At 40.1% G+C, this 139,687-nt stretch overlaps 1 protein-coding gene across 1 annotated transcript; it reads right to left on the bottom strand.

Moving 5' to 3' along the window:
* Nucleotides 1-19,544: 19,544 nt before the first annotated feature.
* Nucleotides 19,545-110,458, bottom strand: LOC103187708 (nuclear receptor subfamily 6 group A member 1). Its single transcript, XM_042337560.1, has 9 exons — nucleotides 110,432-110,458; nucleotides 49,633-49,863; nucleotides 36,292-36,347; nucleotides 35,338-35,495; nucleotides 34,535-34,762; nucleotides 32,115-32,369; nucleotides 26,466-26,587; nucleotides 21,368-21,520; nucleotides 19,545-19,633 (listed from the first exon to the last, which is right to left on the bottom strand). Exons 1-9 carry the CDS (start codon nucleotides 110,445-110,447, stop codon nucleotides 19,545-19,547), a joined length of 1,308 nt encoding a protein of 435 aa, XP_042193494.1. The 5' UTR covers nucleotides 110,448-110,458.
* Nucleotides 110,459-139,687: the final 29,229 nt, after the last annotated feature.

The raw sequence follows: 139,687 nt of genomic DNA, 5'->3' as shown, positions 1-139,687 counted from the left end.
CTGAGGGCACCACTTGTCAAGTCCCACCAATCAGAGAATGTTCCCTTTATCCCTACTTTCTATTTCCTGCCTCCCAACCAATTACCAAACCATGTCACGAGGCTATCTCCGACTCCATGCGCTTCCATTTTCGCTAATAATCTTTTGTTTGGAACTTTATCAAATGCCTTTTGAAAGTCCATATAAATGACATCCATAGACACTCTCTTATCCACCATTTTAGTGACGGCCTCAAAACATTCAATTGGATTAGTCAGACATGACCTTCCCTTCACAAACCCTCACTGACCCTCTTTGACTAGCTCATACCTGTCCAAGTTCAGTCACTCTGTCCCTGATGATGGATTCCAGTATTTACCCTACAATTGACGTTAAGCTGACAGGTCTGTAGTTTCCTGGTTTCTCCTTCCCTCCCGTTTTAAATAAAGGGATGACATTCACAATTTTCCAATCTAAGGGCACAATTCCCGAATCTAGTGAGGTTTGGAAAGTTATGACAAATGCATCTGCAATTTCCTCTCCTATTTCCTTAAACACCCTGGGGTGGAAACTATCAGGTCCTGGAGATTTGTCTATCTTGAGTCTCATGAATGGGGGCAAATGAACAGAGAGACTTGGGGATCCACGTAAGCAAATCTCTGAAGGTGGCCGGACAGCTGTTAAAAAAGCATACAGGATACCAGGCTTTATAAACAGGGGCATAGAGTACAAAAGTCGGGAGGTTATGTTGAATATTTATAAAATGCTGCTTAGGCCTCAGTTGGAGACTGCGTTCAGTTCTGGGCACCGTGCTTTTGGAAAGATGTTAGGGCATTGGAGAGGGTGCAAAGGAGGTTTACCAGGATAGCACCAGGAATGAAGGACCTTAGTTATGAGGAGAGGTTAGCAGCGAAACTAGGATTATTCTCCCTAGAGCAGAGAAGATCAAGAGGGGATTTAATAGAGGTTTTCAAGATCATGAGAGCATTTGATAGGTTGAACTGGGAACAACTGTTTCCACTGGATCAGTAACCTGAGGTCACCGATTTAAAATAGTTGTTAAGAGATATAGAGTGGAGGTTAGGAAAAATGTTTTCACCAGCGAGTTGTTCTGATCCGGAATGCATTATCTGAAAGCGTAGTGGAAGCCGATTCAATAACAACTTTTAAGAGAGAAGTAGATGGGTATTTGGGGAGGACAGGATTGCAGAGCTGTGGAGAGAAAGCGGGCCGGGGGGATTGAGTTGGATTGCTCTTTTAGGAGTTGGCGCAGACGCGATGGTCTCTTTCTGTGCTGTATGATTCTATGATTCATTATTTCCTCCATTACCATTTTTTAATTTATATTAATTTCTATTAAGCATTTCTCTTTGACTTATTTTTAGGTTCCCCTGTATGGCTGGTATCTTGTCCTCATCCTCTACTGTAAAAACGGTAGCAAAGTATTTACTTAACGTCAGCCATTTCTTTATTTTCCGTTATAGTCTCACCTACATCGGTCTTTAACGGACCCACGTTCCCCTTGACCATTCTCTTTCTTTTAATATATTTATAAAGCTTTCATTTAATATCCCGTGCAAGTTTCTTCTCATGCTCCCTTTTTGCTCTTATTACTTTCTTTGTTTCCCTTTGTTGCCTTTTGTAGTTCTTCCAGTCCTCTACATTCCTACTGTTTCTTGCATTTGAGTAACCCTTTCTCTAACCTCATAGAATCATAGAATTTTACAGCACAAAGGAGGCCATTCGGCCCATTGTGTCTGTGCCGGTTCTGTGAAAAGAGCTTCTAAATCAACCCCACTCCCCCACTCTCTCCCCATAGCCCCATAGCCCCGATCAACCCCACTCCCCCACTCTCTCCCCATAGCCCTGATCAGCCCCACTCCCCCACTCTCCCCATAGCCCCAATCAGCCCCACTCCCCCACTCTCCCCATAGCCCTGATCAGCCCCACTCCCCCACTCTCCCCATAGCCCTGATCAGCCCCACTCCCCCACTCTCCCCATAGCCCTGATCAACCCCACTCCCCCGCTCTCTCCCCATAGCCCTGATCAGCCCCACTCCCCCACTCTCCCCATAGCTCCATAGCCCCGATCAACCCCACTCTCTCCCCATAGCCCTGATCAGCCCCACTCCCCCACTCTCCCCATAGCCCTGATCAACCCCACTCCCCCACTCTCCCCATAGCCCTGATCAACCCCACTCCCCCCTCTCTCCCCATAGCCCTGATCAACCCCACTCCCCCACTCTCCCCATAGCCCCGATCAACCCCACTCCCCCTCTCCCCATAGCCCTGATCAACCCCACTCCCCCCTCTCTCCCATAGCCCTGATCAACCCCACTCCCCCACTCTCTCCCCATAGCCCTGATCAACCCCACTCCCCCACTCTCTCCCCATAGCCCTGATCAACCCCACTCCCCCTCTCTCCCCATAGCCCTGATCAACCCCACTCCCCCCTCTCTCCCCATAGCCCTGATCAACCCCACTCCCCCACTCTCTCCCCATAGCCCTGATCAACCCCACTCCCCCCGCTCTCTCCCCATAGCCCCATAGCCCTGATCAACCCCACTCCCCCACTCTCTCCCCATAGCCCTGATCAACCCCACTCCCCCCGCTCTCTCCCCATAGCCCTGATCAACCCCACTCCCCCACTCTCTCCCCATAGCCCTGATCAACCCCACTCCCCCCGCTCTCTCCCCATAGCCCTGATCAACCCCACTCCCCCGCTCTCTCCCCATAGCCCTGATCAACCCCACTCCCCCACTCTCTCCCCATAGCCCTGATCAACCCCACTCCCCCACTCTCCCCATAGCCCTGATCAACCCCACTCCCCCACTCTCTCCCCATAGCCCTGCAAACTCGTCCTCCCCAAATAATTATCTACTTCTCTCTTAAAAGCTGTTATCGAATCAGTTTCCAAGGAAACTCTTAGGGAAACGCTGAGGGAAATAAAGAATTGAAAAACTTGCGGATTATTGACTGTGTGTGTGTGGGACATGGCCCAAGGTTTCCATTCTGAGAGAATGTGCCCACCTTGGCTTGGCACTGCTCTACTCTGCCCTTTACCCACTGCTGAAAGCCAGACTACCCGGGCAGGGCTGATATCTGTGGGTATTGTAACTGCCCACTCCCACCTTCTTCCTTTGATAAAAACCAAATTAATTCACAAAAAAACAAGATTTCTTTTTGGAAGAAATTACACCAAAGTTCACAGTGCCACATCTCCTGGCGTTGTTGGAGCAGGCTGACCGGAAGTAAACAGACATATATTTACTAGATAGAATTCATTATTAAATTGATAATAAGTACAGAATAAACATCTATTGTACAGTCAGAGCATGCTCTGGGCTTATTACCCTATTGACCACGGCTGGAGATGTAAAGCCTGATAGACAGGCTGTTCCCTGCTCACTGACCCCCACACACTGCCAGTGTTTATTCATATTATACTTAAAATCAGTCTCAATTTGAAATGTGAGTGTTTTGCTCTGGAACTTATAACTTGGTTCAGGTCTGAGCTGCTGTTTCCTGAGGATGAACACAGAGGAACACAGTTATAATAATAATAATAATAATCCTTGCATTTGATACAGTACCATATCACGGCTTTGAGATGTCTTAAAGCGCTTCACAGAATATACTGTAAAATATTTGTGGGCGAAACGCGGCAGTCAATTGTGCACAGCAGCGTCCCACAAACAGTCGTGGATCGAGGGACCAAATTATTATTATTTTTATGTATGTTTTGTTGATTTTGTAAGGGTTATTCCCACTAGAAAAGCAATCCGCCAATCGACTAACAACCAGGTTCCTACTTACTGTTGGTAAACAGAGATGTGTGGAGTAAGGAAACTGCCCAACATTTCACCCCATCGGGAATCAAACCCAAACCCTCTCACTTGTGAGTTTCTAACCACTGAACTACAGGACTGCAGTTCTGGGGTCTGTGTGTGTGTTGGTGGGGGGGAATCTGTGTGTGTTTGGGGGGGGCTGTGTGTGTGTGCGTGTGGGGGGGGGTGTGCGTGTGTGGAAGGCTGTGTGTGTGGTGGGGGATGGGTGTGTGTGTGTGTGGGGGTGGCTCTGTGTGTGTATGTGGGGGGGGCTATGTGTGTGTGTGTGTGGGGGGTGGGATCTATGTGTGTGGGGGAGGGGTCTGTGTGTGTGTGGGGTGGGGGGTCTGTATGTGTGGGTGGAGGGGGGCTGTGTGTGTGGGGGGGGTATGTGTGTGTGGGAGGGTGTGTGTGTGTGGGAGGGTGTGTGTGTGTGTGGGGGGGTCTGTGTGTGTGTGTAGGGGAGGGTCTGTGTGTGTGGGGGGGTGGGGGCTTGTGAGTGGGGGGATGCGTGTGCGTATGTAGGGCTTTCTGTGTGTGTATGTGGGGGGTCTGTGTGTGTGTGGGGGGCGAGTCTATGTGTGGGGGGGGGGTCTGTGTGTGTGTGTGGGGGGGGTCAGTGTGTGTGTGGGGGGGGGGTCTGTGTGTGTGGGGGGGGGTCTGTGTGTGGGAGGGGGTCTGTGTGTGTGTGGAGGGGGGGTTCTGTGTGTGTGTGTGGGGGGGAGGAGTCTATGTGTGTGTGGGGGGGGTCTGTGTGTGTGGGGGGGGAGTCTATATGTGGGGGGGGGTCTCTGTGTGTATGTGGGGTGGAGGCGGGGGTCTCGTGTATGTGGGGGTGGAGGCGGGGGGTCTCTGTGTGTATGTGGGGGTGGAGGCGGGGGGTCTCTGTGTGTATGTGGGGGTGGAGGCGGGGGGTCTCTGTGTGTATGTGGGGTGGAGGCGGGGGGTCTCTGTGTGTATGTGGGGGTGGAGGCGGGGGTCTCTGTGTGTATGTGGGGGTGGAGGCGGGGGGTCTCTGTGTGTATGTGGGGGTGGAGGCGGGGGTCTCTGTGTGTATGTGGGGGTGGAGGCGGGGGTCTCTGTGTGTATGTGGGGGTGGAGGCGGGGGGTCTCTGTGTGTATGTGGGGGTGGAGGCGGGGGGTCTCTGTGTGTATGTGGGGGTGGAGGCGGGGGGTCTCTGTGTGTATGTGGGGGTGGAGGCGGGGGGTCTCTGTGTGTATGTGGGGGTGGAGGCGGGGGGTCTCTGTGTGTATGTGGGGGTGGAGGCGGGGGGTCTCTGTGTGTATGTGGGGGTGGAGGCGGGGGGTCTCTGTGTGTATGTGGGGGTGGAGGCGGGGGGTGCATTAAATTGTAGGAGTGAAGTACTCTGGATAAACGCGGTGATTTCCCCGCTTTGCTGTGAGATGGAGAGCAGAGTTGGACGCTCACATCTCGACTGCTCAGAGTGGCTTTGCCTCCAACAGTGTAAACACGACTTACGTCAACTCCTGTGGCTCTGACTTACCAATTCATTCACAGCTAAACTCAGCCTTGGTTTTTCCTCACTGAAACTATTTCAATACTTAGGGACACCCGTCTTAGCCTTGGAGTTTATTGTATGAAGGTCGGAATCCAGTGCAGTAACAGCACAACCTGCCAAACACATCTCACCGGGACCTTGGAGTCGATAATGTATGTTCTATCTAACGATGACACTGGTGATCCACTGAGAGATCAGGTTAACAACCGTGACGTTATTAAAGCTGTTTATTTGTTCGAATCCCAATCAGAAATCATGGAATGTTGGCCTTCGATGATAAACCATGACACACTCTGTCAAATCAGAAGAAGATATTTCAAGTCATAAAACACAGGTCAGTTTGGGAAGAAATGTATATTAGAAAAACTTAAAAGTTGTTTTAAAGCTAAATTCAACTACAGCCTCTTATCATTTCTCTTCTCTTTAGATCCAGGAGGAACAATTGGATTTAGTGTGGATTTTAAAAGCAAAATTAGTTTTCCACTCAATTTGTACAGACGTTACACAAACATAAAAATACAAAGAATACAAAATTCCAATATCTTTCTTTAAACAAATAATTTTATTAGTTATTTCCATAATCACAGTCTTGACATCCACAGTTAAAGATAATAAAGATAATAATATCGATGGAAACTGCCATCTGATCAGGTTCTAATTATTACTGTTAAAATATTGTTACTGCAAGAAATGAAATTGTATGACTGTATGAAATAAAATTCCATGTTTGCAAAATGTGAACCTTTGATTAGGTAGACAGACAGACAGATACACAGACAGACAGACAGATACACAGACAGACAGACAGATACACAGACAGACAGACAGATACACAGACAGACAGTCAGACAGACAGACACACAGACAGACAGACAGATACACAGACAGACAGACAGACAGACAGACAGATACACAGACAGACAGACAGATACACAGACAGACAGACAGACAGATACACAGACAGACAGACAGACACATAGACAGACAGATACACAGACACACAGACAGACAGACACACAGATACACAGACAGACACACAGACAGATACACAGACACACAGACAGACAGATAACCAGACAGACACACACACAGACAGACAGAGAGCTGTATTTTTGACATTGGGTTAAAGCTGCAGGTTTTGGAATGGGACCATTGAGATCACTTTTAAGTTCCAGAGCTCGAGATCTGATCGTCCCATAAAACAACAACAAATTGCATTTACTTTCACTTTGGGAGGACTTCCCAAAGTGTGGACAGTCAAGGATTTGCACTGAAACTGTGGAGTGGAATGAAGAGGGGTGGAGGGCGGGGGGGGGGCGGGGGCAGGGGGGTGGGGGGGGGGGCAGAGGATAACTGAAGGCACAGGAAAGAGAAAGGCCCGAGACGGGTCTTGAAGAATGCAGGGGAGGGGGTGAGGTGGAGGGCTCCAGGGGAGAAGTGCAGAGTGAGGGGGCAGAAAGACAGCTGATGGTGGGATGGCAATGGCAGGGGACAGGAGCGAGAGTGGGGGTGATCGGCTCACAGAGCTTGGTGTGGGAGAGGAATAATAATCTGATAATAATAATAAGAGGTTCTGAACAATCTGCATCTTGTGGATGGAAGAGTTAGGAAGTCTGGTGAGCGGGGAGTTTGCATAGTCAAACTTGGATGTTATGAAATGCATACAAGTCTACCTCTTAATTTCCTATTTGATATACCTATTTGACATTCCTCTCGTGTTAAGCACTGTAGCAGTGTACACACTATCTCTTTCCTTGAAAGTTAGTTCCGAGTTCAAATTCTCCTTCAATAGACAGATAACATGATTACAGAAATATGTGTTTCATCAGAATTCAAAGTAAAAAAAATGCAGAGAAACATAGACCTGGAGCAAAATTCTCAAGTGTGTGTGAGTGAGGGGGGCTTTGGCAAATTAGCTCTAACTAATCTTTACAATACTCACAATCTGGAGAACAACTGAAGCATGGAATCCACATCCTGTGATGTACAGAACCTAAATTCATTGTGAAGTTCAACAAGTGTGAAACAATGCTGGAGCTCTGGTCCTTTTGCTGCAATTTATTATCAAGTGTCGACAGGAAGACTCAATCTTGCATGTGCTCCTCAAGAGCAATAAATTAACCATACATTCAACTTTGATAGCATCGTTTCAGAGAAGCCGGCCACATGCTTCCCGGTGTGAAACAGGAGCTCATCTCGGTATTGCTGAAAACCTCTTGTACTACAGAGCATTTCCTGCTTGGCAGCCCATTTTACTCAAGGAAACCGATACAACTGCTTCCTTACTACAAAGGACGAGGGCCAAGCGGAGCAGTTCCTGAAGACCTGAGCCAAACCCTCCATTCCTAGCGATTACTGAAATAGTCAGTGCTTCTGATGGGCTGAAGCAAGTACAGAAAGTCTGTGAAGAAGGATTTCCTGACAATAATGTTCAAACCAGCTGCTTTGCTTGGAATGAACTCCACAAAACATCCCAATTGTCCTCCCTTGAGATCAACCCTCTAAACCCTTGTTTTTCAACCGCTATCTAATGTATGTTTTTTTTTCACAAAGGATTTAATCATTGCAAATCATTATGATTTAGCATCCAATCATGTTGTAATCTCAAAATGGGGCCTGATTTGCTCTTGCTGCATGGTTCCCTTGTGCATATTAAAAATAATGAGCACTGAAGCCTCCCTGAGGAGATGGTGAGGTACAGAGGATCCTAGGCATATCTTTCACCACTGCAGCCTGTGCCTGGATCCAATCCAAACAGATTGACAAAGTCTTATTTCTCTAAATCCCATTATCTAAGTCAATGAAACTGAACAGTTTTCAATCCAGCAGAGATGAGACCACAGCCCCAAACTGTTCAGTCACTTTTGTGGCAAGTTTGTTTAAAAAGCTCGCAATTGTAGATTCTCACAAAATTGATTTGACACATCTAGGCTTCTGAGGTTTCAGTTCATGCATTCGGTAAGCCAGTGCTTGTGAATGGTTTTATACCTCAACTGTATTGTCATCAATTATATTTAATCTGGAAAGCTTTTTGCTGTCCCTGATGTAAAGAGGAAATGTGCAACAATCACCCAGGACACTTTATGCATCTTGCACCCAAGTTACACACATGCACACAATGATGGAGATGTTGAAAACTTGCTTTTGCATTGTTCATGACCAATGACCATTTTCTCAGCAGCTAACACACAGCCTTGAGAAATACCCATGGCAAGATTCATCAGCTCTCACCAAGGCCTCAGCTACCTTTCCTGGATGAGAAATAGATATCTTATCCAACCTTCCTAAACTCAAGTTCTCTACCCTGCCCCTTCTATATCTTCTTGTACATCTGTAGAGTGTGATGATTTTGAATGAATTTCAAAACACTGCCAAACGGATTCTTTCCCTGGAATTGGACATGTTCAATATCTATGTTCCTATAACTAGGATGTTAAAAGGAAGACAGTTGCTTGAAAAGCAAAGGTATAAAGAAGGCATGGAGAAAAATAGATTAAAATATCTCCCATTATCTAAAAAACTGGTGGTGCAAGATTGATGGCCAGATTGGCCTCCTCCAGTTCCTATAAACCATTAGCATTGCTAACTCCACCTTGAAGATCATCTAATCTAATCCAGATCTACAGTCATCTTTCAGTCACTGTTGTTTCAGCATAAACTACTTTCATGTCACGAGAATTAAGGAAACAATACAGCGGGAAAAGACAGAAGATATCAATGCAACAGGAAAGATTACAGGCTTTATTATAAGCTAGTTACAGGGCTATGTAAAGAAAGGAAGTGCAATGACAGGCTAAAGGATGCAGCTGCTCATTTTGCCAAGATTGGATGTTTCACAATGACCTTTCATCATTTGTGATCTGTTCATTCTGGCTCTCAAACCCCAGTCCATCTCTGAAAAGCAAAAGTTTTTTTAAAAAATAAAAGCCATTTCCTCTCTGTCAGGCAATTGGGATAATTTTAGACACGGCGAGAATTTATAAATTCCCCCCAAAAATTCAAGAGATTTTTTAAAAATGCTTTAGCTTTGCATTTTAGACAAATGACTGTTGAGTTGTTCATTGAAATGGAATCAGTGCAATAAAAGCAACTGAGCACATGGCTCAGTAAAACAGAACCTGTACAAATAATTAATATATATATATATATATATAGGTCAGCCCGATTTAAATTAAACAAGGAGATAATGTTCAGATCATTTTGAAATGATGTGAGTTTTACATTAAATTCTTGCGTTTACACAGCGCCCCTCACACAGGGCAGCGTCCCAGAGTGCTTGACAATGGTGGAGCGCAACTCCGAGCCGGGGAAGGTGACCGAAGGCGCAGTCGAGTAGGAAGGTCTTCAGACATGACCTGAATTTGGGGAAGGAAGGGGCAGAGGGATAGAGGAAGAGTGTTCTAGAGTTTCGGGGCGCAATGGCTTTCAGCGTGGCACCCAAGGGTGGAACTGAGGGCATGAGGGATATGCAGAAGGCCGGAGCCAGTCGAGCGGAGGCAGTGGGTTGCAGGGTAAGCAGGTTGGAGAGGTAGGGAGATGCCAGGGCATGAAGGTATTTGAAAACGAGGGTGAGGAACTTGAAATCGACCCGTTCGGCGATAGGGAGCCAGTGGAGCCTGGCTAGAACTGGTGTGATGGGGATACGGAGTTTAGTCCGGGTGAGTAGGTGGGCAGCGGAGTTTTGGATCAGTTCATGGTGGAGCTGGGGAGACCGTTTGAGAAGTCCAGTCAGAAGGTGATGACTGCATGGACGAGTGTTTCGGCTTTGTCCAGGGTAAGGGACGGTCGGAGGCGGCAGAGGTGCAGGAAGGGGGTCCTGGTCAGGGGAAGGAAGGACAGCTGTGGTTCGACCCTGATGCCTAAGTTGCACACTGGTTCAGTAAGTCTGAGGAATAGGCCAGGGAGGATGAGGAGGTCAGAGCCGCAATCAGGCTGGGCTGATGTTTATGGTGGCATTGCCATCTGTACATCAGCAGTTAGTATTAGAGAAACGTTTAGTGAATTTAAAAGCCAATTTCATACAGACTTTAAAAAAATCATCAACTTGCATTTACTTAGCACCTTCACTAGGATAATGTCTCAGAGCGCTTTACAAAGAAGGGGTCATGATCAATTCTATATTGAACTATATCCAATGAGGTTGTCAGAACACACAGTGGCTTTCTTATTTTGCTGGTACCTTACATTGCTTGAACTTAAAAACTCCCCAGGATCATGTAATTAAAAAACAAGATTTCAATTCTAATGGCTCTCCCGCACTTGGCCAAACAGTGAAAATGAGCCAATATGATTCTCTAGAATTAGGCAACCAGGGAGCATCCCTCCAGTGTGCATAACATTGCAGTCACTGGGATATTTCTGTCTGGAGGTAGTATCCATATGTGGTACTTTGTGTGATTCGAATACTCTTTAATATAGTGATGGGTTTTTGCAAATGTCAAAACACCCTCCCTGGCTGACCCACAAAAACATTCTGCATTTGAAGCTCATATTGAAGTAAATTTTCGATCATATAAACACGGGCACTAATAAAACAGACCGACAATTTTGTAAGTTGATTCACATTTATTTTTAAAATTTCTAACACTCTCTAAACATGCTTTTTAACACTTATTGGTCACATATTTCTTAAAGGTAGTCAAGTTACAGAGCAAAGCATACAGGAATCCAATAAAAAGCCATAATTACATTTTCACAATTTCTAATTCTCGGGGAAGGGGGATATTATGTTGCACAACTTTATTTTTTTAAAAACATATAATATGGCCTGAATTCTGACCCTGTTGCACTTACTCTGTGTATCTAAATTAGTGATCCTTTCACAGCTGAAGCCCAAAGGTTAGCTATCAAAGGGTAAAACTGAGGTGACATCACATTTCCCTGATATATACAAGGGATCATGGGAAAGCTAGAATTTTTTCCTTTGAACTGTTGGAGATGACGGGAATGTCATGATGCCGACCGTAACTACATCCAATCAAAGAGCCAGTCAGCTTCAGATTACCCGTAACAATGTCTGACAAAGAAGGCTCATTGGTTGTACATGTAGGAGGTCACTGCACTCGTATCTGATGGGAATTAGAGAAAACAGGGAACTCAACCCAAATTAACTGATACACATCAATAGTTTGCCAATAGAATGCTCTGTCTGCTCCACTCAATCCTGCTCAGGTTACACTGTGGAGCAGTGCAGGCTGCAATATGATTTTACTCCATTACATGCGGCTGCAATGTCTTGCCATTTTTCTACTCTCCGAAGCTACTATGTATGATTTCATTGCAGGTTCCACATAGGATGATTGGCGTTTACTTTTGGTGATATTTATTCAATCAAGGAATCTTGAAATTTGGCGATACACATTCAGATCCATTAATTGATAAAGCAGCTTGGTGTTAACATTAATGGAAGCCAAACTTTCAGATCAACCTGGCAGATCTCGGTCTGGCTTCACCTATTCTGGTTTCAGATAATAAGTTAACACAATGTCATTGACTAGACAGGATCCATAATGTTATCTCCATGCAAAACAGTGTTATTGAGAAGACGGTTTCCCCACTTATAAATGGTACCAAATGATACAAGCCATTTGAGGCATTTTATTCCAACAGCAGTTTGTAAATCAGAACCTGGTGAACATATCTTACTGGTACCCATTTTTGCTGGAAATATCAGTTCACAATTCTGGAAAATAAGAAAATTCTAAGCAAAATATCAATACCCCAGTGATGGGGAAAATGATGAGTGTTACATGTCTGTGCTTTACTTAGCTCTGCTCCATCCAATTTAAAAAAGATTGACAGGCTTACCACCAAATTGTTTATTTGAAATATGGTTAAGTTCTCTTTCAATAACACTGCTTTTCCATCTTAGTTTTAGAATCTTGTAGAAGCAGTTTTGATGTTTAGTAGTCGCTGGATGTGTAATTATTCTGTTTTCCAGCTATTTTCTCTCCATCATTATGCCACGTTTGAACAAAACATAATATCTTAACAACGATTCTTAATACAATCAATAATCAAAAATAAAGATGTGGTTAAAAGGTGTTCAAATGAGTGAAAGATATTAAAACAAAATTTTATACTATTGCAAGTCACATCCCATAACTTTATAAATACATTAACTGGTTTGAACCTGCTCCTATCATTTAGATAAAAAATGGCAAGGTTATAAACAAACAGGCTAAAACCACCTGATGGTTCGGCACAGAATGAATGTACACAAAGCGCACTTCCACCATCACTGTTGCTGGCTTCACGGTTAATCATCGCAGTTTATGCTGAGACAATATTTACAACTGTAAATAGAGCTATAGTCTGCTTCAGGCACAACACCGAGATTTGATGAAGTTTCACCATAAGTATGTGCAAGATTAGAAACGTGACACAAAGCAATTCTGTGTAGCTAACAATTGAAAGTGATTGCAAAGAAAAAGCTGATACATTCAAAGACCAGAGTGCTTAATTAACACATTTTCAAGTCATGTAAACAGCAAAAAAAATTCAACATTTTCACATTATCCCTTTATGACGTTAAACAACAGGATGTCACATATGAGGTAGTTTTTCGCACTGTAATCTGTGTCAATTATGCATCAACTATTACAAGAGACATTCCACAATTTCAAGAAAAAAAACACAATTCACAATAGGCAATATGGGGTAGATACTCAGATAGTCTGGTACCTTGTGCCATTGACTGGCGCTCGCTCTCCAGAGACATCGTGCTTTTCTCATGGACATATTTGGGATATCAGTATGTTCTTCTGCACCAATGCTAATATTATTTAAAAACAGCAAACCATCCAAACATTTCTCCAGCTCTTCATCATAATCCAGCTATTCACATTTCACAGCTATATGTTTTGTGTTATGCATTTTGTTCAAATATTTTCACTAGAAATGTTTTGCCAAATAGCACAATTCATTCTTTTCATATTACGCCAGTCTGTTTTGGAATATTTCATTTTTGTTCATAATCTGTTTGCTGGTTATTATGATTTTTATTCAAAAAATGAGAAGTCAAAATACAATATCTTGGCAGTTTGATCTTTTGAGCATGAGNAAAAAAATGTGCGTTATCAAGAATGATAGTACGACAGGAATAGTTTTCCTCATGGCCCAATAGATTATAAGGAGTTTTACACTTTGCCAACTATGAAAAGTATTGATAGGCCAATGCCGGCATTGCATAATCAGTACTAACTGTGCTAACTATTGGGTTGTTACAGACCCAGTGACCATTCCATATGTAATATTTCCCAGAATCAAACTCTTACTTGAATCAAAGTGTATAGAGAGCACTGGTAAATGACATTTCTAGTCTCGCTGTAATTTTATAATTATCTGTGTAACGAGAAGGTATTTATTTCTATGATTTTATAATCAGGATTTATTACAAAATTGTACAAAAAATTCAGATATCTTTCTAGTCTGTATTTAATTGTCACTAGTTTTTCTTTCTGTTTGAAGGGAAAGTATATGATGAGGGATTCCAAAATGTTGCTAATTTAAGCAAAAAAGGTGGATATGACATGAAATTCAAGTTTAAAGAGGGTTTCTGCCCTGAAAGTCTGGATAATAGTCACATTTGAAAGAACTGTCAACTTTCAAATTAGAGTAATTATGTTTTGTGCAAAGGTAAAATATACCCAGTCAATATCTTGCCTAGGATACTATTAGATATATATTCAGCATAAATGAAAGTCACTGATAAAAATCTATTTGATTTTTAAATTCATCATTGAGAGCTGCAATCCGGCTGAAAGGAAACATTTGGCAAAATAAGTGTATGAAAGTAGCAGAGTTTCAGTGAATAATAACAACACTATTGCTCCATTGGCCATAAATTTTAAATAATTATTGAGTATGTATGTTGCTTTTGCTTGAATGATTACAGTATGAATGTGTGTGCATCTTCCAACTGCAGCTCAAGACTGGATAGTATTTATCTAACACCCGTATTATCCAGAATCAAAAGCAGTAGCATTCAGACTGAAATTGCAGCTTAAAACACAAACTTACATTTTACCTCTATTCCCAAATTTGTCCATGAAAGAAGCTTCCAGCACAAAGTGGATCTTTCCGCGAGGTCACCTGTTTAAATATAGATCCCTGAGCTACAAACTGCATTGCATGCAAGGCAGTGGTGGTGACCCTTGGAAAGACCCAGGCTTTATGTTGCTGTATTATGCAGTTGTCACTTTGATTAAGCATTTTCTATAAACACTACTTGTCTCTATAGTTTCACTATACACCAAGTTTCCCCCTTTCCTGCTCTTGGCTACATAGCAGGACTGATTGCCGCTTATCATCCTGAGAAAGACAGATACATTTTCACAAACACCTAACTTTAAAATTTAACTCAATTAGAAACAAAAAGTAAATCATTCATGTGTGGTTTACTTCTGCCCACATTCACAAAATGTTGTCAAGGTAATTTAAACACAAAAGGTAGATAAGAGATGAAATTCAAGTTTAAAGAGGGTTTATGTCTTGAAGGTCTGGATAATAAAGTCACATTTGAAAGAACTGACAAAAATCAGAACTGTCAACTAACTGTGATGCCTCTGCATTTACATTCTGAAGCATTTCACAGTTCACACAAGTTTTTTCAATATACTTTCTCAGTTGCATTTATTTCAGTTCTTTCACATTTGGATTTTCATATACTGCATTAGCAAGTAGAGATTTGAGAATGTTTGCAATTCCTAGAAAGTTATTCTAATCAAATTTATCTTGAATGTGCAGACCTCCTTTACTGTCCATCATTGTATCAGACAATTCAGTGAAGAGAGCGCATGATCTGAGCTATGAACATTGTGACTGATCAACCAACACCACATGATAATTATGCAGCAGAAGTTGGATAAAGGTAGAGATTGGCTCCTGAAATGGCAGCTTGTTACCACATGATACTCGTATGCCATCTTGTAAAATGATCAGGTAACCCACCAAGGTAAGTCTTGTTTGGAAGATAAAACCCAACAAGGATTTAGCTGCCAATCAGCATCTCCAATTTGATTCTTTCCATAAATACTCGGTTTCCAAACCATAACCTTTTCCACTTGTGGGTGCAGGCCACAGACTTTGCTTTTTTGGTCTTTTACTGCAGTTGGTGCTATCCTGATTGGATGAGAGTATAATTTTCTTATGGGGAAAGAATGGGAATTTATTCTCCCCCCAAATGTGTGGTGTTGTGACCAGCCGAGATCTGGCAAAATGTACCACATGTGGCAGGTGGAACAGATCATCAGTTTGACTAATTTCAACTTACAACCTTGATTTGTGTTAAAACATAAAACTTCTGAACTGCTAAATGTTCAGGCAACCTATCTGGGACGCAAAGTTGTGTTAAAATGGATATGTATAGACCTCGGATAGATGTATAGAGCACAGCACTCAAAGTGTGGTAATTGAAATAGGCTATTCAAGATATCACTGCACTCTCGTTTACAGCTGGGAACTACCGAATTTAGCAAATGGACATGTCATTCCAACACACAAGATATTGCTCTGCTGAGCCAAAAATACCAGCAAACATCCTCAAACCTCTACTTGACAATTGTTGCCAATGCAGTTGGGAAATTGGAAACTCTATACCAAAATTCCTTGCAATTATTGCAGTGTAGATAAATATACAAATTTATTTTGGACCACCCAAGATTTTAATACAGAATGTGGAATTTAAACCTCCAATTTCCTAAGATATCCAGCCTTCAAACTGTTCCCCTCAAGTACAATTTATAAAGAGAAAGATACTCAGTGGTTTAAAGGTTCTACATCTACAACTAGGTCATCTACTTTCATCATAATACCTGAGTAATTTTCGTATGTAACACAACACATTCAGTTTACCCTGTTTTAAAACAAGTCATAAAAGACTTGATGGTGAATAAGATGAGGACCATCTATCACCTGCATATAAGAGTTCAGGTATGTCAATTTTTGGCAGACTAAATTAATCATTATACCCAATTGTAGAGCTTTGTTAGTTTTATGCTGATTCAACTTGGATTTGGACACATTTCCTTATCAATTTATGAATAATTCTGACCAGTATTTACCAGTCAGCAGCAGGTTGATTACATAGAGGTTAGACACTTTTGCAGAATAAATCAATAGTTCAATCAATCTGAACTATTCACCATCAGTTGCGAGTCTAAATTGGAAACATGAAACATTGAAAGTCAATTGAATGCAAGAATCTCTTGCCTTAAACTGAGCATATCTGGAGTCTGACTGCAGGGAGGATTGAATTGAGGAAATCACAAAGAAGTACATAGAGCTGAAATAATGCCTTGTATAAAAAAATATTTTCTTGGTTGCTAGTTTTATGATTAAACCAATAGAAAAAAAAACAAACGATATTCAGAGGTTTAAAAAAGGCACCTAAATATATTCCCTGAGACCATCTGAGGTAAGACTATTTTGTGGAAACAAATTCACATTAATATCTATTTAAGGAGTGTTATTTGAGTGTATGGTGCAGATTAGATTTACCAAGCTCACAAGTGAAGTTAAGACAATATTAAACTTTTGATTAGGAGGTAATGGGACAAGAATACAGTACTATTCCTTTCCCCATTTGTGAATGCCCTATCCAACTGAGGACATGTGCATCCTCAGTGTCACAAACATGATTAGGACAGTGGATTCCTGAGCTGCTGACTGTTACCCTGGCTGAATGCAGCACATAAATAAATGCGTGTGAATTATGTTGAAAGCACAAAGAAAATTTAAATTGATTTTGTGTCTACTCACACCAGGTCATATAAAGCAATGCCTCAGAAAGCAGTGTTTTGGGCTCATATTCTCCACATTATCACTGTTTCAGAGCTTATGATTTCAGAAGTTCATATTGTAAAAGATTATAGGAGCAATGCCATTGCATCAGGAGGAATCCTTCAGTGGTTGTGAGCGCATCCATCAATAGTGGGAGCTACTGAGGACAAACAAAGCCTGGAATGGGAAGCAGTCAGTCCAAAGGAAATGAGCTGCCCCACTGGGGAGCTGGTCAGTGGAATGTGAACCAATGTTAGGACTTGCTCCATATCTCTGGATGTTAAACATGACCTTTTCAGGCTAGGGAATAGGGAAAGTGTTATCAGATTATTTTATACTGAATTTATACTGATGAAGCTTTGCTAATAGTTTGCAGACGTTAACCCCCTTCAGAGGAGGAGATGGAGTATATAGAAGTCACTCCTAAAGTAGACTGAGGGGTTGAGAAGAGCTCGGAGTTTTCACAACTATCACCCGTTTAATATTAGTAAAGAATTTGTTGCGCAACCAGCTCTTTACCAACATTAAAAGTTTCAGGGCTCCAATTAAATACATTCAATTGCATCAGAACATTTCTTTTTTTTAATAAGTTTAAAAGTTAATTTGAAATTGGCTGCAGTACAAACCCAATTTGTTCAAAACGATTCATAAAATCCTCCTATTGGAGTGAACGGGAGTGAGGACCAAATCAAATCGATTCTCTAGAACCCAATCAATATTACACTTAGTAATGATTCAATGTGAAAGTAGCATTGAATTGATTTTAAATCATAGTATAAATAGGGCTATAGAAAGACAGTAGGGTGTTGGATTTAAATGACTGGTTTAAAGTTCTGCGTCAGAATGAGCCAAGTTACCATTTGAGCTGGCTCACTGTGTCAAATAGTATTCAACTTTAACTTGCATAAGCTATAGCTGGGCTGTCTGCAGGAGGTATGTTGAATGTAGTGCCTGCATTTCATAGCAGTGCAAAAAACACTGATCAAGCCTTTTTTCGTAGCCTAAACAGGAAAAACTACCTTGAATTTGTCCAAGTTAAAAGGCGATTCATCTTGACAATGTTTTTAATAAACATTCATTTGGTTTTGGGGAAGGATTGGTGTCAGAAAGTTTCCCAATATTTTAAAATTAATAATTTCCCAAACCGCTGATGGCAGTGGTGCATTTCAACACAATTCACATAATTTACATGTCTAACCCTAACCCTAAGTCTGCATGAATTTGGATCTAGAAGATATCAGATTTCCTGATTGTTAATCTCAGCACTAGGAGAGCAGTTTATACTAGTAATTTCCACATCTGCTTTCTCATCGAAGAGGTAGGTCTTGTCACAGGAAATAATTGTCACTAAAGATGACGTTAACTGGGAAGATAAATAGGTGCCATGCTGCTGCCTTGTACTTGAAGATCCTCTATTTCAAATCAGTTTTCACAAAATCCCAAATATTGGTACATGAATGGTATATTTAGTAAAGATCCCACATTAAGGCCTGACACTGGCAACCTCACATTGGGTCACACATCATGTATTATTGTTTTGAGATTCAGAAATATAATTAAATTGGAAATATGTTCAGCATTTCCCATCATCAAAATCTTTGGCTACAATTTTAGAAATCTAGAGATGTTCCGTTCATTCTTTGAATGGAACTGTTGTTCATAACACTTTCTGCCCGAAACACTGGTCACAACATGATGGCATCAACATTAGATGATATCCCACTGGGCACACTCACCCCCCCGCACCATTAAGTGTAATGTTCACCAATCTACAAAAACATTATGTAAGAAAATGAATTAACATCTTCCAGCTCTATATCATCAATGTATGTGGAAGTAGCAATGGATAATCAGGAGATGAGTAAATTGCACCATTCACTTTTATATCCTTCTGGAGGATCACAGGGCATCCCACAAAACACAACCAGAATTTCCCTTATATGGCCAATCATTGCCATTCATACTGGTACGGATTTGTGGTTACAAGGCAGCAGCTTTTCTAAGATGTAATGATAGCCTTAAGGCATTGGAAGTGGAAAGAGATACATTACTGATGTCGTCTTGCGATTGAGGTAGTCTTAATAAAACAAGTTTCTCAGCCTCTCCTCCCAAAATATAAAAAAAATCCCACTACACCTAAAATGGCAATACTGTAACAATAACACCCTACATACCGTAAACTGCAAGGAAATGCATCAATTGCATTGTACAGAAACATGTGCACTGTGTTGAAGATCATACATTCAACTCTGTCATGAAATAAATAGATAAAGTAAAGTAAAATATAGCTGCTGTCAGAATGGCAGGGTTTGGGCTCTCAATCTGAGGGTTTCCCTGCAATCTAGATCTTGGTCAACATTTTTTCTCCTCCAAATTCCTTCTCTACCTGAGGCACCACAGTAAGGCATGGCAAACACGAGGGTCACAGGCCGACGGCTCACTCTTTATTTGCACTGGCTTTGCACGAGTGCAGCACTGCTTTGAACAGCAGTGGAAGTTGTTCCAGAGGAATATTGACCAATTTGCCTGCGTAAAGAAAGTCAGAATGGAAAATAACATTAATTTTATTTGATGCTTTAGCAACAAGTTTCTGGCTCTTTGAAAAGTCACTCAGTTTCATACGACCATCCTCACTCGTGGAATTCAATGTAGGGAAGTGTGAGGTCATCCACTATGGGGCCAAAAATAGCAAAGCAGAATATTTTCTAAATGGTGAGAAACTAAGAACTGTGGCAGATCATAGGGGTTTGGGTGTCCACGTATACAAATCACTAAAACAGGCTCACAGGTGCAAAAAATTATCAAAAAAGCTAATGGGATTTGGCCTTTATCTCAAGGGGGCTAGAATGTAAAGCAGAAGAAATGATGCGTCAACTATATAGAGCCTTGATCAGACCCCAACTGGAGACTGCATTCAGTTTTGCGCACCGCACCCCAGGAAGGATATATTGGCTCTGGAGAGGGTGCAGCGTAGATTCACCAGAATGATACCAGGGCTAAAAGGGTTAATTATAAGGACAGGTTGCATAAGCTTGGTCTCTATTCCCCTGAGTTTAGAATGTTGAAGGGTGATCTGCTTTAGGTTTATTAAAATAATAAAGAGATTCGATAGGGGAGATACAGAGAAACTATTTCCTCTGGTAGGGGAATCCGGAACTGGAGGCATAATCTTAAAATTAGAGCTAGGCCATTTAGGAGTGAAATCAGCAGGCAGTTTTTCACCCAAAGGGTAGTGGAAACCTGGAACTCTCTCCCCCAAAAGGCTGTGGTTGCTGGATCCATTCACATCTTCACTACTGAGATGGATAGATACTAGTTAGCGCCTTGGGACGTCCTCCCAACGTGAAAAGCGCTAAACAAATGTAATTTTGTTGTGGTTAGGTCAGGGTATTAAGGGATACGGGGCAAGGGCGGGTAATTGGATTTGAGGTACAGATCAGCCATGATCATATAGAATGGTGGAACAGGCTAGAGGGGCTGAATGTTTCTACTCCTGTTTCTATGCTGTTGTGGAGAAATAACTGCAACCAGGGTCAACCGTTGCCTCTTAAATAATCACTTTGAAACCAATCACGCCTGTTGATCAACTCCTGTGTATTATTTTAATGAATTATCACTTCCCCTTTTACAATAGCTGGAACAGAACCTTTCACCCACACGGTCATAAGTTCCCCTCTTCTGGTTTGATTCACAATAAAGAAAAGTGTCAGCTGATTGCTATCATTTGTAAATCAACAAGGAAGGAGCTTTCCAGCAAAGTTGGAAACACTAAGCTCTTATTGTTGTCAAACTTAGTTAAGATTTTGCTTTTGCTCTCCAGAGTTCAGTGAATAAACCTCTCCACAGCTGTGTGGGACACAGAGAAAAGCTGCCAAAGGCAATGGCAAACAGCTTTTATCCATGTGAGATTTCTCAGCTGGTTCTCATCCTGATTCAGAACTGACTAAATCTGCTGTCAATGTTAGCATCAGTTATCAGTGTGTATCCAGCATTTAAATACAGATAGTGAATGTGTAGTTGACATGGTTTATGTAAAACACCACTATTCAATTTGTAAAACTTGAAATATTAAAAACCATTTAAAAATACTGTATTTACATTTAGACAATGAACTTAAAAACTGCAAAATTCTCTAAATAGATTGCAATAAAAAACACTTTAGCAACATAGTTCATTGATAATAATCATGGACCTATTACAGCTATTGGTTCTGAAGGCAAACACAAGTAATATGCGTAAGAAATCACCCGTTTTAGTTACCTGCAATGTAGCGGATCTCAGGCAGGCACATCATGAGCTCAGGGAAACGATTGGTCTGGTGTGGATATCTGAACTCCGTGTAATCCTGGCACACGTACCAATAGCGCTTGTTCAATTGCTCCAACTGAGATACGTTTGTCAGACCCCCTATATCTGCAAAGAATACAGAAATACTTTCAATTAGCAAGAATACTGCTGGCTCATATGTGCTGTTAACTACAAATATCTTTTTACTTATGTTACCAATCAGTGTTACAGGCTTCAGGAATTTTCTTTAAAAAGTTGCATTATATCAAGAGGCAATTTTCCAATGTAAGGGGAAGGATAGTTTAGTCCAGAATATCCTATAATAATAATAATCGTTGCATTTGATGTAGCGCTTTTCACATCTTCTAGACATCTCAAAGCGCTTCACAGAATATACTGTAAAGTGAATTGACTGTATATTTTTGTGAGCGAAACGCGGCAGCCAATTGCTTACAGCCAAATTAATGTTTTTTTTTAAAAAGGAGATTACCCCGGAAAAGCCATCTGCCAATCGACTAACAACCAGGTTCCTACTTACTGCTAGATAAACAGAGGCGTGTGATGTTGGAAATAAAATCTGGCCACTTTTTAATAGACTCCAGATTGGTTAAATACATGTAACAGAGTTGATCAATTTTTGACGAGACTTTCAATTAGCGAACTGAATCTACTCACTTTGGAAACATTTGCATTCTAAAAGACGATGGAATTGAAAAACCCCAAATGAAAACCTTTAACTAAGCAGTTTGGAAAATTCTTGCCTAAAATGACAAATAATCCACTACCTGTTCTTCATATTATGTGAGGAAATGATTTTCCATAAAGCCTGGCTACAACAACATTATATAAACACAGTGTTTACCAGACACACATTAGGCATCAGATCACGGTCAGTGTGACATTGAATTTACAGTGAACATTGTTGTTAATGGCAAAGAACCTGTGCACCTTTTTAATTCAAAATAGGAATTCTACAAGACCACAAGATTAGTTTACAGGAAGAAGCTCCTTTGGCCCATCTGATCTCACTCCATCCCACCATCCCTATTTAGAGTTACCAGGTGACATAACATCAGAGTACAACAGGAGCAATGAGATCAAATTTTGGGTACTATCAACAACAACAACAACAACAACAAGATTCCATTTATAAAGCGCCTTTCACGTCAGGAGGACGTCCCAAGGCGCTGCACAGTTGGGTCATGACCCGAGCAGTGGGGAAATGGTCAGGGTGTGGGGAGGGAAGGGAGGGAGCGAGGAGGGGGAAGAGAGTTGAGAGGGGAGCTGAAGGCTTTGAGAAAGATAAAGAGAAAGGTTTTGAGACCGGCCTTGAAGGAGGAGAGGGAGGAAGCGGCGAAGGCACTGGGGGATAGAGTTCCAGAGCCTCGGGGCTGAGAGGCTGAAGGCCCGACCACCGATGGTAGGGCGGTTGGGGCGGGGGACGTGGAGCAGACCGGAGCCAGAGGAACGGAGGGTACGGGCAGGTAGGTAGGGGGATAGTAGGTCGGAGAGGTAGGAGGGAGCGAGGCCGTGAATGGCCTTATAGGTGAGGATGAGGATCTTGAAATCAATCCTCTGGGGGATGGGGAGCCAGTGGAGGCGAGCGAGGGTGAGGGCGAGGGTGAGGGCGAGGGTGGGAGTGATGTGGGCGCGGTGTCTGGTGCGGGACAGTACACGAGCTGCAGAGTTCTGAATGACCTGCAGCTTGTGGAGGGAGGTGGCGGGAAGGCCGGCGAGGAGAGAGTTCCCATAGTCCAGCCTATCATGCCTCAGAGTTCTACAGCAGGAGCTTTGGTAGAGGTTTACTGCGCTGACATTTTACACTGATATAGAATTGCAGTGGAAATTATAGAAATTACAACATAAAAGGAGCCCATCGAGCAACTCTGCTTTTGCAGTTACTCCTGCTTAGAAAGTCCAGACACATTATATTAATCAGAACCAAGAAACTGGTAAACTAGTATTCTAACCAACACCATATTTTCAGTTCTATACTGCCCCTCAACCATCATCAGACAAAATGCCTGCAGCTTAATCATCTGTAGGTGAAATATCATTGCTGTGACCTTCACTTTTCCAGTTCTATTTCTATTTTCACCTGTGCTGCTTATAAAGCACACCACTGACATCTACTTGCATGGCACCAGAATTACATTGTGTAGTCATTATCAGTGGGCATCTTCAAGGCTAAATGTTGAAACGAGGCATCATCAGGACTTGAAACTTTTTGAAATCATTTTCCTGGAGGCAAAAGTTTGACTTGGATTCAATTTCACCCAGATCACCCAAATATAGGCATTATTTCAAGTCTTTGAAACTGATCAGTTAGTGCAAATAACACCAACTGAGTGTTCTATTTTAGTTAATAACACAAATTAAATTAAGAACATAAGAGTAAGGCTGCCCTTTGAAAATAAAATGGTACAAAAGTAAATGTGGAGGCTTATCTGTAATGATTATATTACGCATTTTGTGTTGTTCCATTTCCTGACTACATTTGCACTCATGTACGTCAGTAGAGGTGGTATCACGTACAAACTAACTTTGTGTCCTTGATGCTTGTCCTACGAGAATCTTGCAAAATGCAATAATAAACTGTACAGCAGAAATGTGCTACTAACACTTCATCGACACAATAATAGATTTTAAAGCAGATCATATACTATATTTTATTTTAAGCCCAAGATGATGAATGAAAGCTGTTTGTAGACCCACTTTGTAGAAAAATTTTTGTGTTTTTATGTGTAAATTTATAGATTCCATGTTCTCTCCCAGAATAACTTGGGCTATTATCTAGTATACATTGTTTGTTTAGTTTACTTAATTGTGTCTACAATGGGCAACAAACAGCTCCAGTACTGGGGTGGCTGACTCCCACGCAAACTCAAACTCTCAAATGTGTAGTGCGGTCAGTCCCAATATAGAGCAGGATTGACAATGCCATTCTACATTTACAGAAAATAAGAAACGCTAGACGAAAAAAGACCCAAGTCCATCTAGTTCGCCTTCCACCTTTCCGGCAGTCACATGTACATATATCCCAAACTACCTGTGTACTATATCCCATAATGTTAAAAGAAACATAAAAGAAAACTATCTAATCTGTGTTTGAAAGAATCAACATATCTGCTTCAACCATATCCCTAGGGAGCCTGTTCCACAGTGTTTGTATAGATTTGTTCTGAATTTCCCCCCTTCAATCACAGGCCGTGTCCTCTGGTTCTACTATTCTGGACAGTTGAAACAGCCTGTCATGATCTATATTGTTTTGCCCCTTTAGAACCTTAAAGACAGCAATTACATCGCCTCTCAATCTTCTCTTTTCCAGCGTGAACATGCCCAATTTACCTAGTCGCTCCTCATAGTCCAGGTCCTCCATTCCCTCAATCATTTTGGTTGCCCTCCTCTGTATCTTCTTGATTTCTCCAACAACCTTTTTGTACTGCGGGAACTAGAACTGTACACAGTACTCTAAGTATGGATTCACCCATGATTTATATAGTGGCAGGTGTACCCCACTATTTTGGCTTGCTATTAATCTTTTCATACATCCCAACATCTGGTTTACCAGACTAATGTCCTCTTTACTGAAGGAAAGGTCAGAACCAGAAAAATAAAATAACAACTGTATAACATAGCAACCATAGTGCCGCTCATGTTGGGAGGAAGCCCCAAAGCGTTGAGTGATTGCATTCAAGCTGGAAGTTAGAAAAATGGTCAAAAATTCGACAAAAAAGTACATTAGTGATAAAATTCATTGTGCGCTTTCAGCTATTCTGGCCTTGCCCTCTGGAATTCCATACCTGCCACTCACAAAAGGAACTCATTCTTAACCAACAAGAAGAAACGCGTGTTTGTTATTGTTTAACTGTGCAGCATCAGTGCCATACATTGTGGAAAAAACACCTGTTGTTGAGTTCTAGGGTGTCTTAAGCATAAACTTTTCTTCCTATTATACCATCTGTGTGGTCCAGCGAATGTTGGCTTAAGATCGACAATTTATTTCAGGACCCGGAAGCACCGCTGCTGCCACAGGGACTTCGAGTCACAAGGGGTCATGATCATCATCATCAGCAATCTGAATAGTTTTCATTTCTCTTGGCAATACAAATAAAATAAAATCTAACATGGGAACAGTGAGATACCCCAAATAACATCAAGATGCAAACTACCTAGACAACAGGCTCAGTGTTTCTCAATGTTACTCAGTGATCTCAATGCTCACCATTTGATATCAATAATAATAATAATCCTTGCATTTCATATAGTGCCTTATCCCATCTTCAAGACATGATAAGGCACTATATCAAATGCAAGGCGGAAAGTGAATTGACTGTATATTTTGTGAGCAAAACACGGCAGCCAATTGCACACAGTAGTGTCCCACAAAGAGTGACCCAATTTTTTTAAAATAAGGGATCATTATCCCTGGAAAAGCGATCCAACAACTAATAATCGTGTTCCTACTTACTGCTACATAAACAGAGGCTGTGAAGTAAGGAAACTTGCCCAAAGTTTTGTCTTACCTGGGAATCGAACCCAGGTCCTCTCACTTGCGAGGTAATCGCTCTAACCATTAGCTATAGGACTTTTACTAATATTCTATTAGTAAATAATGATCTATTAATAAAGCTCCATTATCAACATGGATTTCTTAGTGCTGCAATTTGTTGTGGGCAACCCTTCTCAAATCACAATGTTCAATTATTGTGGAGTCCTGTGGCTCAATGGTTAGAGCACTCGCTTTGCAAGTGAGAGACCTGAGTTCATTTCCAGGCAGAGGGCGAAACCTTGGGCAAGTTTCCTTACTCCACACAGAGCCTAATAATAATCCCTCCAAAACTAAAAACAATAATAAATTGGTCATTTTCAATCTACGACTGTTTGTGGGACATTGCTGTGCGCAATTGGCTGCCGCGTTTGCCCACAAATATACAGTCAATTCACTTTACAGTGTGTTCTGTGAAGCGCTTTGGGACGTCCTCCTGACGTGAAAAGCGCTATATCAAATGCAAGGATTATTATTATTATTATTATTGTTTGAACTAAGAGTATACAATAGTTAGTGTACCTTGATTGAGAAAGTTGATGGCTTTCATGCACACATACTCCTCATTGCTGACCTTCAGCTGCTGAAATTTTCTGAAGAGGTAGATTAGTCTTTCCATAACCTCCATCCCCTCCTCACTGAATCTACGGGAAAATACAAAGTTTTTGTTAAACATTCAAGTCATTATTTGAGGGCATCACACAATACTAGTCTTATTTAATATAAGAAACACTTCAAAAATTTGCTAAGATAATGCTAAGAAATGTTTTTTTTATAGAAATGATACAATTCCAACAACATATGCAGGACTGCAATATAAGAGAAATTCTAACAATAAGCTCTTCAATAAATACATCAGTTGTACTATTAAGTTGGAGTTTTTGCACTACGTTTTGTGGAAGATGAATAAACACAGACAATAAGACAAGGACAGATATCGTGTTGCTGGAAACATTTGATTCTAACCATAATGTTTTATTGTGAACAAATATCTAGATTATAAAATGATGTTACACAATCATTTATAATCAGAGAATGCTATTCTCTACTTAAATCATATTCAGTTTAAAAGCCAATGTCAACAATAATGCCATTCAACATCAATTTAAGAAATGACTATCGAAGTGGATGATAATATTGTAAATTTATCGCTTAAAATGGAAAATTATCCATGCTCTGTGCAGGTCGAGGAGCAATCTCTGACACACGACAGATCCAAATGGCCTTTTTCTATGCTGACAATGTCTGTTTTTCCAGTGGAACTCCTCTCCGCAGGGTTATTAATCAGATGGAATGGGACGCCATCCACACTGCCATTGAATGATGCCCTCACATTCTGTCAAGATACTCTTCATCTGGTGCTAAAAAGATTGAGGTGACATCCCATCATGACAAGAACTAGAATCTTATATGTCTGTGTATTATCTCATGTAGTGGAGACATAACAGACTGCTGCAACTCAGCCACGTCATATAGTAAATATTTTACAGTTTATTTCCTTATAAAATAATAATCTTTCCATCTAATAATATTAATAATCCTTGCATTTGTTATAGTGCTTTTCACGTCTTCTAGACGTCTCAAAGCGCTTCACAGAATATACTGTAAAATGAATTGACTGTATATTTGTGGGCGAAAGGCAGCAGCCAATTGCGCACAGCAGCATCCTACAAACAGTTGTGGATTGAAGTGACCAATTTATTATTGTTATATCATCTGATATAACACCTATGTCAAAGGGCTTTACAGGTAATTGTTGTCAAGTGTAGTAACTGTATTTGTAGGGAAACATGACATCCAATTTACATACAGCAAGTCCTACAAACAGTCTTGAAGGGGATGACCAATTTATCTGGAGGATTGTTGGGAAGCGCACAAAGAGAAACTCCCTTCTTCAATACTGTCATGAGATCCTTTAACATGCACATAAAAAGACAAGAGGGGATCCCAGTTTAAAGTCACACCTGAAGGACAACACCTCTGACATTACAGTTCTCCCCCTCCAGTATTTCACTGGAATTTCAATCTAGACTGTGAGCTTGAAGTCCCAAAGTGGGGCTTGCTTCCACAACCTCCCGATTCAGGGGCTAGAGACTGAACGTGGGGTGCAACGTTCACAAGTTGCTTTCTCTCTTTTAGAAGTCTTTTTCTCCAGCTCATCAGAATCAAGTGCCTTAAGGACTTTCTACGGACTGAGAGGGATCGCTGCCAAATGCTGCTAACCCTTTACTACTCCTACTATTCAGCGCTTGCTTTCTGATCACTTTATTGTTTCACTGTTTGCAATCATACTAAGAGCATGTATGAATATCACAAAGCCATTTTCTTGCAAAAATCATCTATTAGGTTGGGGTCGCCACGCTTCTATCCCTCGTATTGTCCATCAAGCTTCTACCGCATTTAATTAAAATAATTTGAACACTGTCAGTGATGGGAATTGTAAAGCTGAATACTGTGGGGGTAGGTTATCAAGAGTTTAAAGATCTAGTCTATCTAAGCCAACAAAAGGAATACTGTCTCCGACAAATGTAATTTAAATGCTGCAGTACAGCGGGGAGACACTTTCGCGTGGGAGAGACTTTTACATTATATTTCACTTTGCAAGGACGCTAAAATGGAAGAGATGAAAACCTTGTTCATCAACACAGAACTAATTATCAATGCGACATTCTCTGCTGTTACTTGTACTCCTTACACACTGCAGGTGTACAGCTGCTCACTAGTGTTTAATGAATGGAGAGGAAAAAAAATGTGTTTTTTTAATAAATAAAATTGGAGCATTTGTTAGCATTCGATGGAAACTGGTTACTTTTGTGAATTCGTAACGTTGACAATTATCCGCCGCCTACCTCCAACATAATCAATTCCTATTCTTTGCAAACGTTCCTCCCTTATGATACATAAAGACTCACTAGGCTGTCTGACCTCCTCCACAGTTACCAACCTTCTTCTTTCAAATGATTACAAATTTATTGTGACAATAGGGGATCACTGGAATTGTATCGACTGGCAGTTTGATCAAATTTTTTTATTAAATATTGTATGAATTTAATATTTACTTCAAAGGCAACATTTTAAGGAAATTGCACAGCAAACGAGATTGGCAGTTACATTAACCGAGGTGATCGACACAGTTGACTGGGTGCAGATTTGTTAGAAAGTCAAGCCCTTCAGCAATAAATAGTTTTAACTCAAAGCAAAAGGACAATAAGACAATTAAGAATTAGCAATGAAGAAGCCAAAATGCTGTTCACATATGAAAGACCTTAGAACCAGAGTGAGTAAGAACTCATTAGTGCCCAGCGTGAGGTGGTCACTTGCCTGCTCCTGCAGTAATCCCCATTTACAGTGTCAGAAGAACACAGCTGCTCGTAAATCAAATGCAAAAACTTCCAGAACCCGATAAGAAACTGGCTAAGAAAACAGAAGACTTAAATCTGGTTCCAAAATTACTGATGGAAGGCAGACAGAGGTGAAAGCCTGATTTAGGATACTTGAAAGTGGGCACTTTTCCCACAGGAGTTCCAATGAAACAGATAACTGCATCATTCCTTTGCTTGCTAAACCATCTAATAAAAATAGGCAATTAAGAACATTTGTGTATGCTACTATTTATTACTGACTGCCGACACATATCATCAATATACTCTTAATAACAAGACTGACCTGGAATGGAATACGGTATTTGTAAAAAAAAATCACACTGTAGTTTCAGAAGAAAAAATAGCAACTGTTACGTCTCATTACATTGACCAAATTAGATGTCGCATAATATGTAGGAATATTAGAAAAATTATCATGAATTTCAAAATTCAATTTGCAGATTAAGAAGTTGAATGTGACCTGACATTTGGTTTATTTGACACAGAATTAGAGATTGTTACAGCACAGAAACAAGCCATTCAGTCAGTGCTTATACTCCGCATGAGCTTCCACCCCTCCTAATCCGTCTCCCTCTCACGTATGCGGTTGATTAATAAATACATTTGATATTTTCTTAATATACTTTTTAATCAATTAGGTTTTTGACAAAAGGAATGATGTATTTATCTATTTTATTGAAACTCCTGTGGGTTAAGTGTACTTTTTCATGAGAATATCACTAGCTAGTTTTCTTGGGAAGCATTGCCTATGATTTAATAAACATTTGTAATTTAATGATCTCCTGAAGCAGTTGTTTAATGCTAGTATGATTTTAATAATAATAATCCTTGCATTTGATATAGCGCTTTTCACGTCGGGAGGACGTCCCAAAGCGCTTCACAGAATATACTGTAAAGTGAATTGACTGTATATTTGTGGGCGAACGCGGCAGCCAATTGCGCACAGCAATGTCCCACAAACAGTCGTAGATTGAAAATGACCAATTTATTATTGTTTTTGGAGGAATTATTATTAGGCTCTGTGTGGAGTAAGGAAACTTGCCCAAGGTTTCGCCCTCTGCCTGGAAATGAACTCAGGTCTCTCACTTGCAAAGCGAGTGCTCTAACCACTGAGCTACAGGACTCCACATTTTACACTTGTTATAACCAGATTTCAAGCTTTTTGTGTTTTGTCAGCCATTTGTCTGATACATATAGAAATTTATCATCATGCTTAAGAGGATCCACTCAAAAAGAATTCCACATATGTCTGCCACCTCCACATGAACAGTTCCCAGTGTCTGGAATGGAATGTGCTCTATCTTGCTGGAGGGACATACCCTATTTACCCAATTGCAGATAGCATGAGCACAGGTTGGCAAGAGCCAAAGGCTTAGTAAAGCCAGGGTGTACGTTGGGGGTAATTGCTGGAGCTTAACCAGCTAAAACCACATAGCCTGCCACTATCCGTAAGCTTCACACTGTTTGTCCAAATAGAACCATCCTACCTGTTATGACTTTTGCTTGCACAGTTAACAATCTCTGCCCCTAGTGACCCTCAAGTCCTGCCGACGTGCAGGACTTAAGGGTACTGTGGACACACCTGGCTCAGTAACTAGACTACTGAGGCCGCCAGAGAGTTGACTCAATTCCAATGTCAAGCACATCACCTTGGAGTCAACTCAGCTCCGCAGAGACCATGCTTACCCCACCCCCTTCCAAGGAGGATAATATTTCAACAACAAACTGCTTCACAGAGCTACTAATCTCATCTTTTGCAAGTTTCAGTAAACAGCTTACAGAACCATTAAACTCTTAAATCAATGTCAAATTTCCTTGATATTTTAGGTTAATCAGAACCAAAACAAAAAGCACTTTAAAAAAAAGCTTTTAAGTACCAATCCATTTCCTTTGGTCAGCTGGGTGTCTGGTACATGCAGTAAACTAAAACTAGCATCATGCTTAACAGTACCCAAACCAGCAGTGGCATGTACCTACAGAGGGAAAATTTCCTGTGTGTGGAATGCACACTCTATCTATAGAAGGATACAGCTAATTCTCAACTCTAAAGAGTATTAAGTGAAGATTTGCGTGGGGACCCCAAAGTGTGCATTGAGGTGCTGATGGAGTTAAGCAACTAAAGCCACATACCTTGCCATTATCTGGCAAACTTTCCTGCTGCTTGTCCAGCTAGGACGACCCTACCCATTAGGGCTTTAGCTTGCAGGGTTAACAGGATCTGAGGGGGAAGATTCTCTGCCTCTTTGACCAGTACATGAATTGTTATTTGAAATAAGGATAACTGTTTATTTTCTTTCTTGCTGTATATAGAATGTACTACTGGTGTGAATAAAGATAAGTGGTTATTAACACATTCTCTTTTCCTATATCCAAATCAAACCCCTCTACTACCTGACCTAATTGTCCTGAAAGAAAAATTGCTCTGTTCACAGAAAATAGTTCTCAGTATCTGGAGCTCTACATGAAGTCATTAAAAGTGGTGGCACACATTGAACTCAGGTGAACTCCTGGGGGAGGTGAGGGGGAGGGTGAAGAGGAAAAGAGACTGGTCAATAGGCAATCTGTTGTACGATGTCAGTTTTAATTGCCTCCATCCCCTCTATTCCTACAAATGATAGGGAGCATTGAACAATGTTCAACATAAATCGAAACATTTGTGTAACAACAGATGCATCAGAGGCGAATGTTCACTGATAAAAATATATAAAATACAGTTTACGCAGAATGTCAGTCAGACATCAGGTCAAAGACGTTGTCTGTTGGTATGATANTTTTTGCCTTAACTCACCTTTGGAGTTCATCATCAGAGGGTGCATACTTTGAGGTAACATCCGCAAGGTCTCCAAATATCTGCCGATCGTAGACTGTGAGGGAGGAGAGCAGGATAAGCTCCTGCCAGGTAGAACTCAACAGGCAGGTGTAGTCTTTGATTGATAACTCACAGAAAAATGGCAGTTTTTTGATCCAGCCTATTTGCCTGAAAAGTAACTCATCTGCCAGCCGGCAAAGCAAAGCGAAGAGCTCGGATTGAGTTACTTTATACCTGCAAAAGAGGGACACGGGAAAAGGATATGATTATCCAGCTCTATTCTCATCTCTGTAATATTCAATCTGTTTCATAAGCAGATATTTGTCCAGTTTTTGAGAATCAATTCTTCAAAAAGGCATCAGTTGTTAAGAATCACTTTCAGATTTAATCTTGTTCTTGAATCTCTTATTCAAGACACGCTTCATTAGAAAATAAAGCCTTTTAAACAAAGCCTCACTGAAGTGTCGTATTTATGCTATTCAAAGCTCATGCAATGCTACATACATTTTTTTTAAAATCAACAAGAGCGTATTTATTTATTCTCTCTTAAAAACTAAGTTCTATCTTCCTCACTCTCCAGTAGCTCTCCACTCTCCTCACTGATCGTTCCCCTCCCCGTTATTACAATAACCGCAACAAAATTACGTTTGTAAAACGCCTTTCACGTCGGGAGGATGTCCCAAGACGCTGGAAAGACAGAGTTATGGACCCAAACTGGGGGTCGGGGAGGGCGGAGGGCGGGGGGGAAGCATGGAGATCGAAAGCTCAGTCGAAGAGGAGGGTCTTGAGACGGGTCTTGAAGGTGGCGAGGGAGGGGACGAGGCAGAGGGACTGCGGGATGGAATTCCAGAGGGCGGGGGCAGAGTGGCAGAAGGCCCGCCCGCCAATAGTGGGACGAGTGAAGCGGGGAACGTGAAGCAGGCCAGAGTCCGCTGAGTGGAGGGAGTGAACAGGATGGGAGGGGGTTAGGAGATCGAAGAGGTAGGGGGGTGCAAGACCATGGAGGGCTTTGAAGGTGAGGACCAGGATCTTGAACTGTATCCTCTGTGTGATGGGAAGCCAGTGGATGGGGGTGATAGGGTCGCGGAGCCTGGTGCAGGAGAGGACACGGGCTGCAGAGTTCTGGATGATCTGCAGCCTGTGGAGGAGTTGGGGAGGCCGACAAGTGAGGAGTTTGCAGAGTCGAGCCTCGATGTAATGAACGCATGTATGAGGGTTTTCGTAGCCCTTGGTGTGAGGCAGTGTCGGAGCCGGGTGACGTTGTGGAGATGGGGGAAGGCAGAGCGGGTCATGGCTTAGATGTGGGGTAGAAAGGATAGTTGAGGGTCAAACAAGACCCCAAGCTTCCGGACTGGCTTAGCAAGGTGGAGTGTGCAACCATGGATGGTGATGCTGTCAGCGCCTGAGGTGAGGAGGCGCTGACGGAGCCAATCAGGAGAGCCTCGGTCTTGTTGATTTTCAACTGAAGAAAGTTATCTCTCATCCAGGACTTGATGTCTGACAGACATTCTATCAGGACAGCAGTGGGTCCTGGAGTCAAGGGTGGAGGTAGAGAAGTAGAGTTGGGTGTAATTCGCATAGGTGTGGAAGTTGACCCCATGTCTGCGGATGATGTCACCAAGAGGGAGCATATAAATACTGAAGAGGAGAGGACCAAGGACAGAGCCCTGAGGAACACCGCCCGAGACGGTCCGGGGGCTAAAGGGGAAGCCGTTTGTGGAGATGAAATGCAGGCGGTGTGAGAGGTACGATTTGAACCAGTCAAGGACAGCGCCGTGAAGGTTGAGTTGAGAGGAGACGCGGTGGATGAGGATAGAGTGGTCGATGGTGTCGAAGTCAAGGTCAAGGAGGATGAAGCAGATGGACAGAATGTCATATGTCACTTTGACCAGGGCTGTTTCTGTGCTGTGGGCGGCACGGAAACCCGATTGAAGGAAGTTGAGAAGGGTGTGGCGGGAGAGGAAGGAGCGAAGCAACACCTCCTTCCTGGAACTTGGAGAGGCAAGGGAGATTGGAGATGGGGCAGTAGTTTGTAGTTTGGGAGTAGAGAAGGGTCCAAGAAGGGTTTTTTACAGTTAGGAGCGATGAGTGATTACATTGAGGAGCTGGTATTTTGAGAGCCATGGATTATTCGCAAGTATTAAGAACACCTATTACTTGACCTCTTAAGAGTAGAAGTGCATCATGAGTTTCTAGGACTAGGCACGCAGTTTTCTCTTAAGGTGTGATTTGATGCCTTCCCCTGGAGCTACCCAGAATACTGCTTATGTATATGAGAAACCATTGAAAATTCTCAATTAGCTGTATTTGAATAACTTGGAATAAGATAGTTGAAGGCATGCTTACAAACACACTCTTGCAGCCCAAGGAGGCCATAATCTGCACTAAGCTAGACTCACCCGTCTTCAATCAGCATTGGTGTTCCAAGTGGTTCAAGATCTTCAGCTCCAACCAACTGACCTACAAGAGTGTGCGACTGAGGATCCAGGCTGCGGGGTTGTGGGGCTAACAGACCTGAATGAGCAGCATAGCTAAAAAGGTGCGGCAGGTACTGATAGTGCGCCGAGACTGGTGTCCCTATGAACTGATCCCTGAGTGCAGTGTACCCATTCAGCTCCACTGATCTGCTGGAAAGGTAAAAGGCAGAATTAAACTGTTGTTCTTGTGCAATAATACAAACAGTGCAAGGAAAAACACTCGATTATAATGGAAACAGCTGAACATAAGTAGAGAATATTTTGGAAAAGTGCTGGATGCAACAATAAATTGAGATACACATTTCCTGTATGTATATATGTAATAGTCGGGCATGAACAGTAACTTTACTTCCAGCATTTCTTATCGCTGTAGATCTAACAATGTAGTTCATATTCTGATTTTTCCTGTTCCTTCAGTCCAGATATTTGTGCATATCTAGTTGATTGCTTGTGCCTCTATTTCTGGAAGCAACAGTGAATCATATACAATTAACAATAATAATATTACAGATATTATATATTTACATTGCACTGGATAATGTCACTCGTGGGATAAGTTGAGAATTGTGCAAGAAAAATATTAAATCCTCATTGGAATGATGCTGTCATTATCCTTAGAAACATCAAAGCCTATCCTATACCATAACGCAATTAAAAGAGAAAATTACTGTTCCTTATTTAACTCATACTGTTATTGTTTCCCTGCTTAAATCAGAAACTCCCACCTTGAGGAAGGAGTGGAAACGGGTGACGGTTGGTTGCCCTCAGAGATCCCATTGCCTGGGGAGCTGTGATCACTGTCTCCATTGTTGCTCCACGAGTTATTAGCTTCCTCCTCAAATTCTTGTCCAGACATAATTCTTTCAATCTCTTCTTCAGATATCTGAAATATAAAGTGAAATGCTCTTGGAGCGCCTGCAAGAACAGTAGTTATCAACATCAAGAACAAACAGTGCTGTGTGAATTTGAGTAGTTTGAATAGAAAATGCTGCTGTGCATTAAAGAGGGAAATGTTACACTAATGATAAACATGACCTGGATGTATCTTCATTTTGTTAAGTAGAAATGGTAAAACAAATTGCGACCTTTATAGCTAAAGTATTTTGCAGTCACATTTTGTTCCTATTGGATTAAAAGATCACTCCTTCTTACACCCTAGGAATCTAATAGAATGATGTTAAAAACAAACCTTTTTTTAAAAGAGGCAATGCATTTGGTAGCCTTTCTACGTTATTATTATTATTATTACGTAAATTTGGAAAAACAGAGGCACTAATCACAAGTTCAATAAGCTCAGCATGTTGTGTACTGCAGCAAAGTGCCATGAACTTCCATGAACTTGTAAAAAAAAGACAAGCTGTTAACAATGGGTGGGAAGGGATCCACACCATCACATCAATCTGTTATTTACATGTGGTCAGGAATGAAAGGAAACTCCCCAATAGCAATGAAGTACAAGCACATATTACTGCAGACCAGTGCGGACCAACAAAGCAATAGACAACATTTCAAATGCAATTTATTCAGAAATCAACATAAGTTAAACTCAATTTTAAACACAGGACTATTTACACAAGTCAAATTCTTTATTAAAACACATAATTGTAAAACTTCATGAGGTGAAGTTTATCCATCAGCTGGTATGACACGAAACTCCCTAACCTGTACCAGACACCTACCTGAACAGGGCCAATGCTTTTGTTTCTGCCTCCTGGCATCCCATCTTCCCTGATTGCTGAAAAGGAAGCAAATTTCATTATGAAACTTAATACAGTAAAACTTGCATAGTCTTACCTTCATAAATTTTATAATCACCCAAGTCGTACATTCACCTGAGTACCATCAGTTTCCTATCAATAGATTTTTTTGCACTGCTCATATTAATCACATCCTAACTCTGTTCCTGTTCCACTGTTCCTCTCCACGCATTACTCCTGCACTTACTGGCTGCATTGAATCTTGGCAAGCGACTTCTTGACCCATCGACACATGTGCAACCATTCACCACTACTCTTTGGTTTCTGTCCCCAGCCAGTTCTATATCTATGCTGCAACTGTCCCCTTTAATACCGTGGGCTTCAATTTCTCTAACAAGTCTCTTATGTGGCACGTTACCAAAAGCCTTTTGAAAATCCATATAAACTACATCAACTGCACTACCTTCATCCACCCTCTCCATTACTTCATCAAAAACTCTTATCAGGTTTGTCAGTCATGATTTGCCTTTAACAAACCCTTTCTAAGTGAAAATTTATTTCGTCCGAATTATAATCTCTAGGAGTTTCCCCACTACCGATGTTAGGCTGACTGGCCTGTAGTTTACGGGTTTATCCTTCTCTCCCTTTTTGTACAGGGGAGTAACATTTGCAACCCTTCAGTCCTCTTGCACCACTCCTCCAAGGAGGATTCAAAGGTTGTTGTCAGAGCCTCTGCTATTTTCACTCTTACTTCCCTCTATAACCTAGGATGCATCTCGTCCGGACCGGGTGACTTATCTACCTTGAGCACCATCAACCTTTTTTCAGTACCTTCTCTCTGTTTATTTTTATCCTATCCAATACGTCAGCCATGTCCTCTGCCTCCATAAGAAGATTTCCTTTTTTGGTCCCTAATCGGCTCCGCCCTTCCTTTGACTAAACTTTTGTATGTTTAAAAAATACATTAGTTTCATGTCATGATACCCACTAATCTTTTTTCATACAATCTCTTTGCCCCTCTTATTTCCTTTTGAGTTGTCCTGTGTACTTTCTAGATTCAGTTTGATTATCTTCTGTATTTTGGACCTGACATCTTATATTAATAAAATGACTATGTTTGTCTGCGCTTCAAGAAAGATCTCAATAACTGATTGAAGTAGAGATATGATTTATACCTCTTCGGAAAGGTTTTTTACTGGGAGTGACATGGGCATATTTGTTTTCGGGTATCTCCTATCGTTCGTGAGTTATGACCTAAAATGTATTTTAGTTTTGAGTTTTTCATTGCAGTTACACCTGGTGGCCACCAAGACAAAGTGGCATCGTGCAGTTACACCTGGTGGCCCCGCCAGCTAACCGTGGCACTGTGGCATCCTGCGTCACAGAGCACGCGTGTAGCCAAACAGCGGCGGGAACAAAATAAAGAAGACAGACAAAGCTAAGCGGTGGCAACAACAACAAAACAAAATTTTGAAAGCGCCTTTCATGTTTGGAGGACGATTATAAATCATAAATTTATATTTATCATTGTAAAGATGCCTTAGTGAAAATCAAAGCTTTCAGGGATAAGTATCTGTCGGTGCATCAATCTACATTCCATATTGGATCCTTTGGTTCCAGAGGATTGATTTCAAGATCCTCATCCTCACCTACAAGGCCATTCACGGCCTCGCTCCCTCCTACCTCTCCAACCTACTATCCCCCTACCTAGCTGCCCGTACCCTCCGTTCCTCTGGCTCCGGTCTGTTCCACGTCCCCCGCCCCAACCGCCCTACTATCGGTGGTCGGGCCTTCAGCCTCTCAGCCCCGAGGCTCTGGAACTCCATCCCCCAGTGCCTTCGCCTTGCTTCCTCCTTTTCCTCCTTCAAGGCCGGTCTCAAAACCTTTCTCTTTGACCGTGCCTTCAGCTCCCCTCTCGACTCTCTTCCCCCTCCTCGCTCCCTCCCTTCCCTCCCCTCACCCTGACCATTTCCCCCTGCTCGGATCATGACCCAACTGTGCAGCGCCTTGGGACGTCCTCCTGACGTGAAAGGCGCTTTATAAATGGAATCTTGTTGTTGTTGTTGTTACAAGCGTAGCTCTATCGGGTACAGCTAGTTTATCATAAACCTCTTCTTCCTATTTATTTTAATCCCAATTTCCAGGGAGCTTCTGATGCCCTACCTTTCCCCTTCATAGGAATGTATCTGTTCTGTCCCGAACTATCTCCTCCTTGAAGGCTCATTAGCTCATTGCTCATTAGCTGTTTTACCTGCCAATCTTTCTTTCCAGTCTAGCTTGGCTTTTTAATTCACTGAAATTAGCCTCTTCCAGTTGAGTATCTTCACCTTTGATTGTTCTTTGTCCCTTTCCATAATTACTCTAAACCCAATGATGGTGCGGTCACTGTTGTCCAGATGCTCTCCTACTGAAACCTGCTTCACTTGCCCCACTTCATTCACCAGAACTAGATCCAGCACTGCTTCCTTCCTCGTTGGGCTGGAAACATACTGATCCAGAAAATTATCCTGCACACATTTCAGGAATCCTTCCCCCTCCTTGCCCTTTACACTGTTATTTTGCCAGTCTATGTCAGGATAATTGAAGTCCCCCATTATCATTTAGGGTTAGGGTTGCTATTGGTTTTGCACTTTTCTGACATTTGCTTGCATATGTGCTCCTGTATCTCATAGAATCATAGAATTATACAGCACAGAAGGAAGCCATCGTGTCGGTAACGGCTCTTTGAAAAGAGCTTCCAAATCAACCCCACTCCTCGTAGCCTTGATCAACCCAATTCCCCCCGCAGCCCTGATCAACCCCACTCCCTCCCTCCCCAGAGCCCCGATCAACCCCACTCCCCCGCATTCTCCCCAGAGCCCTGATCAACCCCACTCCCTCCGCGTAGCCCTGATCAACCTCACTCGCCCCACAGCCCTGATCAACCCCACACCCCTTGCTCTCTCCCCAGAGCCCTGATCAACCCCACTCCCCCCGCTCTCTCCCCACAGCCCTGATCAACCCCATTCCCCCACTCTCCCCATAGCCCAGATCAATCCCACTGCCCTGCACTCTCCCCATAGCCCTGATCAACCCCATTCCCCCGCACTCTCCCCATAGCCCTGCAAACCTGTCCTCCCCCCAAAATTATCTAGTTCTCTCTTAAAAGTTGTTATTGAACCGGATTTCACCTTCCTTTCAGGCAATGCATTCCAGATCCCAATAACGTTCTGCGTGAAAAAAATTCTCCTCATCTTCTTCCCGCTATTTGGTGGTCTGTAGTGTACACCTAACAGAGTAACAGCTCCCTTACTCCAACCAAATAAATTCTGTTTTCGGACCCTCTAGCACATCGTCCCTTTCCAGGGCTGTAACCGCATCTTTGATCAATACTGCCGCCCCACCATTTTTTCCCCTTCCCTCTCCCTCCTGAAAACACTGTAGCCAGGAATACTCAGCTCCCATTCCTGCCCTTGTTTGAGCCAGGTCTGCGTTATTGCCACTCCATCATAATCCCATTTGGCAACTTGAGCTGCAGCTCACCAATATTATTTGTCAGCACTCTGTGCATTTACGCACATGCACTCTAATACTGACTTAGTCTGCTCTGCATTCCCCCTCCCCATCTAATCCCTCCTTTTCCCGGATTACTCCTTATTACATTGCTATTTGTCTCTCCCAGTCCTCCATGTAACTTATTCCTCCTCTTTGATGCTACATCCTGGATCACTTCCCACCTTATAATTAGTTTAAACCCTTCCCCACAGCACTAGTTAACCTCCCTGTGAAGATATTGGTCTCAGCTCTGTCCAGATGTAACCCATCCACCTTGTACAAGTCCCACCTGCTCCAGAACTGGTCCCAATGATCCAGGAACCTGAAGCCCTCCTTTCTGCACCATTTCTCCAGCCAAGCATTCATGTGTTTGATCCTGTTGTTCTTATACTCACTTGCATGTGGCACTGGGAGTAATCCAGAGATTATCACCTTTGAGGTCCTACTCTTCAGTTTTCTCCCTAGCTTCTGAAAGTCTCTCTATAGGATCTCAGCCCTTTTGCTTTCCTTACATCATGACTCCCAACATGGACCATGACTGGCTGTTTTCCTTTCCTCCGCAGAATATTTTGCACCCGTTCCTCGAAACAGGGAGGCAACACACCATGTGAGACTCACGTCTGCGGTTGCAGAAACGCTTGTCTATCCCTTTGACTATTGTGTTCCCAATGACAACTGCATTAGCACTTTTCCCTGTGCCCCCCTGTGCATTGATGCTCTTCTCAGTGTCCCCAGGTGCATCGATTTGCTTTTGACTGCCCTCCCCATGCACATTTACCAGCAGCATTGAATTACACAAGTGCAGTGTTGATTATTGATTGAATCGGGTTTTATACAATTTTTACAGTTTGCCTGCAATGCTGACCTTGTGTAAATCATCAGAACATGATAAATGCTAAACAAAAAAAACAAGTTCCATCTAGGTCTTCTTCCACCTTCTTGGTGGTCGCATGTACATATGTCCCAAACTCCCTATGTGTTATATTCCATAATATTTTTTCCTAAAAGAAAACTATCTAATCTGTGCTTGAAAGAATCAACATTTCCTGCTTCAACCGTCTCCCTAAGGAGTCTGTTCCACAGGTTCACTATTCGCTCACTGAAATAGTGTTTGGGTAGATTTGTTCTGAATTTACCCCCTTCAATCGCAGGCCGTGTCCTCTGGTTTTACTATTCTGGACAAGTTAAAACAGACTGTCATGAACTATATATTGTCTAGCGCTTTTAGAATCTTAAAGATAGCAATCAAGTCATATTAAATGTTATGGTCCCGACTGATACGACTTATGCGAGTTTTACTGTAGCATAACACTGAAACATCAGCAAATTTCAGTTCTTATTGCAAGTAACCTCTATTTATCTTCATTTTAAATATCAAGGCAACTTAATAGATAACTAGGGTGTCATTACCTTGAACAAGTTAATGTTAACCTCTTTTTTTAACAGAAGCAAACATGAAGCTAATATGGCAAATTCTTTCATTAGTGTTTTTTACTTAAAAAGAACAGGAGGCAAGAAGTGATTAATGTAGAAAATTGCCATTTAACGGGCAAGAAAGGTTACAAAAACATCAGTGTGGGGTTTCTTTTAACACAGCTCCACCTAGAGTTAGATAAATAGCAGTCACATGTTCCCCCATGTGTCTATTTCTGGTTGTGTTTTACTCCACGTTTGCTGACACTTTGCATAATTTTAGCAGAATACACAAAATACACAGTCAATTCACTTTACAGAATATTTTGTGAAGTGCTTTAGACGTCTCGAACACATGATAAGGCGTTATATCAAATGCAATGATTATTATCAATAACACAGTGTAAATGAGGCCTCCGACAGCCTGAGTCACGCTGGATCTCAGTTCCTGATGTACCACACGATTCAAAGCCACAATTTGCGACAATCGCTCCACACACACACTCCCAGGAGCTGCTGAAATGTAATTTTCGCCAGGTTAACAAATTGAGGAAACAGCAAGTTCAAGTAAAGTGACAATACAAAGTCAGTCTGAAGATTGCATTCGGTAGTTCATCAAATAATTTATGAAATTCCAATGCACAGCAAAAATTCCTCAATGTTACGGTTTTGAAATCTGTCAGCATTCCACCTTGTGGATAATAATCATTGCAATTGCTGCAGCTCTTTTTACATTGGGAGGACATCTCAAAGCACTTCACAAGATGTACTGTTGAATACATTTGCACATTTGTAGTGCATTCTACAGCCAATTTGTGCAACACAAAGTCATTAAGTAAATGACTAACTTTATTTGGGAGATTGTTGGCCAGAATGCCCTTCTGGCCAACAATCTGAATGCATTCAGCTGTTAGCTGCCATCATTACAAGAATCATCATTCAGGGAACATGAGAACTGTATTCTTTATGTAAAGGTATATTCGTCGAGATTTTACCAGAGAAATCCAAATAAGACGAATATTAAGGAGCCATTTTACAAGCCCCTCTAGCACAGAAACTAAAATCCCAGCCTCCGTGCCAGCTGGTTTGAGTTTGAAGATAACTAACCATTGCAGAGGGAACTTTGGCACTTCTCAGTGAGGCCAGCAGATGGAATACTACACTATGGGAAGCACACTCAATCTTGTTCGGGGACGAGAGGAGGAAACAAACAGCTTGTTCACTTCTCCCATTTCCTGCTGTTGAGCAGGTCTCCTTGGAGCTGAAGTGGCTCCAAGTTGACATGTCTAGCAATGGAATGTCAGAATTGAGCCAGTGGCGATTTTGGTCGTGCAGTTCCTGAGCCAGGCGGGTCTGCAGTATTCCAGGACACTGCTAATGACAGCACAGCCAGCCTGGCTCATTGTTGGGACCTGGAGAGCAGACCAGTCACTGGGGGCAGGGAGTCATCCCACTCAGCTCCTGTTAATCCTGCAAGCCAAAACCCTAACAGGTATGGTGGGCCTAGTTGGACAAGCAGCGGAAGAGCTTGCCGGATAGCAATATCACTGGCAAGCTATGCGATTTTAGCTGGTTACACTCCAGCAATTACCCCAACACACACTCTGGTGTCCCCAAGCCTTGGCTCTTGCCAACCTACCATGCGAGTACTCTAACCACTACACTACAGGAGTCCACATAGAATATTCAGTCACCCCACATCTCCACCTTTTTTTAATTAGCTGGGTGTCTGACACACATGGAAACCCACCACCAAGCTTAAGAATATCCAAACCAAACTGAGTTCCATGCATCCCACCTACATGCACTAATTTTAGAAATATTTGTTGGAATTAAATCTCTCCCTGGAGGGTCGCATCCTACTTATCTAATTCCGGAAAGTGTTAGGCATAGGTTGGCAAGTGACAAGGCTTGAGGACCCCAGAGTGTGTGTTTAGGTAACTGCTGGAGTCTAACCAACTAAAACTGCATAGCTTGCCAGTCTTCCTTCTACTTGTCCAGCCAGGGCCACACTACTCAATAAGGCTTTGACTTCCAGGGTTAACGGGAGCTAAGCGGGATGACTCCCTTGGAGCCAGTTAAGCGACAAGGAGAACCTGCTTCCTACATCCTCTCCCCAATAAGCGCGGTCTAGGTAGATGGTAGGTATCAACAAGTCCTTGCAAGGTTCCTAGTGAGCAACACAGCTCAACATGAAATGTGTGAGAGCAGTGCATCTTCCTGTCTACAGCTCAGACCACTTACTTTCCCATTGAGCAATGGTTCCACCAGTTGAAGGTGTGGAACAGCTGCTTACCTCTCTGCGCACCAATCAAGGTGGATTCCAGGTGCTGGACGTACAAACACGTGTTCACGAACTCAGACCCCAGATAATGCTTTTCAGCAGATGTCAAGAGTTTCCTCATCAGCTATCTGGCAAACATCTGCCATCAGTATGGTGGGAGGACCTTTACAGGATTGCTTGCGACATGCTAGCCACCTTGATGTTCTCAATGTCCAAGTTCAATGCCAAGTACCAATCTTACTCAGCAGCAGCTGCTTAATCCAAGTCCTCACGTGAGGGGCCTTGGCAAATAGATGTGCTCACTGTGCAGCTGACTCCGCCTGCCGGGGGCTCAGAGACAGATCAGTGTAGGCCGGAGCCCTCTCTCAATGCAGCCGCTTCCCGTGTTTGCTATAATTCCACCTCACTGCACAAAACTTTACAGTTCAACACATGAGAGTGATAACAGACATCAGCATCTTCCAAAATGGAGGCTTTCCTACAATTTGTTTGTGTTTAAAATGGTCAGTGAGCACCAATTTATTTGTGGGTCAGCAGAAAGACTGCTCTGTGACTGAGTTCAAATTCCACTTTGAACTTAAGTCAAGTTATTTGCACATCAGAGTGAAGATAATGTTTTCAACTGTACCGTTCCCTCCTTCCATAGTGATTTGTGTTCTGCATTGCTCAAAAAAAAGCCCAAAGTGCACCTGGCATTCCTATTGCCCACAGTCATTCACTGTTATTTTCTCCACAGAAAGAAAGGACTTGCCCAGCAGATTGTGCGTCCAGCTGGGGAGTATCTCTTCTTGTCATGACACGAGTTGGAATAAGCTTTTGGCAGGGCTGAAACAACACAGGCTCCACACTAATCCTGCCTCATTTTTGGAAAAACTCCAATGCAAGACAGGTGTGTTCATGACAGCATTACAGTGTAATCCCCCAAACTCTGACTAGATTTACACTTTGTCCCTTAACTTTGAATGAAATTTATCAAATGATTTCCAATAACAACAACAAAATGACATTTATAGAGCGCATTTCACGTCGGGAGGACGTCCCAATGCGCTGAACAGTCAGATGTCGGGGTCCGAGCATGGGGGAGGGGTGAGGGAAGGCAGAGAGGTGGGAGGGAGACCAAAGGCACGGTCGAAGAGAAGAGTCTTGAGGCCGGCCTTGAAGGAGGCAAGGGAGAAAGCGAGGCAAAGGGACCATGGGATGGAGTTCCAGAGTGTGAGGGCAGAGAAGCCCGGCCACCGATGGTAGGGCGGGTCGGGTGGGAGACATGGAGCAGCCGGAGCTTGATGAACAGAGGGAGCGGGCAGGTTGATAGGGAGTCAGCAGGTCAGAAAGGTAGGAGGGGGCAAGGCTACAGATGGCCTTAAAGGTGAGGACGAGGATCTTGATCTCGATCCTCTGGGGGATGGGGAGCCAGTAGAATCAGGCGAGGGTGGAGGGTGGGAGTGATGGGGTCGCGGAGCCTGGTCAAACAAGACACCCAGGTTTCTGACGGGCTTAGTGAGGTTGAGTGTGCAGCCATGGAGGCTGATGCTGCCAGCGCCTGAGGTGCGGAGGCGCTGGCGCGAGCCAATCAGGAGGGCCTCGGTCTTGCTGACCATTAAAAAAAGTGTGTAGTCAGCCTCCGCAATGTATTGAGCAAATTTATGTAATGAGTAACAGCATTAATAGATTTAGTAATGTAGCATTTTTTACTTCATCAATATTACCACTGAATGTATAATATGTGAAATATAAAAAGATTAATATTTGTGATGGTGGAAATGTGTTGGCTCCAAGGTGACCCGCCTGGCATTGAGAGATCGGAATCAAGTCAATCCTCTGTAAAATCTTAATAGCCTGATATCTGAGCTGCCCAATTCTGCAGGGCGCTGTTCCTGATAGACCAGCCAGCCGGTCTCCTTGGTAGGTCTTTGAGGAGCAGATCAGTCTCTGGAGGCTGGGATTCTTTCCACTTGGCTTCAGACCAAAGCCCCTACAGGTAGGGTGGTTCTAGTTGGACAAACAGTGGAAGCGGTCTGCAATGATACCCAGTGCAGTTAAACTCAGTGGAACGTCAGTGCACTCCCTGGAATACTCAAGCCTTGGCTTTTGCCAACTTGCGCCTAAATTCTCCAAGCATAGTTAAGCAAAGTGCTTCCGCCTGGATTAGAGACCGTGATCTCCATACTAAACAAATCATACATATGTGGAACTCTCAGTAGTTTGGTTTAAGAGACTCTTAAGCATGTTGATATTTTTTTTAACCGTTATGTCAGATACCTGGCTGAGCCAAAGAAAAACAGCTTGTTTTTAAATGTTTACTGATTCCTCTGTCAGATTTTATCAGATTTTTTGTTATGGATATGATATATCTCTACGATTACATTTTCCCAAAATAAAAATGGTGTCTATGTCCCATTCACTTTGTTTTCAGAACACAACAACAAAATTACATTTATATAGCGCATTTCATGTCGGGAGGACGTCCCAAGGCACTGGACAGAGTTACGGACCTAAGGTAAATAATTTTTGTAAACACAAATGGTAAACTGCAGTAACTAAAACCACTAATTGAGTTTTAGGGAAAACTAGGGCATTTGAGCAGCAGAGATGAATATAGACCTCTAAACCATAGAGATCAGTCAGTGATGAAACTCACAAAATTTGCTGTTTCATCTATCATTCTTCTATCAAATATAGCTATTTACAAAAGGAGATGGTTATCCAATGTACAAAGGAAATTTCTGAATGGCGAAAAGGGTTGGATCCAAAATGTTTGACTCAACTCATTTTCCCACTGGAGAAGAACTGGTAACCTTAAGAAGAGATAAAGGTTGGGGGGAGAAGCCTTTTTCAATCTCCTCAGTACTATTGAGCTATTTACTTCAGAATCCAAATTAGGCTTCCAACAAAAGGATGCTTAAGAGTTGACTTTTGAAAGAAACGTAAGAGGATAATCCCAGTGTGTTGCAAGAATTCTCAAGTGTGTCCTATCCGAGGTCCGTGAATTGAATGTGTTTGGCTGCTGCTGCTTTGTTTCTGCAATCCCCCTGATGCTGTCATTTCTTAAGGACAGAACAGGATAATTCTTTTTTAAACAGTTTGTTTTTATCTTCCTTTACAACACCTGCCATGCAAATGATGGAACGAGCAGATGCAGCACACAGTACATAATGCTGACCTCATGTACAGCAAAATAGCTGTAAATAAAAGGAATGGTTGAAATGAATTGCACAAAAGCTACCATGAAATCTGCCCCTATCCTGTACTAAGCTGAAAATGAGTTCAGGAGTAAAACTCGTTTTACTGGGATAAACGAAAAGTTGGTGCGCAAAGATCAACAGCAATTAAGCGGATCTGAACAATTACCATGCTTTTAGCTAGTTTTGTCTTGAAAGAAAACAATCAGTTCCTAAAGAAATACTGGAACATGACAGATAATAATCTTGATCTGCAAAATCACCTGGGGCAAGAATGCTGGCCATGACCCTTCGAACACACAATCCTTTCAGGTTACACAGCAGAATGCTCCTACAGGAAGCTTCCTTACCAATGTTACTACACAAAAGCAGAAATTTCAGTGTTCATTTCTTGTTAAATAGTTTGCATTCTGTAGCTTTAGCTTAGTTTGTAATGTTCAACATAAATAATCGCTGGCCAGACTCTTAAAGATCTTCAGCAGCAAGTCAGAACAAACAGCAAGTCTCTTTTTACAAACATACTCATACAGTCTAAGGTAATCTAGTCCAGAAGCACTTTTACGTAGACTAAAACTGCTCATAAACAGACTTTGAAGAAACAAATGTGGGATTTCCAGCAGGAAACCTTGAAAAGGAATGTGACAGAAATCATAACAACTGCTCTGAAAATAAAGCAGAGAGTCGGTTGGGGTAACCTTTTTCAAATTTACCATATTACAATCTGCACAGCTCCTATTCCTTCTACGAGAAATCCCACATTTAGACTCCAATTCATCATGAAATTGCATCATTTGACAGATGTCAGAAATCTGGCTTCACGATTCACCGCCAGCTGTGGCTCGAGCACCTCCACACCCCCTTTCAGGCCAAAACTGACTTTTACTCCAAAGTCATCCTGGAGGCAAACAATGATCCAAAGACCTGTTTTCCACCGTCCATCACCTCCTCCGTGCACCCCCTCAAGCCCCCTCGACCCTCACATCAAACACCAAGTGCAAAGAGGTCCTAGACTTCTTGGCCTCAAAAACCTGCTTGGCTGCATCATCCTCCCACCCCATGTCCCTTCTACCCCACCCAGACTGTCTACACCACCTTCTCCCTCCACTGCGACTCCTGCCACTCCCCTCTCCTTACACTCCTTTGCCCCCATTTCTCCCTCCTCTCACTCAACCACAATCACCCGCATGAAGTTCACTACCTGCTACCTTGACCCCCTCCCCACCGAGCTGCTGGTCACTCAACTACCCCTTCTCTCCCCCCTGCTGGCCAACATGGTCAACCAGTTTCTCTCCTCAGGCTCTGATCCACTCCCTCTGAAAACCGCTGTTGTCACCCCCCTCCTTAAAAACCCCACCTTCGATCCCTCTAATCTCTCACACTACCATCCCATCTCCAACCTACCCTTCCTTGCCAAAGTCCTGGAATGCATTGTTGCAGGTCAACTTGGGTCACACCTCTCCCTCCACTCCCTCCTCGAGCCCCTGAAGTCTGGTTTCCGCCCCGACTGCCCACAGCACAGAGACAGCACTTGTCAAAGTCACAAATGACATTCTCTCTATCTGTGACCAGGGCTCCCTCTGCCTCCTTGTCCTCCTGGATCTCTCTGCCGCGTTCAACACAGTCGACCCGGCTCTCCTCTCTCATCTGCCTGAGTGGGACCACACTCACATGGTTCAAGTTCTACTTAACAAACCGCCTCCATTTCATCCCAGCAAATGGTTTCTCCTCCCGCCCCCGCCCAGTCACCTGCGGGTACCCCAGGGCTCCATCCTTACCCTCTTCTTTTCCTCATCTATATGCTCCCTCTGGGCGATGGCATCCGCAGACACAGGGTAAACTTCCACATGTTTGCGGATGACACACAAATCTACTTTGCCTCCTCCAGCACCAACTCCAGGTCCCCGATGTTCTATCAGCTTGTCTGGCAGACATTGAGGCCTGGATGAGTGTAAACTTCCTGCAGCTGAATATGGACAAGACAGAAGCCATACTCCTTGGCTCCCATCAACATCTTCACTCCTGCGGATCTAAACTCCGAAACCTCCCTGGGCTCTCCCTCAGACTCACCGAACCATTGCGCAAACTGGACGTCCGGTTCAACTCCCACTGTCCTTCCTCCCCCAAATCCAGTTCCTGACCAGGACCACCTTTTTTCACCTCTGCCACATTGCCCGCCTCCAACTGTACCTTACCCCAAATACAGCCAAAACCCTCGTGCATGCGTTCGTCGCCTCCTGCCTGGATTACTCCAACACACTCCCCAACTCCACCATTCAAAAGATCAGCTAATTCAATACTCTGCCGCCCGCATAATGACCCAGAGAAAACGCCGTACCCACATCTCACCAGTTCTGGCCCAGGCTCCACAGGCTCCCCATTACTAAATGGATCAACTTCAAGATCCTCACTCTCGTGTTCGAATCCTAACCCTGTGTAATAATCATCTTTTACTAAGCATTCTGAAAAGCTCTAATATATTTAAACTTATGGAGAAATCTATGGACACTGGAAAGCGTACAACAACAACAACTTGGATTTATATAGCGCCCTCCACCCCGGACGGTTTCTCGGAGCGCTTCACAGTAATGGATCCCGGGGCTGAACCAGGGGGAGGGGGAGGAAGGTGACCAAAGGCACGGTCGAAAAGAAAGGTCTTCAGCCGAGACCTGAAAATAGGAAGAGAGGGGGCGAGGCGAAGGGAGTGAGGAAAGGAGTTCCAGAGCCTCGGGGCATAGTGGCTGAAAACCCAGCCACTGAGGGTGGAGCTTATTCGAACATAAGCCTTCTTCACCAACTTTGATTTTTCCCCAATACCTTAGTATTTCTAAGGCCAGGACTTATTTTTGGTTCTAATCTGATCAAAGATTGTGAAAATGGCTAATTGTTATAAATGTACATGGATTTCTGTTGTACCTTTTCGGTTCATGCCCATCTGGAGACACTTAAGCAGCCGGCAATACTGACATCTGTTCCGTTGCTTGCGTGACATGACACAGTTCTTGTCTCGACTGCATCTGTAAACCCGTTTGTTGCAAATACTGCGCTTGAAGAAGCCTTTGCAGCCCTCACATGAAATAATGCCATAGTGCAGACCTGTAGCTCTGTCTCCACAGATAAGGCAGGTTCGCTGATCAGTGCGATCATCTGAAAGAAAAAAAAATGAGAATTAAATAGATCCTGAGCTACTGAAGTACAGAATATTAACATGTAAATGTATTCTGAGAACATTAATGGTAATTCTCACATTTAATTTTGTATATATTATATTATTAATAAATATAATATATGTGACTGTGTCATCATAGTTTACTAGCCCTCAAAGCATCAATGAAAACCACTAATTTCTGGATTTCCACATAGCATGGAAATACAGGTTGAATTTCTGCAGTTGTATCCACACAGCATATATATAATATATACACACACACACACACACGTTACACAAACATTTGCTATGGGGAAAACTGGGGGCACGGAGAGGAAAAAGAGTAGACGCCCTTTATTAAATCAAGGAGAAAGGGCTGGCCACATTTGTAGTTGCCGCGACCTCACAGGAGATTGAGCTGTGCAGGCACTTGATGATGGCTTGTCATTGTTCTGTTTCCATGATTTCTTCTCAAAAGGGAGGTTCAGGGTATGAAGTAGTGAGACTCAGCCACAGTTGCACCAACCACTCTGCCAGGGGCTGGATGCATTTGTATCCTATTTGAGGAGTGAACGTTTAATGTAGGACACAGATTATACTGTCCTCTAAACTCTACATCCATACTGTGACCCTTTTAGATTCCTCCACTTCCAAAACATTGCCCGCCATCGCCATTACCTCTCCACTCGTGCCATCAAGACCCTTTATCCAAGCTTTCATCATGTCAAAACTAGACTATCCAATTCTCAGCTCACTGGACTTTCCAACTCTTCCCCCCACAAGTTGTAGACTATTAGAACTCTGCAGCTCGTGTCCTCTTCTCCGCGAGCCTATCCCACCCACCCGAGCCCAGCTCCACTGGTTTCCTATCCCTCAGAGGACTGAATACAAGATCCTCATCCTCCTTTTTAAATCCCTCCATGGTCTTGCTCCACTCTATCTCTGTGACCTTCTAAAACCTTACCAATCCGCCTGCTCCCTATACCCACGTCCCCTACCCCGCCCACCCTATCATCAGTGGTCAGGCTTTCAGCCTTCTTGTCCCACCCCTGTAACTTCATCCCAGAATCCAAATGCCTCCTTTACGGTCTCCCTCAAGTCCTTCTTCTTTGACCATTCTTTAACACTGTAGGAGATTCACTACTTGCTCATGCTTATGAGCTCACAGATCTCCCTCCTTCAGGTAAATCTGGTATTTGTGCTTTCAGTCAGAATAATGTACAATTCACTACCATTCACACATAAGCCATTGCCACTAACTCCAGGCATAGTTTGAAGTCAAATCCTCAGTTTTTCATGCACATTCTAAGCTAGGGAATGCTGCAGGAATTTGGGTTTAATGGCCTTAACAAGTTAAATTAATCTTTATTTCTTTCTGCTCACTAAATTACTATTTGCTTTAGTTGCTGAGAAGGTAGGAATGCTTAGAAGTGTGCTAAAAACAGTCACCTGTCGGTCCTAAATCCTGACGTTTCACCTGTTTACTTATATCTACATTTAGGTTAGTTAGGGAACACAGGGGTGTCTGCCCATAAGCATTTGAAGGGAATGAGGTTACTGTGTCATCATAGTTTACTAGCCCTTGAAGCATTGATAAAAGCCACCTATTTCTTGAATTATAGCACTGGAATTCCACATAGCGTGGAAATACAGGTTGAATTTCTACAGTTGTATCCACACAGCATGTTGATCTCATTCACTAGCACTAGATGGAGGTCGCACTTATGGGTCATCGGCAACCTGTTTAAATTCATAAAATCTTTTGCTTTTTCCCCTGGTTTATTGATGCATTCTTCAATGACTGTATTGTTTGACCAAGGACTATTAAATTGTCCTATAGCTGGCCTTTAAAAAGTGATGCAGGAATTGTCAAACTACCCTTAGCTCCAGGTATTTATGTGCCAGCTTGACTGCTGTGACGAACAAATGACATGGGAAACAAATGGGTTGAACTGGCCCTCCCATCAATAAAGGGAATTCATCGATGTTAAGTGGAGGATGAGGTGTGATTTCAATGTAGTCGGATCCCTTATAATACATTCTGTTTTTGGCCACCACTCTTCAAATGAGATACATCAGGGGGAAAAGAGTCCTGTGGAAACTAGTATATCACAAAGTGATCTGGGAACGTTGTGATATTGGTCCTAATATGAAAAGGTACAAATATTGTGTGTTTAGCAGCCATATAGCAACAAAAAGCATATTTAATCTGTGCAGTTTGTCCCATTACCAGGTTCTATTTCAAGAGATAATCTGACATTTTTCCTGTCCTCCCTCTAGCACCCCCTCACGACTCTTAGCTGGTTCTGGGAACCAAATTTTTTTTAAATGCATCAAGCGAGTCAAATATTTGCCACACTAGCTGGCAGTCAATTCTACAACTCAACAACTCTTATGCATAAGAAAATTATTCTTTGGGGTAAATTTAGCTTCTGGCTTCTTTTACCCTATCATCACGGTTTCCAATTGTCTTGCTTAGTTTTGTATAAATTACAACTGTATGTAATAATAATAATTATAATAATACTTCAGCCTTATTTGTTTTACAAACTTGCCTCACATTGTTGTCGCCAGCCCCCCACAACCAAAACCTTCTTTTAAAGGAAACATTGTCCTTAGCCTCTCGTCATACCTTAATTATCTTGGTCATCATTGTTGTCCTCTGAATCCTTATCTTTTCACTGCATCTATATCCTTTTTTTATGTTTGCTGGCTACAACTGAACCCTCTACTCCGTGTGTGGTCTAATTCACTAATGTCTCATGACGTGTCAGCATCAGTTCCTTGAACTTTTAGTCTGAGGATCTTTTATGTACCAAACACACCCCAGATTGTATTTACTTTGCTCACACTGGCAGGTATGCTCACCGATACACGTGATTTAATTGTAAACAGTCAGGTAGTAGTGACACAAGACTCGATGGGCTGAATAGGCTTGCTCCCTCCTGAAAAATTCTGTATTTTTATAAATTATATTATAAATTATTATAAAGTGTAATAAAAAAGCATGTAATCATACATGTGATGATATTTTTCTGGATTTCAATCACTAATTTCAATTCAATTAGGGTCAATTCCAGGCAGGGTGAAACCTTGGGCAAGTTTCTTTACTCCAAATGTCTAATAATAATCCCTCAAGAAAATAATAAATTGATTATTTCAATCCACGACTGTTTGTGGGACACTGCTGTGCACAATTGGCTGCTGTGTTTCGCCCACATATATACAGTCAATTCACTTTACAGTATGTTCTGTGAAGCGCTTTGAGACGTCTAGAAGACGTGAAAAATGCTATATCAAATGCAAGGATTATTATTATTATATTATTTCTACACCTAGCATTGGGCTGCCTTTCACAAAGATCGGTGAGAGTTAATGCTCTTATCAATTCAGGTATTGAACAATAATTTAAAAAATTGCAAAAGATTTCATCTTACAGAAGGATAAAATTAAAAATCTTTTTGCAATACTCAATGTGTGCTCTAATTTAAACTGTATATATTTCATGTGACCAAGATAGATTACGAATTCAGGCAAAAATATAGTAAGCTCAACAGTGCTGATTTACAGACAAATTAAATGAAAACTCGCAATCTGACCTTCAAACCAGCTGTTAATTCAGTCTGAACAAACAACTTCCAGATAAAACATTTCATAACAGAATAAAAATCTGATAATAAAACATTAAACATGCCAAACTTTGTAAAGATGGTTGCTATAGAACAAAAGGAATTGTTTCAGTATGCGAAGAATCATTGCACAAATCCATGGAAGACGAACTATTTTGATAGTATTTATTTTGATTTGTTGATAATTTGCAACCAGCTTTAAAACACACAATGTAAACTGGGCAAAGCTCACCAAGCTGGTTTAAACCAGATTCCAAACAAAATGGCATTGAGAGAAGCTGGTGTGGTTGGAATTGGAATCCAAATCCCAGCATTTATCCAGAACACCCCTTCCCCCAAGCACTGGGCAGTCCATGCCTTACACGGTAATCTGACACCCTTTAATCCCTGTCCTAGTTTTGAGTCGGGGATGTAGAATAAACACATCAAAAAAAAATCAAATTCACTAGATGCTGAGAACCAACCTATGTTGTAATTTCAGTAAAAATGTGTATTGATTTCATTTCTAGTTTAAAACATTTTTGCTGTACTTTTGAAACAGAAATTTACTCCTTGTTAAATCTTTGAAGATATGTTAACAGTTGAGACATATTAGAAAGATTATACTCAGCAAAATATTTAGAAGTGTCATATTTATGGTAACATAATCATGCTTTAGTGTTTTCTGGATGAGCTGCTGAACAATGGAAAAACTTGAGAAATATCTATCATTACAAAATGAGTATTCTGTTCTCTTAGAAATGGTGGCAATAAACAGTGCCACTAGAGGCATTATATAGTTTCTGGCTCCATGGATTTTNAAAAAGGTATAGATAGGGTCGTGTGAACTGGTTATATGTGCAAACACCATCGGATTCTGATGGATTAACAAGGTTGATAGATAAACAAGATTGTACACAATTACAGGGGAAATAAAAATAGATCATTTTCAGCTAATATCACTCTGAAGACAAGTTATGTGTATTTAGATCTCATCTTTACTCCAGCTCAAGCCAGATGGCTATTCTAAACCCTCATAAAAACAGCGACTCACTATTGATTTTGAGAAATGTTTGCCACCTCAGTCAACTTGCTCTGAAGGGGACGGCCTTACACGCCTGTACAAAATAACACACCTCAAAATGTAAACAACAACAAGATTACATTTGTTTTGCGCCTTTCACATCGGGAGGACATCCCAAGGCGCTGGACAGTGACAGCATTTCAGACCCGAGTTGGGGTCAGGGGGGGTAAGGGAGGGGAGGGGAAGGGGGTGGCCGATGGCCTGGTCGAAGAGGAGGGTCTTGAGGCGGGACTTGAAGGAGGCTAAGGAGGGGCGAGGCGGAGTGATTGGGGATGGAATTCCAGAGGTTGGGGGCAGAGTGGCTGAAGGCTCTCCCGCCAATGGTGGGGCGGGTGGGTCGGGGGACGTGGAGCAGGTCAGAGCGGCTGAGCGGAGGGAACGGGCGGGTTGGTAGGGGGTTAGGAGGTGGCAGAGGTAGGGTGGGGCGAGGCAATGGAGGGCTTTGTAGGTGAGGACCAGGATCTTGAACTGGATCTGAAGGATAGTGAGCCAGTGGAGTCGGGCGAGAGTGGGGGAGATGGGGTCATGGAGTTTGGTGCGGGAGAGGACACGGGCTGCAGAGCTCTGGATTATCTGCAGCTGTGGAGGGAGGAGTTGGGAAGGCCGACAAAGCAGGGCATGGGTCGAACAAGATACCTAGGTTCCTGATCGGCCTGGTGAGCTGTAGTGTGCAACCATGGAGGTTGCACACTACAATAATTCAAAATAGATTGAAAACACATTACATTTACAATAAAACTAACTTTCATCAAGTTTTGGTTAAGGGTTAGTTGTTTACAATTTTCTGATCCACTCCAGGATGTAAATATAGTAATAATAATCCTTGCATTTGATATAGTGCTTTATCACATCGTTAAGACGTCTCAAAGCACTTCACAGAATATACTGTAAAGTGAATTGACTATGTATTTATACTTAGATTTATATTTTTGTGCGTGAAATCAGGGTGTGTGCTCAAATTCATGGATCCTGGTCTGCACTGAGAACCTCCATGCAAGCCAGAAGAGTGAGAAAGGAGTGATTTACAATAATTCAAAATAGATTGAAAACAGATGTAATTACTCAAATCTCGCCGAGGATTTCCCCAGTGGCGGTGATATTTCTGTACTAAAGTCGATTATATCTATTGCCGTTACATGTTCAAAGAAAAGTGAAAAATGAGGCTATACAAAATTGTTTGTAAATAAATTCTAGGCAAAATGAATGCTTTGAAAGCTGCAGTACTTAAAAAATAATATACCTAGGACAGAAAATCAGTTCATTTCAGAAATGTCCAGAGTGTGAATTTGTTCGCCCAGGTTTATATTTGCTAAATTCATCTTCTGAGTGTTACTCAAGTTGTATATTGCCTACATTTTTACACTGTTTTCAAATACAAGACTAAACTCACTTGCCAATGATTTGAACCTGGATTGATTTTAATGCTGGTATTCAGACTGAACTTTGCAGCTGCAGTGTGTTCAAAAATAGCATAGACTCCATTCGGCACCTCTAGTTTCTGGCTTTGTTATTTGCAAGAATGAGGGTAAAGAGTGCAGATCGCACAATTGGTGAATAAAATTCTCAGTTTGCAACATCTGTTATGTCTGAGACCTTTCAATCAAATTATTTTAGAAACCTAAAATGTGACAAACAAAATATTTAACTGAGGCCCTCAAAACATAAACTACTGCTGTCGGCATTTAATTCTGAGCTGCATTTGTACTGAATTATCCTTTCTTACTTTTGCATCTTTCACTTATGTATAACTAATGTTCCACAGCCAAGGTTAACACCAATGACAAGAGGGAAATTCTACTCTGGATTCTGAGAATTGTAATGGCAGTAACTACACTGGTTTTACTTCACCATCTACTTCACGTAACCTACATATATTTAATAAGTGTGAACTTGGCGCTGTGATAGATCTTAAGCAAACAAATCGTCCCAAATCCCCTCACCATAGTGCTTTATATGCTGATTGTGGTCTTAGGTACATACCTTTTTTCATTAAAAAATCTTGCATCCTTCCTTAGAAATGGTTTATATATTTTTCATTCTCTACGGCATTGTATCTTAAATTGATTGGTTAGGAATATAAATTATTACTTTGATTATATTATTTCTAAAACCAGAAATAGAATAAGATTTCAGACATACTAAAATATAATTAGCAATTTTCTATTTTGATGGCCTGTTTGGATGTTCATTTGACATCATGGAGAAGTACATTTAGCAACTCCCCTACTTGTAGTTTCTTGGATTTAAATATGATCAGACTAGAATTCCATAAATGTACAGTCTGAACATATTAGAATAAAGGATGCCAGTGAAGTCTGCATAGAAACAATGTACGGGTGGTCAATTTTATATTTTTGAAGGAGAGACCATGTTGGAACTTTCAGTAAATGTATACATTGATAGGTTAAGAGTAAATGTCCCTGCAGCACCTATAAACTAGTGCTGCAGCCAGAGTCAGAAACTCAGACCTCATCCTGCCGCCAGGCCCTGCTGGAGAGAGGTTCTGCAAACCACTGGAGAAGTGAATAACTTTACTGTATCTAGACCCCAGTACACAGTATTCTGTCTGCTACTAATAGGACAAGTGACCCATATTGCTTGCAGGTTTGCACAGTTGTCCTTTTAGGTGGACAAACAGCTGCAGCACGAACATGCCATTCCCAACAAGTTATACGTGGCTTCACCTGAAGTTAAGCAGACTGTAGATTAACCCCCTCAACTCTCCCAGCTGAAGATGGCCTGGGTTTTGGTGCATCAATAGTTTCCCTACAAGTATGTCCAGCTAATGAGTTCTTTGTATAATGTGCTGCTGAAATTGCATCTACTCACTTCAAACCCTTTATTCAGCACAACCCTAATGTGCACAACTGTCTCATGCATCTGCAAATACTCTGGTGTATACTATAATTCATCAGAGAATCCAATTTCGATGCAACTGAATAAATATGTGATTGAAGGAAAATCTACAGTGTAGTGCCATATGAGCAGGAGTTCAAGGATCACAGAGGTAAAGGATTAGTTATTAAATCAAATCAACAGATGAAATGGCAATGCATCATTGAATTAAATGAAAAAGGCGATGGGCAGGATGTATTGGGAATTTATACAAGTCATCTAATCAACAGCAAAGGAATAAGCAAAAATGGCTCTGAGCCATACAGTCCAATCATTCAGCACATTTCCTGGATGCAAAGCGTGTGTGGATCAAACCCTGGGATTTTCAATATAAAGGATGGGACTGCACTGTGAACGGCAGGAGGCACAATATAAGCCCAACATTAAGTAGCAACTGGCAGGAAATTCTGCACACCCACTGAAGAGGCCAGTGAGGCCCCAAAGCTTATGTTACTTACATCTATTAAGCTACTCTGGTAAAAGCTTTTGTTCTCCATATTATGCTTGTTGCAGCCTTTACTACTGGAGCAGCACAACAAACCAGCTATTTTCTTTGTAAACAAAGTGAGTGCCGTTTTCCATGATTTTAGTATCGATTCACGTATCTTAAAGTGCCACCGTCAGCTCTGGATTGTTACGTATAGAATCTCACTTTCACAAACAAAACGTAGGTTCCTGCTGCCTGCAGTTGGACAGTTTGCAGTTATTAAAATGCCTTTCAGATCGGCCAAGAAAAAAATACTGCACCCTTCAAGTTCAAATGCTTCACATGTGTAAACAGCATTTCACACAAAGCAGCAGTTAACATCTTTTTGAAGTGGTTTACCATCCTGCCAACTGTGTGTCCTTCCTGTCAGAATCGTTCTGAATTCAGGAGCATATACTACAACAGTTGTTGAGTGTTGGGTCTCTAGACTATATATTGTATGCAAAATTCAGAATGGAAACTTATGCACACTTCTGATGCCTAACTGAATGAAAAATTAAACTCTGATTCAGCACCATAGCTAATGGATTGATTTGTATAAGCAGATTTTACACAGACCTCAACTTGAAAACAAACCTTGTACCAGGATTATTTTGGGATGCAAATGCAGGATTCTTGAATTGACAGGTGCAGCAATATTTAAGCCTCCCCTGTCATATATTCTCCCTGGTTTTCATGAAAATGAAGCCTCAGATTGCAGTTTTGTTCCATAGATACCAGTGACTACAGACAGCGGCGATTCTCCACGTGTGAATCCAGCATGTCTGAAGACTAATTATGGGGGAGGCATCACATACACGTTTTCTGGTTGGCATTGATCACTAGAAAATCAGGAGAAAGAAAGCTCCCTTGCTCCCAAAGTCTAGGAAGAGAGCAGCAGTATCGCCACCCGAACTTACCATCTGCCTGGGATCCAACTGGGGCCGTCCCATTTTTTATGGCTCAGCTACTTACTGAATGAAATCACTGAGGCAGAGGGAGTCTTCATTTGCTTTTAGACATTTGTCTCCTCAATTGTCAAATCTTTCTAAATAAATTATAGCCCTGACAAAGGGTGCTGATATTGTGACAGTGGTGCAATACCACAATATTTTCAATGAGTGAATGGCCTGGACTTATACTGTCTGCTTGTTGCATACACATGTGCTTATGTTTCCTGAGTCATATGTTCATATTAGCGATAGATGTACTATTTGCCTGAAATTCTCCTGATGTTAGCTACTTGTGACCAGCCATTTTTTCAGATAGATTTGCTACCTGTGCTACTCTTGAGATAGGGAGGAAATAGTTTTACTGTCCATCAGCAACTGCATTCCAGAACAAACTGATGGAAACCTGCAGATCCAGCTCCCTAATGGCTCAGTGTGAAAATGAACTGTACACACCCCAAACATCCAAGGTTTGATCCGCTGTCAAGAGTTTTGTTAGAGCAATTAATTATAGATTGTTCACTCCACAGTGAGTGTTGGTAGAGGGACAAGACTGATGTGCATAAGATGGTATTGGTGTGGAGTCCTGTAGCTCAGTGGTTAGAGCATTCGCTTTGCAAGTGAGAGACCTGAGTTCAATTCCAGGCAGAGGGCGAAACCTTGGGCAAGTTTCCTTACTCCACACAGAGCCTAATAATAATCCCTCCAAAACCAAAAACAATAATAAATTGGTCATTTTCAATCTACGACTGTTTGTGGGACATTGCTGTGCGCAATTGGCTGCTGTGTTCGCCCACAAATATGCAGTCAATTCACTTTACAGTATATTCTGTGAAGCGCTTTGGGACGTCTAGAAGACGTGAAAAGCGCTATCAAATGCAAGGATTATTATTATTATTCGCTTTCTATGTGACATAATTACTGCAAAATTACCAGAGAATAAATAACAATGAAAGGAAATTCAATATAAATAACATATTATAATAACCCTAAGGTAAATAATTTTAGTTTATACCTGGCAAAGAGGTTTCAAAATATCCTTCACAAATAAAAAAAATGACACTGGAATCCTGGAAAAACATCCATTCATAAAAGCAATCGAGCAAATATTCGTCATCAATGTTAATTTAGTTATTCAATTGCTAAGATAACGGCTAAAAATGATTTATGTGCATTTCAAAGGAGAGACAGAACAAAATTTAGAACCTTGAATAATATCTTCCTTGATTACTTTAGGCTCCCCCCCACCCAGTGGTACTTGGTTCAACCTCAACCCTGCCCCATGCCCTTATCACTGAAAATCCCTAAACAGATGGAGGGACACCATGGTTACTGTGAATAGCCGAGTTCTGCAGGAGCTCTATTCTAATTGTCTCAGTAAAGAAAGAATACTACCAGTGAGAGATACCAACCGGCATGCAGAGGCCATCGTCAAGGACCCATAAAACACCAAGGGGAAACAATCCCATGCCTTTACACATGGCTTTAATGATATCAAGCCTCAGTCACACACTGATGCAGAATGTGTGAGAAATTGGCCACAGTGGCACATGATGCAGCCATTTCACAGGCACAATAACAATCAGCTGGGATTTTTTCTTCAGGTCAATCTATTAAGAGGTACAGATGATCTGACTTTCAACTAGTCGATCTATATGATCAGTGAGTGCAACTTTCCTCAGAAACTGTAACTTTAAAAATCCTGCAGGAATTTCTAATAAACTCATTCGCAATCACTGTGGCCTCATAGTTTACTGACTCTTGACCTTTAGTATTTGAAATTGTCACCCCTAATTAATGCAAGCCTCTTGTAGAAGAATGTCAGCTTCAGGAGATGGACTTCATTTACCAATGACCCACACTTTTCACTTCATGCAAAAAAAATTGCGTTGTGAGAAAGACATGCTCTCAGCCTCTCGACCTTGGGCTTTGAATTGCCAATAGCCTTATTTTGAATTCATGCAATACATTTCAATTTTAAGGTTTTATTTCAAATATATTTAAATTACACTTTACAAAACTATGCGTATAAAGATTTAGCAGGCACTTAGCACTCGCCTTCTCCAGGGATATTAGAATGGTTGTGCTAAACCAACACCCCACAGCTGTGTTAGTGTGTGAAAGTGACTGACCATTCCGAAAACCTCAACCTCATCTTGAACCCAGTAAGGTTTTATGAGCGTTGCCTCATTAACCCATCCCCCAACCAGGGTTAAAAAGAGTATTGTTTTCTAGGACATATTAACAACAACTCCCATTTATACTATATATATATTAAAAAATTATATTTGTATAGCACTTCATAATCTGATCACATCTCAAACTGGTTTAATGTAATTATTCTCAAGTATTCTGATTTTTTTAGGCAAATACAGCAAACATTTGGCACACAGCAACACTAACAGTCCAAGCAAACATCCATATAGAATGTTAGCAAAAATTCCCTTGGAGCATTCCTACTTACAATTGTCAATTTCCAACTTGTATTTCCCTCTGATAGGTCACACAGTATGTAACTATCTTATGAATGAAGTAAAAGAATGAAGGTGAGAAAACAGATGTGGCCCAAACAACTCATGTGTTGAAAACTGGAAAGTAACTGTACCTGGATGTAATGGGATGGGAGTGCAGTCCTAGCCCAAATCCCATCTCTATTTATCCAGAGAATAAATTAGTTCAAAAGTAACATTAAAAAAACACTATGGATATCTGACATGCAGCACATGATTAAGTCAAAACAAATCAGATCGATGGGGCTGCTCAGCATTGTAAAAAGGACAGATCACGTCAATCCACCTGAGTGGATTTAAATCCGGAGCCAGATTACAGCATCATGTCTCAGTACAAAAAATATCCAAGTGTTTCATCTGAACAAAGGCTGATGCTGCTTTTTGCTGCCAGAATCCAGGACAGTCCCATTCCAGTTTGAAACCCCAACCCCATATTTCATTCATTCAGGCTGTTGTATTAGACACGGGCATCAAAATCTAAACATATGGAAAGAAACATTATGTTAACATATGACTGACATCATTGTTTCCTTTGTAGAGGACTGCAGTGCATTTTGGGGCACAACTCAGTCCTGAATCCAGTTACAGACTTCTTATTACTCTCAAGGCAAGACAGGCACAAAGCTGACGTTCCCCAGAACCCTGCAGTATATTCCTAACGTGCAGAGAAACTGGCAATTTAACAATCCATTTAGATCAATGTGAACTGGAATTGAATGCAGGTCAAACCAAAAGCAGTTCAACTCATGTTCCATTTATATTTTCAAATTGACATTGTTCAATAGAAGGGAACAGTGAACAGAATATGAAACTTTCTCACTGTCCTTTTGTAAAAAACAGTTTGGTTGGATTTTCAATATTTAAAAAAATGCTTCCTACAATCCCTTTTAAAGTTCGCAATTACAATGTTTTCAATTTTCAGCAGCTGCATTTCAGGGGGAAAAATCTCCCAGAGGCAAACTGTACACATTTTTACCATCAGAGAAATTTATTTTTATTATTAAATGGCATAGTTCAATTTATTCTTTATTAAAAAAGGCTCCATCCTAGAAGCTCCTTGGAAATTACAGCAGATGTTGTGACAGAACAGATGTTGTATAGGATTTCAATGCTTTAGGAACTTGCAAAATGGCTTCCCAGAAGCTTCTAAAAACCCTGTGTCATCAAGAATTTTTGGAATGTGAGCCAGGAATTCCAGTTTACCAAACTGCATAATGTGCTGATGCTAATGCCAACAAAGAAGCCAATTGAGTCTCAGCAATGACGCTAAACAGATCAAGTCCATCACCAGTTTTGTACATTACAGCTTTGTAAAGTGTCATGAGCTGGAGTTTAATTTAAACCAGTTTTCAACAGAGACTTTACACTTCAAAGGAAGTACTATCTTCATGACAAATGCTTGATTTGCTTTTAATAAAATACATGAGACAACCAAACTTTTTAAAACATTAAAATATCCAGGTCACTTGGGTGAAAGTGCTCAGCATTCATCTTTACACTAACAAAAGGTTTCCATAAAGATAGTCCATAAAGACACTGCTCCTTTACTATTCAAAATAAAGGTCTTCAAAGTTTAAAAGAAAGTGGAGCCAACTGTAACTGGCTTGATGTTGCTCAACGCACATCAGAATGGAAAGATTTTGTAATAACAGTGTCTAAACATAGTTAACTTACCCCGAAAAAACAGACAATGCAGACACACATTGTATGGTTGGGGCACATTTCATATTCATCTGTGAACCATAAATTTATTATCCTAAATTTATAATTTCTAGTCCTTGATGATACTTTGTTAAGAATGCTCACATTACAGGTGAGCCTCAAAACAATCTCTAAGCAAATTCCTTTTAAAATGTCATTTGGCTTCAGTATCTAAGCTTGCACACAGATAGCAAGCTTAGATAGATCAGCTTTTCCATGGCTCACCAGGTTAGTTTTCTCTATGGAGACCATTTAAAAACAGAAATTGACCAGAAAGACAAACCGCTCATTAGTTTTATACAATTTTAGGCTTACATCACATGGACTTTTAGATTGCAAAATATCAGTAACAATGCAATAGCCTTATTCTACGCCCTACCTCCCCACCCCCACGTTCATGATGGAAATAGATGCAGACTTGCATATTGTCACGAATGTCAGAAGGCAGGAAATTTGAGCCAATAACATATAATCAACATATAATCATGACTGTGCGTAGGACCACCAAACTCATTCAGAATTATTAATGCGCAGTGTATCTGACGATGAGCAATGCAAATGGGAACAGCTCTCCTCACAATAACAACAACTTATATTTATACAGCTCCCATCATGCGGGATAGCACCTTGGAGCGCTAGACAGTGGCAGACTGACTCTGAGCCAGGGGCAGAGGGAAGGGGGAGGTGACCGTAAGCAAGATCAAAAAGGAAGGTCTTTAAGCGTGATTTGAAAGTAGGGAGGGAGGGGGCAAGGCAGAGGGATTAAGAAAGAGAGTTCCAAAGTTTCGGGGCATAGTAGCTGAAGGTATGGCCACCGATGGGGGAGTGGTGGGGACGAGGGACAAACAGGAGCCTGGAGTGGAGGCAGCGGGCGGGGGGGTATAAGCAAATCGAATAGGTAAGGAGCTGCGAGGGCATGAAGGGATTTGAAAACGAGTGAAGAGATCTTGAAAACTATCCGTTCAGTAATTGGGAGCCAGTGGAGCCCGGCGAGGACTAGTGTGATGGGGAGTATGGAATTTTCCCATGTGAATAAAACACTAAATAGGAATAGTTTAAATTTGAAAGTGCCAAGTAGAACTCAATGTAAATACAGTAGGTCTGGGCAGGATTATAAATGGCAGCTACGTATATGACCAGTATGATGGGAAGCACAAAATGGTAGAATGAACTCCCTGAAACCAGCCTATATGCAGGGCGAATCGCTGGACAAAATTCCTTACTCCACATGCCTCTGTTTACCTAGCAGTAAGTAGGATCCCGGTTGTTAGTTGATTGGCAGATCGCTTTTCCGGGGGTAGCAATTCCCTTTTTAAAAAAATTGGTCACTCAATCCACGACTGTTTGTGGGACACTGCTGTGCGCAATTGGCTGCCGTGTTTCCACAACAAAATATACAGTCATTTCACTTTACAGTATATTGTGAAGCATTTTGAGACGTCTCGAAAAAGTGATATGGTGCTATATCAAATGCAAGCATTATTATTATTTTATATTTATTAACACTTTAATTTCTCATTTATGGTATCACAAGGATATCCCTGCATTTGAATACATCTACAATGTTTCAGTGAGTTCATTTTAACAATTAATCAAGAGTCTTGGTTTAAATTTGTTAATATTCTTGCAAATATACTTAAGAAAATAAATCACTCATAACTTAGTGCTATAATTGTAGACCATCTGCTTAATGAAAATATCAAAATTCACCAGGTAAAGTTTTGATATAAGTCAAATTAAGAAATAAAGCACTTTTCAAATTACCTATGCTGCTGGAATCTGAAACATTATGCAACAAACAATTTCAGTTAGGTATTATACGTTAATTATTCAATTGTAATAGTTCCTGCTACAGTTATGACAGGAGGGATGTAATATTTCTTCCAGTAGCAGAGTGATTGGGAGCATGAAAATGGAATTCTACAACTATCTTCTCTGCATTGTTATTGCCCCAAGCTAAGTTCAGGGCAAGTGCACCTCTTGTAAGTACAGCTACCCTCCTGGCAAATGCCTGGGAAATTAGGTGATTGACGAGCCACAAGAGCAACCAGCTCGGCAACAGCATAAAAAAATCCAATAAAATTTAAACTATCTTAGTGGTTTGAGGATCAGGACCCAAAATTGGAACAATGAATAACTATTTTTAATAATGTAATAACCCTTGCCTTTAAATATAGTGCCTGCCTTATGCTGAAAGTCTCAAAAAATTTACTGTAAACTGAAACAACTGTATATTTTGTAGGATTTTTTTTAATAAAGCACAGGTTTGTATTTAGATAAACATACTAGTTTAATAATAATAATAATTATAATTACTAACTTAAATAATACATCAATGTGATAATCTAAAACATTCTGGCAATGATTAGAAAATATTCTGGAAATATTGTAAGGCGAAATAGCAAAAGTGGACTAACACCTCAAGGTGTTCTAGTGACGGTGTATTTGGACCACATAGTAGCAAATTAATCCACAACAGTAGAATGGCTTGGATTACAAATTATTGAATGCGACATTGGACACAAACATAATTCCTGTCTTACATTACAAAATAAGAGTCCTGTAGCTCAAGGTGAGAGCACTCGCCTCACAAGCGAGACCTGGGTTCAATTCCTGGCAGCGCGAAATGTTGGGCAAGTTTCCTTGCTCCACATGCCTCAGTTTACCTAGCAGTAAGTAGAAACCTGGCAGATCGCATTTCCAGGAGTAATAAGTCCTTCCAAAATAATAATAAAACTAATAAATTGGTCACTTCAATTCACAACTGTTTGTGGGACAATGTTGTGCGCAATTGGCTGTTGCGTTTCGCCCACAAAATATACAGTCAAATCACTTTACAATATATCAACAACATATCTACAATATATTTTGTGAAGCGCTTTGAGACGTCTTGAAGACGTGATAAGCGGCTATATCAAATGCAAGAGGAGTATTATTATTCAATGTAGTAGAGAAACAGAGGGAAACTAGCAGAGGCTGAAGCAGCTGATGTGGTTGTGAATCGTCAGCTCTGTATTAAAAAAGTCATTTTCCATAACCCATTTGCTATAGGTCTTCAGCAGATCTCGTGAGTTGAAGTGGCCATGTTACAATGCACATTTCTGAAATGTAGCTGTTAAAAAAAGTGAAATTGAAGGGAAAAATGCAAGTTCAGTATGATCCTCAATTTGGAACAATAAATAGTTAGATATCTTTTGTACAAGGAACACATTAATAACAAAATTAATAATGCAAAACCATTACAAGACACTACATTGATAGACATCTTAGATCATTTCCCCCACTCCCAGCTGAAAATCGATGAAGTCTGTGTATAAGAAATATATGTGCTTTGCTAGTCTCCAGTCCACAAGTTTGTAATGAGGATATACATTTTTATAAAAACATTATTTGGCAGAATAATATAAACAAGAGAAATACTCAAATCAAGAGTCCCTCTTTCTCAAAGACCATAGTTCACTTATTGGTATAGAATAACAAGAAATAAAAAAAACTCTCATTGCCAGAAAACCTAGCTCCTACTCGAACAAAATACAAAAATACATTGAAATTCAAGCAATCGGTGTCAGAGAAAACACAATCAAATTAAACCAATGAAGGTTGGTACATTACATTAGCTTTCCCCACCTTTCTCAGAATCGCACGCCCCCATCCATCTTTTACCTTCTCATCTCCATCCCACCCCCTCCCCGCCACACACACACACATCAACCCCCTCTCCCCCCCACCACCACCCATCCCCAAAACCTGGAAGCTAAGTAAACAAATAAGACTTCCTGCCTAGCAAATGACATGTTGAAAGACCAGATTGTGCTGCTCTGGACTGTTCCTTAGATTAGACTCTTCATGAAAGACTCAATAGATTAACACTTTATTTGCCAAAAAATGAGCTTTCCCGTGTGTAGTTGACAAAGGATTAAGCACGTTGCTACAGTTATGGTACTCAGATTTCTTTACGCAGTCTACAGAGTTCATTCTCTCCCCTCCCTCCCAGTTTGTAAAAGTCGTTTAAAGCCACCATTTTATAGAAATAAAAAAACAAGAGAATCAGCAGATCTTTATGCAGTACTGTTCTATATCCCAGTACAATATAACTGTTCACTCAGTGCTTACCGAACATCAACCTATAAGCAGCATCTACAAGGCAGATAATAACATATAGCTCTTAATCTTAACCAATTTTTCCTATTAATCAGGAACACTGATGATTTCCTTCAATAGCAATGCTTCACTTTATGACGCAATAAATACTAACAGTGTCGCAAACTATAAATCATTTCTCACCAATATATCCCGTATGGGCTCATATTTTGATAAAAAGTACTTAAACCACTCCAGATTCAAAGTATAAGTGACACAAAATAAACTATTTCCACTTGCAAATTAAATGATAAAGATGTATAATTAAGATGGCATTAGGTTCAGTTATAACTTTTGCCTTCAGTAAATGAAAAGCAGTGTCAAAATATACTGAAAATTCATCTGAAAGGGTATTCAATGAGGCAGTGTTACAATATCCAGCACACACTACAAAGTAAAACCCAGAAAACAGCCACAACTGTAAAAAACAAGCCAATGGTGATTCAAAATATAAAACATTTAATTTAATTTGGAAACTAATTTTTGACCTGCAGTGTACGGAGTTTTAAATCAGAACTACTAATAAACACACCCCGAGATGCTGCCCCTCGTGAAGGGCGCTATATAAATGCAAGTTGCTGTTATAATCACTTGGCCTCTTACAATCAGCTGTTCTCAGCCACTTACCCTTTGGTGAAACAAATTCCTGGAAAGATAACTATGGAGGAGGTCTTGGGCACTGTGCCAGGATCCATTGATAATTTAATTAAACTTCAAAAATGTAATAATAAGTAACTCACCTACTGTAATGAGATAAGGCAAATGCTAGGTCACATACAATGATATTTCCGATGTATTCCACATACATATAAACTGAATTTTAACTGTGTAAGTCCTACAAAAGTTGCTTTAAGCCTTGCTGGAGTTACACATCACTGTACGTACTGTGGCTAAATTGATAAACAGATTAACATTTTTAAATGACATTTCACTATCTTCAAATAAAGTACACCTTTCTTTAAAAGACAAAAGTGAAACAAATTCGACAGTGATTTGAAAAAGAGCAACAAAACAACAAGTTGATTTTAAATTTATAATAATAATCCCTGCATTTGATATAGCGCTTTTCAAGTCTTCCAGACGTCCCAAAGCGCTTCACAGAATAGATTTTAAACTTATACTCAACTGTTATACACAGAACAAGGAGACGTACAAGACTACCACCCCGTTTCAGCTGATCATTCTTATTGGGCATATGAGGCCTACATTTGCACATGGGGACGAGCAACCCCCACCCCCCACATACACACCCCCACCCCCCATATACAGCCCCATCCCCCACATACACAGCTCCACCTCACACAAAAATCAAAAACAAAGAGCTATTGTATTCCCATTATATAAACTGAAAAGTTGAACAATAAGAGGATTTTAACCAAAACTGCACATTTTTCTTCACAGATCAAATTCTTTGGAAAATACACTAATTTTATTTAGAGTTTTTCCAACCATCATTTTGTACTATTTTCAAAACAATAGTAGTTAATTACAGGCAGAAAGAGTGCGGGTTTGACTGGGCCTGTGGGATATCAGCCACAAGCTGTGGCCTACAGAAGCTTTAATGACCATCAGATGCTCCCAGGTTCTCCAGCTGCACACGTACAAACAATAGAGAGCTACAGATAGGCTCGGCTACAGCCCAAATTAATAAAATACTCCATAAACAAATATTTTAAGACTATTGGTTTTCTTTCCCTTTGCATACTATTTTTTTGCTCATTTATCCACCTTAAACAATTTGGGAGTCAGCATTAACCCGGAGAGGGGGGAGAGAGTGAGAAAGGATTTCCATCAGATGCAGTTGTCACAAGCGACCATGCTTTCATCCAAAATTAGCAGGCAGAAGATAGATAAACCTATTCAAGGAGAACTTCTTAATCATCTTCAGGCCATGAGCCACATCAGCCTTTTAAAATCTGAATGAAATTGCAGCATGCAGATGCAGATCACAATGTCAACAGTTCAATGAGCTGCTAATGAAAGCCAGAAGCAGTCACTCAGTATTTAAACAACATATGCAGAAATAAAGACTTTTGTTCTCTTTTCTTTTCCTTCCTAAAAAAACAATCAGAGGACAATGTCCGAGAGTAAAACAAAATGTCACTTTGCTCATTTAAAAATTAAGACAGTTGCTAAGAGTCTCCTCCCCCTGAGGCCAGTGTTTGCTGCTAACCTTCCACAAAGCCAGAGTTTGCAGCTGATGCCAAATGGGATTAACATTTACACTACCTTCCCATGTATCCATTTCATGCTTCTCCCAGTTTGCCAGTCACTTGCATTGCAGCCATCTATGCAAACATTGCTACAAACTGCAAGCAGTCAAAAAGCACCTCATGTTTCCCACTGCCACTTTCTGTGAAGCTGAGATGCAACAGTCAACCCCACCACAGGTCAGTTTACAAGCTGGTCATGTGACAGTAAAGTTCAAGCCCTAAGGTCACAACTTTGCTTGGAGTCCTCTGATGACCAGAGGTTATCTGAATGGAACTGATAGCCCTATTTTTCTGTTAACATTGTAACCTCAAAGATTAACCCTTAAACATGAAACAGTAGCATTTAATTTGAAACTGAAGGTTAAGTGACAACTGTAGGCAATCATAGTAAATCTATAATACACTTCAGCATCAGATTGTTTTAATTTCAGTCTTTGTCATTCACAGTGTAGCTAGGCAACACCCTTAATGCAGACCCACAAATTGTTGGCTCTGGCAGAATGAATGTACAAGCACTGCTGGCCTATAACCTCAGGCTCTGCTCCCGCTCCAATGACATTAAACCGGAGTTTTAATCTAAGCATCATTTTGAATTAGCACTGGATTTTGTGACAATTGAAAAAAAAACTACCCAGTTTCTCTGGAGAATCAGAGCACATTTGTGTTGTCAATGGCAAAGCAAGGCCATCCATTACAAAACAGAAACCTCCCTCCACAGATCCATCAATGCCAATATATAACCAAGGGCTTGAAAGGAACACTATCCCATTCAGCACTAGATTTGAAACATATTTGGTAGAGATTTTAAACCATTATTAATTTCAGCGTTTGCAGTGTACCTTACCTTCCATAAAGTTTGATTCTTGCTTCATTCCAAGTAAGACAGAAGCTTTCAAAAAGGCATGATTAGTTCCCCTTCCTGATCAGTGAGCCATGCCCTCTGGAAGCACGTATCCCTGCCATTATGCTGATGAAAGGCAACCAAATCAGATCTTCATGCTAATGAGATATGAGGTCACAGATAAGAGGCTTTTCAGATTCAAATGAAAGAATTCAAATGCAAAAGTAAAGGATATCTGATGGTTTCTCCATGAGCCAAGTGGGGAAGGGAACTTTCACTGATTTAAAAACCCCTCAAGATGTACAAATGTTCTGTGAGCTCTGATACTTGTTCTCATACATGTCCTCAATGTTACACCTCCTGATGTATTCCACACCAGCAAGATCCTCATTAAAGAGAAAGCCTGGACATGCCCAGGCTCTGTGATTGGAAGACAATATTTGACAGAACTATAGCTGACAGCTCCCATAGCCAATGAGCCAACAGTCACCCTTTGCATGAAATGCAACTGAGGCCCTTTAAATGTGTGTGCCTCAGCTGATTAGAGTTCACTGCTGTATATTTAAGTGTGGCTGGAGTTATCAATCCAAACTAGCACCTCAAATAAAAACAAACCTGCTGGGAAATAAATTTAGTAAATTCAAAATAATCCGCCAGACATGCACACCATAAGCTTATGAGGAAAAGTGTCCTTAAATCTGAAATACCCCATTCCAGATTTGTTTTTCATTTATAGGCAACAGCTAACAAAGCCTCCCCACACAATAGTGTGTGTGTGTGTGTGTGTGTGCTAGTTTACTGTTTGTACCAGGTCTGAGCAGTAATGTGCAGTCTGTGTGCTTATACTACTGACCTCTGTCCTTTGAACCTGGTTTCTAACATTCATAAAACTAGGGATGAAAAACAAAGATCAACAATATAAGTACACACAAAGCACATCGCTGTAATCCTGGTTACACTGGTATGGGCTGGTTGGGACTACTAGCCTGTTTCTGTGCTGTACAGCCTATGTAAATCCTACTGCATGTTATATTCCAAAATGGCATTTCATTACAATTCCTTGATCTTAAATTCTAAAGAAATGTTTCAGTGGAGGTATAATTCATTATTTGTATGATTGTGTTTAAGTAGATTTGCTTATTAGAGCTATAATCTCAAACATTTTTATTCAGTCTTCTGAATCTGGCCACTGGATTTTTTTTAAAAATGTAGTAATTGCTGTACAACTCTGATTTATAATCATCTGTATTAATGTCTTCTGAATTTTGACAAACTGCTTTGAGGAGTCTCAACAATTAGGGCTTCACACCAGTTGTATAACTAAACCAGTGTAAAGTCAGGCTTTAAAACTGCATTTATCGCTCAAAAAAAAATTCTAAAAAGTTATGTTGACCAACAATTTCCCATTTCCCTCCCGCACTGTCAGAGATTTAAGAAAATATGGGTACTGAAATATTGCAAAGCAGTTTGTCACTGAGCGGGAAGAGATGCATTGACGTATTTAAAGAATATTAATTTTATTCACCAAATAATATCAACATGACTTTTCTTCTTATTTAAAGCTCTTGCATAATACAACTTATTACTTTCACAACCAAAGTACTGATTATTGTACTGTTTACAAGACTTTAAATATAAAACTTATAACACAAATATGGAAAATAAAGAAAGGCCTACATGTAAATTAACACATCTATTTAATTGCAAAGTTTGAAAAGACTTCAATAATAAGATTGAAGTATACCTAATAACTGGCAATTTCATATTTTCAACAAAGTCAGAAATATTGTACTTATTAAATGTTATATGCATTCTTCATGCTCTGATGGCGTTTATCTTACTTTATTTTGTGTGGTACAAAATGCATTGCACAAGAAGAGATCAGTATTTAGTGTGAAAAACACAAGCCATCTGAGGCATGGCTTTGTATAAACAGAAAAACAAAAGAAAACTTCTCATCTTTTCTTATGTTAAAGTAACTAATCTGTTCTTTGCATCACAATGACTATTCTTGCCTTATGTACTAACCCATTTGACTACAATAATAGAGCCAAGGCTAGCGATGCATCATTAATAATCCTTTGCTAATTAACTAGCACAGGGATGCAGCTTATTCACACACACGAAGGCACTGGCTGTGGCAACAATCTCTTTGTTCCATGAATAGAGCCAGTTGCTTTGATTTCAACGCCCAGTCATTTACATTTTAAAAGCTACATTTAAATTTCAAGCAACTGACTAACTTTTAACTTACATTTTCTGATAAAGGTGTGTATATTCACCACTGAAAAAGAAAATGCAAACGGCAATGAATGATCATTTGTAGGTAGCGCACAAGTGGGTTTAGCACTTGTGTGTGCAAAGTAAATTTTAATTAGCAAATGAGCATTAAAATACAGTTGATTGTTGTACATTATGTTGTAGTTTGTACAGGTGACTCAAACAGTGCCAGATTGCTGCTTTGCGTAGCACAGTGCCATCCAGTTTACTGAATTGCTGGCTCCAAACCAGCTTTCACTCCAGCACAAACTGTACTTGTGAACATGATGCCATGGCATCGATTCGATTCTGAATGGTCTCCAGGAGGTACTACTGGGAGTAAGAACTCAAAATCAATCTATGCCACGCCACATAAGCAAGAGTTGTGCTAGACTTTAACTTTCAATTCAATGTGGAATTTACACAAACTACGGAGTATAACAAACTGCATACTACATAATGCAAAATACTGCAGATGCTGGAAATCTGAAACAAAAACAGAAGTCGCTGGGAACACTTAGCAGGTCAGGCAGCATCTATAGAGAAAGGAAAGTGAGTCAACGTTTCGGGTCTTTAAACGGACGAAGGATCCAGGATCCGAATATTGACTCACTTTCCTTTCTCTATAGATGCTGCCTGATCTACCGAGAGTTCCCAGGGACTTTTGTTTTGTTGCATACTACATAGTATGATTTAGTCTTCAAACAGCATTATGTGGTGAGTTTAGTTTGGGTAATACACTTTACCACTTTAATTGCTAACTCTTCTTAAAGCGGATGAGTAGCAATCACTTAATTGTTAAATTAATTAACACTATTATAGTTTTCAATTAATTGATCCAAATTAGGATTTGTTAAAAACAAACTTTATATAAAATTAATTTATTATAAAATCAAACAACACAATGCAAGTGATTGCCATTGAACGTAACTGGCTTTTGTTTTACTACTTTCATGCCCGGAGATACTTCTAAGCATTTGCATTCTCATTCAGGTCAATAAGAAACACATCCCAGTGCCATCAGTCATATCAGACTGATGGCACTCGGATATCAGCACATCAAAGCAACTGGGCATACAATACAAACATTATATTATCTATTAGTTTCTAAATATTGCCTTTTTAAATGGGTTACATGTTAAACGTGTATCAGCAATATTGTGAGGATTTTAATAACTCTATTTGAATTTATAGCCAAGATCAGGTAAATTTAAAGGCAAAGATATTAATGATTAGAAGCAAGGTCCAATAGTCCTGTTAAAGTTCAGTGTTCTTAACCCTTAAGGTTAAATGCAGTTTTCAATTATATTTTATGGTTGCTTTTTCCCTTGAAGCAAGTCAGATTGAACTTCGCCAGGATCATAATACAAAACATGCAACAATTATACTGAGATGCACATTAACAATCATCTGCAACTTTGTATATAATGCTGGCCAACTTTACTATGTTCATCATTGAAAAAAATAGTATTTTGATAAGTAAACAGATGAACCTACATACCTGACTATAGGAAATAAATGACGTAATAGCTGTACAAAAAGATAATAAAATGGTAAAGTGCCCACTTGAAGGAATATTCCAAGAACCTGACATAAACAACTGCTATTTATAATGCTCCGCAATTAGCATTTACAATAGAGTTTTCAGAATTCTGTATGTCTATTAAGAGCAACACGTCACACTATATTGCCTATTTGATTAAAGTAAAATCAAAGCACTTGGTTTCACGGAGAAAGAAACATTTAATTGAGTGACCGGCCCTAGCCTCTTGCCCAACTCCAAGCAGTTAGGCCAAAAACAGGATCCACAATTGCCTTGGCTGTCCATCTGTCTCTTCAGCTGAAGAATGGTATGTGAAGTGGGATGGGGGGAACTAATAAAGAGTTGATTTCTTCTTTAAACAATCCTTTCTATTGTAAAAGCAAGTTGGTGCTGCTGTCTCTGCATACAGATTATTATGTTATTGAAAAGAAAAGCAGTTGATATAGAAAGAGTCAAAGTAAATATTCTAAGATACAGTGGCTGTTTTATTCAGATAATATAAAATAATTAATCATCTTTGTCTTCGATATAACACCCAGTCACGCTGGTTGGGACATCTCAAAGTGGAACACAAGATTTTATTGTGAAGTGCAGTAATATAATCCTTATATGGTACAATCCTTCTTGAACAATTGGTTCCAATTGTTTTTATACACACACTGTAAGATGCATTACTTAAAACAAATTACCCCCCCAATATCAAAGAATTGTACAAAAAATGACTTTAAGCTATTGTTTCACCAAACACTTGATACTGAGGTTTGACTGCCTTGCTGTGGGTCAGGTTTTAAAAAAACAAAAAAACGAATATAGTTATTAAATATCAGGATTGTTGTAACAATCCTGATATTTTGTGTTATAGATTAAATAGGTCATACTGAAGAGGTTTGCTCTGATGAGGTTAGTGTGCAAGCACATTGATTGGTAAGTATAGTATATAATAAAAAAAAACTTGAATTTGGTATTGAGCCTGATCACATCTTCGAGACGTCTCAAAGCGCTTCACAGAATATACTGTAAAGTGAATATAGTAAGGAAGTCACATATTGCCACTTGCAATCAGCGCACAAGAGAACTTTTTTATGACATTCCCCAGGACATTCCAAGCTTTCATTATTTTAAAGTAATTTTTTGATCTGAAGCATTTTTGTATTCCTCGAATATTACTCCATAATTTGAAGAGTGATTCCAGGTTAAAACAGTTAAACTTTAAAAAAAATCAACAGTTTTGTACAATTGCTATTGCTGGAAATGAATAAAAGAACTTTAGAAATTGTAAACGTTTCACCCCTCTCTAATGGGCCCAACAGTAACAATTACGATAGTTAACTGGATGCGTTTTTACAAATCTTCATGACGCATTACATGGGCTGTGAAGTAACACAATGGCATAACATACAGAGTACTGACATAGAATGGCAGCGTGTGGATTTGTGCTTGTGATTGACTCTACTTTAAAAGCTGCAGCAAAGTGGAAAAAAAATCAAACATAATAAGGGGCAAAGAGTACCTCCCCACAACTCCTCCACACCTCCTAGTGGTTGCCTAGAGAACCTCATGGTTGGCTCGCTCACACAACATGGAAACTAAACTACTCATTGGTGTAATTTAGCTACATATTGGGAAAAGAACCATAAAAAAAATCAAAATCATATTTCCACATGTGGAAATATGTGCAGTTACTCCAACTATTAAATATATTTTAAGCTAAATTATACAAATTGAAAATTAAAATTTTGAATTGAAAACAAATAAGTAGAAAATAAATAATAAATAATAATCTGTGCATTTGATATAGCGCTTTTCACGTTTTCTAGACATCTCAAAGCGCTTCACATTATATACTGTAAAGTGAATTGACTGTATGTTTGTGGGAAAAACACAGCAGCCAATCGCAGTGTCCCACAAACGGTCGTGGATTGAAGTGACCAATTTACAGTTTTTTTTCTTGAGGGATTATTATCAGGCGTGGAGTAAGGAAACTTGCTCAAGGTTTCGCCCTGCCGGGAATTGAACCCAGGTCTCTTGCTTGCAAGGCGAGTGCTCTAACCACTGAGCTACAGGACTCCAGGAAAAATAGAATCTACACAAACAAATCACATTCTTTTCATCTCAAAGCATGAAAATGTACTTGAGGTTTCATTCCTCATTTAATATAGTTATTATAGTGTAGGAAATAATGCTGTTTTTAAATGAAGTTGTCAATTTAGAAAACGAGTATGCATCTAATAGGATTGGAGGCTTTGCAAGAGCTGTCTATTGTGCGTATCTCAATATCATATAGTATGAATGAATAATCATTCATTTAAAAGAATCAAAACGTTATAAATTAATTGCCAGTACTAGTGCCTTAGGATGTCTTCCCAGTGTGAAAAGCACTATATACATTTAATTTTCACCATCTTTTATACCTTGTACCCTTTTCATTTATTATACACTACTTCAAGAATGGAATAATTGCTTGATGTGCCTGAATATACCTGGGATTTTACCCAGAAGCTGAATTGCATTATAACAAGTGGCATTTGGTTTCCATTTGACATCAGAGGGCAAAGCGGAACACCAAGGAGAAAACAATTGAAAGTGCAGCTAGGTTTTCAAAAGCACCAAATAATTGGTGTATTATTATTCGCCAATGTATCTGGGGCATCACCATTTACAACAACAACAAGATTACATTTGTATAGCGCCTTTCACGTCGGGAGGATGTCCCAAGGTGAATGTACTGGGAAACCCTGGTGTAAATCTCAGTCTGGGCCAACAATCACACTGGGCTTACCCAGGCTGGTGAATGGTTGATCTCAGTCAGTTTGCTATCGAGCGCAACTCAGACTGGCTGCAGCAGTGCTGGTGGCAGCTCAGTCATCCCCTACAATCACACACATCAATTATAAAATACGTTTAAAAAGTGCATTATTACCCTGCATCAGTTATATCTAGAGTTACCTGTTCATAAATTCTTATGTAGAATGTCATTTGTTGTGGTTTTTGATTAGCACTCTGTCAGTTAATCTTACTGTTGCCACTTTTCTCTTTCCCCACTATCTCCTTCTGATTGCACAGACACAGAATATGCTTCTCCAGGCACCAACATCCTTCTGATACATTTTCAAGTACGTTTATACTATCATTCATCCACATTCACACACTTTTCAGCAGTGATCAGGGAACCTAGAATTTTTTTTCCCTCCATAGCTCCAGAACCTAAATCAACTTAACGATCCCAGCAGCTGACTCAGTTCAAATCAGCTAACTCAGCATAGACGGGAAACAAATCTGTGACCTTTTGGTCTGTACAATCTGGTGCTGAAATATTCTACACTGGGCCCCAAACACCAGCAACTTGAATCTCTTGGAATTCCAACATTCTAATTTTTGTTAACATACTAGTTATGGATTCAGATACTGCACTAGAACACACTGAGTATCATTTGTTCAGGGCTGTCATGTAGCTCAAATATATCCCGAGAGGTTTTTCAAAAACATTATCTTTTGTTGAGAACATGCCTGAAAGGCTGGTGGAAATAGATTCAATAACAACTTTGAAAAGGAAATTGAACAGGTACTTGAAAAAGAAAAAACTGCAAGGAAATGGGGAAAGAGTGGGGGAGTGGGACTGATTGAGTAGCTCTTCCAAAGAGCCGGCACGGGCACGATGGGACGAACAACCTTTCTGTGCTGTAATATTCTATGATTCTAGTTGTAGATGAACATGTGAAGAAGTTATTCCAATCACTCCTCACAAACAATTAACAGAAGTTTTCAAATTGTTTACAACATGGTTTACAATGGTTTAACAACAGAACCACTGTGGAGCTGTCCACCTTGACAAGAGATGAGGACATAAAATGGAAGAGAGTAAAACTGGAATGTTTGAAGAAACAAAGAAAATAAGAAGCAAAGAGAGGTAAATGAAATGTTTCAAAAAACGTATATAGAATTCATATTTTTTTTTAAAAAGGTATGGGACCCTGACTCAAACATAACTAAAACTTAAACACAACAGAAAAATCAGTTTCAGAATGGTTAAGCCTCAGCTAGAGACTGCGTTCAGTTCTGGGCACCACACTTTAGGAAGGATGTCAAGGCACTGGAGAGAGTGCAAAGGAGATTGACCAGGATGGTACCAGGAATGAGGGACTTCAGTTATCAGGAGAGGTAGAGAAGCGAGGATTATTCTCCTTGGAGCAGAGTAGGTCAAGAGGAAATTTAATAGAAGTTTTCAAAGTGATGAGGGGATTCGATAGGGTGAACAAGGAGAAATTATTTCCACTGGTGGGTGGGTCTGTAACCTGAGAACACCGATTTAAAATAGTTGTTAAAAGAAACAGAGGGGAGGTGAGGAGAAATGTTTTCACACAGCGAGTCCGAATCTGGAAAGCATTGCATGAAAGGCTGGTGGAAGCCGATTCGATATTTGGGGAGGACAAGTTTGCAGGACTATGGGGAGAGAGTGGGGGAGTGGGGTTGATCAGGGCTATGGGGAGAGAGTGGGGGAGTGGGGTTGATCAGGGCTATGGGAAGAGAGCGGGGGAGTGGGGTTGGTCAGGGCTATGGGGAGAGAGCGGGGGAGTGGGGTTGATCAGGGCTATGGGGAGAGAGTGGGGGAGTGGGGTTGATCAGGGCTATGGGGAGAGCGTGGGGGAGTGGGGTTGATCAGGGCTATGGGGAGAGCGTGGGGGAGTGGGGTTGATCAGGGCTATGGGGAGAGCGTGGGGGAGTGGGGTTGATCAGGGCTATGGGGAGAGCGCGGGGGGAGTGGGGTTGATTCGGGCTATGGGGAGAGAGTGGGGAAGTGGAGTTGATTTGGAAGCTCTTTTCAAAGAGCAGCACAGACACGATGGGCCAAATGCCCTCCTTCTGTGCTGTGTAATTCTATGATTCTATGAATGGTTTCCAATTTAAATACGCAATATGAGAAACAGTTTAGCCAGAGTTCATATACAGCTTAAACGACGGAGTGGAAATTGAGTCACAAATGAAAAACATGTAGTTTTTAAAACAGAAAATACCTTAGTGCCATCATGTGCCTGACCCATAGATGGGGCTGTGAAACACAAGAAAACAATGGTAGCACAACTTTTTAAAACCTCTGATTTTACTTACTTTCTTGTGTTCAACATTGAATTCAGGATTCAACTTTTAAATGAAATGTGGATTACTGAAGACAAAGTTCTTGCAATTTTTGATGAAACAATCTTTGTTTTTTTTGCCAATTTCAGTAAGTTTAACTACTTGGTTCTTACAATAGGAGAATATCATTCTATGTGCACAAATAATAATAATTATTTGGTTACTCAATCCATGATCAGTAGATCAGTTTCCTAGATCAGTATGCTGAGGAACCAACCAGGAAACCAGGGTTTTATGTAATGAAATAGGCCTAATCAGCAATCTGGAAGTTAAGGCTCCTCTATGGCAGAGTGACCATTACATGATGGAATTTAGCATTAAGTTAGAGAGTGATGTAGTTAAGTCCGAAGCAAGGGTCTTAAATTTAAATAGAGCCAACTTTGCAGGTATGAGAGAGGATTTCGCTGAAATAGACTAGGGGATTTGACTAAAAGATATGACAGTAGACCAGTAATGGCAAACCTTTAAAGATATAGTACATAATTCCCAGCGATCACATATTCCCTTGAGGACTAAAAATACCACAGGAAAAGTGGTTCAACCATGGATAACTAGAGCAGTATAAAGGAAAGTGTAAAATTAAAAGATACTTATAATACTGCCAAAAAGAACATTAAACCTGAGGATTGGGAGGGCTTCAGAGACCAACTAAGAAAAACTAAGAAACTGATTAGGAGGGAGAAAATGGATTATGAAGGCAAACTAGCTAGGAACATAAAGACAGACTCCAAAATTTTTTACAAATACATAAAGAGGAAGAGACTATCAAAAGTGAATGTGGGTCCATTACAGGGAGAGACAGGAGGAATTATAATGGGGGATAAAGATATGGCGGAGTCATTAAACAAATACTTTGCTTCTGTCTTTACGTTAGAAAACACTGAAAACTTACCAACAACAGAGGGCAACCAAGAAGCTAATGTTAGTGAGCGACTTAGGGAAATTAACATCAGTAAAGAATTAGTACCAGGGAAACAGTTGGGATTGAAAAATGACAAATCCCCTGGACCCGACGGCCTGCACCCTAGGGTTTTAAAAGTGGTGGCTGCTGAGATAGTGGATGCTTTGTTTTTGATCTTCCAAAATTCTCTGGATTTTGGAACGGTTCCCATTGATTGGAAGATCACAACGTAACACCATTATTTAAGAGAGTGGGAGAGAGAAGATGGGGATCTATAGACCATTCAGTCTGACATCGGTGGTAGGGAAAATTCGAGAATCCTTAATTAGAGACGTCGTAGTGGGGTACTTAGAGGACCATAACATGATTAGGCAGTCAACATGGCTTTACAAAAAGGGAAGTCATGCTTAACAAGTCTTTTTGAGGATGTAACTAGCAGGTTAGATAGGGGCGAACCAGTAGATGTAGTATATTTAGATTTTCAGAAGGCGTTCAACAAGGTGCCACATAAAAGGCTGCTACACAAGATTAGGGCCCATGGAATTAAAGGCAATATATTAGCATGGATGGAAGAGTGGCAAACGGGAAGAAAACAGAGTAGGGATAAAGGGATCCTTCTCAGATTGGCAAGATGCGGCGAGTGGATTGCCACAAGGATCAGTGTTTGGGCCGCAACTATTTACAATCTATATCAATGATCTAGACGAGGACATAGAACTTAAAATATCTAAATTCGCGGATGATACTAAGCTAGGTAAGAGAGTAAGCTCTGAGGATGACACAAAAAGATTGCAAAGGGATATAGATAGGTAAGGTGAGTGGGCAAGAAGGTGGCAGATGGAATATAATGTGGGGAAGTGTGAAGTTTTTATACATCTAGGTAGTAAAAACAGAAAAGCAGATTATTTTCTAGAGGGGGAGAGACTAGATAGTGTTAGAGTTCAGAGGGATTTGGGTGTCCCTGTACACCAGTAACAAAAAGATAGTATGCAGGTATAGCAAGCAACTAGGAAAGCTAATGGCATGTTGGCATTTACTGAGTAGGGAAGTCTTGCTGCAACTGTATAGGGCCCTGGTGAGACCGACCTAGAATATTGTGTGCAGTTTTGGTCTCCTTATTTAAGAAAGGACATACTCGCCTTAGAGGGGGTACAGCATAGATTCACTACGTAAGTTCCTGTGATGAGGGGGTTAACCTATGAGGATAGGTTGAGTAAACTAGGTCTATATTCTCGAGAATATAGAAGAATTAGGGGTGATCTTATAGAAACATAAAAGATTCTTATGGGACTTGACAGAGTAGATAGTGTAAGACTGTTTCCCCTGGTCGGAGAATCTATAACTCGGGGTCATAGTCTTAAGATTAAGGGTCAGCAAATACTTCTTCACTCAGAGGGTAGTGAATTTATGGAATTCTCTACCCCAGAAGGCTGTAGATGCTCAGTCCTTCCAACATATTCAAGACTGAGATTGATAGATTTCTAAAGGATAGAGGGATTAAGGAATATGGGGATAAGGCGGGCAGATGGAGTTAGGTTAGAAGATCAGCCATGATCTTATTGAATGGCGGGGCAGGCTCGAGGGGCCGAATTGCCTACTCTTGCTTCTCATTCTTATGTTCCTTGACTGTTTGTGGGACACTGCTGTGCGCAATTGGCTGCCACGTTTCGCCCACAAAATATACAGTCAATTCACTTTACAGTATATTCTGTGAAATGCTTTGAGACGCATAGAAGACGCGAGAACAACAACAACTTGCACTTATATAGCACTCTCCATGCAGGGTACCGTCTCAGAGCGCTTAACAGTCAGGCGGACCTGACTCCAAGCCGTGGGGAGGGTGAGGTGGCCGTAAGCACGGTTGAACAGGCAAGTCTTCAGGCAGGAATCATAGAATCGTACAGCACAAAAAGAGGCCATTCGGGCCATCGAGTCTGTGCCGGCTCTTTGAAAAGAGCAATGTAATGTCAATCCCACTCCCCAGCCCTTTCCCCATAACCCTGCAAACCCGTCCTCCTCAAATACCCGTCCACCGCGTTTTTAAAAGTAGTTATCGAATCGGCCTCGACCGCCCTTTCAGGCAATACGTTCCAGGACTTGAAAGAGGGGTGAGAGGGCGCAAGGCGGAGGGATTGAGGGTGAAAGTTCCAGAGTTTTGGGGCATAGTAGCGGAAAGCACGAGCTCCAATGGTGGAGGGTAAGAGGGTTGAGCAGGAGGCCGGTGCCACTCGGTGCCAGTCAAGCGGAGGCTCCGGGTGGTGGATTGGGGAGTGAGGAGGTCAGAGAGATAGGGAGAGGTGCCAGAGAATGAATGAATTTGAACATGCGAGTGAGGATCTTGAAGTTGATCCGTTGGGTGATGGGGAGCCAGTGGAGCCTGGGCCAGAACTGCGGAGATGTGGGGACGGAGTTTGGTTCGGGTCAGTATGAGGGCGCCAGAGTTTGAATGAGCTGATCTTGTGAATGGTGGAACTGGGGAGACCGGCGAGAAGTGCGTTGGAATACTCCAGGCGGGAGGTGACAAAGGCACGCACGAGGGTTTGGGCTGCATGTGGGGTAAGGTACGATCGGAGGCGGGCAATGTGGCGGAGGTGAAAGAAGGTGGTCCTGGTCAGGAACCGGATGTGGGGGAGGAAGGACAGTTAGGGGTCGAATCGGACGTCCAGTTTGCGCACTGGTTCAGTGAGTCTGAGTGAGAGCCCAGGGAGGTGGCGGAGTTTAGATCCGCAGGAGTGAAGACGTTGACGGGAGCCCAGGAGTATGGCTTCTGTCTTGTCCATATTCAGCTGCAGGAAGTTTACACTCATCCAGGCCTCAATGTCTGCCAGACAAGCTGATAGAATATCGGGGACCTGGAGTTGGTGCTGGAGGAGGCAAAGTAGATTTGTGTGTCATCCGCAAACATGTGGAAGTTTACCCTGTGTCTGCGGATGCCATCGCCCAGAGGGAGCATATAGATGAGGAAAAGAAGAGGGTAAGGATGGAGCCCTGGGGTACCCCGCAGGTGACTGGGCGGGGGCGGGAGGAGAAACCATTTGCTGGGATGAAATGGAGGCGGTTTGTTAAGTAGGACTTGAACCATGTGAGTGTGGTCCCACTCAGGCAGATGAGAGAGGAGAGCTGATGGAGGAAGATGGCGTGGTCGACCGTTGAACGCGTCAGAGAGATCCAGGAAGATAAGGAGGCAGAGGGAGCCCTGGTCACAGATAGAGAGAATGTCATTTGTGACTTTGACAAGTGCTGTCTCTGTGCTGTGGGCAGTCGGGGCGGAAACCAGACTGCAGGGGCTCGAGGAGGGAGTGGAGGGAGAGGTGTGACCCAAGTTGACCTGCAACAATGCATTCCAGGACTTTGGCAAGGAAGGGTAGGTTGGAGATGGGATGGTAGTGTGAGAGATTAGAGGGATCGAGGGTGGGTTTTTTGAGGAGGGGGGTGACGACAGCGGTTTTCAGGGGGAGTGGAACAGAGCCTGAGGAGAGAGACTGGTTGACCGTGTCGGCCAGCAGGGGGGAGAGAAGGGGGAGTTGAGTGACCAGCAGCTCGGTGGGGAGGGGGTCAAGGTAGCAGGTGGTGACCTTCATCTGGGTGATTGCGTCTGAGGGAGGAGGGAGAAATGGGAGCAAAGGAATGTAAGGAGGGGAGAATGGCAGGAGTCGCAGCAGAGGGAGAAGGTGGTGTGGATGGTCTGGGTGCACGTAATGGACGGTGGAAAACAGGTCATTAGAGTCGTGATAATGGGGGACTTTAATTATCCCAACACGCAAAATCACAGCACAAAGGGCAAGGAGGGGGAAAGATTCCTAAAATGTATGCAGGACAACTTTCTTGATCAGTACGTTTCCAGCCTAACAGGAAGGAAGCAGTGCTGGATCTTGTTCTGGGGAATGAAGTAGGACAAGTGGAGCAGGTTTCAGTGGGAGAGCATCTGGGCAATAGTGATCACAACATCATTAGATTCAGAGTGCATATGGAAAGGGACAAGGAACCATCAAAGGTGAAGATACTCAACTGGAAGAGGGCTAATTTCAATGAGTTAAGGAGAGACCTGGCCAAGGTGGACTGGAAAGAAAAATTGGCAGGTAAAACGACGAAAGAACAGTGGGAAGTCTTCAAGGATGAGATAGCTCGGGAACAGAACAAATACATTCCCACAAAAGGGAAAAGTAGTGCATCCAAACCTCCCTGGATGACGAAGGTAATTGTGTCTAGAATGAAGCAGAAAAAGGAGGCGTATGACAAATGTCAAACCCAAGATACAGAAGACAACCAAATAGAGTATAGGAAGTACAGAAGAGAACTGAAAAAGGAAATAAGAGAGGCAAAAAGATTACACAAAAAAAGGTTTGCGGGTAACATTAAAGGGAATTCTTAAATATTTTACAAACATATCAAGAAAAAAAAGGTTAGTCAAAGGTAGTGTGGGGCCAATTAAGGACCAAGGCGGAAATCTTATTGTGGAGGCAGAGGGCATGGCTGATGTACTGGATGAGTACTTTGCATCTGTCTTCACAAAAGAAGTGGATGCACCAAATGCCGCATTATCGGAGGAGAGGGTATACGAAATGGATAGGATAAGTATAAACAGAGAAGAAGTACTGAAAAGGTTGACTGGGCTCAAGGTAGATAAGTCGCCCGGTCCGGACGGGATGCAGCCAAGGTTACTATGGGAGGCACGGGTACAAATAGCGGAGGCTTTGGCTACAATTTTTCAATCTTTGTTGGACACAGGAGTGGTGCCAGAGGACTGGAGAGTGGCCAATGTGACTCCCTGTACAAAAAGGGACAGAAGGACAAACCTGGGAACTACAGGCCAGTCAGCCTAACATCAGTAGTGGGGAAACTCCTGGAGACTATAATCCGGGACAGAATAAATCTTCACTTAGAAGAATATGGGTTAATTAGGGACAGCCGCACGGATTTGTTAAAGGCAAATCTTGTCTAACAAATCTAATAGAATTTTTCGATGAGGTAACGGAGAGGGTGGATAAAGGTAGTGCAGTTGATGTAGTTTATATGGACTTTCAAAAGGCATTTGACAAAGTGCCACATGAAAGACTTGTAAGAAAATAGAAGCCCATGGTATAAAAGGGACAGTGGCAGCGGATCCAGAACTGACTGGGAGACAGAAAGCAGAGAGTTGTGGTGAACGGCTGCTTTTCTGACTGGAGGGAAGTGTACAGTGGCGTCCCCCAGGGATCGGTATTAGGACCACTGCTCTTCTTAATATACATAAATGATCTGGACTTGGGTATAGCAAGTACCATTTCCAAGTTTGCGGACGACACAAAGTTAGGTAGGGTAGTAAACAGTGAGAAGGTAGTAGCCAACTGCAGGAAGACATAGACAGAACGGTAAAATGGGCGACACATGGCAGATGAATTTCAATATCGAGAAATGCGAAGTAATGCATTTTGGAAGAAAGAATGAGGGGAGGCAATATAGGCTGGTAATACAATCTTAAGTTAAGGGGGGGGTGAAGGAACAGAGTTCAGGTAAATTAATCCTTGAAGGTGGCAGGACAGGTAGATAAAGCTGTAAATAGGGCATATGGGATACTAAGCTTTATAAATAGGGGCGTAGAGTGCAAGAATCAGGAGGTTATGATTAACCTATATAAAACACTGGTTTGGCTTCAGTTAGAATACTGCGCCCAGTTCTGGGCACCACACTATAGGAAAGATATAATAATAATAATCCTTGCATTTGATATAGCGCTTTTCACGTCGGGAGGACGTCCCAAAGTGCTTCACAGAACACATTGTAAAGTGAATTGACTGTATATTTGTGGGCGAACGCGGCAGCCAATTGCGCACAGCAATGTCCCACAAACAGTCGTAGATTGAAAATGACCAATTTATTATTGGTTTTGGTGGGATTATTATTAGGCTCTGTGTGGAGTAAGGAAACTTGCCCAAGGTTTCGCCCTGCCTGGATGTTAAGGCATTGGAAAGGGTGCAGAGGAGATTTACGAGGATGGTACCAGGAATGAGGGACCTTGATTATGAAGAAAGGCGAGAGAGGATTATTCTCATTGGAGCAGAGAAAGTTACGAGACCTAAGAGAGGTTTTCAAAATCATGAGGGCATTTGATAGGTTAGAAAGAGAAAACTGTTTCCACTGGTGGGTGTGTCGGTGACTTGAGGTCACAGATTTAAAATAGTTTCTAAAAGAAGCAGAGGGGAGGTGAGAATTTGTTTTCACGTAGCGAGTTGTTAGAATCTGGAACGCATTGCCTGAAAGGGCGGTTGAGGCCAATTCAATAACAACTTTTAAAAACGCGGTGGATGGGTATTTGAGGAGGACAGGTTTGCAGGGTTATGGGGAAAGGGCTGGGAAGTGGGATTGACATTAATTGCTCTATTCAAAGAGCCGGCACAGACTCGATGGGCCAAATGGCCTCTTTTTGTGCTGGCTGTACGATTCTATGTCTTTGTATCATTGTTTGCCTCCAGGATAACTTTGGAGTAAAAGTCAGTTTTGGCCTGAAAAGGGGAGGCGGTGGGTGTGGAGGTGCTCGAGCCACAGTTGGCGGTGAATCATGAAGCCAGATTTCTGCCATCTGCGCTCGAGCGTCCAGGTTTATGTTTTGAGTGAGCGGAGATGACCAGGGGGAGCTGATGGGTTTGGAAACAACCCTGGATTTCAGGGAATTGAAGGTTGTGGAGAGACGGTCATTCAGCAGCTTGACGGTTGCATCAGTATCATTGCGGGTGGAGGGTCAGAGGGAGAGGAGTCCGAGGAAGAGAGGGCATTTGTGAGGGACTCAGGGGGAAGCTTTTACCATGGGCGGAAAAAAATGGTAGAGGGTTTGGAAGAGGGATGTAGAAGAGGGAGATGAAGAAGTGGTCGAAGATGACTTTGTCCGTGATTGTCAGGTTGGAAATGTCAAGGCCATGTGTGATGACGAGGTCGAAATCGTGGTCACGGTTGTTGGTGGGTGAGTCCATGTGGAGGGTGAGGTTTAGGGAGGAGGAGGGCAGTGAAATCCGAGGAGGTGGTGCAAGGGGAGTTGAGGTGGAAATCACCCATTATGAGCAGGTGTTCAGTGCAGAGGTACAGGGATGAGAGGAGATATCGGTGAGGAAGGAGCCAGGAGGTTTGGGTGGGGGCAGTAAACTAGGAAGATTTTGAGGGAGATCGAGGATGGATGGTAGAGGGTGAGGTGCTCAAAGGAGGAGCAACAGCCAGAGTAATACGGGGATAGACCAAGGGAAGCTTGGGAGATGAGGGCCACACCGCCGCCACGTTGGTTGGAGTGGGTGATGAAAGGTGTAGTCAGGAGGGGAGGCTTCAACGAGGGGGGATGGGGTCACCGGGGGACAGCCAGGGTTCTGTAAGCCCAAGAATATCAATGTGCTCATCTAGGATGAGGTCATGGAGAGTAGGGGCTTTGTTGGAGAGGGAGCGGACATTTTGGAGGGAAATGAGGATAGGTTTGCTGGTGGGGGGGCAGTGATGATGAGAGTGATATAGAGAGGGTTTGAGGTCGTGCTGTGCGTAATTGGCTGCCGCGTTTCACTCACAACTGTACAGTCAATTCACTTTACAGTATATTCTGTGAAGCGCTTTGAGACGTCTAGAAGTCGTGAAAAGTGCTATATCAAAAGCAGACAATAAACTCCTTTCTGTTCAGAAAAAAACTGAAGTAGAGATTGGAATTTAGCCACAGGCTTTCTGAGTACATAATACAGCATCAACCTATTTTTGAAAAATTCACAAGTGCTAAAATGACCAGTCCCCAAATTTCTGCAAAACCTCTGGTTTGAAGATTTTATTTATATTCTTTGTTTTGGAAAAAAAGCTATCAGGCCCCAAATACAAGGCTGACGTTATTCAGCTTGAGTACGTATACAATTGTTCCCCAGGTTAACTGTTTACATGAGAACATAAGAATTTGCTGGATGAAAGAAGACTAAGGTCCATCTAGTTTACTTCCACTATCCTGGCAGTTGCTTGGCATGTCGTGCCCAAACTATATATTGTATCCTGAGATAATATTTTCTAGCAGAAAGCTATCTAATTTGTTCTTGAAACAAATTACATTTTCTGCTTCCATTGTCTCCTTAGGGAGCCTGGGAGTAAAATCTGAAATCAAACTTTAGATACTTTGAGTACTTATGAACACTTTCATTGCTAAGAACATCATAAGCATATTTACCCTTTACCAAGGGAAATCAACAAGCTTGCAAAAGAACTTTGAATCCTCTCCCAAACACTTAAATTACCTGCTTGGAGTTTCCTGTTCTTTGCCGAGCATTCAGCCTTCCTTAGGTTAGGGAGAGAAAAATGAGTGAGGGTTCCCGCTCCTTGTTGCTCTACAGCGCTCCCAGTATCAGTATGTGTGGCAGTATATGTTGGGGAGAATTAGGCTCGGCTGCCAAGTGGCCTGCCAATGCATGCTGCAACAGCTCAATGCCTACTGGAACACCTACCACAGGTGTTCTGCAGAATTTCACCCCTGAATGTTAATGGAGCATTAATATTTCGCAAAGAAATTTTCATCTTTGTTCAAAAATAGCTAATCTTTAAACTACCAAATTGAATGAATTAAGTTAGCAGTTAAATAAGATGATCACAAGTAAAAAGCTGGTGCACCATGAAGCAGGGTACATTTTATTACATACAAAGTAATGTTTTAAATACAAGAATGTATTTAATATGTGCCCTTCAGCTTCTGTCACACTAAAGTGTGTGAACATTTTCTGACCTATACATGTGTAGCAAGCCCATGGAGCCACATCTCTGTAAGGATGGCATGTGCATATGCTCTTACAAACAGCACTTCACGATTCCCAATGCCAGGAAAAAGAGCGATTATTATTTTGTATGCAATAGATAGCATTTGATTACTACAGAATAGCTGCTGCAGATAAACTAATATGAAGAAAGAATCTGCCAACATGCAAACCTTTTACGGTCCAAAACAACTGTAACATCACAATTAACAGAAACAAAAAGAGGAGCAGCAACAAAGTTTAAGCCCTTACATGTGTGCATTCCCATTCAGTGGAAATAAAAATGGAAAGTTTTTTGGGGTCAGCCAGGTGTCCAACACATGCAGAAACCCATCACCATGCTTGAGTATCGAAATCAAACATGGTTCCATGCATCCCCCATACATGTATTAGAATGGAATGTGCAATGGAGGGATGCATCTTACTTACTGTAGCTCAGTGGTTAGAGCACTCGCTTTGCAAGTGAGAGACCTGAGTTCTTTTCCAGGCAGAGGGCGAAACCTTGGGCAAGTTTCCTTACTCCACACAGAGCCTAATAATAATCCCTCCAAAAACCAAAAACAATAATAAATTGGTCATTTTCAATCCATGACTGTTTGTGGGACATTGCTGTGCGCAATTGGCTGCTGCATTCACACACAAATATACAGTCAATTCACTTTACAGTATATTCTGTGAAGCGCTTTGGGACGTCTAGAAGACGTGAAAAGCGCTATATCAAATGCAAGGATTATTATTATTACCTAATTCTGGAGAGTACTTGCCAGGTTGTGAAGAGCTAAAGCTTGGGGATCCCAGAGTGTGCGTTGGGGGGGAACTACTGGAGTCTAACCAGCTAAAACCACATAGCTTGCCATTGAGAGTGCTGTCTGGCAAGCTGTCCTGCTGCCTGGCCAGCTAGAACCATTTTTGTATTATGGTCTTGGCTTGCAGGGTTAACAGGAGCTGAGTGGGAGGTTCCAATGCAGATTCACCAGGACTAAAAGGGTTAAATTATGAGGACAGGTTGCATAAACTTGATCTCTATTCCCTTGATTTAGTGATCTGATAGAGGTTTTTAAAATAATAATAATGGGATCGATAATGTAGCTGCAGAGAAACTAGTTCCTCTGGTAGGGGAATCAAGAACAAGGGGCATAACCTTACAATTAAAGCTAGGCCATTTGGGAGTGAAATTAGGAGGCAGTTTTTCCACTCAAAGGGTAGTGGAAATTTGGAACTTGCTCCCCCAAATGGCCTAGATCCATTCACATCTTCAAGACTTCTTCAATTAATTGGTCACTCACTTCATGGCTCAAGTGTAACCTTGCTATGTGTAATTTGGCTGCTGAATTTACCTAACAATACAGAGTCACTACACTATACTTTACAGCAAGTACCTGTGAAACGCTGTGAAACATTTCAGCGTTATAATTGCTGCAACAAATATAAAAATAATACAAATATAATATAACATTTACATTTTCAAAGCTAACTGGGCAAATCACGGTGTATTTTTTTTGCATGCATGAGTTTAACTGTTAATATAAATGGTCTGGTTTACAATGACTGTGCTGTAGGGTGTAGTGGCAGCCTGTACTGTGCCTGCTGGGAGACAAGAATAGCAATGCCTTAAAAGGCAGCATTACGCTCTTTGGGGAAAAAAAAGAGAAAAAAAATTAGGGCACAGCTGCGGAGTTCCCGAAGGCTAAAACCTCATCTCAATACGTCATCAAAAATTACAATCGGAAAACAAAACCACTTATTTTCTAATAAAATAGAAAGATTACCACTTGTGTGCAAATCAAATATTCTAGACACTTTGATGGTTAAAACAAACAAAATATATCATCTTATCCAAGTTTTTAATGCTTATCCTATATTTTAAATGAAAGGCAATGGTTCATTTGAAACACTCACAGCTCTGCAATTATCTTCATTCCTTTGCATCTTTGAGTGAGAATGAACTGATGTAATTGAGGTCTGTACCTGTAGAGATTGCACAAGCAAGTCAATAGCTGTAGGTGGCCTCCAAAGAATATTGATCCGGGAACTGTCTCAATAAGCGAGAGACCTGAGTTCAATTCCAGGCAGGGCGAAACCTTGGGCAAGTTTCCTTACTCCACACAGAGCCTAATAATAATCCCTCCAAAACCACAAACAATAATAAATTGGTCATTTTCAATCTACGACTGTTTGTGGGACATTGCTGTGCGCAATTGGCTGCCGCGTTCGCCCACAAATATACAGTCAATTCACTTTACAGTGTGTTCTGTGAAGTGCTTTGGGACGTCCTCCTGACGTGAAAAGCGCTATATCAAATGCAAGGATTATTATATAATAATATGGAAATCACCAGGACTACAGTCGCCATATCAAATCATCACACTTTGTTGTTGTAAGTGTACCATTATACCAAGTGTATGTTTTCCAAAATTTGTTGCAGTGCTCATTCACAAAACTATGATATAATAATCTTTGCATTTGATATAGCGCCTTATCACGTCTTCGATACGTTTCAAAGCCTTCACAGAATATACTGTAAAGCGAATTGACCGTATATTTTGTGGGCAAAATGCAGCAGCCAATTGCGCTCAGCAGTTTCCCACAAACAATCGTGAATTGAGTGACCAAATTATTTTTTTTTGCAACTATTGCAACTACATGAAACTAGACACGTCATAAATGCTTGGACCCAAAACACTGTGTTATAATGGAGGTTGTCATGTGTTCAGTGATCTCTGCTGGTCAATGGTATTGTGGTGTTTTTGTGAGTACTAAAAGGAGCAGGAATCATATTTTCATCTTGTAGTTACATTACCCGTCAGATGTAACCTGGTATTTGATAAACTTTGCTGATAGGTAGGAAATCATTTTTTTTCAATATTATTGCATGGAAACAGGCCACTTGGCCCAACCAGTCTGTGCCGGTGTTTATATCCCACGGATCTTCACCCATTCCCTACTCCCTCCCATACCCTTCTATTCTCCTCTCCCTCATGTGAAAGTCTAGTTTCCTTTTGAATCTATACTATGATTCAACCACCACTTCAGGCAGCGATTTCCACAATCTCTCAACACTCTCCATGAAGTAGTTCCTCCTAAAATCTTTTTAGATCCCCTAGTCGCTATCTTATATTTGTGTTCCCTGGTTACGGACACCCCAACCTATTTATGTTAACCTTATCAAACCTTTATAATTTTAAACACTTCGATTAGGTTCCCACTTAAACATCTCTTCCCTAGCAAAAAAACGCCTCTCCACATTATTTATGAATAGGAGGAACTGCAATAAAAGTTTGTGAAACTATGTAATCTTGGCTCTGAGAGAGCCTTTTTCTATTTACCATCAACTTTGGCTTCCTATTGCCAGTTCAACCAGCTAAATTCCCAGGAATACCATGTGCTTTAATCCATGAGTTATCAAAAGCACAAGTTTATTATTGTCCTCTGAAAATCAAAATACAGCAAATTATTTCTGCAACTTTGCTAAACAGCCCTCATTCACTAGTTTGCTTACTTCCTCAAAGATCATTCCAGTAGATTTGTGAGGCATGACCCATTGTTTTGAAATCCAGGTTAGCTACTCTTTATAACAGCTGTGCTGTTTAAATGAGCGTTGATAGTATCTCATATAATGATTATAAGCATTTCCCACCTCAGATATTATGAGAACTAGTCTTTCTCCTATCTCTTTTGCAACCCCTTTGCTCTCTCTCTCTCTCTCTATACACATGCACACACACACACACACACACACACAATGAGTGCAACCATGAGAACATGCTATTCTTCCCCCTTTCCCCTCACTCCACAGTAGTTAAATGAGACTGATGCAGTGGGGTGTCAGCAATGGCAGTCCTTTCCAGCATACAACATTGCATAGGCCTCTATGCCACAGGGAATAAGAGCAGGAACTACGACAGACTTCAGCCCCGATTCTTAGCCTAGGATACCCAATTATAGCATTCTGTCACTCAGCAACTTTCTGTAGATCAAAATCCCATTTTAATGAATCAAATGCACATTGATCAACATAATAACTCTTCATTATTCTCCATTCAGTTAATAATAGAACCCCATTCTCTCACGTATTCCAAGGACTAGAAACATTGCACACAACCAGCTTGGTTCAAGTGTAGTCCCTGTTCTCTCAGCTGACTACAAAAGCTACATATGTTCCCCAATGGTTCAGCATGTTTATCTGGAGTATCTGAATCTGAGACCAGCAATCAATCGAGGGGGGCGACACTTCCCTTGTACCTGACTGTGCCAGGAGAAGCACATTGTAGCAAAGGAGCCAATGCATTCAGGCAAGAAGATGAAAGAATAAAATTGACAAAGAAAAGATATAAACAAATGGCATAACTGGCAGCAGGGTTTCACAATGACCTATTTTCCCAGAGCCTGAGAAAGATTAGAAATAAATCCTAAGGTCCAGTGGTTCAGACAAGCTCATGAGAGAAGTGCCCAACTGTCTGGCATGATTAAAGGCTGTGTCACAGCTCATTGGAGACTCGGCTTTTTAAGCTATGCTGTTGGCAGTTCTGTACGTGACTAGATACTGCACAAGGCTGAGCATGTTTAATAAGGAGATGTCATTTTAACATTTTGAAATTTACTTTGACTGCATCGTTGAGATTGAAGCTACTGAATTATTATAATAATAATTCTTGCATTTGACACAACACCTTATCACATCATTGAAAGTGAAGTGACTGTGTATTTTATAAATGGAATCTTGTTGTTGTTGTATTTTGTGGGCAAATGCAACAGCCAGTTTACACACAACAATGTTCCACAAACAGCCTTAGAACGAGTGACCAATTTTATTTTGGGGATTGTTGGCCAGGACACCAGGAGAAACTCCCTTCCCTTTTCACATCCACATGAACAGGCACGTGGGACCTTGGTTTAACATCTCATATGAAGGACGGCACCTCCAACAATGCAACAACCACCAGCACTACATCAGAATGTCAGCTTAGACGATGTGATTACAAGTCCCGATGTGGGGCTTAAATCCACAACTGTCTGACTCAGAGGTGAGAGTGCAATACATCCCCTCCTCTTTACCCAAGGATCCATAGATACCAATCTGTATCCATAGATATTGTTAGTTTCAGATTATTGTTAAAACAAAGACATTCCATTGAGTAAGCAACATCAACATTGTTTTTCAAGTGTGTATTTGACAATAGCATTTCTATACGTGTTCCCTAAACTGCGTTTTTAGTAGGTTCTCAAGATAAATTTTGAATTCTGTATTAAAAGGAAGTGAATTATGATATTTGAAAAAATGACACCCTGGTAGTGCTGCTACTGGTAGTAAGCTGATAGCTGCTTCAGGTTTCTTTTGGAAAATGAGGTTCATCATTTAAAAGATTTTTAGGTCTTATATTCAACCTGTATGATTTCCGTTACTTTACTTCAAATGACAAACAAAGTCACTGTAGATTGTCTGAGACCCTCTCCACTTAATCAATGTAAGTTGGGTGGGTTGGGTATTCCCTGGAGACATTATGACAAACACAATACCACTTAAAATGAATCAGTGAGTGTAAGACAAGGGATAATAATCAATTTGATTTAGCAATGACCTGTTAATTTTATAAAATTAAAGTCTAAAATTTCAAAATAAACAGAAACCCATCTTTAAAGCAAAAAGCAGCAATTTTATACACTTTTATACCTTCTCTCTCAGTGGCTTAATGCACTGAACATCTCTGTGAACAAATAAACTGAGATTTTAACCTCAGAGCTAAACATAAAAACAGCTACAATCTGTAGCTACAATCAACTTGATTGTAGAATATTATTATTATGTGTTATTCCTCTTCTTTAAAAAGATACTTTTTTCAAGACTACATAAACGGGTACTTGTAAAACGTGTAAAACAGTACAGCATTTATCTATAGGAATGACAAGAAAACCAAGCTTCCCTTTACTCACATAGTGCTTTCCAGTGAAAGAGAACATAATTACTTCAGGGCTTTCTATGACAATTGCTGGTAGCCAGACACCCAAACAGCCACCCCTGTACACTAAGGTTTGAATGGTAAGGGCTTCTGTCTCAATGATCATGGTTTGGCCCAATCAGAAGCCAACCCCTAAACTGCCAGAGCTCAGCGAATAGTCTGTGTCCCAGCACTGCACATGACTAAATTTGCTCCTGTCCATCATTTGGGTCATATATAGTTCAATTCAGTGAAGCAGACAGGGGCTGCAAGGAAATCTGGAGCTGATCAATGCCTTGTCTGGGCAGCTTGCAAGCTGCTGATATATACTAACAGAACTCACGGCTCAACTCCCACCTCAGGCCACAGGGCAGTCTGGTTGGCAATGAAAATTCCATGTTTTTAAACTCACAGTTTCAGTTATAGGAAAGTCTTCCTTCCTACGCCAGCTGCAACATTCTTTTTGACAAAGATCCAAGCCTGTGCCTGACGTAATGCAAGAAGTTCCAGGAATGATCTCCTTCTCTATTGTCGGGTAAGATTTTTTTCTTACGATATAAAAAGAGATGCTAATGGTTATAGTAATGGGATTTAAGGCTGCTCTAGTCAAAGACGTTGTTGCTGGATCAGAAGTCTCGGTTCAGCACGTGCTCTATTGTTCTCAGATGAAGGTCTTTTCATACCACTTTTAAAATATGCATATGGAGCGAGTTAAGAATTGTGATTTATTGTAAAAAAAAGTTTCACGCTTAAAATTAAAATGTTCATAACTTTCTGAGTTATTATAGTTAGTTAATGGGTTATAAAAAAACTATGGCTATTGCTTTATGTCACAGTAACTAAACACTACCATCGCCTAAGGGTCTAGTGAAACAAATATAGACAGAGGAACTCAGCCAGACATGGACAAAGGCACGAGCCAAAACCAGACAGTCCAGGTCGCTCAATAGGCCAGCAGTGGTCGAGACAGGTCAGCCAGCTGCTGTGTGTGAGCTGCTCATGCGTGAGCTTGACTTGCCTCGTAAAACACATAGCCACTCGGCTCACTTGTCCTTTTTGAATTTTACAAAAAAAATTAAGATAGTGAAGCAAAAAAAAGTATGGCGATTACACAATTTATATTCTGCACTACTGAATGGGTGATTTTTTTTTGAGGAGGTGTGAAATGGAATGTATTGAGTGACAGGAAATGTTCCCTGCTTTTTTTCCCCTCTGAGTCGCGCCTGCTTTTGTCCAAAAGCTTTTAATCCGCACACTGGTGCTCACAAAAGCTGTCTGAGTTTGAGACAAAAAGAGAACATAAAGGATACGTCAAGCTTTCCCGATATATACATAAATAAAGTAAAAGGAAAATTACACCAATAAAATTCTTTCTTAAAATGAGCATACCTCACTTATTTACTAATTATATACATGCGTACAGACAAAACAAAATAGTCTTATATGCACTGTATACATGGAAACGTCAGATATGCTTTCAAAACTTTAGATGTTTCATTTTATTTACTTTAAAATTTTAGAATCCGAAACATTATTTTAATAATGGAAAAATGTAAATATTTTATTTTTTCTAAAGGGGTTTACAATTCTTTGAAAGGGATAACTAGATTAAGTCAGCAGAACAGTTACATGTTAATATTTATAATATATAGATGTATCATGTAAATTCAGTCTTTGTAATCTTATGCTAGATATGTTTCAAGATAAACCTTAGAAATGGTGCTGTCCATGTTTGGAACTTTTACTTTCAGGTTAAGGTTTTAATTCATGACTGAATTGTAACATATTTTGAAATTGAAAAATGAAAATACATTATTCATGATAATGATTCAAAATGCCATAGTTCTGTGTGTGCAAATTAGACATTGGCTGATGAAAATGGAGTGCAAATTATTATACAAGAAATATGTATACATAAAAATAGATATGCAGCACAATATATAGCAGCTACATAAAGGAAGATGTATTTTTGAGCCAGTATGAGTAGCTTACAACCTTTTTAACACAAAGTAAGAAAATATGGTTTATAGGACGAGATTTTATAGATTTTAGACTGTGATTAATACTTTCCAACAACTGGTTCATATGTTAAACTGTCCAGTACAATTTTCTACATGTCTTATTGTACACTATGGATACTGCTCTTACCGGCTTTGGAATCTGATACCATTAAAACTAACCCAAACCCTGCCATTAGCAGACATTCAATATTGATGCTTTTCAAAACAAATCTAAAATTCACATCATTCTGTACTTGTTCAGATTGATTTCCGATGCTCCGGGCCATATTTTATTTGGAATAACGCAACTACCAAATAATAGACTAAGACTAAGTCTAACCTTACTCAGACAAACTTTGTTTTGGGATTTTTTTTAAATTCAGAAAATTAGATGTTAATACTGAGCACACTTAAACATTAACACTTTCTAAATAGACCCATTCTAAACAATTAAGTGAGATGCCATAAAAGTGACCAAATGTACATGCTGGATTGCCTCCATAACCATACACCTCTCGGACTCCTTACCTGGATTTGAATACAAACCAGACAGCAATTCTTCAGATCCAGCCACCATTCGATTTGGTGGACAAAGGCGATTTGTTAGCACACAATTACAAGCACAGGAACACAAAGGTTGAAACAGGTTACTAAGCACATGCAGAGGGGTCTGCAATGAACAGGAAATGATAGCCTTTGATGCATTAGTGGCGGCTCTGGAGTCACAAAAAGTCACGACTGCGCCATGTTTGCTTCTGAGCAGACGTTTAAGGGCGACCACTGGTTGTTTAAGCATCTTGGCTGTAATAAAAGCTTTAATGAAGTAGTACATAAAATCATGAAGCCCATATGGCCATTTACCCTGGTGCCTAAAGGCAAAGTTGTTAAAGACTTGAGAGACTGGCTAGATGAAACTCCAGTAAACTACATTATTACTACTTCACATTCCCACCTCTGTTGGGTGGCCTTGATGCTCCTTATATAAACTTTGGGAAATTTCAGTTTTACATTCTTTTCCATAAAAAAATTCCAATATGACTAAATTATAATTATAATCACCATTATGTTGCAGTTCAATGTATTTTGTTGATTTCCACCCCTGCTTCCCTCTTTAAAACGCCCATTCTTGATGTAGAGCACAGACAGTGAATCTCAGCAGAATATTTGATGATGTGGGAGAAAGTAATCACAGACAAGCTGGATTCTGACAATCCTAGACATGCACTTCCAGAGGCGTCACTAGCTGAAACCCTGTGTGAGTTTCCCGGGAACACGACCACCTGTAATGCCCAAACCAATTCACAAGCTGAGATCATCTAACTGCACAGATGTCTGACCTTTCATGTCTGTACAGCTTAGTAGCACATCAGATTGTGCATTTATGTAGAACCATCAAAGTATCTTTCTAAAATTTCACTATAGTTTCAATACAAGTAATATTTTAAGCTCTTTAGGATGTCCCCTTACACAAGTGGAAAGTGTATTGTGATACACAGTTTGATTCCAGGTCAATTTCACAAATTATAGTTTTCTTGAACTCACTCTTGCAAGGAGTTACTTCTGTGCGTTTCCAATTTTTTTTAAACAACTTTGCCACAATTTATGTAGCATTAACAGCACCATGAAATATAATGAATTCATCATGTGCTTTTTGCTGTCGGAATATACTTTGCCCATAAATTAGATAATTATTTGGGGAGGACAAATTAGTGGGGCTATGGGGAGAGAGTGGGGGAGTGGGATTGAACTGGATAGCTCTTTTCAAAGAGCCGGCACAGACACAATGGGCCGAATGGCCTTCTTCTGTGCTGTATAATTCTCTGATTCTATGATACCTCCCAGTAAAAATACTGTGAAACCCTTTGAGATGTTTTGCTGACGTAATAAGGTGCTATATTAAATGCAACAATTATTGTTATTACTTAAAACAAGGAGAAATAGGTTTGAACAAGGAGAAGTATATTTATGAAGTGACTTTTACATTTGGCAATTTCACAGCAAGTTAAATACAATTTACTCTGGCACTTTGAAAATAAAAGCGTCTTACAGTAGTTTATTTGTCAGGTGTTAGTTTTACAACATATGATCTGTTTGTCGTCCATTTTTTGTTTATTGTGCTGACAAATTCTTCTTGTCTAGTTATAAAAGGACATCATTAAGCAGATGCGGAACAATGGTAACAGATTTGACAATGCAAGGTTTATTTGCAATCTGCAGAACAATGTTCCAGCAGTTTGGGAATTGCTATATTCAAAGCTCTGATTCATTAAGTAGCTTCAACCAGTCATCTCAGCTGTAATGAAGTGTTCAGTTCCTCACCTGATTTTATGTACAGAACATGGGCACTTCATTTATATAATTTTATTCATTGATTAATGAAACAAATAACAGATTCCTGTTTTGTTTTATGACTGCACGTTCTTCAACCCAAAGATGCTATTTTGTGAATCTTTATTTTAAGCACATGCTACATATCTTAACAGGGAGTAAGCTACCAGAAACCTTTTAAGTAATGATTCACTTAATGAACTACATAAATTTACAGAAGGAGAAATTCAGTATATTGACTAACATAAGTCTATATTCCTAGAAGATTTCACTTCCTATGAATCCTAATGCACCTTGCATAACTATGAATGTAAAACTAAAGTTTCAAGGGCTGGGAATGACTTAAAATATTTGAACAAAAGTGCCTTTAAATATAAATGCCCACAAAATGCAGTCACACTACTTTACATACACACAGTATAGCCTGTGTACAATAAATGTTAGTATATGAAGCACATCTGCTTCAGTCAAGATTCTGTATTAATCATTGAAAAAGTATATTGTTAAGATATAAAATACAAATTCCTTGTTATAAATAGGTAATTAGAATTCTTTTCAATTTTGTTCATAGCTTTTTTCTGCCTGTAATTAAGGGGATGAATATCTTTATTTGCTGGTTACTTCTTCAATATGACATATTTGTGTGTCCAGAACAATCTCCCCATCTCAGAGAATCACTGGATTCTATTTCTTCATTTGAAAACATCTCAAGTTAAATTACTATTCAGTGTTTAACTATATAGTACTGTCCTGTACCAAACAATCGCAACCCTTTAATCATTTGTGTAGTCCTAACACAATTCAAAAGGTTTGACCAATCTGTAAGACACCACACTGCTTACTGGGTAATAAAGAGCAATGATAATTGATGCCGTGCTAAATTTACCAACCTCTCCTTTAAACTACCTTTTTTAACAAAATGTTGAACTCTCGGTTTGGTTGCTGGAAAAAGTCATAGCACTGTGCTGTATATAGAATATAACCAGAGACACTGTTTCTTTGATTCACTTCTCAGCTGCACCAAAAGTCAAATTAGGGTTTACACAGTTCAATCATTGCAGCTGCTAAACCCCTTAACCCTGAGAGATTACAATCCTCTAAACTGAATACTTCAAAGAATTATCTGCCCATAGAAAAGTCCTGAATCCAAAACAGCAACATTCAGCTGTTACTGTTGCAGCTATAAAAAAATGATAAAAATGTACTGTGCTATTTTTCTTTAATAGATAACATCTTGAGTCTTCACCCGGTTTACCCTGAGGCAATTCTTTTTTAGTTAAACTGCACATGTGCACAGAAGCAAATGCAGCTGTTTAAAAGTTGTGAAGGTTGTCTTGCGAACCTCTGCACAGTCCAGCAATGAGAGTACATCACTGGTTTGTGCAAACAGAGCTCAGACAGTTCATAGCTAGAAAATGATGAAAGCTCTGCCACAGGCAGGAACCTTTGTGTAGCAGTGATGCCTCTGGAGTGATGCAGAAATAAATACAAAAGAGTAGGCTGCTCTGTAAGGTATGTGACATTAAAAAAAATCAGATTTCAATTAGTTTGTTAAGTTCTATTAGATGCTCGTTTATAAGAAACTGAATTTGTCATGTAGTCTTTACTCCAATATTATAATGGAGCACTTAAAAAGGTGCATCATCTGGATTCACTTTTACAGTAACTAGATGCAAACTTGTATGGTAATTTGAAGTTTGTTTTGGTACTGACTGGAAAAACAAATCAAGGAAGCCATATCATTTTATTAAGTTTCTAAGTGCTGACATAAATATTATCCATGTCATGAATCTTAGTGAGAGCAAGAAACACAGAGGCTACAAATAGCAGTAGTTGGCGAGAGATGTTATAAGATCCACAGCCAATTTGGCAAATGGATAGTGTCACGTGAATAGCAAATGTTACATTTAACATGGCCAGTGGAGTGTTCATTAGTAACTGAATATAAAAGTTGTGCAGATGTACTCTGCTCAGTTATGATTTACTGTCAGTGTCAAGACTTTGTTGCTTTCTATAATTGGTACTAAACACTAAAACGTAAAACAGTATTTCAGTAACACTTAATTTTTGCATCACAAAGCATTGAACTAATGGAAAAAGGTGTCAGAAAGGAACACCATTAGTGAGTCAGCCTACTTACTTTCAATATTTGAAAACATAAATTACATGAAGCTTTGCGTAGGTTTCCTATAACTAAACAATTAGTTTGATCCTGTTTTCCAGGGGGAAAAATTGTTTTCTAGCACAAGTCAGTTAAAAGAATATGTGAGGGTAGTATTTTAAAGTGCTGTGCTTTTGTGCTAACATCAGTGTTGTGGCAGTGGTGGAGTGCACCTCAATATCCAATATTGCTGAGTTCCCAAATCTAGCCAGGTAATTGTGTGGAAATGCCAAGTGGAGTGCTGTCACTTTGACACAGGGAAGAAAGTGGAAAACAAACAATTGCTCCCCAGCTCCAATGGAAGAAAAACATAAAAAAGTAGCAGAACCTGCACAACTCCTTGTCCCCAGGCCTTGACTCTCAACAGCCTGCACCTAAAACTCAGAAATTTCCACGTGTAGGTGTGATGCATGGAACTCAAGTTTGGTTTGGATGCTCTTAAGCATGGTGATGGGTTTCCATATGTGTCAGACAACTGGCTAATCACAAAAAAGTGTGTGTAATATATATACTTAACTTAAATTGGTGTAAACTTTAACACTTTAAATGATGCGAATGATAATAATCCTTGCATTTAATATAGCACCTATCGTGTCACAGGATATACCATAAGTGTAAGCACTGTGTATTTTGTAGTCAAACCTGGCAACCAATTTTGCAACAGCAGTGTCTCATACAGCCAGAAAAATGCCCTCTCTTTTCAAATAGTGCCACATGATTTTAACGTCCAAATGGACAGACAGATGGACCTCAGTTTAATGTTTCATCCCAAAAATGGCACCACCAACAATATAACTTTCCCTAGCACTGCACTGGAATATCAGCCGAGTTTGCGAGCACAAATGCTCAGATGTGACCTCAGAAGCTCAAGCAAAGAAAAAGCATACATTGTTTTCTACTTCATATCTATGGAATCTCTGTATACTCTCATCAAAATTAGGAAAATAAACATTAACATTATTGATGGTTCTGGTTCACTTAAAACCCACGATTTTGCAATAAAAGTCCAGATATCTTTAGGATAGAATGGTAAGAAACGGCTAATAAAGGATGTATTAGAAGTACTTTAGCACAGTCAATCTGGAATTACAGACAACAGAAATCAGTAGATATGTATGAAGTTGCCAAAACAATATATAATGGCCTCAGAGCTGTTGGATTACTGTTCCTGGAATAATCAATCCAAATAAGATGCAACTTGAAACTCTGCAACAGGGATAAGAATCCACAGCTCAGCACGTGGGATGCAGCCCGCCAGTCTGACTTGTTGAGGTTTCAATACGACTATTCTAAAATGAAATCTTTGCATCAAGCTTGTCAACCCCCTCACCCTCTGCATTGGCAAGATGTCTCTGCCTCCTCTCTAGGGTGTGGTTGCACGGGCAATGTGTAACCTCCAGGACTTGCCAAAGTGGCCATTGTTCAGTTTTGCATCTCATGGCACTAAGTTAACTGAAAACGTGTCAGAAAGGAACACTGTTAGTGAGTCATCTATTTTTGAGTCGATCATCTCTAGATGTGAGCATTGGTAGGCCACTCAACTGCTCAACTGCATCATATGAATTTTGCTCATCTGGCTGCCAGAAACATGCATTAGCAGTAGAAACTGCTGATGAGGCACCAGGAGCAAAAAAAACGTGACTGCTTTTCTCTTCCAGACCTGAGCCAAATTACATTCAAAAAATCCACCTTTAAACTTGAGCCAACTTCTGATGAAAGTATGCAATGCTGCTCTGCCCTACAATTCACGATAAAGAGCATATATGTACATAGGTAGCAATTTTTAACCATTTACATTTTTAATTAAGCATACGTGTATAATCTTGCGAAAGAGGAATAATCACCCCTCCATCATCAGGGTTCCACTTATCAACTGTGCAGTAGAACTGGTGGTTCAATATAGGCCAAATGAAGCAAGTAAAAATGTGGGTAGGAAGAAAAAAATAAACTTATCTAATGGTGCATTAATTTAGGTCTACTTATCTGTAAGATTAAATGGGTTTTACTTGCTCAACATGTACAATCATGTTTCTGTATAAATGGGGCAGAGATTAAATACTGAACAAATTAAAATTAAGAACACAATTTGTAATTAATTCAGTTGAATTCATGCTCAATTGTAAAGCTACCACATATAATGCAGAAATAATATCATTTTAAAATGGTCTCATTATGACAGATTCATAATGTATATGCATTACATTTAACATGAATTGAAATTTGGCCGATTAAAAGCCAAATTAAATTTGTTCAAACTCATTCCTCTTCACAAACAGGAGCTTTTGGGAGTACTGTCCCGTTTGAAGCAACTCTTAGCATTTCTTACTGTTCTAGAAGACTGAGCCATTCAGCATTTAAAATAACAGAAAAATCAGGAACCCATGTGACTGTTACTTTTTCTGCTCATTGAATATCAAGGTCAATTAGGTTTGACATCTGGCTACCATTCCCAATGCAGGGAAGATTTAAGCAGTGGCATCAGAAATCAGAACCTGACCACAGGTCAGCTGCTGCCCTGACCTAGATTTGTTTGGTCTGCAATCCTTTCTTTTTGTGTTAAACATTTGAGACATTCTGTCAGCTGTGCTCCATTAGCTAGAATGTTAGCCCCTGGATTCGTCTACAATTATTCCAGAAATAATTTAAAACTCAAGGTTTATCAATCACAATGAACATTATTTATGTGAGAGTAAATTAATATCTAACAACATCTGCTCATTTTTGTTCTGTACCTTTTCAAATAAATCCAACTAGAAGCAAACTGCAATTTAATATTTCTTTATTCTTAAAAGGTCATTTTACCACTTCTCCACCCAAACAGGTAGAACATACTGCTGCACTAAACAACACCCTCCACATCTCTCTGATCTGCCAGGAGGAGGTACAATTCAAGATATCATCAAAAGGCATAGAATTACTGGAACCTAGAAGTCTACTGTATATAGTGCAACATTAAACAGAACATTCCAGATACAACACCTCAGTTGTCCATTTCATAGTAAACCTATGAGCACAGAATGTGTAAGAATATTTTGGTGGATCAGTGCTTCCCTGCTGGATTTGCCAAACAACAACAAATTGCATTTGTACAGCGCCTTTGACGTTGGGAGGACATCCCAAAGCACTGAGCCAAATGGGCAGAAGTCCTGAAATCCAGTATAAAAGCAGCTTGATTCCCTATAACAGCAATCTGGATACGCAGGAGCAGGCAGGCCAGCTGGCACTTTAAGTCAGGTTATCCAGGGGTTTTCCCTCTGAAAATAATTTAGATTTAATGGCACCACAGACTTCATTTAGCCTTGCAGGTTGAAAAAAATTAATGTGAAAGTGATTACTAAAGATAAATAAATTTAAAGTTCCTCCAATGTTTTGGTAGGTAAATGTACAATACTGAACTAATCTCCACCAGAGTAATGGAGTTGAAGTAGGTATTTGTTGGGATTCAGCATTCTGGGAGGGAAAGAGAAACAGCTAGGGTTTTGCTCCCGATTGCCTCGAAGCAGAATAGGCTCAGATATCATCAACAATACAATGATGCCAGTAACTGGATTTATCTAAGAAAGCTTAATGGTTAGTTGCCTTGCAAGCTTTTGGAATCTTAAGCCAAATGGCAGTATATCCACTGGCTGGATACTCAAGTTACATCCACTGACAGCTTCTACTATTCCTCACATTGTGCACAAAAACTGCTAGGTCTTTAGTGACAACCCCCAAATAATCTGGGAGACATTTGTCGTTTTACATTTCAAGAGACTGTTTAAATAAATGTGAAGTTAAAGTGTGCTCTCCCCTCCTGAGATGAAACACTGAACGGACGATGAAACTCAGAGTAAAATGAAAACACAGCGGTTCATTGCCATGAATGTATGAAGAGGTTCATTTTAAAATGACCAAATATCCTCATTATGGATATCCAGGCCATATGGATAAGTGTGTACAGACTTCACTGAAGCAAGATTAACTTGTGCGAGTCACGTGAAAGGGGAGCAGACGTCCATGGGGACCAGTGAACTTAAGATTAGTGGTAGTTTGAGCAGCAATTGCTTCATCTTATAAGTACAAGCTCTCCAGGAAAACTGTATTGACTTCCCATTCAGATGACCTTAAAAATGCTGCAATGCAGGTTTTACCTACATTTTACCCAGCAATTAAGCACGCAATGTCATTAATTTTATTAAAATTCTGAAATTCCAATTTTGACAATGTTAGCACGATAAAATCAGATAATGTCCAGTGTGTATTAATGCTATCAACACGTGTCTTTTAAATCTAACATATTTGCAAATTTTACAAAGTAAAATCAGTATATTTTTAAGGAACATAAAATGGAACAGTTTTGATTTCAAAGAATATTTCTTCTGTGTGCAAAATGGCTCTATAAATTCAGCAGTTTTACTTGGTTCTGCAGAGAGAAACTGTTATACTGTACTGTGAATCAGTATTTGCTTTCTGGTGGCTTCAGTGAACATTCAACGCTGTCGGTGAGTTTGTGCTTTTCAGATTAAACCATCGATCGTTGTCTGTACCTTGAGTTCATCACTAACATGCTTCAAAAGTAATTTCTACTCGAGTTCTACTGAAGCTCGAAAATCTGGAGAAGAATTTGCCAAAGCAGATAAGAGAACTTCTTAACAGTATATTCCTTATTGAATTTTCTTCATAGATTTCACTTCCTAAGTTTTCTTTCGGGACGATAAAAGGGTACACTCAGGCTTGAATAAGGCAATTTCAGAACAAACTCAAGAAAGCATTTTCTGTGCACATAGAGGTAGTTAATGACTGGGAAGTGAATGACCAATTTTATCTGGGGGATTATTGTGCAGGACACCAGGGGAAAAAATTCTCTCTCTTTCAAGTAGTGCTATGGAATCTGTCCATTGAACAGGCAGACGGAACCTCAGTTCAATGTCTCAACCGATGGACTGTACCTCTGACAATACTGCGCTCCGTCTAGCACTGCATTGGATTTCAGCCTAAGTAGGTTGTGCCGACCAATACTAGTGAAGACGAGGTGTTCCTGAAGCAAACTCTGCCACTGGAAATTGTAAATTTCTGAAGCAGCTTTGAAAGAGCCAGAGACCAAACTCAAGACATGCACAGGCACCCCTCAAAAATAGTCCATCCAAAAATGATCAATGGCAGTCAGTGCTGTACCCTTCTCTCTTCTGCGTGTTGATGTGCTGACTACATTTTACCAATACCAATGAACAAGTAGTTGAATTGGCAAAAAGGTATTTCGGGCCATCACATTGAGAATCATAGGGGCAAACGTTAGGTTTTAGCAATTACTGAGTTAACTTACAGCAACGGGCAGCAACTGGCCCAGTCTTCCTCAGGGGCAAAGCCCATTTAGGCCAGCCACTATTTGGTATGGGTTTTGGCCAAGGACATTTTGGCAGAAGTGTAAACCTGTCATATACAAACCACATCCCTGAGGATGTGGTTTGTATATCATAGGTCACTGAAGACTCTAGTCACTGGAGTTGATCCCAATTGACATGTGAAGAACCCTGGCAGGTTTTCATAACATTGTGCTATGTTTCAATAAAGATATTGAAGGAACATCTGAAATACCAAAAGCCTGACTGCATTTATACAAGGACTGCAGACTAATGCATGGCCCAATATTTTCAATCTGATCAATAGATATGTACCTTTTCTGCATAGGGAAAGTGAATTGTGCTTCATGACACTGTTCAGCACAGATTTGGGAAAGATTGTGTGTTTAAAACCAGTGAAATCTGATAAGAGAGGCAATTACCAGCACAGCCCACTTCAGCAGTGTGGAGGATTCTAAGAGCTAACACATTCCAATTGCTGCATGGGAATTTTTCAGAAAGTAGAAACTCATGTTAATTTAGGTCTACAAGATATTGATTGAACCAAATAGTTAATAAGTAACATTGTTGTAATATGAGGCTTCATCTTACTATGTTCATAAAATCAGATTTTTTTCAAAGAGTTATTAGGATCTTGTTTTCATCCAGATACTTCTCAAAACACACCAACAGTGTAAATGGGCCTACTGGAAGATTCATTATCAGAAGAGCAGCAGAACAAAATCCAACACTTGTATCAAAAGGTTGCAATAAACATTCATTGCTGTCGGTGGGTTTTTAATTTTTGAGCAACTCACTGATCAGTGAATGCAAACTGCAGCCCCAAAATCACCATTTTGTGCACAACTGAAATACTGATTTCTTTCCGAAGCACAGGTTTGCTTAAGTAACTACTTGCTCGGAAACAATAAGCACACTTTGATAATATTGCCTTATTCAGAAAGATAGTCAGTTTACCAAAATATAACTCAGATTTCAATTTTAAATACCACCTTAAACCTTCATCTGAATTTCTTTCCTTATGCATCTGATGATATGTTTTCAATCTTATCCAGACTAAGGTTTCAGTACTGTTTATTTCCAAACTGAAAGAAATGTTTTTGAGAATGAAAAGGAAGCAAAGGTTAATGAGAGAAAGAACAGGTTGAAATGGAGTAATCAAGCAATGAGCCAAGTACATAAGGGGAGAAACCAGAGGATAAAAAGACAAATAATGCAACAAAATAGATTTGCAGTGCTAGCAGCTGTGTATCAATATAATTTTAACCCAGAATGTCACTTTTGAACTGGCTTTGGGCACTCTGAAGCATATTTAGATCATGAAATAAAATACAACATCAATGGAAGATGATAGACTACAAAGTTTTTAAGATTTTAATCCATAACCATGTCAAAGCACAGTGGAGTTTCTTTCACAACAAGCTAACATATCCATTGCAAATCGTTCTACTGATTTTTTTTCCCTGGGGGTACAAGAGTTCAAATGAAACATTAATTTTATAAAAATTCTTCCATGAGACCATTGTGAAGTGAAGATTTCTAGAGACTATAACTTAGCAATACTTGTCTATTTTGTACTGAACAACTGTGGGAGTTGTCTCAATTTACCAATGCAAATATAGCATGGATCTAGAGCATTTGCAATTTGATGTTTAAGACAAATGTTTTATACATTTTAATAGCAGTGTTCAATGTTGACACATTTTAGCTATTTGAATTCAAACATCATTTCTATGCAGAACCTTAAACAGGATGGTATTAATGATAATAATTCTTGCATCTGATATAGTGTCTTATCACACTGTCGTGACTTATATATATATATTTATATAAAGAAACGCAAACCAAGTTAAGTCACATCCTCAAACTAAAAGAAGAAATAGGAAATGCAGGAGAATTTTCTTTATTTAAATGTCTAAAAGATACTTAAAACGGACAAGCTACAAGGACAGATGATAGAACAAGAAACCTGCATTTATATAGTGCCCTTAACACATGATAACATCTCAGAACTCGGCAATTCCTGTCAACTAAAATGATTCAGTAATTAGATTTAGAGATGGATGTATAAAAGGAATCAATGTAAATTGGATGGGTCGGACGAATGGACTAATTAATGAAGCTCATAAATGCTGTTCAAATTATAATAATCTTTGCATATGATATAGTATCTGTTGTATATTTTCAATCGTGTCTGGCTTATCTCTATTAAAATGTCCTCAGTTGCCTCTGTCACTACAATTTCAGCTACACCCAGCGTCACTCCTTCAAAGCCTATTCTGCAGCGTGTATCATTAACATCAGTAGACAAATCAAACTCAGATAAACTCATACCAACAATAAAACACCCGCATCACTTTTTAGTCTCAGCAAAATAAGGGACTGACATACCAATGACCTCACCATTTTCTTTTCTGGTGAAAAAATAAGCTTTTAATTCCAAATACTTAAAAGGCATTGATTGGTTGATTGATCGACGCAATAAAAACTTAAGGTTTTACTGATGGTTGGTGCTTTGGAAAACAGTACTTTTCTTTGAGATATAGGACACAAATAAGCAATCGGTCTCTCTCTCGTTGACCTCTTCTCAGATCTGACCTGCCTCTCTGGCCCACGGAACTCAACAGTTAAACCATTTTGGAGGGTGAGCATTTGCCCACACTTCGACAAAGGCCTTTAAACTCTAACCATTAATTCTGGGTGGCTGAAAGCAGGTTAAAGAGAGAGGTTTTAAGGTGGAGAAGCTAAACCTTAAAGGTTTTAGGTGGNAAAAAATCCAGGATGGAATTCTCAGAAGCAGCAGCAGGAGTGGGTGCTCATGCACCAATGGTGGATGGAAAGAGTGGGAAAGTGAGGACTGATGCTTGCTCAGCAAAGGGAGTGGCCATGGGAGGATGCATTTGAGGTGCGTTAAATGTGTGAAAGTAGTAGAAATGTAACCTTTCTGTATTTTGACCATTAGATGAAAAGGACGACCTGCATACATTTGCTTTTTGTTGCTGCCACCTAATGGCCTGATTCTTGCTGCATACCAGATGGCTGCACATGCAGTTTTGTCCACTAGATGGAGGTGGAGTACAATACAAGAAGAAACCTGGATTAAGCATTTTATCAAAACCTAAAAGGTGTCAGATTTACAGGTATTTACAGATGGTCTGAGATTTATTTTTGTGAGAACCTTTCCTTCAGTATACGATTCAGTGAATTATGCACAACATTTTCTGACATATGACCAAAATATCATAATTCTTTTGAGCACTTAAACTAGGAAATTTTCAAAAATCATGACATACCAAACGCTTCATCCGCATATACTTAGAATACATGAAACTTGCCCTAAAATTTTAAAGTAACATGTCACGGTTAATCTGTGCAACTCATTTGCTCCCAACGGATCAGGTCATCATCATCATAGCTCGGTGCTCCAAACCCGCATTTTGCGTGTTGTCAAATTGAGCCTCTCTCATTGTTCGCTGCAATGAGATTAACAGGGGTCACGACTTAAATGTATTTAACTCAACCAAGGGATCAGGTAAGGTTGAAGGGATCAGATTGGGTTGCAAAGAACTGCAACTGAGATCGTCTGAGAGACCATTAAAACAAACTGGTATGTAAAATTCCACTGGAGAATAAGAGAACATGAAATGCTCAAGACAGACAAATACGTTAGAAATAAACCTCAGTAATCTTATAATAATCAATAATTCCATTACATATTGAACACGTGGGAGGTCAGGAGAATGGAAAGAACACAAATGCATATCTGATCATATCCCAAAAAGTAGCATGAATATTCCAACACCTTTTGCTAGAAGTGTACTTACTATTCAGTGAGTTCATTTGAAGCACTGATGAGGAATCCAACTGCCGCACATCTGTATCTATAAAGACAAACAGGAAAATTTATATACAGCATAATAAGATGTTGACTATCAACACAGAACAGTAGCTAACTTTAATATAGTAGCGACAAGTTTACATTTATATAGGTTCTTTCATGTTGGGAGGTCAGGGGGTGGGTGGGGAGAAGGTGACCAAAAGCACAAAAGGTCTTATGGGGTCAGGGAGCAAGTTCCATCTATGGGGAATGAGGTGTCGGAGGTGGAGGCTGCTGAGCAAATCTGTTCAATTTTGGACTTGAGTCCATCACCTCTTTGCATTGGAGTTACAGGTGAAGATGAGCGAGCTGAGGAGATACTTGGTGAGGAAGAAGAGGGTCCCATGTTTCTCTTTGGCCTCCAGGATGCTCCTGGAGTAGAAAGCCGATTTAGCTGAGCCAAGGATGCAACCATAGGCTTTGGTGTGGTAAAATGTTATTGTGAAGATTTAATTTTTCATTGCAAAATTCCAAACAGCATCCCGCTAACTCCTAGATTAAGGCACCACCCAGTGCCCTCACGCACGGTAGAGTCCCGGAGCGCTAAATTGTACAGACTAGATAGGGCGTCTCAGGTTTTATCTCTGGTCTGTACTGATCTGTTGTCAAGTTGAGTAATCAGCCAAAATGTTTAGTTAGCCTTGGAGGCTTAACATTTCTTTAATTAGTTTAATGTTTGTCCGATGTCAGATTGAGAACAATGTATTTGATATGTAAATCTTCTCATGTTAAATACTGATGAGCTTGTTACTGCTCAACTACCAATAACATGATCAAGCCATTTTGATAACAAACAGAGAATGGGTCATCACTTCAAGCTTCAAAAAGTCTGTTTAAATCTAAATAAAGATATTTATGCGACTTACCTGCCTGCTAAAATAGCAGTATTGTTGAAAATGCAGAGAAAGTTATTTAATTTGACAGTTTCACATTTACCAAATTAAACATCTCTTAATGAGTTGACCATTAAATATTTACTAATAAACCACACCAGAAGCCACAATTAATCTTAGATAATTAACACTCTACTGCTGTTTGGCTGCTAGTGATCTTCACTGTTGAGCTAGTCTATATACCTGGCTTATTGAACATTTCATTGGGTCAGATTTTTTAAGAACTTGCATTCATTATTTTTCCCTCACCCCAAAAGCTGGTTTTACTGAGAAGCACACCTCCTGCATCAAAACGGTTACAGGCTCCCAATCCTCCAGCAATACTAATAAGAGGTGTACAAACAACAGCAACCTGCAACAGGTTATGGGATTCCACTAATAAGGAGGGGTTGTGTGTATCCCAGAGAAACTCCATTTATTTTACTGAGGCAATTGCTTTAGATCAACCCCCAGGCTTATCCCAGTTAAAATAAATGGAGTCACTCCAAGAAGCATGCAGCTCCTTCATGTATGTGATGTCTCCAGACAGCATAGTAAGATGGGAATCCCTTCAATTGACTGAACACATAGATATCTTGCTGAAGGTTTAAATAACTACTGATAAGTATGGTACTTTTTTTTAAAACTGGGGAGAGTCATTAGAACACAAAATACTTTTCAAACTTCCTTTCAAGTCTTTAATGGCCAAATTGTTTTTTTTTTTTAATTGGAATTAAAATACAAATTCTTAATAGTTGTTCAAATAAACCAGATTCTAATTTCTAACCAATTTATAAAAATCATTTCAATACAGTTTAAATGTACCAATGAAACATGTGTGATTTGAATAGATTGCTGTAACCAGATCATATCCATGAATAATTCTGTTGAAAATCTAAGCAATATGCATCAAAATGGAATGCACATTATTTTTTATGTGATGACTGGTGCTGAATCATAGTGAAATAATTATGTAGATAAACGTTCCTGTATATAGAATTCTAAGCAGTAGGTCTCATCCCCCACCTTAATTAAATCTAAATTGTATAAAAATATAAGTTTTAATATTTATCCAACTTCTCCTGGCTAATAGTCCTCCCTTATCAAAAAAATCCAATTGAATTGGCCATTCATCTCAATGTCATTGTGGGATATGACTGGAGCAGTCTGATGTCCAAAAAGTGGTGTTCTGAACAGTGGTTACATCTTTATAAGGTGTTAGTTGACACAATACCCTCTCCCATTTATAAACTCATTTCCCTAATGGGCTGAAAGTCCACTCCCTGGCCTGAATGAAGTGGCAAGTATGGGGTCAGCATATGGTCATTCACAGGCTACCTGCTGCTACACGTTCAGCAGCTGCCTGGCCAGAGGACCAGATGGTTATAGTCAGGATGAAGCTGGTACTGGGAGGACAAGGAAACTGGTCATCCGAATGACCAAATCGCATCAAACAGCAACTTACACCTGGTAACATCTGGAACAGTTTAGCACCTTTCTCAGTGTAACTCTTTCGAATTAGAATTTCAGTGATAGGTCATTTACGTGTTCCAGTTAATGTTACGGACACTGTCTCAAGGTTTGTTGATTCAATATTTTTTATATATATATATAAATTCACAATTCTCCACCATATTCTATTCCCTCTGTCATTTAATAATAATAATCCTTGCATTTGATATAGCTTTTTTCACGTCTTCTCGACATCTCGACAATAATAATCCCTCCAAAAAAACAAAACAATAATAAATTGGTCATTTTCAATCCACGACTGTTTGTGGGACATTGCTGTGCGCAATTGGCTGCCGCGTTCGCCCACAAATATGCAGTCAATTCACTTTACAGTGTTCTGTGAAGTGCTTTGGGACGTCCTCCCGACGTGAAAAGCGCTATATCAAATGCAAGGATTATTATTAACTATGTAAGACAACTAAACTTTCTATTTAACACAAAACTGCTTACACTAAGTGTATACTATGGGTCCACAGGCAACAAAATTCTGACAAAGTCTACTTTGAGGTACCAGCAATTCAACTCAACCTGTTGTGCAGTCAGATTCATCTTCTGCCTGCACTCCCATGGCTGATTATCAGGGATTGCTAGGGATTTTTTGTTTGTGTATGAAACAACCATCATGCTATTCGTGTGAAACAAAAACACTGGGATTTGAAACAAAGAAGCTGGTCACACACACGGTGAGCAGAAGTTGTGTCAGGACGACTCAATGTGCAGCAAGCAGGCAGGGCAATAAGAAAGTCAGGAGAAAAGCTTGCTGGATCCAGTCACAGTGCAAGTTACATCCATCATTAATCTTATTACTGTAATTAAAAAGCACTAAAGTGATTAGTCTACTTTAATTAAAAAGCACTAAATCACTAAATTAAAGAACATTTTGATCATCTAACTAATCCAATATCTTCACGCTTTGGCTTTGCAACAGTTTTCATACTTCATTGTACTTCTCAAAGCACATCTTTGAATTATATCTCTAACTGTTACCCTCACTTAAATTCACCATAAGTGATTGTACAATATTCTGGGGTGTCGAATTTATACCACGATTTATACCACATAACAGATACCACAGAATGAGCATCAACAAAAGCTACGCTGTACTACACTGAGTCCATGAAGTGACTTGAGAGTTACATTTTGTGTTCTAACTTTCTGATAGTTCCCACTGCTCTGAAAATCCAAACCAATGTCACCATAAATCAACCTCCTTTATTGAGGTAAAAATAAAATCCATGATTGTCCTCTAAGAGTAACCGTGGCTGAATACAGCACTCTAGCTAAACTATACCTAACAACCGTGACAATTTAGCCCTGCACATTCACTTGTAAAGACACCTATTCTTTCATGTGTCACAGATTAACTTAACACCGTCACCTGTTCACACAGATGTTCTCAGCTTTTTCCACTCTTACAATAACTTCAAAAACTTCAATTCTAGATGTGAGCAAAACACAAGTAGAACACATAATTAATCCATTTCCAAAGTTAAGCAAATTTCAGGGATTAGTCCCCATTTCATACCACCAGAATTCACAATTATACAGTTCAGTGTATATGAAATAACAATGTAGGCACGTTACTGTGATTATTATTCGGGTATACTGTAGCACTGCACAATTACCAATAACTGCATCAATATCTTGTTTTGCTATTCCACAGTTGATTTTTTTTGGGAGGGAGGGGGGAGAAAGAATGCATATAGATTCCTACCAGTATCTAGTTATCATAGAATCACAGAACTATACAGCACAGAAGGAGGCCATTCAGCCCATCATATCTGTGTCGGCTCTTTGAAAAGAGCTATCCAAGTCAATCTCACTCCCCCGCTCTCTCCCCAGAGCCCTGCAAACTTGTCCTCCTCAAATAAGTATCTACTTCTCTCTTAAAAGTTGTTATCGAATTGGCTTCCATCAGCCTTTCAGACAATGCATTCCAGATCCCAACAACTCGCTATGTGAAAACATTTCTCCTCAACTCCCCTCTGTTTCTTTTAGCAAATATTTTAAATCGGTGTCTGCGGGTTACCAACCCACCCGCCAGTGGAAATAGTTTCTCCTTGTTCACCCTATCGAATCCCCTCATCATTTGGAAACTTCTATTAAGTCTCCTCTTAACCTTCTCTGCTCCAAGGAGAATAATCCTCGCTTCTCTAGCCTCCTGATAACTGAAGTCCCTCATTCCTTGTACCATCCTGGTCAATCTCCTTTGCACTCTCTCCAATGCCTTCCTAAAGTGTGGTGTCCAGAACTGAAGTCAATACTCTAGCTGAGGCCTAACCATTTTACCAGTCTGTCTATGTCCTCTTGCAGTCTGCTACTATCCTCCTCACAGTTTACTACTTTTCCTAGTTAGCATCAAATTCAAAGTAAAAAGCATACTATACAAGGTAGGAACACAATTTTAAATGCAACAAAAATCAATGAAGTGTTTAAGATTTCTTTGCAGACTGAGGATATAGTCAGAATGTAATCATCATGTTAAGTAGCTGTGTTTTTGGGTTAGGGTTAGTTTGGTAAAATCTCACGTACCATGCACACAACCCAAGTATACAAGCCTCACATGTAAAAATGAAATTCATGGAAAAAATCTGTCAGCATAACTGATTACTAAGCTTTAATGTGGAATTACGTAACATCATCTTGTTATATACAAGGTATTTATTCAGGTTCACATAAAATTGTTTTCACTGGTTGGTCTGATATTAAGTAATGTACAGTGAAATATGGTACATTTCATATAAAAACATTTGGACTTCCAAATTGTGCATGGGTTATGTCCTCAGGTTTTAATATTGCACTGCCACTACTTATAAGAAACATGCCTGCATTGCTGCAAAACTGAGAAACAAAAGTTTTTGAAAGGAATGAAAACAGAGGAAAAAACAAAAGCCTGTGGGATTTGGGAACAGCTGTTGCCAGTTGAACTGTTTACCCTTTAACCTTTACTTCAGCCAGTGAAGGCATAGGGCCAGTTCCTTTTCTTGTATTATATACTATTTACAAGCTTTGTGTGGAATGAAAAGAATTAATAATTTAGCACTTATAAAGCTGTTGACCTTCATTGTTCACTTGTCCATTCAAAGCACAGAAATCACAGTAAAATCTTTAACTGAACTATAGGGATGCTTACGTCCACTTCAGTTTATAACCCCAATTAGGTACTATAAAATAAATCAATTATTTATCCTGCTTTCAGTAACAATGCTACATAATCTCAGCAAATGCCTTTTACTACACTTCAATGTTGCTTCATACAAAGTTGCATCTTTTTCCCCAACATGTTATACTGGCAGAGTAAACAGTGAGAATAGTGCTGCATTTAGGAACCTCCCCTGCAAGACAAACAGTGATGCTGTATTGGAGGTATCAAGTTAAACATAACTGATTATACAATTGTATTTTTTTAACTTCCTAAGTTGGCTATTTTTTCCCAGTTTTGGTTCCACACCAAAAACAAACGTTACTCAGCAGCAAATGTGGCACAGCTGTGGATGCCTCAATCAAGGCCAGCTCATTGTGGTTGAGATCGCCCTGGCAATGGAAGGGCTGCTGTCACAGGCCAACTCACAGCCTAAACCTGTTAATAAAAGTACCGCAGCCTAACATTTTAGGTTAGAGCTGTTTGGTAACATGATCAGGGAAAAGTTACTTAATTGTGGCCTTTGGATGACCTTTGCCTGCTCCCGTCAGGGCATATCATGAATGACCCGATGTACGAAGTGCTGCATAGAAATGAACTTAGCCTGAACCTGCAACATAGCAATGGACTCAATACAGCTGCATGCTGAGAGCATTTGGAGACCATGTATAATCATCAGGCTCCCCTTAGTTCCACTCAATGCACCTTCCCATACTGAAGGGCATGGTCACTTTATTGGTAGTCATTTTATTGGGGTTAAAGAAACACTTTGATAACTACAGTTTTTTTAAATATTCAGATATTTACTATGTTGGAAATTTCTTTAAAAAAAGAAAATTAAGCAGATAATAACAAATTACATTTATACAGCATCTTTCACATCGGGAGGACGGCTCACACAGTGAATCAATTTTGAAGAGTAAACATATATATATGTGTGTGTACATATAATATACATATGACTGACTGACTTTGAGGATTTCTTACAAACTTTCGTGTACAAGATCTATAAAGATAAACGAAACAGCTATAATACCAGAGGAGAATAAACTTGCAGTCACCAAATGAAAAGGTAACATCAGAGTGCTAGTGTCAAAAGTCATGCCCCAGAGAAAATGCAGTGTGTAAGTTTATTTATAAGATACATAATATTTTGAAGTTTACAGTTCAACATGGCTTTCTCTTTCATTTTCAAGTAATTTTGTAGTGACATTTGAGATACCCTTTGACCTGCTGAAATGTGAAAACCTTTGATGTATGTTTGGTGTGGGAAAAGATCAGCAGTACTCAACAGTAGAACCAGAGGACAAGGCCTGCGATTGACGTGGGGTAAATTCAGAATAAATCTGCAGACACTACTTCAGTGAACTTATGGAACAGGCTCCCTAGAGAGACGGTGGAAGCAGAAAGTGTTGATTGTTTCAAGAAGAAATTAGATAGATTTCTGCGAGAAAATAATATCTAGGGATACAGTACATAGTTTGGGACACGATATATCAACCGACAACGGTAGAAGGCAAACTAAATGAACCTTGCTCTTCTTTCGCCTAGCAAATTCTTACGTTCTTATGTAAACAGTTAAACAATTGTGTACATACTCAAGCTGAATAACGTCAGACTTACATTTGGGGCCTGATAGATTTTATTCCCAAAACAAAGAATTTAAATAAATCTTCAAATCGGAGGTTCTGCAGAAATTTGGAGCACTTGTGAATTTTTCAAAAATAGGTTGACACAAAAACAAATGATATAGCTCTTTTCGCATTGGGATGTCCCAACACAATTCTCCATTGAATAAACTTTATTTCAATAAAGAGTGCAGTGTTCGGGAGAGTAAAGTTATATTTTAGCCCAAGTTACAAAGGCTGATGTGGGGAAATAGCTCAAGGTTTTCAAACTGAGCCACTCAGTCACAGTGAACATGATCAAGGAATGTGGATTAGCAAACACAATCAACTCTTTTTTTTAAGTCATGACATCTCAGTCAGCACATTTTGAAAGAAAGAAGTGCAAGTCGGAGCCAGGATTTTATTTGACAATTTTACCACACATTTTCCAAAAGGATGAAAATTCCTTCCTTAGCATTAAGATTTTCTGCCTGTTAAGTAAATTGATGAATTTTGTGTTACACTTGAAGTGAGGCAACTCCAATTACTGCAGCTCATCCAGACTGCTTATACTGTACTCACTAGGATCATTCCTAAACAATGCTAAAATATATAAAAGGCACTTACTAGTATTAGTCTGGTCATTTTCTAGTGGATGGTCACCGTAAAGGCCTGAAAAAAGACAGAAACAGTTAGTACTCACTGAATTGCTAAGTTAAATTCCTAATTTCCATGTCAGCCTTCTTTTCACTATACAACAGGAATTAAAATCAAAGGTTTGAACAATCAAATCTTTCTTATAGTCCTGAATAGATACATATTTAATATGACAGCATTAAAGCAGCACCACAAATCTGTCAGGGCAACTTAGGAGAAAATAATACTCATCATCCCTTCAATAAGTTCCCTGTGGGATACATGTACACACGTGCAACCTGCAGATTTTCTATATTACATGCACACTTCTTCAATTTATTAATTGTTCCTGTTGCGCACTCTCAGGTTTCTATTGTTAAAAGGTTAAGTCAGCTGCTTATGCCTCAGCAAGGAGTTTAGCTGCTGTGAGAGCGATTCAACAGATTGACTTGTGTTTAGAGAATCTACCCTCCATTAAGTTACCTCTCACCCTGCTCTTTTTTCATATTTGCAAATCATACCTCCTGTGGTGCCAGTCTACCCTTTCATTGATATCCTTTGAGTTTAATGTCATTCTTTCCAGTTGAATACATATACAGATACTTTTAATGCAGATTATGTTGGTTCAAATAGTATTTTTCCTAAATAGAATACAAGTGTCTTACAACAATTAAACAAAGGATAGATTAACATTATAAACATTACAACAAATGACTAAATTTCTCAGTATGCCCAGAAACTTCCGGTAGATGGAATTATTAGTGAATCGAAAAGTGAATCTAAATATTAAAAACATCAGACCCAGTACTGTACACAGGTCAGTTTATTTTAGGTCTAGAAAGGAAAGATAAAATCAGTTTAGTTTATTTGCATCACTCAAATATTGTTTGAGCTTCCACATTTACATGCACAGAGTAAATGATGAATATTTTTATACTTGGTACAGAAGCTTAAACGTTATGTTCTACAAGAGGTACAAGTGTATGAGTCAATTCAGTCATCAGACTCGGAACATTTCGAATTCAATTGGTCCAATCAGAAGTATAAATCAATAAGGCTTAGATGACAAGAGAGAAAACCATTAGATCAGACCAGTATAGCAAGAAGATACTAAAACAACAAGGAAAAGTGAGTGAATCTTCTCACAAATCACCCCAAAATTGAGGTAGCTGCTGAACTGATAAAATTACATCACATTTGTACAGAGTATTACAAGTGAACAAATTATTCTTCTGCTCATACTCACACAAAAAGGGAAAACACAAAATGATCTCAATTGGGCCAAGCTTTAATTTTACAATCATCTTAATTTCTGAAACAGAAGAAAATGTAACTTCCCATTTGGTACAGACAAGGAAGCCAATGTTCCTCTTTGCCCAATAGATCATTGAAATTCCAGCTCTTCCCCCAACCCCCTTCCTGGAAGAGGACCACACTCAGGTCCCAGTCAGAGACGCCAGCATTTAGACAAGGGTGGGAAAATCACATCACACTGATAATTTCTTCAATTACACTGAGCTGCAATGATTCATGAATTGGCAACAACAATTTGCATTTATATAGTGCCCTTCATGCATCCATGCACTACCTAATAATAATAATCCTGACATTTGACATAGCGTCTCATCATGTCATCTAGATGTCTCAAAGTGCTTCACAGAACACACTGTAAAGTGAATTGACTGTACGGTTTGCAGGCGAAACATAATATCCCAGTTCATTTCTTGCACTGCTGCGATAAGGTACAAGGTTTACAGCATTTACCCCTACTGAGAAAGTCAACCATCACACAGATGGAAAGAATGAATAGCATCACCAGAGTCAAGGTATCTAGATTGAATGCAGACTCCAATGTCCATGACATCACATTTACACAAACTGACACAGTATACCCAAATCTCTGAGACAGAGAGCTACGTTCCCCTAGTTGGATAAAAAGCACACAGTTTTGACTGAAAGAATCTCTGTAAACAGTTTAAATCCCAACTGCTTTCTTCCCCCCGCCCCCCATACCATTTAAATCCACAGCAAACAAATGACCACTCCACCCATCTACGGATCATTACCCTAAGTCACTGAAAACTGCAAGTTCTGCAAAATTACATTGAACCTTGTTTCAAAATGTTCTTTTTTGCAACTCCCAATGTAAAACCACTCAGCTCTCTAACAGGTTCTAACTCCTCAGTGTTTACAAATTAATATAAAAGGTACAGCTGGGATCTTTGCAAGGAGGAAAACACATGGTCATTTTGTTTGCTCAACTATTCAGTTTTCTTCCTTTCACTACCAAGGCCTTACAGTGACACATGCTGAATCACACTTCCTATCATTTGTTGTTAGACCGTCATATTAATCATGCTGATGAACTAAGTAAGTGAACACCTTCCCACCTACTATTACCCCCTTTAATGCTCATCTTCAGTCGCAGATGGCCACTGTTCCGCTTGGCCAACAAAGTGGCACCGATACTTGTCATCTGAGCACTGCCATGCTTGCCTAGCTATGGTCCTTCCTATCGGATCACAGAAAGCAACTAAGTCTTGTATATCTCCAGCAAACCCATCAATTGTTTCTTCAGCTGTTATCCAGTGATCAGGAAATAGAGAGAAAGAAGAAAATGGCTGGGGATTATGAACTGCCATGGTGAAAGAGGATGCTATATCACCAGCTGCCATGTAATAGGATTGCATGATAAATGATGACTTGACAGCAAATACATCAGTCCATCCTTTAAATCTGTCAGATCTCCAATTTCATTCCCTTAGGAAGGGGATGGTAGCTCTAAATTGTTTTACACCGTGCACAAAATTTCTAAAACCTTTTCACACACACACGCAGCCAACCTGGACTAAAACTTTGAACACTTAACATGAATAATAAGTCAAAGTAATTTTCCCAAATGATTAATAGAACTTTTTTTTAAAATAGATCATTTGCAAAATGTTATTTCCTATTCATGCAAAATGCTATACTTCAAAAGTTTAGTTGTTCCAAAACAAATGATAAGTGTACAATAAAGCATACATAGCACAATATTATCCTTTTAAGTCCTGCCTTCCGCCACCTTGCTTCCACAGAACATTGTACAACCGGGAACAATGGCTTTCATGGTTAGTTCGTCAACCAATTAAATGGCAATGTGATAAAGATTGACAAACAAAAATGTGTCTCAACAAAAAAGAACGACCAAAATTGCTCATTTTGTGAGCCTAGAAGAACACATCTAGATAAGCAGTCACCTGCCCCATACCAAAGGTTGCATTCTAAACAGTTTAAAGCAGCAGCAAATATGTTCAAGTGAAGGCAACTGTCGAGGATAGCAAAGGAAGCCCCGTGCTGCAATCAGCTTGCACAATGGTTTATTGGCTGACATTTTAGAGTGGGAAATGATACCATTTCAACTTCTCAATCTGAATTTTCTTTTCCTCTGCACAAAGGATCATTAATTGTGACTTTCAATGCAGTTTCATGGGATACCATTTCAAAGCAATCAGTATTCTGTGAAAATGCACCAAATACCAGCTCTGGAGTCAGGAACAACACCCGAGTCTATAAACGGCAATCCAAGCTGCCTAAAATCTTTCAATATTACATCAATCAAATTGGTTTTGAAACATTGAATTTTCACCCAATACGTGCAAAAAACCTCCCTTGCATTGTCCTATTCTAAAATCAAACATTGACCCAAATGCAATAAAGATCTAGGTTAATAGTGAAGATTTTAAATTGGATAAATATTTCAAAGTTTTCTCAAAACTTCTTGTTTTTACAAAGTGTACCATTTTGCAGCTTTCTTATTTAATGTGTTGTATTTCACCTACCACAAGTACCTCTTTACTATAAAAAAGATATAGACCCGTTGCACATCAGTTTGCATATTTTGCAAGTACATTAAAATGATTGGGAAACCTTTATGAGCCAACATGTTTATAAAGTGGAGAAACATTGACTTGTTATGGTGTTACCCCTGGTCTGCTGTTCCAACTGGTGGAGTTGAGAAATCAAGTGCAGCATTTCTGCAGATCAAAATACTTTTAAAAAGAAATCAGTCTGATCCATTTCTGTCAACTCCAAGTGATTCTTTCTGGCTCGCTGCTAGTGCTTTTATTGTATGCACATTAAAATCAGTTACCATTCAAACACATGCGCAGAATGAGCACAGTACTAACCACAAAAGTACACACATGGAGTGAACGAAAACAGCCCTCCAAACAAATTATGATTGTTAGATGTGGATTTCAAACACTGATTTTACATAACACGTTGGGCAAAAAAAGCAACTGCTTTTAAAAAAAAGTACATTGAACAATTCTAAACAGCCCCAAGTACTCAGTACATTTATTTGAAAAGGTTTATTTAAAAACAATGACCCACTAAATGAAGGTCAAAAGATGTTCCATCTTTTATGACAGAGGGTGAACAACATAATCTTGTTTCTCAACACTTAGGTTTGCTAATTAAATTTACCTTCACTGAGTTCTCCACACTTTCAAGGCTACCATGATCTAGCTGATATCAGCTGAAGGCTAAGTTGAATCATCAAGATAAGCCTGTGCTTTGCACGTTAACACTTTGCCCACACACACGATTTGAAAACAAGAAGCAAATACAAACTCATTTCAGGTTTAACTTTTGATCAATTTAAGCATGCTTGCAAGCAGTAAATTCAAGGGATTCGGTTATAGGCCATTTCTAAAAAGCAGTTGCAGATAAAACTTTTTTGTTCAAAATAATAAATAGCATTTTGTTCTAGGCGGCTTTTCTTCCCTAGCTAATTTTCTTCGCTTCCACCTTTCCTGATGATTTTGGACTCCCTGTTCCCTTACACTGACATGTGTTCTATGGGGGGCAGTCATCCTCCAGTAACTCGATTGAGTGGTGATAATCCATGTGAACTAAGCCAGTAAGCATAGCAAGCCATTTGACCATAGAAGGCAATGTTTTGAGCCCATACGTTAACACCCAAAGTCTTCAAACAGGCACTTCTAGCAGAGGTCCTAGAACAGTTATTGGAAGTAAGTATCTTTGATAAATATAAAAAAAACACAAGTTCTTTAAAATTCCTTTTCCCAACCTCAAGTGCTTAGGCCAGTTTGCTAACAGTCACCAATCCTATTCATATCCTGAACGCAATGTTCAGCCCTTGGATACAGATATAGTCTATTTTAGCCAGTGAGACATTGCCCCCAAAAGTTCCAGGAGCTCTTTGTTGGACAATCTGATACAGCACCCTTCCGTGACCAAGCTTCTTCCTATACGCTTCGGAATTAATTGATGCTTTGTTACAAGACCAGCTCTACTGCTACATAAATATGGTGCCTTGGAGGTACTATTTTGAGCACCAGCATCGCAAAGATATACGAAGGAATTAAACATTGCTCCAGCAATATGGGAAATCAGAAAGTAAAGAAGAGATGCAGAGAACCAGAATTGAGCATATGAGTTACAGGCTGGAATGCTCAAAGTATGAACAAAAAAAAACCATAAACTTAAGAAATCCTAGATCAATAGCCCTTAGTCAACAGAAAACAGTGCCATAAAATACTAAAGAATTCTGATAAGTGTAAGCTATGTAAGAGAATGCTATCAAGGCTTAAACTAAATACGCAGACTGGGTGGAGCAGTATACCTCTGGAACCTGGGCTGAATTGAGTGAAAATCTCTCAGCTGTTGGTGTCTTGTGTCAAACGAGTTCAAGCAATCTCAATCTAACACCTAGTGATTGCAAAATACAGCAGTCCAGAAATGCCTTTCGTCTCTACTACAGCTGCTAATAACTACTACTGTTTTAAACACAATAGCTATATTACAGCAATACAAAGCACGCTCAAATAGGATAAATGGCTCTCACATTTTAATCAGTATTTTAAAATTCCTTGAAATTCTCTCATGTAATAAGTAATTGAAAATAGAACTTTAAAATGACAAACATTAAAAGTTCAAATCCCAATTACTCTCACTCTTTAAAATCTCACCTAAAAACGCAGAAAGACTTGTCTTTGACATCCATCATGAATGTGATTTAGTGCTTGTTTTGTGTAATTCAGTATCACTGAATCCCATGCTCACAGTAACATGTTGTACATCTGCCTTTTAACATGAAAGAGACAAATCTGATCCTCAGAAAGCTGCAAGATCTGGGCAAGCTTTTCTTAAGCAATTGATTGATTATGCTTTGTACAAAATGGCTGACTGATTTCTGGTGCCACAGAAATGATTGATGGACATTTCCAGATGATGCAGGGGGTCTTCCTGCTGGGAGACCTTTTTGCATGGCAGTCACATCCAGTAATGTATGGTAGATTCTCTCTTGTCTCCTTTCTCCTTCAAGGAAATTGGGAGTACTATTGTTGCTTACATAGCAACAATCTTTTGAGTAGTTTGATATAGGAGGAATAAAACTTTCAGGTAATGTGGGTACAAAACGTTTTCAGAATGTTTTGGTATCCCCGAGGGTGAACAAAAATAGGGAATTTTGTTTAAAATTGCGCAACAAATATTTATTCCAAAGAAATTTTAAAATATATCTCCAACGTTTATTTCATATAATAATCCATTTGATATAAGATTGAAAGCGTAACAAGAGGGATCACCTTAGTTAAACAAACCGCTAACCAATTCAGTAAAAATATCTGTCCTACACATTAAGAAAATCTCTTAGGCAATAAACAAAACATCAAATCAGAATTCACATTCAATAATTGAGTAATGTAACCGTCTTAATCAGCAGAACTAATCATCTTTAAATAAATTGACTTATTTGTTAGGACTGTATAGAATAAGGTTTCTAGTTATTCTATCATGGGTGGAACAACAGCACAGGTACGTAATAAATACGTAATAAATAAATACGTAATAAGCTAAAATCTGAACTATCACCCAGAAAATGATTTTTGACCTGTCCGAAAATAACCATATCATTTATTGATATTATTTTGAGTCTTTCTCCCTTCCCTCCTCCACTTCCACACCTGGCCTGACAAACAATAACAATGGGAAGATCATGGCCGTCAGAACTTTCAAACCAGGAGTTAGTCATTTAACAAACTTAATGAAAAATGTCAATTTGAAAAAAAATCCTTATGAAAATACTTTAGTTTTACAACTAGACATAGTGCAATTTATTTTGAATATAATGGAAAATAAGGACATACTTACTTGTGTTGAATATTTAGATTTCCCATCCTTAAAAAATGTACATTACATCAAATAAAGAATGTAAAAATAAACAAGCAAAATCTATTAACTCCATAAGTTGATCACCCGGGTTCTCTGGTTCCCATCCCCCATTGTCCTCATTTTTAAGGTACTCCATGTCTTGCTCCTCTCTACCTCTGCAACCTATTGCTCCATTCACTCAGCGGGCACTGGTCTGCTCCATCGGTGATCAGGCCTTCAGCCTTTCTGCTCCCACTCGCTGGAACTCCATCCCGGAGCCCCACACTTTACCCCCTCCATTGCCTCTTTCAAGGTGCGTCTCAAGACCTTCCCTTTTGACCATACCATCGGTCAGCCGAGAGCGCCTTGGGATGTCCTTCCGACGAATTTGATTCATTTCCGGGCTGTTCTCAGCAACGTGGCAGAGCAGAGTGCAATGACTGTCCCTATTTTCTAGCATGATAGTGGTAAATATAATCAAGTATTGTAGCTACTGTCTGTCACGAGGCATAATAACAACTGCTTGGAAATTGGTTGCTTTGTAGATGTATGATCCCAACAGTCAAACATGCGTCAATTTTCACAATGCAATCTAGGGGAAAACATACTTGAGTTTTGCTTATTCATACAGAGAGGGTACATTTTATTGGGATGTTTAAGGAAGTTGTTAATTGAACAGAAGGGCAGAACTTTAGTTTCAGCTACACTAAAAGTCAAAGAATAGAACTTTCTGAAGATCCTGAACTCTCATCCAAGTAATCTTTTCACACAGTTATATACACCCCATGGAACAATGCATGTTATGTTTCATAGATAATCCAAAGGCTTTGTGGTACGTAGATACCCTGAGGTTTACTCTTTAATTACTGCTCAAGTTCGTTGTTTAAATAGCAATCGATAATTTCTCTATTAGAAGGTTAAAGTTAGTTTAACAATGAGTTGTTTCCACTGCTTTTTTTTCAAACTTCACAATTGTAACCATGACTCTAGTGTGCGACATAGTTACATTGCACCAATTGTTCAACACAATACAGTAGTGGATGTCACAGCGCACTGATTGATTGCTCTGACATTCTCTTCCTAATTTCTGCTCACCCTATTAATTATATTGACAATGTAAGCAAAGAAAAGCTAGCTACACTAAAGGTAAACTTTTAAAGTGCAACTTGAGGAAATGCAGCATTTAGTTCAAGGTAATGAGGCAAGTAGCTTTCTGCTCATCACTTCCCCCATAGGATATGCAAACCTGCAGCTTCACATAAAAGCTCCTAGAATACCACCTCCAGGATGGTAGAAGGCAAACTAGATGGGCCTTGGGCTTTTTTCATCTCGCAATTCACAGGTTCCTCTTCTCACAACTTAATTTCCTCAACATCAATTTTGGATGAATGAAGAGTCCAAAGTAATTGATATGATTTCATACTAACTTAGTAGGAATCTTTTCAACATTTAAATCATTAAACTTAGAAACAACTTTAGCACCCTTCCCCCCCAAAAAAAGTGATCTGAATCTTCTTCCCTAATTATTTTTAAACATTCTTCATACCAAAGTAATTGTCACTCCCAAAGAATGTTATGAGATTTAACAAAACAAAAGTAAAGAATGTTTGTTCTTGGAGATCTCAAGAAAATATAAAGCTCAATTACATTAAAATATCAGGTACATGCTGCCACTTCGTGATTTTTACAAGCTTTAAGTAGATTTTTTGCATCATTTAAACTTTGGTGGATTAACCTGAAGTTCATTCGATCAATAAACAGATTATATTCTTGCCTGTCTTTAAAACCACTGAGAGAGTTACTATTATGATCTATAGAAGGCAATTAGCATCACTCAAAGCACCCAGGAAGAAAGTAAGACAATTGAAGCTTGTTAAATGCGATACCCTGGTGGAAAGGAAATTGTTCTATTTATTACATTACCCTCATTAAACCAAAGTTAGCAGTACCAATTCAAACATATTGAAAACAAAATGGCGGTGTTGCACTTTGTTTTGCTGCTCAAACAGCATATTTCCATTAACATCATAATCAGGAAAATATGTATCCCTACACAGAGCAAACAAATATCATTGTATCAGATATAAAATGTAATATTTTCTTTCTGCCTGCTCAGTGTCATTCCCAGTGAGTATGCTGGTCAGCATCAGAGCTTCTCCAACACACATGCCCGCAATATTTTTTGCCGGTACCTCCTGAGTCCCAAGTCCAACTTCTGCTTCAGAAGAGTATGCATATGAACGGACATATGGATAAATAGCATTCCACTATATGGTTATATTTAACAGTTTCTTAGCACTACAAACTACCAGACCAATAATAAATTGACAGAAGGCTTTCTTTTAAGGAAATTCAGTAAAACTGCTGTAATTGATTTCATACATAAAAGCACATCAAGCAATGAAAATTATATTCTTTAAGAGAGGGAGGGACCAATATACATAAAAGAAACAAAGATGAGAAAACATCCAAGTTACTTAGTTTGTGTAGTTTATTTCTTAATATTGTTGAGTGAAAGCAAGACACCAAAAAGAGCTGTCAATGTTAAGTAGCTGTCCAAAACACCATGGCACATCTATTTTAGAACTGCAAAGAAATATGGGAGCTTCCATTATTCCAAGTGAGACTGATGGTAAAATGTTGAACTTAAATCACCTGTTCAAATAACAGTAAATGGCCAACTCAATCTACCATCCAAGTCACTGGCATCCATGATTCCAGTCTGCTCTATCCAGAATCCCCAAATTGTCAATCAAGATTTACAATCACTCTTCAACCACAATGGCAAGCAAATGTCAAAACCCTCCGAATTAGAATAGGAAGCTTTGAAGACCCAAATCAATCTGTGTACCATCAAAAACCTGTACCCAGCATTACAAAATCAATGCAGACATCAATGCAATAACTTCTGATGCAAAGTGAATTGTCACATGTATCAAACTATAATAAATTACCTATTTTATAATACATTTGGAAATAAACATACTTAACAGTGAGATGCAATTCGTATCACCTAAATTTATTGAAGCATTATTAGAATTCGAATGAGTGCCAGTTCTTGACCAGGAATACAATGGCAACCTTCTGATGACACCTTCTGATATGTACACAGAATACATACACATTCTGTCTTTTCCTGCTACAAATGCACCTCCTACCAAGCATAAACTTTACAAAGTAGAACTGACAGCAGCAGTACATAGAAGTCTACAGATGTGCCACCTCACATTCCCACGCTGATTGTATGTGCATAAGTATAAAGTATTTTCAAGAACTGAACTTGAAGACATTAAAAAGTTTGAAATATTAAGTAGGATACTACTTTTAATTATTAATTTAATAAGACCAGAGCATGGTGGCTTAGTGTACAACGTACTAGCATGATGCACTACTGAAAAACAGGATAGGAATCCTATCCAATGGGATAATCTGCAAAATTTCAGATGAGCTGTGGGGTGAGGTTTGGGAAGGGTGCAATATAAATGCAAGTTGTTATTGAACCATCATGATGTGAGAGCATCATAATGTTTGGAGATTTTAAACTTAGCAGAAATTGATTGGGATAATAATGTGTCTACTGGTAAGAAAGGGAAGGTATTTCTAGAGTTAAAGGAAGACTGTTTTATGACTCAGTTTGTAAAAGAGCCAACAAGAGGAGATAACATCTTGGATTTGATAATGAGCAACAGAGATGACCAAATCTCCAACATAAAGGTGAGAGAAGCATTTAGCAACAGCGATCACAGTGCAGTCACATTTGACATCACGAGAGTTGGTGAGGTAATAAAAACCCAAGGACAGCAAAAATATCAGAATGGCAAAGAAAAGCTTTAAATTGAACATGGCAAGAGATGTGAAGGATAATAACAAAAAGTTTTTTTAGTTATATTAAGAGCAGAAGAAAAACAAGCAATGAAATAGGGCCACTGAAGGTGGGTTCAGGAGACAACATGAGAAATAATGCTGCACAGGCTGCAACAGTGCTAAGTAAGTTTTTTGCATCAGTCTTTACCAAGGAGAAGATGGGTAACCTATCTGATCTGGAAAGAGAACTCAAGGATGTCGCAGAAAAAAAACTTATGACCCTATTCATATCACGACCAGCATGGTTGCCAAATAACTGTGTAAACTTAAGGTAAATAAATCTCAGGGTCCGGATAAATTGCATCCGAGGATCCTTAAGGAAATAAGGAAAGAAGTTTCAGAAACAAGGGAACAAATCTTTCAAAAATCACTTAACACTGGAGAGATGCCGGGGGACTGGAAAAAGGCAGATGTTACTTCTATTTTTAAGAAAGATAACAAAAGTGACCCAGGAAACTACGTCCATTGTAGGTAAAATTTTGAAGACTCTTATTAAGGATAAAATCATAGAGCATCTGGACAGAAATAAAATCATAAATGATAGCCAATATAGGTTCATGAAGGGAAGGTCTTGCCAATCTAATTTACTGGTTTTCTTTAACAGTGTGACAAGGGAGCTTAATAAGGGTAAGCCTGTGGATTTGTATATCTGGATTTCAGTAAGGCCTTTGATACAGTTCCTCTTGAGAGGCTGGTACTGAAAGTAAAAAAAGCGTGAATCAGTGGAGGTATGTTACAATGGATACACATGGGTTGACCGGAAGAACCCAGAGGGGTTGGTTCAGGGAATATCATCAGACTGGGAAAATGTTACAAGTTGGAGTTCCACAAGGGTCTGTTTCGGGACCTCTTTTGTTTAATATGTTTTATAAATGATCTGGAACTAGAAGTCACAAGCACAGTGGCTAAGTTTGCAGATGACACAAAGCTAATGAAGGTGGTCAATTGCGAAGCTGATCAAGAGAGGTTACAGGAGGATTTGAACATTCTTGGGAATTGGGCAGATCGGTGGCAGATGAAATTCAATGTGGAGAAATGTAAAGTACTTCATGTGGGGACAAAACATCCTGTAAGGGACTACTGTTTGAACAGAAGGAAAATATGTACGGAAAATGAAAAGGACCTGGGGTTCCTGATTGACAATAAATTGAAGCTCTCACAACAATGCTCTGTTCAGTGAGTAAAGCAAACCAGATGTTGAGATGTATCAAAAGGTCAATAGCACAGCCGAAATAGTGGGGTAATCCTGCACTGTATAAATCATTGGTGAGACCATACGTATAGTACTGTGTACAGTTCTGGTCGCATCAGTACAAAAAGGATGTTAGAGAAATCAAGAAGATACAGAGGAGGGCAACCAAAATGATTGGGGGAATGGAGGAACTGGACTATGAGGAGCAACTAAGTAAATTCAGAACGAATCTACACAAACACTATTTCGGTGAGCGAATAGTGAACCTATGGAACAGGCTCCCTAGGGAGACGGTTGAAGCAGGAAATGTTGATTCTTTCAAACACAGATTAGATAGTTTTCTTTTAGGAAATAACATTATGGGATATAACACATAGGGAGTTTGGAACATATGTACATGCGACCGCCAAGAAGGTGGAAGGCGAACTAGATGGACCTTGGTCATTTTTTGTCTAGCATTTCTTATGTTCTTATGAGAGGAAGCTTGCAGAAAGGGAAAAAAATAGGAATGGTAGGAGATCACAACATCAAGATTACTCAGGACATAGAATCCTTGATTTACTGAAGGTCTAAATGAGAAACGCATCCCGAGTGAGTTTCTAAAGAGCAAATTATAAAACCAAGTTTCATAAAGTTACATTTCTTACAAAATTCTCGTGAATTTACCCAAGATTTATTCATATAAATGGAGTGTATAAATATTAAATGTTTTGAGCTCAAAATTTTAATTCAAATTCATGATGCCTTGAATTTTTCAGTCTGTAAAGATTACTTCCAAATCTAGAATAAGGTGCCAGATTTGGAAATGTTAAACCCAACACCTAGTAATTCAACAATGACTAAAGAAAGCAACACACATCTCAGTTCCGTGGAACCTGACTACACATCAACAGCCATCTGTGTGTTCTGCATCAATGATTACTCTGGTTTAATATGACAAGGGACCAACTTTGATTAAATCTCCAGAGAACTGCTACTACACGACACATTTATAATGAAGTTCTCAATTTTATCACTTTTACAGTGGAAAAAGAGAGACAATACATTATTGTGCAGAATGTTATTTATATTTTATTGTTCAATACGCACATGCTATATATAACCCTGATTACACAAAACATACAAACTCATTGAACATTATTATTCGTAGAGAAATTCAGCCCCGAGAGTAGTTTGGGGAGGTGAAAGTTATTCTATTCGTAAATAATTTTACGAAATAGATATGATAAATATGTTACTGAAATAAAATTATAGTGACACATTCTCCATACATAGAAATAGCTAATGGCATCGAAATGAGTTCATGAAATACATTGGTATTTCCTGTTATTTAAGGGCAGACTATTTACTTGGTGCCCCAAAAATAACAGGAGAAAAATACCCCACACACACAAACCTGAAACTATATGGATTTAGAACAAATACCAGAGAGTGTTTTTAGGGCTGTAACCTAACCTGAAGGTTCAGGTGACTAATATAAATGACTCAAGCTTCACTCCTTGAAGTTTATGGCATAAGCTGAGCCCCTTGACTAGATCATTACTTTGCCATCATTCCCAGATATCTTTTATTCTCCAGATAATTTATGTCTCAGTTGTGCTGCATGATAAGATTACTATTTTTGGAGCAATGTAGAATTATACTGTCTGCTGTGCATATGACCCTCTCAAATTAGGGAGAATGGTGCTCTACGGATGTCAGTGAAAAAATAATTTAGAAAAGTATTGGCTATCCCATCAGGTCCTTTTTTCTGTTAGAAACATAATGGACAGCAAAGCAAACTGCCTGAATTTTATTTTAGTTTAAAAATTCAATTTTCCATCAGTTGCAAGTTTACAATAGTCAATGCGTAACACAAACTGATGATGGTGGTTCCCTACCACTAAAGACTACAAGACAGTGGGCATTTGCTGTAATATTTCATACAGGATTATTGTAGTTATACAATGTGAAAAACTTTTGTACATATGCATGAAAACTGCAGTATTCATTTATTATTCCTATCCTACACTTCCAAGTTACATTCTATTCAAATGGTGTAAAGTAGGCTTTTATTGGTGAATTGCTTTTCCGGGGGTTATATACCCTTCCAAAAAAATAATAATAATTTGGTCACTCAATCTTGATTGTTTGTGAGACACTGCTGTGCGCAATTGGCTGCTGCGTTTCGCCCAAAAAATACAGTCAATTCACTATATTCTATGAATATTCAGTATACTCCACAAAGTGCTTTGAGATATCCCAAAGACATGAAAACACGCTATATCAAATGCAATTATTATTATTTTATTATTACTATGAGATGGAAGTTTGCAGATTAGAAGATGTGATGTACTAGAGTTAAACTGGAGAGGGTAGGGCTGTGGGTTGTCTCATTTAATGAAAAGAAGTGCAATTTCAGTCTCTCAAATATTTACTTTACCTCTAGTTATAAAGTCGACCAGCATTAAACATGTAAACTGATAAAACTTGCAAAGCATCCCACTCTCAGTGACACAAAGCTTTGCTTCCCATCCTGGCTATGGGACAACTACAATAATACATTCATACAACAAAGGTCTAACAAATGAAGAACTATAAGCCTATGTATGGGTGAATACACAAAGAAATGTTTTTTAATGAAGTTTTTTGGAATACACTAACATGGAAGTAAAATTCTTCATTGATTTAGTAAATTCAGTCAGTAAAAGCATATTTCTCTTGTGATATTCATGAGGTGAAGCAACAGATTCCCACCTCACAGTAAAACAGAGATCTATCTATCCTTCACAAAATGTATCCTTCACAACCTATAGACAAATGTAATTATTCAACCCAGTTCAACAAAATAAGCAGATCTGTTTTACAGTCAAGATTACAGCATACAACACATAACCAACACACAAAAGCAGACATTGGATCAGTATCAATGTGTTAACATGGCAAAATGGGAACAATTGTACCAATCTTTTTCCAGCTGCATTCATATTTAGTGGCAGAAAGGTTAAAGAGAAGGTTAATACTTTAATATAGTTGGAAAGGGTTTATTCTTTTCAATGAATATTTGAGATAAGAAACAAAAAAAAATGACCTGGAGGTCTGAAAGGAGGATCAAAGTAATACCACAGAGCCTGAGGAAGACCAGAATATCTTAACAGTGATCATCTGAAAAAAGGCTGATCCTGTTCTTATGTAAATGACTGTTAATTAGACTAGATTACATCAGCAGTCTTCCCATTTTCAGCAACCTGTTTATCAACAAGGTAAACATTTAGCTTCTTATCCAGCAAGAATGGTGCAGAAATGTGGTTCTGTTCTCTGTCACTTAAATAATTTTGAACACTTTTACTGTTACTTTAAAGAAGTGTGAAAAGATCATATGTTGACTTCATAAAGCATGGATAACACATTATTGCTGACAGTTTACAACATTATTCTTAACAGCAAAATACCCAATATATGGATTAAGAATGAGTATTTGAAAACAAAATTCTGAAAGAAATTTTCTTTAAGAGCTACAGATAAAAGTATTCAAAAAAAGAGTTGCTATTCAACCTATCTTTTTTGTTAATAGAAAGGAGATACAGAATTCGCAAAGTGCAACGAATTAAAAGCACTTTAAAGATCCTAAAGTACAGAAAATTATACTTAAAAAATCAAACTAAGAGCTGTCCTTATGGTTCCAATGCTAAATATACTACATAATGTGGCTCTGAGCCCTACGGAACAGGAAGGTCCAAGGTTTGATCACTGGTCTGTGCCATTTTTTAATTAGCCAGAAACAGTGCAATACAATTAGGTGGGGGGGGGGGGGGGGGCAGAAATGAGAGACGGTTCCTGCTCCTGATCGCTATCTAGTGACCCTTGCTGTAAAGAACGTTTGTGGATGTCAGGTAAGGATGGGATCAAGTGTGATTATTTTACCCCCTCCCCCATGGTCAAAAGGTCTGCCAACATTTACCAGATATGCTCAGGCTCACATACAAAGAATAATCATTTGGGGACAAACATCAGAAGTCTGATGGCACACATGGAACTTATTCCAGCACAATTCATTGCCTTCAGTAATGAAATGGCGGGGGAAGGGTGGGACCAAGATATTATTTTGCAACTAGATACAATCTGTAAATAGTTTCACACACTCAAGAAAAGCAGTTATTTGCATTTCAAAATAGATTGATAAATGCAATCTTTTTATAAACAATGTCAACAAATATTCTTAATATAATTGGTGATAATAGTATCTGACCATTGCCCTTAAGATTAATGCTTTCCATTCATACTATATGCTCCACACCTTATTCAGCCCTCTATATCACATAAGTATTACTAATACACAACACCCACACAAAGACTAGCAGGTTGAAACCAGCTGAAAACCGGGCTGGACAGAAACCTTGGCTGTTTGCTAAGGTCTGCCTGAGTAACCCAAGATATGTACTGCCAATTGCTTTCATCTATTAGTACCTGTACTTGCCATTTTCTTTACAATTGTGACACATTGTCTCATGTTCCTTTTAGAGTGGAACTCCTACCAACATCAGTTGAAAAAATCTTATGAGGAAAATATAAGAACATTTAGAACTCAAAGTACCTTCTGCTTACTCTTCCCCCTAGAACTAGCACTAAATTCCCCTGAGCAAACTGCTAGGGTTCCTTTGTTTGTAGATAGCAAATGCGTTCCTCCAACCACCACAACAAAAGATGGCCACAGCCCTTCTGGAACTTAAGACAGGCAAAGAAAAACATTTACCCGAGCCAAAATAAATTCCTAGCAAGACAGTCCTCATTCTTTGAATGTGCTGCGAATTTAGAGTTTAAGAGAGCAGCCAATACCATGACATATACTAACATTGAAAAAAAACACAAACAGTGGGAGGTGCCATCTTTCTTAAGAAATGTGAAAAGTAGGCGCCATCTGTCTGTTCAGGTAGAGATTAAAGATCTCAGAATACCATTGAACAGATTTTTTCCTAGTTTTGGTTAATATTACTTTATTGGTCATTCATCTCAGGACTGGTTGTGGGAACTAGGTGGCAAGTTGGCTTATAAATGCAATAATTACACTTACCAACAATTACGTTAAAGAACAATTCAAGATGTTATGGATGTCACTGGCGCTAAAAAAAATGTTCATTCTGTATTGCAAGAAAACCCATTTCTTGCACTTCAGTGCCCACCAGCAGTAGGCCAGCCACTGCAAGACAAGACACAGGTGCCCAAATCTCTCAAAGCTCATTTGTTACAATGATCTCCCAATTGGGCATTATTATTTTGTATGAACATATTTACAGTCCTTAAACTATTTGATAACCCAATTGCAATTTTGCTATGTATCACGTAGCTTTTGTTTGGTTAGTTTTCAAGTTACAGGGCTTATTGCTCTCAAGAGGCTCTGAGGCTCTCAGAGACTTATAAATGCCACATGATAACACAACAGCGCTACTGATTTTAGTGTCAACTCTTCGTCCACGCTAGTGGAAACAACTCTAAGAAGTCCATGGATTTGTATCAGCTTAAAAGATCTGATGGTTTGAATGCCTCTGTCACAAGCATCTTCAACTGTTCCCAAGAGAACTAAAACAATATAGGTGCATCTTGAAGTTTGAGCCCCACTGGGTGTTATGCTCTCTGAAAGTTTACAGATTTAGATATTTCTGTATTTCTTAAGATAAAAAAAATGCTGATCCTGTAGAAGAGATTTCAAAGCAGGATTTACTCTTCCCCACATCTCCACACACACAGTATAGTATGTAAATAAGAATCCAAAATGCAGCATGCTATACGGGACAACAATTCATTTGTTAAATCCCATTTCCAAATGCTTGGCTCAGCACAGAGTTTCTATTCTATCGACTGCAATAATTCAACAAATCAGTGCAGCCAACAAGCAAATCTGGACATCTTAAAATGTAGTATTTGAAACTGCAAATGCACACATTATTATTAAGAATCCAATCATTATTCAGAAACACCTGCATTTCAAAGCAATATTTCTGATTTATATACATTTGAGATGATTACTGGTCACGAAAACATCACAAATATCTGCACATCTGTGTACAAAGCCATTCTTTGAAAAATATAATCACAATGGAAATCAAATTCTCAAGAATACCCTCCATACCCATTTTTATACTGCCGCTTTGTTAACATTACAGATTGCTGGTAAGCCATACTTCCCTTTGAATAAGATGTAAAAAGGTTAAAGGTCAGACAATGACTTAAATAGTCCACGTGTGTCATTGCGAGTCAACATTCCCAGGTTAATGGATCATTGCTTGGAAACATCACACCCTTATGCAAAATCAAAATGGTTACGCAGTAATTGATACAATATCAGATTTGTTTCTGTATTATGTTTTACTAACTAAGAAATGTGAAATGTTAGTTTGCATTCAAATTCATTTCTATTTTATACTATTCTAATTGACAACTAAAAGCAAACCAGTTAATGATCAAAAAAATTTTATGAAAAAAATTTAGACATTAGCATGTTACATATAAAAACACACAAATCTGTAAAGGTGCTAAATCAGGTGAAAACCAATTTTGCACCATTTATGTGAACGAAATAATATCCAACAGTGGTATATTTAATTATGTAAATCTGCAAAATTTTAAACAAAATACGCAAAACTGTATTTACCAGGATCCTAACATAGTAAGTGTAGTTTTTTAAAAAAAACAAAACCCTTGCACTTTGCCAAATTATGAAGGAGGCACAAAATAAGTACATTGTAATTTAATTTATATGCAAATTGAAGAAACCATAATGATAATTTGCAATCACTGCAGCAGCTAACACTGTGAAAATAAATGAATACATGCTTGCATATTTTAACCACTCAAAAATACATTCAATACATTTTAAGTCTTAAGATGAATTTCAAAGCACAAACTTATTTGATTTAAATTTAACAACAACCATTTGTAAAAATATTTTCTGGAACAAAATATCTTCAATCACATAACCTCAATCAATTCAAATCAACTACTAGCTCCCCGATTCCTTCCTTCTGTAAAAAAATTCCTACGAAACTAAAGAACCAACTTTCCCAGTCTTCCAAAATTCTCTGTTAAAATCAGTTGACATCCGATTCATACGAATTTCACAGGTCTCATCACAACGAACAAAGTCTTTTTTTTCAAAAAACATTTACCTATAATAACCAAAATAACCGTTCCTCCTGCATTCCAGTGAAATGGATTAATATGGAGAAGGAAGGGGTGGGGGGAGGGGGTTCAGCCAACGTGTCTATCTACTAAACATTTTGAAGATAAAAACTTTCGTGGCAGAAGCTTCACATGAACTTTAATTGAGTTGACTTTGCATCAAACACACGATTGTAAAGGGAACTTTGCATTCCTTGCGAGTGAACCACGCCGATCTGCGGGTGTACGCTTTTACAGTGTGATGCTATTTGGATTGAGGGGGTATCCTCTATTCTTTTTTACACATCCTTTGTAATTCGGCGGTGTCCTGATTATTATGCCCCCTAATTGCTTCAGGGCGCTCCCAAGTTCAAAAGTTCACGTTTTACGACCTTACAAAAAAGACTCATCACTAACAGGGGAGAGGAGGGGAGGAAGCATTTCAAATAAATAAATAAATAACCCCAGCTGTGGGGAGCCCCCACAACACGCCTTTTATATTAAAACAGGCCAAACACAAGCGATGGAAATGATTTAACCCGTACCCCAGACCAGCCCCCCCCTCCCTCCTCACATTAATACCTCTCGAAAATGGTGTGAAAAATCGTCGTGATCCCAACAACCAGCGATGGGGAAGGAATATAACCCAACCCGCGCCGCGCGTGTGTGTGTGTGTGTGTGTACACAGAAACTCCCTCACAAACAGCTGCCCCGTCACTGTATATAATATATAATAGAGAAATCACTGAGAACAATGCGAGTGTACCCCCCCCCTGTGCGGACGGGCAGTGAGCAGCAGCAGTGAGGTGCTGAGAGGAGCAAAGCCGAGGGGACCGTTATGTTGTGTTGTTTGCGGCTCGGGAGCCGCCGCCGCCCTCCCGCTCGGGGCTGTGAGGAGAGAGAGAGAGAGAGACAGATTCGCTGGCGATGGCGAGAACAGTTTTCAACCCATCATCAATCAATCAATCAATCGATGAATAAATAAATAAATAAATAAAGATCGCGGACTCACTGGCCAGAGGTTTCAGCCCGTTCTTCTCCTGGTAGCCGTTCGTTCTCTTCTCGATGTCCATGCTCGGCGGCCGCCTGCTCGTCTCCTGACTGCCACCATCAGCACGCGTCGTCCATGGCGTTTACCTGTCAGCCCCGCGCCCAACCCCCCTCCCCCCCCGCAATAACCGCCAGGGCTCGAGCTCCAACGGCTCCAGCTCGCGCACCCGCTCTGCCGCCGCTCACTCACTCCACTTATTGACTGAACGACTGACGCAGTGCACATCGGGAGGTGTAGTCCCTCTCGCGCTCCCTTCCCCTCCCTCTGGTCACGCGGCGCACTGCAGGCCGGGAGTTGTGGTTCTCTCTGGCGCACGCACGCGCATCAGGAGAGGTGGGAGAAAGACACGCCTCCTCCTCCGTCCCACAATTCTGAGCGCTGGGTTTCAAAATTCCCGCCTCCTCCCCCACACCCACGTGCTTCTGAATGGTGAATGGTGCCATTGTCTCCAGCAGCTTCCACCCCACATACACATACAGTTATTAACATCCCTTGCATTTGCCACAGCACCCTATAATAATATAATAATAGTCCAGTCATTTGATATCGCACCTTATCATATATTCAAGACATCTCAAAGCGCTTCACAGAATATACTGCAAAGTGAATTGAAACTATATTTTGTGGATGTCGGGCGGCAGCCAATTGCACACAGCAGTGTCTCGCAGACAGTCGTGGATTGAGTGGCCCTGAAGCGCGCTGGGACGCTGCCCTGCGTGAGATGCAAGTTGTTGTTAATGCCTATCACATCATTGACATATCTCAAACCGCATCACATGATTCACTGTAACGTTCAATGGCTACGTATTTTGTGGGTGAACGTGACAGTCAATTTTTGCGCAAAGCCCCATAAACAGCCACAAAGCGAGTGACTGAGGATCCTGAGGATTGTTGGCCAGAACAGGGCAGTGAAACTCCCTTCTTGAAAAGTGGCACAAGATATTTAACATCCACCTGAACAGGGTACAGATGTGGGACCTTGGTTTAACATCTCATCTGAAGGATGTGTATGTGTCATGGGCTCCATTCATTCTT

This window comes from Callorhinchus milii, unplaced genomic scaffold (assembly GCF_018977255.1).
Source record: "Callorhinchus milii isolate IMCB2004 unplaced genomic scaffold, IMCB_Cmil_1.0 Scaffold8, whole genome shotgun sequence".
In the NCBI taxonomy this organism is placed as follows: domain Eukaryota; kingdom Metazoa; phylum Chordata; class Chondrichthyes; order Chimaeriformes; family Callorhinchidae; genus Callorhinchus; species Callorhinchus milii.
The sequence above is the reverse complement of the archived record's forward strand: the minus strand, read 5'-3'. Positions and strand labels throughout refer to the sequence as shown.

Excerpts from the sequence above, each read along its gene's own strand:
- LOC103187708 (XM_042337560.1), bottom strand. Across the intron at positions 21,521-26,465 it reads CATCAACTTTCTCAATCAAG|ATATAGGGGGTCTGACAAAC; the intron begins GTACACTAACTA and ends TATTCTTTGCAG. Across the intron at positions 19,634-21,367 it reads TGAGATCCGCTACATTGCAG|GCAAATTGGTCAATATTCCT; the intron begins GTAACTAAAACG and ends TTCTTTACGCAG.